Source organism: Ammodytes marinus (assembly GCF_949987685.1).
Source record: "Ammodytes marinus genome assembly, chromosome: 16".
Classification (NCBI taxonomy): Eukaryota; Metazoa; Chordata; class Actinopteri; order Uranoscopiformes; family Ammodytidae; genus Ammodytes; species Ammodytes marinus.
Genome location: NC_137220.1, coordinates 2,750,169 through 2,862,070, shown reverse-complemented (window position 1 = coordinate 2,862,070; position 111,902 = coordinate 2,750,169). Strand labels below are relative to the sequence as shown.

General features: G+C 39.6%; 6 protein-coding genes across 7 annotated transcripts in view; 4 read left to right on the top strand and 2 right to left on the bottom strand.

The window, feature by feature from the left end:
• The window catches only part of srrm2 (serine/arginine repetitive matrix 2), an 18,873-nt gene extending 3,236 nt beyond the window's left edge, over positions 1-15,637 (bottom strand). Inside the window, exons 1-17 of one of the 2 annotated variants that reach the window (XM_080043553.1) lie at positions 15,438-15,637; positions 13,106-13,357; positions 12,620-12,715; positions 10,625-10,807; positions 9,526-9,609; positions 9,072-9,137; positions 8,953-8,985; positions 8,632-8,754; positions 7,677-7,809; positions 6,732-7,222; positions 6,063-6,170; positions 5,442-5,657; positions 4,803-5,055; positions 3,955-4,384; positions 3,127-3,589; positions 2,407-2,759; positions 1,144-1,474 (exon numbers count right to left, since the gene is read on the bottom strand). In XM_080043553.1, coding sequence (XP_079899679.1) covers positions 1,144-1,474; positions 2,407-2,759; positions 3,127-3,589; positions 3,955-4,384; positions 4,803-5,055; positions 5,442-5,657; positions 6,063-6,170; positions 6,732-7,222; positions 7,677-7,809; positions 8,632-8,754; positions 8,953-8,985; positions 9,072-9,137; positions 9,526-9,609; positions 10,625-10,807; positions 12,620-12,715; positions 13,106-13,353 — 3,611 coding nt within the window. In that variant the 5' untranslated portion in view covers positions 13,354-13,357; positions 15,438-15,637. The remainder of the gene's footprint in view (positions 1-1,143; positions 1,475-2,406; positions 2,760-3,126; positions 3,590-3,954; positions 4,385-4,802; positions 5,056-5,441; positions 5,658-6,062; positions 6,171-6,731; positions 7,223-7,676; positions 7,810-8,631; positions 8,755-8,952; positions 8,986-9,071; positions 9,138-9,525; positions 9,610-10,624; positions 10,808-12,619; positions 12,716-13,105; positions 13,358-15,437) is intronic. The other variant, XM_080043554.1, reaches the window with a different exon arrangement.
• Positions 15,638-17,387: 1,750 nt separating this feature from the next.
• On the top strand, positions 17,388-32,851 carry arl6ip1 (ARL6 interacting reticulophagy regulator 1). Its single transcript, XM_080043325.1, has 6 exons — positions 17,388-17,546; positions 19,119-19,252; positions 21,307-21,426; positions 26,151-26,268; positions 27,692-27,776; positions 31,783-32,851. Exons 1-6 carry the CDS (start codon positions 17,511-17,513, stop codon positions 31,899-31,901), a joined length of 612 nt encoding a protein of 203 aa, XP_079899451.1. The 5' UTR covers positions 17,388-17,510; the 3' UTR covers positions 31,902-32,851.
• Positions 32,852-41,060: 8,209 nt separating this feature from the next.
• On the top strand, positions 41,061-64,144 carry fus (FUS RNA binding protein; the record flags this gene model as incomplete). Its single annotated transcript, XM_080043990.1, has 15 exons — positions 41,061-41,073; positions 41,873-41,897; positions 42,539-42,729; positions 44,270-44,474; positions 45,035-45,261; positions 45,727-45,934; positions 49,897-49,931; positions 55,518-55,559; positions 56,611-56,720; positions 58,899-59,028; positions 59,118-59,219; positions 60,122-60,254; positions 60,660-60,757; positions 61,754-61,883; positions 63,316-64,144. The coding sequence occupies 15 exons, from the start codon at positions 41,061-41,063 to the stop codon at positions 63,353-63,355; spliced, it is 1,689 nt and encodes a 562-aa protein (XP_079900116.1). The 3' UTR covers positions 63,356-64,144.
• A 5,711-nt stretch (positions 64,145-69,855) lies between these two features.
• On the top strand, positions 69,856-80,488 carry LOC307263089 (uncharacterized protein). The gene is made up of 13 exons (XM_080044138.1): positions 69,856-69,895; positions 71,253-71,273; positions 72,505-72,670; positions 73,158-73,432; positions 73,943-74,088; positions 74,228-74,651; positions 75,205-75,381; positions 75,935-76,081; positions 77,543-77,683; positions 78,522-78,690; positions 78,909-79,162; positions 79,505-79,605; positions 79,900-80,488. Exons 1-13 carry the CDS (start codon positions 69,874-69,876, stop codon positions 80,227-80,229), a joined length of 2,373 nt encoding a protein of 790 aa, XP_079900264.1. The 5' UTR covers positions 69,856-69,873; the 3' UTR covers positions 80,230-80,488.
• A 2,135-nt stretch (positions 80,489-82,623) lies between these two features.
• On the top strand, positions 82,624-105,845 carry LOC307262968 (RNA-binding protein FUS-like; the record flags this gene model as incomplete). The annotated part of the gene is made up of 10 exons (XM_080043989.1): positions 82,624-82,660; positions 82,717-82,830; positions 98,415-98,456; positions 99,095-99,204; positions 99,527-99,656; positions 99,959-100,060; positions 100,872-101,010; positions 101,426-101,523; positions 104,150-104,279; positions 105,767-105,845. 10 exons carry the CDS (start codon positions 82,624-82,626, stop codon positions 105,843-105,845), a joined length of 981 nt encoding a protein of 326 aa, XP_079900115.1.
• LOC307263088 (uncharacterized protein) lies at positions 90,082-95,170 on the bottom strand. The gene is made up of 4 exons (XM_080044137.1): positions 95,122-95,170; positions 94,297-94,324; positions 93,697-93,915; positions 90,082-90,350 (listed from the first exon to the last, which is right to left on the bottom strand). Exons 3-4 carry the CDS (start codon positions 93,838-93,840, stop codon positions 90,087-90,089), a joined length of 408 nt encoding a protein of 135 aa, XP_079900263.1. The 5' UTR covers positions 93,841-93,915; positions 94,297-94,324; positions 95,122-95,170; the 3' UTR covers positions 90,082-90,086.
• Positions 105,846-111,902: the final 6,057 nt, after the last annotated feature.

Sequence of the window (111,902 nt, the reverse complement as noted above, 5' to 3'; positions counted from 1 at the left end):
TGATGTATTTCTTGCCCCTGTAAAGCACTTTGAATGGCCTTGTGTCTGAATTGTGCTTTAGAAATAAACTTGCCTTGCCAAACTTGCTTTACTATATGAGGCAAAAAAAAATAAAAAAAATACTCTGATGTGAGCTATAACTGTCCCAAATACGATTTTGTTTTCATGTCGGTACTCTTGTATTTCTGTGTTGTTTTGCATGTTGTTTGTGTTGGCAAACCAGTTTCCCCTTTTGGGATTAATCAAGTTAATCCTATCGAAGCTCACCTGTTCCCACCGTGCCAGGGCCAAGGCAGCGCTTAGATCACTCACACCAGTTATACAGTCTAGACTTCAGCCTTTAATCGTGCTCAGACAGAGTAGAGTATGAATGCCTAGGGTAAGTACGATTTTTTCGGTATGTAATTTCTCTATTTTTTATGTCTTCCTTACTAAATCTTTTGGTCTGAGTTGGCCGGGATTCACCCAGCTGTTGTTCCTGGGTGAGCGTACCCATGACAAAGGCATTAAGAAAAACTATATAAAAATATAATTCTTTGCACTGATGGTCTCGTTTAATGCTACATGTAACTTATGATCATCAGAGGAAAAATGAGACTGTTTCATGAACATTCCAACTATCCATATAGGAGGGTTTAAGTTAGAAAAACAAAAGTATATTAAAAAATATATATAATATAAAACTACTAAATTATCTAGTCTGGCACTATGACCCCGTTTATAAATTCCAAGTTGAGATTTTAAATCTAAAATTGGATTTGTGTTCTCAGTCTTCGAAAGGGGGGAGCCAGTGTTCTAGCTCAACCCTTCTGCAAACTGAGGTCAATCTGGCACTGGAATGAGACTGGAAGACCATGGCAGAGGAGGGCCAGTCACTTGGCAGTGCACAAGGAATTGTATGATTGAAAAAGATACATTTTTACATTTTTCATTTGTCTCTGACTTTTATTATTATCGTTGTAGGAGGTTTTAAGTTAGAAAACAAAAGTATGGGCCTTTGTTTGTGTTCACTTTTTCAATTGTGTTGTAGTGTTCTTAAAAAAAAGTATATAAAAAAAAAAAATAAATAAAATAAATGCTATAAACAAAATGTTCTGCAAGCCTGTATTTCCAGTATAAAATAAGTCTTTGTGTCCTTCTCACCCTTTGTCTGTCTCGGCCTCGGAGTCTGAACTGTCTGAGGACGAAGATGAAGAAGATGATGAAGATGAGGACGAGGAGGAAGAGGAGCTGGAGCTGCTTCGGTTTGACTTCCTGGTAGCGTTAGCAACATTAGCTTCCTTCCCGTTCACAGCGCCATCACTCCTCACTGCTGCTGCTGCTGCTGCTGCTGCTGCTGGTTGCTCATTGGTTGCCCCCGGTATCGCTGACGACGGTCTGGATTGTGATTGGCTGCTGCCAGCCGGAGACTTCCTGGTTGTTGTGACATCAGAGGAACGCCTGGAGTCTGAATGGGAGCCGCTTCTACCTGAAGCTGGAACATGAAGAAACGGTGAATACAGGTTTTTAAAATTAACATTTTATTTATTTTTTACTATATTGTTATTAACTTTTAAGACACTTTTTAAGCAGTTTTGAAAATAAAAGTATTTTTTTTTAATTCATCTTATTTTTTTAAGATTATTTTTTGTCATTTTCAAGCTTTATTAGACAGTACAGAGTCGAAATGGGGAGACAGAGAGAGAGACAGAGAGAGAGCGAGAGAGAGAGAGAGGGGGGGGGGATGACCTGCAGTAAAGGTCCACGGCTCGGATTTGAACACGCGACCACTGCAACGAAGGCCTGAGCCAATATGGTACACGCTCTATCCACTACGCTTTAATTTCATAACTCTGGGATTCATAAACAGGGCCATAGTGCCAGCTTTACTAGTAAAAGGTATGGCTCGTTTTAGTAAGAAGAAAAGTGTTCTCAGTCTTCGAAAGGGGGGAGCCAGTGTTCTAGCTCAACCCTTCTGCAAACTGAGGTCAATCTGGCACTGGAATGAGACTGGAAGACCATGGCAGAGGAGGGCCAGTCACTTGGCAGTGCACAAGGAATTGTATGATTGAAAACACATGTTTAGATTTAAGGCCTTTGGCACACGTCACCAATATACGGCACGAAAATGCAAATCATTTTTTAAACGCAAATTTTGACGTGTCTAATTATCGGAAGCGAAATATTAGATCACAAAATCACGATAATTCATTGTATCTCTTTGTTTTGGTAGGAACAGCGCACACACACACACACACACACACACACACACACACACACACACACACACACACACACACACACACACACACACACACACACACACACACACACACACACACACACACACACACACACACACACACACACACACACACACACACACACACACACACACACACACGGATTTTCCAACTGTGTACTAACCTTGATGAGCAGAAGAATCTCTTGAAGGAGCCTTTTCAGAGGCCGGTCGACTCTTGTCCGCCTCTCTCTCCGTTTTTGTTTCTTTTCTTTCTCTCTGCGGTGACGGAGAGGGGGATGAGGAGGAGGAAGAGGAGCCAGAGGAAGATGAAGAGGAAGAAGAAGATCTGCGTGGAATAACAGCAGCGGGTTCTTTGGGAGGTTCCTTATCCCTCTGACGGTCCGTCTGTCCCAAGTCCTTGTCCCTGGTTCTGTCTTGTTCTACGTCTCTCTGTCTGACTCGTTCTCTGGCTCGTTCTCTGGACACAGAGCGGCTGCTTCTCCTGCGACGCTGAGGGGACGGGGACCTGCGAGACCTGGGAGAGGGAAAAAAATATAAGGACGGTAAATATGATGTTAAGAAAGTTTAGTAAACATTCAAACCCCTAAAAAGTATGTCAGCATTTTGTGTAAGGTATATTCAATCCGTCCTCCCGGTAAAGGGTTTTTACTGGGAGTTTTTTCTCAGCCGAGCTAAGGGTGTAAGGGCAGGGTGTCATATTGTATCATATATCATATTGTATGAAATGTAAAGCCCACTGAGACAAATGTGTTTGTGATTTTGGGCTATACAAATAAAACTGATTTGATTTGATTTGATTTTGAGTCCTGTTTGATAAAATAAAATAAAAAACAGATGTAAAAAATTAAAAGAAAAGAAAGTGAATCAGGCTCTGGTCTTACCTGATGGGTGGGCTTCTCCTCCTCAGACTCCTGGATCGGCTGCGTCTTCTTGGGCTTCTGTTCCGTGATGAGCTCCTCCTCACAACTCTCTCTCTTTCTCTCTCGTTCCCTCCTCGCCCCCTTTCCCTCTCTCTCTCCCTCAGTCTATCCCTCTCTCTATCTCTATCCCTATCTCCACCTCTCTCTCCCCCCCTCTCCCTCTCTCTGTCCCTGTCAGAGTAGCCTGTGTGTGGGGGTGAAGCTCTCCTTGATCGGGCTGGTGGAGGTTCCTGGTATTGCCTTGGTGGCGTGCGGCGTGGTGGGCGTGGCGAGGTGGTTTTCTGGGGGTGGGGGGGTGGAGGTGGAGAGCGTGACCTCATAGCTGGGGGGGTCGTTGCTCTAGCGACTGGTCTCCTGGTAACCTCTCTCTCGGGAGGCGGGGGGCTGGGGCTGTCCATCTGTGTGGGACTGTATCGTTCCTCACCTGAAGACGAGAGAAGAATGTTCAATTATTGTCATTGTATTCAAAATAGCAGAGCTTTTTTTCAAACTTTTTTTTCATCACAAGTAAAAATCAATTAAGTCGGTTACATTCAAGTTGACACAAAGTCGATTAAGCCTATATCGGCTTCACAAAACTCTCTCTGTATTTCTCAGTATGGCAGGGTTTACAAACTGGTGTCGCCGACCCCCCCCCTCCCTGACACTGGTGCAGGAGCTCAGAAAAAAGTTTAAGTTGTTGATTGCTCAGAATTCCTCATGGGGTCGACAAAAGTTACACACTATAGCTTTAACACATACACATCACCAATCATAAAACCAAGGGGGCATGGTTACACTACACTGTACCTTTCTTCCTGGATGGGTAACTCTCTCTTGAAGACCTTTCTTTGTCCCGTTTGTCTCCAGCTTCCTTCTGAACTTTTCGCTCGCTTTCGGGACTTTCATTTCGACCGTTGGCAAAATGCCTTTGCACCGCGGCTCCTATGGCGGACGGTTGTGTTTTCGCCGGGCTGGTTTTGTCCCGTCCGGCCACGACAGACGACACAACCCTCTTGGCCTTAGAACCATCGTCAGAGGAGGAGGAAGAGGAGCTTGAGGATGATGTAGAGGAGGAAGAGCTGTCACTATCACTGTCACTGCTGGAGCCACTGCTACTGCTGCTGCTGCTCTCCCTCTCTTTGCTCTTATCAGCGTGCTGCTTCGAAGGTTTGTCCTCACGTTGTTTGTCCTTTCTCTGAGGTGGAGGGCTGATCGTTTTCTCTTGGGTCTCGTGCGCCTACAAAAACAAATACATATATAATTTTAATTCTCCAAAAAGTGGAGCGGCTAAGCGCTAAAATCTTTCAATTTGTGATGCAAGTGTGAAAATTGGCATGAGCAGCCAGTTTCCATGGGTCACATGACAAGAAAAATTGTCCGAGACAATGAAAAAATAAAATAAAATAAATTAAATGAAGAAACCCAATAGCTACATTTCTATAAGAAATTTTCAAATTCACAATTTCAAATGTCTCGGACAATTTTCTAATTTTCACGCTTGTATTATTTTATAATTTTCAATACATTTCCTTAAAAATAAAAATAAAGGGGCGCTCCGGTGGCTTAGTGGATATACCTCTTTCTCCCAATTTCAACTCTGTAATAAAGCTTGAAAAATGCCAAAAAATTATATTTAAAAAATAAACCATAAAAACCTTTTTGTCTTTCTCTGCAGATCTTGCTCCAGCATCTCGTCTGGCGGCTTCGTCTCTAGTTCTGCCGACGTCTTGACCGACGCGATCTCTGCCGTCTCTTTCCACACGTCTCTCCCTCTCTCTCTCCTTCACACTCTCTCCATCTCTCTCTCTCCTCCTCTCACTGTCATCCCTCTCTCGCTGCCGCCCGTTTGTGACTGGCGATCTCGGGGACTCTGCCCTTCTCCGGTCGTTTCTATCATTCCTCTGGTTGCTAGGAGAAGGCAAGGCAAGTTTATTTCTATAGCACAATTCAGACACAAGGCCACTCAAAGTGCTTTACAGGGTCATGAAATACATCAAGAGAAGACATTAGAAGATAGATAGATAGATAGATAGATAGATAGATAGATAGATAGATAGATAGATAGATAGATAGATAGATAGATAGATAGATAGATAGATAGATAGATAGATAGATAGATAGATAGATAGATAGATAGATAAGATGGACGGACAGACAGACAGACAGACAGACAGACAGACAGACAGACAGACAGACAGACAGACAGATAGATAGATAGATAGATAGATAGATAGATAGATGAATAGAAATAAAACATTAAAAAAAGCCAATGTCAAATATGATAAAACATTTACAGGTTGTTTGGAGAAGGCTGTCGTTTGCCGCTGTCTCTCCGGTTGTCCCTTTCGTTGTGTGTTTCTCTTTCTCTCTCTCTCTCCGCCCGGCGATCTGTCTCTAAACTTCTGTCTTTACGAGGAGGGGGAGGTGATGGAGAGGGTGAGGAGTGGTGCCTGGTTGGTTTTGTGTCACGTTTATTAGTCCGGTCTTTTTCCCGATCCATATCTCTGCTCCTTTAAAAGATAGATAGATAGATAGATAGATAGATAGATAGATAGATAGATAGATAGATAGATAGATAGATAGATAGATAGATAGATAGATAGATGTTATTGTTATTACATATCAAACACACAATACAATTTTGTTTTCAGCACAACTCCAACTAGCAGCATTTAAAGATGGAGTCAAAATACCTTTTTTGCCTAAATCAGTAAATATATCTCCTCACGATCCACTACCTGTCTGTACTGTGCGTGTGCTTATTTGACAAAAAGTGATTCGGCAACAAGCGATCTCCTGAATTCTCGACTTCACATTTAAAAAGGGCATAACTAGGTAATATAAAACAAATCATAGAAATCATAACAGTAACAACAGTTTAATTAAAAAACATATTTAAAACTTATATAAAGTACCGAGTGTCCTGTTTAGGAGGCGGAGAAGGTGAAGATGAAGAGTCGCGTCTGGTCGTCTTTGTGTCCCGTTTATTCTTGTTTTCTTTTTCCCGATCGACATCTCTGCTCCTTAGAGGGAGAGAAATAGATCGTTTTAATGTCCTTACATATAAAACAACAACATTTAGTTTGTATTATCACTCCAATTATTAGCATTTAATAAGGCATAAATAGGAAATAATAATTAAGTGATCGTAGAAAGTCAATCATTAAAACAGTTAAAGATATAGTGCGTAACTTTTTCATATGAATGAATGACGGTTACATTCAAGCCATCGTCAAATGAGTTGACACTAAATTTGATTAAGCCTATCCGCTCCACAAAACTCTCTCTGTATTTCTCAGTATGGCAGCGTTTACAAACTGGTGTCACTACCCCCCCCTACCCCCCTGACACTGGTGCAGGAGCTCAGAAAAATCCTCAAGAAGAGCCAAAGAAATGTTTCAGTTGTTGATTCTACTGCTAAGAAAAAACCTGGACATACAGCAGAAGTAAGGTATAGAATCCATGTGCCATCACCAAAGGCCTAACCTCATGTTGTTGTAATTACTCAGAATTCATAATGGGGGCAACAGAAGTTACGACACTATAGCTTTAAATAAAAAATAAAAATATTAAATTAAACATACCTGGTATCCTGTTTAGGTGGCGGTTGAGGAGAACGTGATGTTGATGATGAAGAAGAATCACGTCTTGCTGGTTTTTTGTCCCGTTTATTATTCCGATCTTTTTCCCTTTCTGCCTCCCTGCCCCCCTCCCTTCCCTCCCTGCCCCCCTCCCTCCTAGAGTCTTGTTGTTTAGGGGGCGGTTTAGGAGAGGGAGACCTGGATGAACTGGAGTCATGTCTGGTTTTCTGAGCAGCGCCGGTCTTTCCTTTGTCCCTCGAACGCATCGTTTTATCGGCTTTATCTCGATCGTTTTCCCTGCTCTTTGAACGCCTCCCTCTCTCCATCTCTCTGCTTCGGGACCTGCGGCCTTTGTCCCGGGCTCTGTCCATATTTTGGGGCTTTGGAGGTGGAGGAGGAGAGGGGGAGGAAGAGTCGTGTCTCTTCTTGGACGAGGATTTCTCAGTTTCAATCACTCGATCTTTCTCTTTTTCTCTCTCCAGATTTGGCCTCTTCTAGATGAAAGAATGAGGGAAGATGTGTTAGTGTTTTTTTTATCATGAAAAAAGTCAAATAAATAAAATTAAGGTAGTAAGTGTTAGCGCATTAATGAACACAGGTGCATCTCGAACATTTAGGATATCATGGGAACGTTTTTTCCCCTCTATAATTTAATTCAAATGATTTCAAGTTTATATTTTTCGACTGGGTCTAGCTTGTGATAAAAAAAAAAGTCAAATATTTTCTTTTATTTAGTTCAAAACGGTTAGTTTGTTCGAAATAAATAGATAAATAAATAAATAACTATAATTTTAAAGATGCACCAGTAAATCAAACCCACTTTATTTCTCAGTATGTTGTGATTAATAGCAATTTACTATGGAAATTCAGGGGATAATTGCGATTTATTTTTATTTTCATTGTTTGACAGCCCTATATAAAATCCCTGATATTGAGGAGGAGTCTCACCCCTTTGTCTGCCTGGTGGTGTGGGCTGTGCTCCTCTCGTCTCCTCCTGTCCGGTGATCGTCCTTTTCTTCCTTCATCAGGTTTCCTGGATGTTTGGTCCTGTTGACGTGACTTCACCGGGGCTGGAGAATCACTGATGGAGAAAATACATATTAAAAAACCATATAATGAGACATCCCGAAAAATAAATACAGTCCTTGGGGCGCTCCGGTGGTTTAGTGGATAGAGCGCATACAATATTGGCCCCGGCCTTCGTTGCAGTGGTCGCGGGTTCGAATCTGACCCGTGGACCTTTACTGCAGGTCATCCCCCCTCCCCCTCTCTCTCCCCATTTCAATCTAATAAAGCTTGATGAAAATGCCCAAAAATAATCTTCAAAAAGGAATGAAGGGTTCAATATGTAATTTCTAAATACCAAACCAACCCATCATTTAAAAAGGTGCAGTGTGTAATATGACATCATCAAGAAAGTTCTACAAAGTTCTAGAACGCAACACTCCCTGGGTAACCCCACCCCTTTCGAATAATAACAGAAGCTACAGTGGCCTTCAAGGACAAGAACTATTCTAAATTTTAAACAATGCACCTGATGACATTCCAACTATGACACTTCCAAAATGGCAGCGACAAGGCCTTGGTCCAAGGTATGGAGAAATATGGACATATATGAGACCCTTTCTAAGGAAAAAAATTATAATTCTAAAAAAAAAATGTCATCTATTAAGCACTAAATTAAACGTACTTATGGATATTATAATAATTTTCTACAAAATCTGCTAGGAAATAAAACCCAAAATTCGACACACTGCAGGTTTAAGTCATTTATGCCAAAAGGTTCATTTAGAAATTTTATCCCAACTATTTCTGCCTGGTTGGGGTAAGATGCTACACTTCTACTAGAGTTCTGTCAAGGCAAAATCTAACACTTCATTGATATGACATCGTTATCTCATACCTGTGTTCAGATCCGGAGGAGATGGTGACGCTCTTGATTTGCGTCGTTTTTCTTTTCGGAGGACTGGAACTTTCACTCTTCTTTTGTTTCTTCTTTGAAACCTTCTGCTTCTCATCTGAGGAACTGAGGTTTAACAAAAAGCACAAATTAACTTTTAGTCATTTGGAGCTACAGCTGTCAGACCAATGCTTTAAAAACTAAAAATAACTGTATTGATTGTTTCTCATGTACTGTTTTATTCTCTGTAATCAACAACAAGAAATAACTTGTTAACTAACAATGTTATGAATGTATGCAATACTCTAATTAAAAAACACCAACCTGTCTTCTTCATCATCCTCTTCTGACGCATCACTGAAACACAAATTTTCCAGTCAATAATCAATTTAAACATGAAATAATTACATGAAACGCGAGCTCAGAATGCAACGAGGGAGTACCGTTTCTTTTTCTTCTTTTTGGATTTCTTCTTCTCTTGTTTGGGAGACGGGGAGCGACTTTCTGAGCTGCAGAAAAAACAACAAAAAAATGGTCAGATATTTTTGTTCCTATATTAGATATAAAAGGCTCATTCTAAGGTCAAGAAAAGTTCAACAATTAAAAAACACTTATGAATATTATTTTGAGTTGAAATGGGGGGGGGGGGGAGAGAGAGAGAGAGAGAGAGAGAGAGAGAGAGGGGGGATGACCTGCAGTAAAGGTCCACGGGTCAGATTTGAACCCGCGGCCACTGCAACGAAGGCCGGAGCCAATATGGTACACGCTGTATCTACTTCGCCACTGGAGCGCACCGGATTATTTTCCATTTCTATCAAGTCTGTTCTGATAAATGCTAATAAATGCTACACACTGCGCCTTTAAAGTTTGTGCTTTTATCAAGTTCCATGTGCTCACCTGTCTCTGGCCTTGTTTTTCTTCTTCTTCTTGCGACTGCGTTTCTTCGGAGGAGAATCTGAATCGTCTGAACCTTCCAACAACCTGAGAGAGACAAGACGACAACGCTAAAGTCAGAGGCAGAAATAATAACGCCGGCCGATCGTTATAAGAGACAATACTGGTGAGGCTGTTTTAGCCCCTCGACTACAAACTGGTGAGCTGTATGAAACTTTCAAACTTTTTCAGAGAAGAAATGTGGTTATTGTGACTGACTAAAAACTTAGCTGCGCCTGCGTTCCTTTATACTCGGAAGTCGGAAATTTCCGACTTAGTAGTTCCGAGTTCCGACCCGTCTGTGTTCCAGTGCATCTGCTCGGGAAAGTATGGACCTCCTTTCTCATCCAAATAACTAAACATTGGGCTACAACAAGTAACCGATGCCAGGTACCGGTAGATCCAATAGACTTTAATTCAGCCGCGACTCAACATACGGACTTCTTTTTTTAGCCAGTTTAACGGTTCAGATTGTTGTTGTGACGTAATCTGCGTCATCTCAGTGAAGTCGGGAGAGGCAGACGTTGCCCGAGTTCCGAGATGAACAACCGTTTTATTGCACTTTTCCTTGTCGGAAGTCGGAAATTTCCGAGTTCCGAGTACAAAGGAACGCACCATTAGTCTAAGAATGAATTAAACCCCTTGATGATATGATTTTTTTAAAAGGAACATACCATGATCAAAGCTGCGTTTGAATGCAAAATACATCTTTTGAAAACATTATTTTTTTACTTGAAAGTTGGACCAGTGAATTTTACCCAATGACAGTGAAGTGAATGCAGATTTTTTTTTTAAAGGTTTCTGGCAACATGTTCATCTCTTGGTTACAGACACGTAAAAGCTCCATGTCAGTGAATATGAAACATTGAAAATCATTTTAAGCCTCAGTGTCCAGCTCTGGTACTTTGCTAGATTAAAATGGAAAAAGCTTAGACATGCACATATATATGAGAGAGAGAGAGAGAGAGAGAGAGAGAGTGAGAGAGAGAGTGAGAGAGTGAGAGAGTGAGAGAGAGAGAGAGAGAGAGAGAGAGAGAGAGAGTTTAGTGTGTTTTAGACTCACTCGTATTTCTGTTGCTGCTTCTCCCTCTCCAGCTTCTCCTGCTCTCTCTTCTCTTTCTCTCTCTCCTTTCGGTCTGCGTGGAACGAGGATCCGTCCACGTAGTCACTTGAGATCCCGAACGCGGCGCGGAGACGGTCGTTCTTCTGCTGGTTCGCTGCAGCCAGAGCGTGGGTCTCTGTCGCTCTGAGAGGATTGGAAAAAAAAAATACAGATTTTAAAACGATTATTTTTTTGGGCATTTTCAAGCTTTATTAAGACATATAAGGCTCATTCTAAGGCCAAGAAAAAAAACAAGTGCACCAATTTTAACATACTTATGAATATTATTTTCCATTTCTTTTTTGTGTGTGGCATTTTCAAGCTTTATTAGACAGTACAGAGTTGTGTTGGGGAGACAGAGAGAGAGAGAGAGAGAGAGAGGGGAGGGATGACCTGCAGTAAAGGTCCACGGGTTGGATTTGAACCCGCGACCACTGCAACGAAGGCCGGAGCCGATATGGTACGCACTCTATCCACTATGCCATAGGAGCACCCACAGATTTGAATTAGTGACACTGAGTAATAATATCAACCAATGAGATGCTCAGGGTATTTGCTGTCTTTGGAGAAGCTGAAGAACAATACATCTATAGAAATAATTTATCATGCAGTGGAAACACAAAAAGGAACTTGCTGGATTTGAGCAAACGTGGTTAAATGACTTTTTGTTGAACTTAAAGTACGGACATATATTCAGATCAGCTATAATTAAGTTACTGAATTTAATCTTGAAGGTAGAGATATTTGGTCGCTCAGTTAAATACAGGAATCCTTAAAACACAGACTGTGTTGACTTCAGCTCCTTTTTAAATCTCTTTTTTAGCTTCATAAATATTCACTAAAAAATAAACTTTCATGTGTTAAAATATTAAAAGGAACCAGATATGCTAATTTTTTCGTTGAAAGGTCACTGTAGCTGCACCGTGATGTTTTGTTTGTTGCGTTTGGTACCAAAAAATACTGCAGGATTTAAAATAACTAGTTCTTTAATTATTCAAAAGACCTCAGCATATATATCCTGCAGCATTATTATTCATTTTTTTGTTGTTGCACCAAACGTGACATACAAAGCATTATGGAGCAGCCACAGCGACCCATCACTAAACACACTAGCATATCTGTCTCTTTTAATATAAGCGAAACACACTATCGACGTAGCTTCAGTGTCAAACTAGCTTTAAGTCAAAGTCAAATTGCTTTCTATAGCACATTTAAAAACAATATCAGTTGACCAAAGTGTTCTACAAGATACAATACAAAACAATATATAAGATATATGAGGGAAAAAAAGGGAGGAGTGTCAAAGTCTCAACTTGTGTTAAAGGCCAATGCAAAAAAAAAGTGAGTCTTCAGCAACGTTTTTTAAACTGGTCAGCTTTACAGGGATCCAGGTTCCATTCATTCCCACACAGTCATTCTGTAATAATTCAATCAAATCCTTCTGTACAGACTAGCATATCTGTCTCTTTTAATATAAGTGTAACACGTTATCCACGTAGCCTCACAGTCATACAAAGCTTTCATTCAATCAAATCCTTCTGCATTTGTCTTTTGTTGCACCAAACGCAACTAATAACTGGGGTGACTATGTCTCAGTTGGTAGAGCGGGTTGGCCGATGATCAAAGGGTTGGAGGTTCGATCCCCGCCCTGCCACCTGTGTCATAGTTGTTGTGTCCTTGGGCAAGACACTTCACCCACCTTGCCTCGTGTGAATGTTGATAGTTAGCCTGCTATCGGTGTGTGAATGGTAATGTGTAAATGGGAACAGGTCTCCCTTGCAAAAGAGTCTTCGGACTCAATGGGATATACCTGTATAAATAAAGGTTAAAAAAAAAAATAAAAAAAAATAAAGCATCACGGTGCAGCCACAGTGATCTTTTATATAATCATAAACACACTGTCCACGTAGCTTCAGCCACATGAGCTTTAATTCCATCAAATCGTTGTGTCCTTACGTTGTTTTCTCGTTGGTGACGGGCGCCGGCTCCTCTTTCTCCTGAAGCATCATGCGGAAACTGTTCACCTTCTCATCGATTTCCTCCGCTGAATACCTGACCGCACAGACAGACAAAAAGAGTATTTAACACTGTATGGATTACAAGCAACAATCTATCTATTGTTCTACCCACTAAGGAAATGGCAGCTGTCTATTTTATGAGCTTGTTATACAGCAGACACATACACAGAACTCGTAATATCATTTAACCTTATTTCCTCTTGTTGAGCAGATGATTTTAATTAAATGTAATTTTCTTCTAAAGGTAAGAACAATTTTCTGACCACAATAACGCATTAAAAAAAGCCAAAAAAAAAACAATCTTTAAAAAAAGGTAACTTGGTGTGAATATTTAATTTTCCCTTTATTTATCCTCGAAAGATCAATTGAGGGGTGACCCGACTTTTTACAATGATGTTGAGTAAAATAAAGTGTTCCCTCTCACCCTTGCTCCTCCATCATATCCTGCAGCTCGGCACACTTGACCTCCAGCTGTCTCTTGCGCTGGTGTTCCAGTATGTCTGCGTTGGGCTGCCTGTTGAGCTGACTCTCCAGCCGCTCTCTGTCCTTCTCGTCCCGCTCTCCGCCACGCTCGTCCCGCGGCCGCTTGACCCGAACGCTAGACAGGTTCCTCTGCACGTAGCCATTGGTCCCGCTGCCCCGCGGAGTCGTAAGGCCGATCCCATTGTACATGGCTCTAAGAAATAAAAATAAAGTCAGCGATTGATTTGACAAAGATTAAATTGGGCACAGGATTCCCTACTTTCTACAGCTTAAGGCAAGTTAGAATTTAAGACTTTTTTTTTAATGATTTATATGGTTCCATCATGTAACTTTTATAGTTTTGTTTCATCTCCCCCAAAAATGCATTCAAGAGCTTCAGAGAAAAAAATAGATATTAAGTTAGTGGTTTATTCTGACAAGATGATAAAAGCAAAGGGTTTCTTTCTACTGCTGTGATTGGTTCAGGCCTATTCCATTGTACATGTCTCTAAAGAAGAAAAAAAATAGATATTGTGAGGTAATTTTGGGTCTTTAGTTGTAATATTAATGGGAAAGATTAATAGGCCATATATGCCTATCTTGTGTGTCTGTCTCTCAGACTCTAGGTCAGCCTTGGAGCCTGTTAGGAGACACTTAAGTCAGTTGTATAGATAAAGTCTCATCTCCTTAGACTCCAGAATGTTATGGTTCACTGTGTTCAGCTCTGAACCAAAACATTGGTACGCTTGGTGCCCGAGCCGGGGAGGTGGTAGAGATAGCGCGAGGTTAAAACACAGCTCTAAGCATGAGTTTGTCAGAATTGAAGTGCAAGTCACGAGAGTTGCAGTCCGGTTCTCCTTGGCCAAGTCTGTAATAAATATTGATTCATAATTCATCCAAGTCTCCTGAAATATTCTTCCACCTGAGTTGACCTCCAACCTTAACAGAACTTCCATCACAGATATGAAGTTAGTATTTGATTTGATAAGATGATAGCAAAGTGTTCCTACAGCTTGATGCAAGTTTGATTCACTGATTGCCATTGTGAATCTACTAACCTACTATAAATAAAAAGGTATGAATGCAGTTTAAAACCAATTTACATCAATACTGGGGGACAAAAAGGGAAGATATGAGAGAATTGCTCGCTAAGTCAATTAATTAATGTATTCCCATTCACATTAATTTATCAGGGCTGCGAAGTGAGCCAGGCCATTGCTTAAATAAGACATTGTTTCTTAGCAATGTTTGCCTGTTTAAATAAAGGTTGATGATGATGATGATGATGATGATGATGATGATGATGATGTGAGTGACTGTGATGGAGTGTGTGTGTGTGTGAGTATTCAATGGTTCCATCATGTTAGTTTTATAGTTGTTACAGGGTTAACAGTACACATTTCCCCCAAAATACATACAAAAGCGAGAAGTAAAACTGAAGTTGAAGTAACGTTGAAAATAATCGTATTTGAGAAATTTTTAGACAAGTTATTGCTTTTTATACAAGTTATATACATTATTGAATGTTATACTTTTAATTGAACTTGTTTTAAAAAGGCAGGCCTCCAAAATAAAGAAAAAAACGCCAAACCCATTATCATTTCACGTAACTTGCAATCAACCCATTTCTTTGTTTACAGCTACAAGCATACGCCTCTGCATTTATTTATCCCTTTATGCCATTTTATTTGATGCATTTTAAATCGGCGATGGACTTAGTACCCTAAAATGGCTGACATAAATAATCCAGCAGTGATTCAAGATCGTTGAACAAAGTGTATGTAAAGTCCTGAAACTCATGAAAGTGGCCGACAACTTTATAAACACTTCTGTTTCATGAAATCAGTCCAAAGATCAACTCAGACATCTATAATTCCTGCAGTATTTTGTTGACAGTTTAGTGCTAATTGTGCCCGCTATCGTCATGAAGTTACCGAATGATTTCTGTCGACTACAGTGTATCCGATTAGCTTTAAATATACTTCCTTATTCATATTTTGGGAATAAAAATTCGATAAAAATCAGTTTTAACGCTGCATTAGCACGTGCGCCAAGAAAGGCCTGTTGCTACGTCTGAATGTAAGATAGGATATTTCTGATGACAATGACTCAGATAAACGAACATATACTACACTAAGATTAACTGGATGGGTCTATAAAGGCTTAAACTCATTGCTTTGATGTTTAGTTTAATAATAAAGTAGGTTAATTTAGAGGTTTTACATTTCTAAAAGGCCCAACGACTATCGTGCGTACATAAAGCTAGCAAGCTAACGGTGCACATTAATACGTACCAGTGTTTTCCCCGGGAGTGGAGAGAAAACGACGTCGTGTAGGGGGTTTCAACGGTGAATTGTGTCCCAAAGATTCAGAATCAGTCGCTGAAACAGACCCCTTACAATAAAAAGTGTGTATTTAATAGGTGTTAATAATAAAGAAATAACGGGGCTAGTTAGCTTTCAGTTAGCTCGTCTTAGCTCCAATCGAAGGAGGAACGAACTAGATGAGAACCTGATGACGTCAGACGCACAGGACGTACGTCGGGACTGAGATGATGCGTTCAGGTGTTCAAGGGCAAGAGTACAAAACAATTATCTCAAATTAGATTAATTTAATTAATTATTTATTTATTTAAATATTTAATGTGTATACATCTATATCATTTAAGTCTCGTGGGTGCATTTTCAGTGGCGTCAATGTGTGGTAAAATGGTTGAGAGGTTTGATAAGATAAAATATATTCCACGATATAACGTTTCAGTGAAAAATAGAAAATATTGTGGTTAAATTCTTCAACTAACTAAGTAACTAACTCAACATGGGCACATAAGAGATACAGTTTGTAAAAAAATCAGTGTGCAAAAATATTATTCTGCCACACAAAATGTAATTTGGTGGAAGAATTTGGCAACAATATCCACGAAATCACATAGAAAAAAACTACAAATGATTCGAATCTATATCAGTAAGTAGAAATTAATAATTGCAAAACCCCACAGTTAACTCTGCATAAGTTTAAGTTTTGTTATCATGGACTTCAAGACTTTTTCCCAGTCGTTTCAAGTAATTTCGTTATTTTTGTAACAATCTCAAAGGGCCATTGAATAATACCAAAATATTTATGTTTCAGTCACAAAGAAATATCATTGAAAAAGCTTGAAATCTAAACTTTAGTGGAGAGTAATTAGTAGCTGCAGTTCTAGTGCGTTTCACGGTCTACCTTACGTTGATAAAGACTGCCCCTTTGTGGCTAAGGACAGAACTCAAATGTTATCTTGGGAAGAAAGGTGACATTCTCAAGGATGTTTACTGCAGCAGATCACAGGGAACAAATTGTACAAGGTGGTGTTTTTTCAGAATGGGCATGAGTTTGGAAATAGGCCAAAGTTTACAGTTGACCAAAATTACATTCAACAATTTCTGGTAAAACAGAACAGTTTAAACCTGTAGTGTGTAGAATTTTGGGTTTTTATTTCTACTTTGTAGAAAGTAATTATAATATCCATAGTACATTTAATTTAGTGCATAATAGCTGAACATTTTTTTTTTTATTATTATTTTTTCCTTAGAAAGGGTCTCATATGTCCATATTTCTCCGTATCTTGGACCAAGGCCTAGTGCCGCAATCTTGAAAGTGTCATAGTTGGAATGTCATCAGGTGCCTTGTTTAAAATGTAGAATTGTTCTTGTCCTTGAAGGCCACTGTAGCTTCTGTTATTATTCGAAAGGGTTGGGGTTACCCAGGGAGTGTTGCATTCTAGAACATTGTAGAACTTTCTTGATGATGTCATATTACACACTGCCCCTTTAAATGTAATAATGCAGAATGTTGAAAAATATTTGGCAAGGACTATTTAAACTGTCCATCTGTGTTTAGATTAATGTTGTTATTTTAATCAATAACTGCCACTGTAAATGATGTGCCTGCCCTGAACTATGTACTACCTCGTTAAAGTAATTTATGTTGCAATACATTCACAGATCCCATTTTTTTGTCATTGTATAAGGTGTTTTTAATATTGTTAACCACGGAGCCGTATAAATATGCTGCTTAGAATAATTTAAAACATTTAAAGTGATCTAAAAAGTACTGTCTTGTATTTGAAAACGATAAATTTAAACTCATATTTTGGAATAACGAACAAAAAACTCTATTTCCCAGAGTTCCACGGGGCGGAGTGTGACGTAGATTTTCATATAAAGAGCGTGCTGTCAAAATCCGACGGTTAGTGACGCTGAAGTCAGTAGAAAAAAGGAAGGCGCGCGTGTTGCTGCTGCTGCTCTGTGGGTCGTTTCCCCAACATTAAATAACACAAAGAAATCCACAATATATAAAACCGTTTGGACGCTGTTTTTCTAGTAGTAACGATGGCTGAAGGAGACAACAAAAGCGCGAATATCCTCGTGAGTATTAATCCGACCCATACGTCAAATTGGTTGTGACGGAGACTGCAGCTAACGTTAGCTAGTTAGCCTTTGCTAGCTTCAGTACTGACGTTTCCCTTTGTAACATTTAACGACTGTTTTAAGCTATTTTAATCACAGTTTAACATCAGGAGATCAAGTTAAGACATTTTTACTCGACGTGGCCTTGTGAAATGTGTGGTTAGCGCTCGTAATTTCCAGTTTTTTTCTTGAATGTTGGCAGATACTGCACTGTCATATCAGCACTGGAAGTTACCGTTATCGCTGCCTGGCACACACCCTCAAACCCCACACACCTATGTTTTAAAATGTCTTTAATTTGAATTCAGATAACATTGCGTTGGTATAAATATAACGAGCTATTAACCACAGATGGCTTTAAATAAATATCGAAGAAAAAACTGTTGTCAGGTTTGAGAATTTCAAATTATTGAGACGATAACGTGTAAAGTATGGATGGTCCTTTCCGCTAGTAAAACTAAAATAGGATGAGAACTTTTACCTTGATATTAAAAATGTCCACAATGTTAATCGTAATCTCGACTTTTCATATCATAATTATGATGTTTTATCTCATAATTTCCACTTTTTAACTCTTAATTACGACTAATCATACGAATTTACCATTGGTTTACCTTAACATTTCAGTGGAAAACGCCTGGCAAGGTGTGTGTGTTAACTACCAGTATCTTAATTTGTCCTAGTCTTACCTTTTTTAATGATGATTTTGACTGTAGTAGAATTGACAAACTGGTAACAAACTATACTGTTAAAGCAACGGTTTTAAATAACGGATCTGCTTCTGCATTAAAGGGAAACGGATATTGCATTCAATTCATTTTCTGACTGGGTGAAAGGTTACTGCATGTGGGGAATAGATGGCTACTTTATTGATTCCCCCAAGGCAATTCTGTTAGCCAGAAGCAGCATAAATGCATATTTGCAAAATGAGAATACAAAACTCACACTATAACTCATACTATAAATACTAAAACTTGAAATTAAACCTTGCTACCCCTAACCCTTGCATACAAAGTAATTGAGACCTATACAAATACTTTATCACTTCTTGCAAAGGAGAACAGTTTTCGACACAATACTGCAGTGCCTGATTTGTAGACTGCATATTCAGACAGATTAAGGAGTAATTAAAATCACGCCTCAGTCTGTGTTTGACCATCAATCTAATGTTTGTTGCTAGTTAGGTTTTAATAATACATCGGATGTATATAGCGCTTTGTGAAAAAGGTGTATTTTGAAAGATGGGGGCGGATGCATGTGTATTTAATAAGTAACAGATTTAGAACCAATTAAAATCAGGCCTCTGTCAGTTTGACCATCAATCTAATGTGTTTGTTGCTATTGTAGTTTTTATTTGTGCAGATAACAAAAGATTAAAATGGCAAAATGATGCACAGACATACATAAAGGAACGGGTGGGACAAAAGAAACCCCAAAGGTTTTATAAAGGCTGGCCACCTTACATTAAAATACAATAGGGTAAAGTAAAGAAATTGCTAGTTTGGTTGTAATGATTATTGTTGCCTCCAGGCTCAGGAGACGGCCCAGCTTGAAGAGCAGCTGCAGGGCTGGGGCGAGGTGATTCTCATCGGGGATCGCGTCGTTCGTTGGGAGAAACCATGGTTCCCCGGAGCACTGATGGGAGCCACCACATTAATCTTCATGTGAGACACTTTCTATTATTTTATTTTTTTAAAGGTATTTTTATGCTTTATTGATAGTGTAGAGACAGAGTTGAAATGGGGCAGAGAGGGGAGTGACATGCAGAGAACGACCGCGGGCTGGAATCGAACCCGGGTCCGCTGCTGGCCAAGGCCCATGGGGGCGACGCCCTACCAACTGAGCTAAGGGCGCCCCCTCACTTTCTATTTTTATTAAAAAATGTTTTTTATTAATACAGCAAGAGATACACTTGACATATGCAACCCTTTGATAACGTGACAAAAATATTATTATTATTATTTATTGCAATAATTTTCTCCAAAAGATATTTGCATCGCAGTTCATTTAAATTCAAATTAGTTTTCGCTTGAGCTTGAATATAATTATTTTCCATAGCACCTTTTTTCTTGTGTGCTGCGTCAGACTTACACACACAGCTGGGCACATATTTCACATTGCGCACATGTCCTGCCTCTCAGGAATGAGACAAAACCTACCATTATCTGCATTCTGACCTGCCCCAGGTGCTACGTACGTCTTACAGTATTAGTTCAAAAGCAAGTTCACAGTTGAGTGAAAGTTGCAGTAGTCAAAGGAACTTGGCATTTTTCAGAAAATAAAATAAAAATTGTATTAGTGTTTTTTTAATAAGGGTTTAATCACTTGACAATGACAGTAGCCAGCTAGCCGCCATGTTGCTCTGCCATGTGAAGGGTAGAACAGACTAACTTAACGGCCTTTAATGTTTTTATATATAGTGGGCGTCCTGGGGAAATGCACCTGTTGGAAGACCAAGAAGAAGAAGTACTATAGAATAAATAACTAAATACATCTTCACCTCATCACTTGATATTGTGGAAAGACTTGAAGCAGTGGTGGATGATGCCATTTTTAAGCAAGGAAGCGTTGCAATCTAGAATCTCACCGCTAGATAATGCCAACATTCTCCAATATTACACACTGTACCTTTTTTTTTTTTTTTTAAAGCTCTATTATGAAGGTCATGTTAAGCCATTCCACAGTTTAACCACACCTGAAGCCTGAAGAAGGAAACAATGTAGATTAAACCAGATTACTTGCTTTTATTATATTAGTTTGTTACTTTCTGTTTTTTTTTTTTTTACTTTTTAGATGAATAATTCACTTCAGACTAGAATACCAACAGCATAACTTGTTTCCTTATGTAAACATTTATCCATTTTGAACATAGTGGTATATTGTAACTTTTTTTTATTTGTCTAAATCATCTTTCTTAGGTGTTTCATTCAGTTTTTAGGAACGTAATGTTGAGCCACATCCACCAAGACGATTTACTGTCATCACAGACAATAAAGTTTCTGACTGTTAAGTGTACACACCCTACTTCTTAATCTCTGGTTCAGTCAGTCAGTCTAGTTCCCGGAGCTTTTGTATTCGTTTTATTTTGAAATCCACTATAACTGAAAAATGAACAACAGGTTTTTCTTGACTCATGCATGAAATGTTTGCTCAGTCCCTCCGTTACAAATCACATACTCTTTCTTTTTACTACACTACATACTAAAGAAAAGAGTTTTAGGGCCACAGGATAGAGAAAGAAAATCAGATGAGGAAGTATTTTTTTTCTTTTATGTCGAAAAATGTCAAGAATAAAGACGAATACTCCAAAATGCTATTGGAGTTAGTGGGGCATTTATGTATTTTCAGCATACTACAATTGACCTGCATGTATTGGGACATCCTAAATCTTTTTCTGGCCTACTAAATAGTAGGGAAGTATGGGTATTGGAACGCAGGGTTTATCTCCAACACAAGCATAGAAAAACACAAAATGTTTTGACATTTGTGTGGATGCAGAAACTGTCTCTTAATCCTGACGTCCTGTTTCTCTCTCTCTCTCCGTCTGTCTGTCTCTCTCTCTCTCTCTCTGTCTCTGTCTCTGTCTCTGTCTCTGTCTCTCTCTCTCTCTCTCTGTGTGTCTCTCTCTCTCTCTCTCTCTCTCTCTCTCTCTCTCTCTCTCTCTCTCTCTCTCTCTCTCTCTCTCTCTCTCTCTCTCTGTGTCTCTCTCTCTCTGTAGGATGGTTTACTATCTGGACCCGTCTGTGCTGACTGGACTCTCCTGTTCCGTCATGCTGCTGTGTCTGGCTGACTATCTGGTCCCCACTCTCGCTCCCAGAGTCTTTGGCTCCAATAAGTGGTGAGACACTGAGGATACAAAACAGATTAAATGGCTTTTCTATAATGGGGGCGAAAACATGTTGGGGCGGCAGTGGCGAAGTGGGTAAGGAGGTCGCCTCTGGAGTGCAGGGTCGGAGGTTCGATCCCCCGTCTACCCGCCACATGTCGAAGTGTCCCTGGGCAAGACATTGAACCCCAAATTGCTCCCGATAGTTAGCTTGCACCCTGCGTGGTAGCTGCTGCTGCTATCGGTGTATGAATGTGTGTGTGATTGGGTGAATGTGTACGAAACAATGTAAAGCGCTTTGAGTCTGTGAAAAACCAGGGAAAAGAGCTTTATAAGTGGAGTCCATTTATGTTTATTTACTACTACGAATAATTGAAAGTATTTATATTATAAAGTGCTTTTTTGGAGGTCACTCAAAGACATTATCCTACCTAATGATATAAACAACATAACAGTTTTTTCAAGGTAACTCTGCTTATGTTAAGTCATGGTGTTTGAAAGGTGGTGTGTGTGTGTGTGTGTGTGTGTGTGTTGCGATACCTACAGCTAGCTATAGGCCATAAAATCTTGCTAATCTAAATCTTGCGCGACATCATCTACATAACTCAACTTTAGTATTCTAGCAGTTGCCTCAAGCCTTTACCTTATGAATAATTGAACTTAAAAAAAAAAATCAATATTTATTTCGGAGACAACATATTTTTTCTACATGACTTTTTACTGTATTTTAATATGGCAGTATAACCGCATCATATAGCTTTGACAAATCTAGCTTGTGCGACAGATAAGTCAAGTAAATAACTCAAATTTTAGTATTCTAGCAACTGCCTAAAGCCTCTACCCTTTGAATAATTGAGCGAGCCAAACACATTTATCAGTACTTCTTATGGGGATAAGCGATTTCCTACATGACGTCTTACTGTGTCTTAACATGGCAGTTTTAACGATGTCCTACCCCCATCATGTAGCTTTGACATTAGCCAGCTGTAGCCTCTTAGCGAGCGGCTACGTGTCTCAGCCGTGTGTCTGATGGTCAGAACAGAACCAGACACCGAGGACAGGATAGAGTAACAGCCTCAGTTTGGCACGACGTCTGTTCTCTCAGCTAGACGCTTCATCTAGACATATAATCCTCCATCAGCAGAGCATGACCTGGCGCTTTCTGCAACACCGCACATTCCACTGACAAGGGCATTAAAATGTGCTGTCTGTAAGGGTTTATATGGTACTTTAATTTATTTTTTTTACATGCAACAGATTGCATTCATTAGTGTGAGTTAGGGTTGTCAAAAAAGTCGATATTTAGAGACTAATCCATACTGTCTTCAAATCGTTATATTTCCCTTAAAGTCCCAGATTAAATCTGAGAAAAGTGGCCCTGCAACTATACAAACTGTAGCAGCCTGAGACTACAACTCTATTTGATTTAACAACGAAAATAAACATGGCTGTTGCTAAATACACAGGCTTGTGTTTGTAGAAACAACTTGCAAAGATAATTTCAGGGCAGTGAGGTCAACTAACGGTCATGCACCTTTGTGAACGGGTGTAGCTACATTTGCATTATGTTCTGATGACTTACAAATAGTTCGTATTGTATATAGTTTATTTGTATTACTCTAACCTATATTTAAAAGAGAAAGAAGCCTTCATTTTGGGTAATTTTCCCCCCTTTGCAGAATTGAAATTTGGTATAGAGTTTGTAAGTCTAGTATAGTGACTTCACTAGTGTGAGTAGGTTTCATGCACCAGCTGTTTGTAAGGGTTTAGTTATGGAGGAAGTGTGTTAGCTCACGCGCCTGGGTTTAAAAGGCAGCTTTGTGTTTTATAAAATGTAGGGCAAGAAAGTGAAGCTATTGATCTGAGGAGTGTGATCAAGATTCTTTGAGATTATGCTGAGTAGCTCAGACCTACTGACTGCAGATACAGCCAAAAAGGGTGTGTGTGTGTGTGTGTGTGTGTCTTAAATGGCTCTATCCTAGTCTGGTCCTCGTCCCCGCTTGGCCCCTGTACAACAAGAGACAGAAATAGTGAACGATGGCTAAGCAGAAAATAAAGGCCACTGCCCCACAGTCAGTCAAGGATCCTCTCTCATCGCTGTCAGGGTAGTTTCCCCAATGCCCCATAGTCTTAACTGCTTTTATATCATGTCCTTTTCATACCTTTTACAGGAGGTTCTAAGGATATAACAAATGGCCACTGATCATTCAATTCAACACATTAATTTGGCATATCCACAACAGTTACAGCAGGGGTGGGGGTGTGTGTGTGTGTGTGTGTGTGTGGGGCAGTCATTGGCAATACAATTGTCAAGTTCCCCTCAACGATGCAATATATAGAAGAAAAAAAACAGGTGAAGAGAGCAACAGCTGAGACACACTGACTGAAGTAAAGCTAGGTTGCCTTGGAAACGATTAGAACTCACAGTACCTAACCAAGATAGTTACCATAGTTACCCCTGATAAGAACGAAGTGTGTGTGTGTCCGGCTGTGTAAGAGTGTATGCAGTGAAGGCAAATGTAAGTTGCTACACTTCGATTTCACACGTAAATTAAAAATAACACGTGGATCGTTATATTCATCCAAAAAAATAATAAAAAGCTCTGTCAGACAGTGTGTAGAGGCCAAACAGACTTCCTGAAAAACAAATTCACACCAGCTCTTAAAGCTGCAGTGTGTAGAATTTTGGGTTTTATTTCCTAGCAGATTTTGTAGAAGGTAATTATAATATCCATAACTACATTTAATTTTGTGCATAATAGCTGAGAATTTTTTTTTTAATTATTATTTTTTCCCTTAGAAAGGGTCTCATATACGTCCATATTTCTGCATATTTTGGACCAAGGCCTAGTGCCGCCATCTTGAAAGTGTCATAGTTGGAATGTCATCAGGTGCATTGTTTAAAATTTAGAATTGTTCTTGTCCTTGAAGGCCACTGTAGCTTCTGTTATTATTCAAAAGGGTTGGGGTTACCCAGGGAGCGTTGCATTCTAGAACTTTGTAGAACTTTCTTGATGATGTCATATTACACACTGCACCTTTAATCATAAGTTCAGTGAGATTTTGAAACTTTGTACCATCCCCACTTGTTTGCAAAAAAGGAAAAAGAAGCTTGACTCATAAGAGAAATACTTGCAACAGCTTTGACTTCCCTCTTTCATGATGACTGAAGAGTCTGTAGTGTTGATGCAGTTAACTCTAATTCTTCTGATTGTTCAGTGTGTGTGTTATGTCCCTTAGATCTAAAATGATCAGTCAATTAATCACTTAGTTACTTGAAAGGAAATTTAAATCTGCAACTATTTTGATAATCTCTCAAAATTGTATTATTTTAATGACAAGCACTAGTTTTTAGTGATCAAATCTGAATACATCTTGGTTTTCTTCAGCCTTGTGTTACAGTGAACTATCTACTGAGCTCCAGCCTCACTCAAGACAGCCAGTGTTTTGCTTTGATCATGTTTTATTGTAATTCCCACCGACTGAAAACAAAACGCTCACGGCTCGACTTGAATCTTAAGTCGGCTGCGGGGCTTTAAGATTGATGATTCCATTCAAGGACTTTCAGTGGGCAGCACTAGTTTTGTTGCGTACTTTTATTTTAGGCTTTTTTTACAATAAAACAAGGACGCATACACACTATAAGCAACAACAAAGGACAACACATAGCTTGAATATGGATTGCCTAAAATTCAGTCAGTATGAAGGATAAAACGGTAGCCTGGAAATCCTGACCCTGATATCTTGAACGATAGAGGGTCTGGCGACGATCAATAGTAATTTCCAACTCTAGGGGCGGCTCCTACTCGTGCATTTCAAATGCCACTGCACGCAGTTGGATAGCACTACAACCAATCAGAGCGATGCACAAGTGACGTAAGCCCCGTTCGTTTAGCGAACAGCTGTTAAACTGTTCAATTAAACGTTTGCCGTTGTCGGTCGGCAAAACAGAACATTCCACTTACTTGCTAGTGAAAGCTATGAGTCCCGTCTTCCAATTCGTTAAGGGTCGAGGCCAAAGCAGTCTCAAACTCACACAACATATCCGCAGCCATCTTTGATGTTTACTATCACAGCTTCGACGTCGCATGCACGTCACTGTCGTCATCCGGTTACGTCCTCCCCAGAGCACCATATAAAGGGCTCTGGCGCGCCCATATTAGATAGAACCAATTGAAACGTTATACCAGATTTCTGGTAGTCTTGATAAGCTTCAACGGAGCGTCTCCAGACCAACACGCGCAGCAAATTTAATTTGCCAGCGCCTAGTGGCAGGTCTGGGAATGCCAGGCTAATAAAACGGTCTATATGGAGTAAAATCAAATAAAAATACTAACAGCTGAAAATGAGCACTTTTAAATATTTTTTTTTAGGTATTTAACCTTTTATTTGACAGTCAAGTAGTAATAGATAGAGTAGAAATGGGGAGAGACCACTGATAACATACAGTAAATGGCTGCAGGTCGGATTCGAACTCGGGTCCGCTGCGAAAAAAAAATTGAGCCTATGTGGTACACGGCACGCTCTACCCACTACGCCACAAACGCCCCCTAGAACTATTATTATTATTTCTTTATTTTTTGACTTGTTTATTTTGGGTTTCTCATTTTAAAGAGCACAAGCGCACAACTGAAAAACAAACACACAAACAAAAGACAATTAAACAAAATGAACAACTGACATGACTAGTTTTGTTTCTAACCCAACCTTCTCTCCCCCCCGCTCTCTGTTCCCAGGACCACGGAGCAGCAGCAACGTTTCCATGAGATCTGTGGAAACCTGGTGAAGACGCAGCGCCGCATCGTCGGCTGGTGGAAGCGTCTCTGCGCCCTCAAGGAGGAGAAACCCAAAATGGTACATCAGAAAATATAAAGCTCTTTTACATAAATAATACAGTTTAGATTTTCAATATTTACATGTGCAGCTCCATCCCGGGATATTCCTGTGTTGTGCCTGTTTCCAAATGGTTACCGAAGTCAAATCCCTTTGTTTTGTTTTTTTACACAAACATGGCCAATAAAGCTGATTCCGATTCACACATGTCTTGTCAATGCCCGTAATAGGTGGTGCTAGATGAAGGGGAATTAACACACCTAGTAGCGCCTACACACCTTCACTGCCAAGGTCATCACTATGAAGAATCTTGAATAAGGCAGCTGACTGTCAGTCTCGTCCTCTGCGCAGACGTATAGGAGCTCTCTTGTTCTGGTGTTTGTCTAATTTCCAGCCTTTATAAAGAACAGAGCTTAACATACTAAAGTTGTTTGTGTTCGGTGTAGTTGTAAACAAACCGCTGATTAAATACACCATCCTAGCTGTCTTTAGTCACACGGACGTAAGGACATAACTACGTTCCTGGTGATGTTTCCGCTTTCATTCACACTACAGCCTTCCCTGCATATTCCCTGTAATGTTGCTAGCCCTTGTAATGTAAATTGCATAAGAAATTTAGCTGTAAAATGGATTCTGATCTCATTCACACACAACCATGCGTGTACATGTTGTCACATTACTGTAAAAAGGCTGCATGTGTAAAAGGGGCTTATAAAACGCTAATCCTCCCCCCCACCCCCCCACAAAGGAAGTAAATCTCTGACATAAAGTTATCCATACCATAGTGTTAGGCAAGGCAAGTTTATTTCTATAGCACAATCCAGACACAAGGCCATTCAAAGAAGATTAAAATACATAATACACATTAGAAAAGCAAAACCGTAGACATAAAACATTTAAAAGCGAATGAATAGAAATGGAACATTTAAATTGAATAAAAATTCCAGGTTAAAATGGACTGCAGCGCGGCAGTAAGTGGATCCTTCCTATGTGTTTTTATTACAATGATGAGCTTTCTCTCTCTCTCTCTCTCTGTGCGGCAGATAAAAATATCCTCAGCTGATTTGGCTTTGCTGCTCCACTTAGCAAACCTCAAACTGGGTTACAGGCTCATAACCCGGTTTTTCACAGAAATCCTGTTACTATGTCAGAGCTTATGTTCAATCAAATTATTTCATTAAATGACGGTTTGGTTGGTTCGTTTAAAAAAAAAAATATATATATCAGCTAATGTTCTGCTATGGATCAAATGCATTAATTTGCAGTAATGTGAGTGAATGTTATAAATGTATAATGGTGTGTGTTTGAGTTGTGTGTGTGTGTGATGATGATGATGTGTGTCTATGTGCTGTGTTTGAGTGTGTGTGTGTGTGTGTGTGTGTGTCTAAATCGCTGTGTGTGTGTGTGTGTAAATGTAACACGATCCCTTCTGTTGTCCCCTCAGTACTTTGCTTCAGTGATCAGCAGCTTGTTGGCGGTGGCTTGGATCGGGCAGCAGGTGCACAACCTGTTCCTCACCTACTTGATCGGTAAGTATTTCACATAACAACTATTTTGTTATAAATCTAATTTTCTGAATCAGCATTTGTTCTATGAATCTTTTTTATTATTAAACCTGTTAAGACTGGATCTATGTCCTATTTTATATATTAAAATAAATTGGTACCACTGACTTTGTTAGTAAATTGATCAAGGATTTTTGGGGTGTGACTTCTAAATGGTAAAAAGAAATCACCAACTGTTTAAAAATGTATGAGGCCTTTTCTTATCACATGGTAACCGTGGTAATGTGTGCATGTCTCTGCACAAAGCCTCAGCTGTTCATCTGTTATGTGCTGCACAGTGAAAGGCAGTGAGTCTACGGCCGAACCTTGAAATGCTTCACAAAGAGCGAAAAAGGAAATGAGCTCTGTGGTCTCGCTTTGAGCATTTTACACATTTTATTTATTTATTTATCCTCGAAAAATCAATTAAGGTGTGACCCTCCATTTACAATGATGTCGAGTACACATACTAGAGTGAAAATGACAGTGAGTTTGTTTGAATCCAACAGCACTGGAACAATGAACAACCATTTCAAATAAAAACATGTGAGAGAAAGTGAAGTTGAGTGCGATTCAAACATCAACAGATTGTCCATGTGCGACGTGTTTACATATGTAGGGAAATAGCCCAGGTAGTTAGGGGGGAGGGGCAGCAGCGTGGCGGATGGGAGGTTGCAGGAGACAGGATATGGCACTAAAGGTGTGCTGTGGAAACTACAGTGTTTACAGTACAATGAGGATAACAGATGTCTCGGTAATGATGACTATCCCTGCGTTCCAATTCACATTTTCTCTTAACTACACTACATACTAAAAACCAGAAGATTTTTAGGGCCACAGGAGAGAAAAACAAATACATTTTTTTTTCATTATGTCGAGAAATGCCAAAAATAAAGATGAATACTGCAAAATGCTATTGGAGTTGGTGGGGCATTTATGTATTTTCAGCATACTACAATTGACGTGCATGTATTGGGACATATTAAATCTTTTTCTGGCCTACTAAATAGTAGGGAAGTATGGGGTATGGAACGCAGGGTATGTTTGCTTTTGATCTCGATACCTATTGTGTTTTGGCGTATCCTCAATATCGGTCTATAGCCGCCTCTGTCATTTGTAATTTTCCAAGTCAAACAAGAACATACGACTCCATTTTGGCTTTTGCTTTTTTCCTTATCTAGTTTGGTTTTTGATGTTGCCGTAGTTTAAACATTAAGCAATTTTGTCAGTTTTGCACACCAACATCAAGTGTGAGCCTCCCGTTTTAAACAAGTGCTTTTTTACACGATCCTAATGATACAAATCCAAGGCATCGCAGGGCTCCAGAGTGCGCCTAATTTGGGCGCACATGCGCCCAAAAATCTGTGGAGTGCGACCAGATATTTCCACTGGTCGCACCAGTGCACCTGAAATTGATCACGTCATATTAAATGTAATATTGGGTGTTGTGCTGCACGATTCATCTAATTGCGATGTGAGCAGCTAGTGCAATTACATAACCGCAAAATTGGCTGCTGCGATTGCGATTCAATGTAGGATAAATGTGCGCGCGTGTGTCTATACGTTCCAACTGCTGCTCTCGTCTTTTTGGTAGCGCCCCTCTGACAGTGTGTGTGTCGGTGTGTGTCGGTGTGTGTGTGTATCTGCGCGCGCACCTACACGGCGTGCAAGACGGTTGCCGAGTCGACAGCAGAGTAAACAAACAAACATGGACGCCGACGCGCAGCAGCATCCACGCTGAACTGTGACGGAAAACAAAGGCATATAAAAGAGTTGCCTACCATGAACTGTCTTTGGGTTGAAAAAAAACTCCTTCAACTCAGTGTCCGTCTACCTGTAGTCCAAAAAAAATTAAAAAAATGCGCACAGCTGCTGCTGCAGACGGGCTCGGAGAGTCGGCACCGTGCGCATCAACAGTCATTCAAAGCAGCGGTAGTTATCATACAACCGGACGGTGTAGAAAGTCCTGTCAGTTAAAAATAGTTATCCAGTTTTCAAATCCATGTTAAAATCGGCAGGATATAGCATGTGATATAGAGCTAGTTAGCTTAAAAAAAAGTTGCTAACGGTGTCAAATGTGTTGTGTTCAGGTCACCTCGGTAATATACATTTTAGGCAAAGGTAAATAAAAGGTCATCATGGTGTGTTCAAATGTAACAAAAAAAAAAGAATTTTTGGTTTTTGGAGAGAAATTTTAATAATACAGTTTTGGTGAAAAACTTGTTTTTTCAGCAATATAAAATAGATAGTAGCCTAACTATGGAATTATGACCTGTTTAACATCCTATCTTGAGCTCTGATCATCTTATGGGCAATTAAAGCAATAATACCAGTTATCTTTCAACAAAATAATAGAAAAGTATGGATAGTGGTATCGATAAAGACCTGGATCGATAAGGAGACTCGATAATGCTTATAGAGACTATTGTCTTTGGAGGAATGCATTTATTTTAATGGGGAAGTATTTATTTTTTTTATTACATTTTTTAACTATAATTTTTATTATTTTGAAAACAGTATAGGCCTAGTAGAAGCTTTATTTTTTATATTTTCACTGATTCTTAATATGTGCTTGTTTTAAATTGAGATCAGGTGTCGAAGCTGTCAATATTCTCAAATCTTCCTTGAAAACCAAGAAAGTAGAATCATAATAGCCTACCATTTATTATATTGCGTCGCAAATCGCAATATTGGCCACTATAATCGCATTTCTCCAATTCATGCAGCACTAATTTGGTGCACCCAAAATATATGCTGGTGCACCTAGATGAAAAAGTTAGGCGCACCGGTGCACCCAATGAAAAAAGTTAGTCTGGAGCCCTGCATCGACATGAGAGGAAGAAGTTTAAAAAGGAAGTTAGATCAGCCACAAGCCGGAAATGCTCTGTTAGTCTTAAACCACAGAACTGAATGTCGAGGTTTCCCCGTTTAAAGTTTAACTGCTGTGATGAACTACAAACCTTCTATAGACTCATGACATTACAGAAAACGGAAGTGATAGTTTTTGTCAACACAAATGTCAAACTTGTGTGGTTTTTCTCTGCTTGTGTTGAAGCTAAACCCTGCGTTCCAATACCCATACTTCCCTACTATTTAATATGCCAGAAAAAGATTTAGGATGTCCCCATACATGCATGTCAATTGTAGTATGCTGAACATACATAAATGCCCCACTAACTCCAATAGCATTTTGCAGTATTCGTCTTTATTCTCGACATTTCTCGACATAATGAAATGTTTTCTCTCTCCTGTGGCCCCTAAAACTCTTCTGTACTTTGTATGTAGTGTAGTAAAAAGAAAATATGTGATTTGGAACACAGGGAAAGTGTTTTAAAATGCTGTTTGATGAGGGGGCAGTGGTGTGTGTGTGTGTGTGTGTGTGTAAGGCTGCAGTGGAAATACTTGTGTAGCCGCCCTGCCCTGGAAAGTGTTTGTTTGTTTTGGCGCCCACCATTACCTCGCTTCCTGGCAGTGAGTCAGAAGTTAAGCAGCAGCAACGCAGATAAATACAAGGACTACAGAGGAAAAGGCTGTTAAATTCTTCCTAAAATGTGGATCATAACTTTCTTAATAATGTAGATCATGATTCTGGATATTTCCTTGTGATCTATGCCTACACATACACTACCTGTCCCTACTGTGTGCACTGAAAAAAAAAATCTGGTATTAATACATAGCCTAGGCTCTGTAAACTGGTATCTAATGAAGGAGGGGCCCATCCTAGCTAGCAACATGCCCCCTTTTACAGACCCTAGGCTGTGTATTAAGACTGGCTGTCTTTCTTCAGTACGGAGAGGTAGCGGCTCATGAGATATTCACTGATTTTGTGAAGTGATTTTTGACAAGCATTCTAAAAAAAAAAAAAAAAAAAAGCGCTGACATAAATAAAATCTTAACCCGTGGCTCTGCAAAGCTGTTGACACCATATTTTTTTCTTCTCTCTTCTCTGTGTCTGTCTGTCTGTCTGTCTCTCTGTCTCTCTCTCCTACAGTGAGCTTCGTTCTTCTCCTGCCCGGTCTGAACCAACACGGCATCATCACAAAGTACGCCGGCATGGCCAAGAGGGAAATCAACAAGCTGCTCCGACAGAAGGAGAAGAAGAACGAGTAGGAAAAAGAAAAGAAAGATGGAGTCTGACACAAAATGGATGACGCACGTTTGTGTTTTGAAGGAACGAAAACGGAGAGAGAAAAGTTAAAGAAGAAGAAGAAAGAGAGAAAAAGCCTTGTGCTTCGTTAAGTCTCTGCTACCGAGACGCACACTTTGTTTTTTTACACATTTGAAAATAAGTTTCATTTCGCCATCCATCACCCATATTTTTTTTTTTCATATTAAATTAATTGGCCATGCATGCAGCCACCACATTAAGGTTAAATTATATTGTCACTATTGTTCATATACAGCAACACGCGCACTGCCCCGCCCCAACCCCCCCCCCCCCAGCCATCCACTTACACACACATCCACACACACACACACACAGGTGAAATCGTCCTAATGTTTCTTAGTTAAACGTGCGCTTCATTTTTAAGATGTCATTAATGCTTTTAAGCCATTCCCTGTACTTGGACACCGTGACTACTGAGCAGTTTGTGTAGCGTTGCTGCATCATTTTTTTAACCAATCAGATTCCTCTTCAGTAATGAGTTTTTTGTTCGTCACATGACAACAACAAAAGGTCATGTATGTTTAAAACGATTTTTATTATTTTTTTTGCTTTCGTTGTATTTAAAAATAGCGCTGAGAACAGAACTGGATTTAAAGCCGAGCTCACCAGGAGTGAAACATTGTGTAGATAAACCAAGCAGACTGCTGTACCACTCGCTGCTAGCTAAATCCCTTTATTAGCGCTACTACTCTAAAACGCCCACAGTGTTACTGATGTGGGCTGTCTGTCTGTAAATAGACTTATCCCTCCTTCACTCTGTCCATGTCTTTCTGTCTGTTATTTATGTGTTCTCTTTCCTCCGCCGTCTCATCACTGTCTTTCAACTTTCAATTTCTTTATTTGTCTTATTGGAGATCTTTACGAAAAATGAATAAAGTTTGATTTAAATGAACTTTCCCCAGACTTTGCTTTTCTTGTAGGGTAATTTTACAGTTCGAATGCCAATATCTGGTTTTTGAATGTCGGCCAATACTGTCCGATATCATTATTATGAATGTTGTTGTTGGTGCTATGCTATTACAGTATGCAAGGTCATATAAAGGCTTAAGCAACACAGCAATTCTAATTTAAATGAAAAAAAAAAAAAAGTTGACAAATCTTAAGAGGATTGGAAATAAAGTGAATAAATTAGCTGAACTTTTCATTACTAAATTATTTTTAACATTAGCTTTATTAACGTAGCTATGGTCTTAACATTTTATTTTATTTCATAGTGAAAATAGTTGCATGTAACTGCAGTATGGAATTTCGGTTGGTGGTTAGTTTTCTGAATAAACGTCTTAAATAATTCCGTAGCAAGAAGAAGTTAAAATGTTAAAAAGGACTTGTTCACTACAATGTTCTTTAGCAAACCCCCACTGTGACATAGTGGAGCTACTAGATCTTACCCTTATCAGCAGTTGGAGTCAAATCGTCATATAAAAACATGGTAAATATTGATATAAATATTCATTCACCCTCTCACTCAATGAAGGATCATGTTGCTCTGGATCTGTGTAAATAGCAAACTGTCTGCAAACAAAGCAACCTGCTGTAACCGCTTCGGGCTGAAGGCCTTCAACTGAACCAAATTGAGTTACATGGCCCTTTTTTGGAGCAAAGGTCGAATTTGGGCAAACTATAAAAATGTCTAATTTTACTTCAATAAACACAGCAGAATTTTTTTTTTTTTTTTTTTTTCATTTCAAATAGCAAAAGTTTAGCCCTGGCTTGCTCAAACCATAGACCTACATACGCTTCATCTCACAGATCAACTTAAGGCACCAACCCACTTTTGTATTGAAGTGCGTTATGAAAAAAAAATCCTCTTTTTTTCCCCCTCCCTTGCCCTAACACTCTTCTGACAAAAGACTAAATGTCCAACATAAAATTTAAAAATGTAATCTTAAAAAATGAAAACTATAAAGATTTTGCAGATTCAGCAGAGTGTTTGCACTCACTGTTGCACTATAAGAATAAGTATATATTTCTTAACCAGTTTCATGTCGACAAATTCCCTGTGTTCCAATCCCCATACTTCCCTACTATTTAGTATGCCAGAAAAAGATTTAGGATGTCCCAATACATGCACGTCAATTGTAGTATGCAGAAAATACATAAATGCCCCCACTAACTCCAATAGCATTTTGGAGTATTTGTCTTTATTCTAATCTCGACATTCCTCGACATAATGAAAAAAAATCTTCCTTATCTGATTTGTTTTTCTCTCCTGTCTGTGGCCCTAAAACTCTTCTGTACTTTAGTATGTAGTGTAGTAAAAAGAAAAAGTATTTGATTTGGAACGCAGGGATTGTGTTTTTTGTGTGTGCTCAGAATGATCTCAAAGTGTCTCCTGTTCCAGCTGTGGCTTGATTTCTTATAAACTCGATGTAGTTTGGCTGCAGGGCTGTTCTCTGTTCTTACCAGGAAAGTGTGTCTGCTGACTCACACCACACTGAATATTAACTGTAATACACTGCAAAGTCTGACGCAAACCCTGCTGTTTAGATTCACTGTGAAAAATCAGGTTTTCATGGGTTTTCCTTTTAAAGAAATTACTGAGGGAAATCGCATCTTCAAATTCCTTACTAATGTCACTTTACAGCCTTATCTTCTTTGCAATGATCCTTAAATCTAGTGCCAGGTTCATATACAGTATTTAAAGTCGCTGTGTAAAGGAAATTGGCATTTTTCAGAACAGATTGGTAGAAATGGAGTATAATATTCATAAGTATGTTTTAATTTGTGTATAATCACTTGAAAATGCACCTGTTGGAAGACTAAGAAGAAGTACTATAGAATAAATAACTAAATACATCTTCACCTCATCACTTGATATTGTGGAAAGACTTGAGGCAGTGGTGGATGATGCCATCTTTAGTAACTATAGCTTCTTGTCCTTGAAGGACACCGTAGCTTCTGTAAATTCTCCCAATGGAATGGGTAAGCAAGGGAGCGTTGACATCAAGAATCTCACCACTAGATGACGCTAAAATACTCCTTTATTACACACACACACACACACACACACACACACACACACACACACACACACACACACACACACACACACACACACACACACACACAGCACCAAAGGAGCAGTGTATCAGTCAGTTCAGTGCATTATTGTATATTTGTTCTGTTGTGTGTCAGTAGAGTCGGTCCCAAAGCTGTCTGTCTCTGGATCCTCTGCTGGTCTTCACTGAAACACACGTCGGCCTCTGTTCACCTAAACACACATCACTAAAGTCATTATGGATTTAAAGACTAAAAATATGAAGGAGCAATTGCCTCCATAACAACCCGGTTTAAAAACAGTTTCATTCACACTGCTATAAACATTCTGAACTCTGACCGCTGAGTATTAATCATGGCCCTTATGTATTGTGTATAGTGTGTATGTCTGTATGTATATTGGCCTGGCTGTGTGGTGATTAAAATAATCAATCAATCAATCAATCAATCAATCAAATATCCATATGATCAATACAGATAGGTTAATAGGCCCTAAACAAGACGAACGACTACATCTACTACATGTTTGGGTGCCTTTAGCAGGATATGAGTTATTAGATGTTCACCCAAACCTTAGTTTATTTTCAAATAATGTCCAAATCAACATATGCACAGTTGTAAATCCATTAGTGCTATTCATTGGGATCTCTTCTGAGGAACTTATGGCAGCTTGTAAGGCCCAAACATATGGCTGCTGCAATATGAGCATTGCACTTCCCCATTTTGGCCACAGGAGGGCAGTGCACACCATACCATACAAGAGCATCCCAACCTTTTATATACTATCTATGATCCTAACACTTTAAAAAAAAAAAAAAAAGTGAATTTATTAATTTATTTACAAAGTAGTATCTATTGCAGGGTTTTCTGTTATTATGTATGAAACGCAAGGGTAAATATGATTTGAGACTAGTGTACATGTGAGTGAGTGAGTGAGTGAGTGAGTGAGTGAGTGAGTGAGTGAGTGAGTGAGTGAGTGAGTGAGTGAGTGAGTGAGTGAGTAAGCGAGTGAGAGAGTGAGTGAGCGGAGTGAATGCGTTTGCGTGTGTGTGTGTGTGTGTGTGTGTGAGTGAGTGAATGAGTGTGTGTATTTTTCTGCATTCTCTACCTGTGAGTATGTCATGTTGGTGCCACTGTGTAGCCATGCCTCCAGCCCTGTGCACTGGCCCGTGGGTCTGTGGCAGTGTGTGTTGGGTTGAGTATGTCGTCCCGTATTCAGACGGATTATTCGGGTTTGCGATTTCTCTGACGCACCGACCGCTGCGATACCGAGCGTAGCTTTCAGCTTTTGGGACAGTACTCTGGAGGAACAGAGAGGAACAGAGAGGTCACAGGTGTTTAGTTTCTTGAAAAAGGGGTTTTATTTATTTATTCAATTTAATTTTTTATTTTATTTATTATCATAAATTGATTGTAAAGGTCCATAGAAACACAACAACTCAATGATGTTCGACATACAGAAATAACAAGAACACCATTAAATCACCACTAAATCCCAAAGAAATTAAACGAATATAAAAAGGAAAAATAAAGGAATATCTGATCTTATCTCCTAATTTAATTTGAAAAAAAAAGCGTATTATTTTATATTATTTTGAGACTGTCTTGGCGATGATAGGCAGCGATAACAATGTCGTTCAGACAAACAACAGAAGATTGATTTATTTTGTTTATGTAATAAAATCAAAAAAAAAATTAAATAATGAACTATAAATTATCTAAAAGACTTGAGAAAGATTTAATCATATAAAAAAAAATCTAAATAGTACCATGACACAAACCTCAAAAGGGGACTGATGTGTTTGGGTCCGTACACACCTCTAATAAAAACTTTAATAAAGATTCAAAAATTGTAAAGAATCTATTTAGTTCCTTCAAACACACCCAAAAGCTTCTAAAACCATAAACAAACATTGATTGGAGCGACTGTGGCTCAGTTGGTAGAGCGGGTCGGCCGATGATCAAAGGGTTGGAGGTTCGATCCCCGCCCTGCCACCTGTGTCATAGTTGTTGTGTCCTTGGGCAAGACACTTCACCCACCTTGCCTCGTGTGAATGTCGATAGTTAGCCTGCTGCTATCGGTGTATGAATGTGTGTGTGAATGGTAACGTGGGAAAGGAAAACAGGTCTACCTTGTAAAAGAGTCTTCGGTCTCAATGGGATTTACCTGTATAAATAAAGGTTAAAAAAAATATATATATTGACAATGTGTATTCCTGACTCACGGGGCTGATGTGTTTGGGTCCGTACACCTCTCTGCTGTGGGACAGTGGAGGAGCCTGTGTGTGCTCAGAGCTGGTCCTCAGGTCCAGACAGGGCTCGTGCTGAGAGGGGAAGGACGGCTCTCTGAGGCAGAAGGTCAGGGGACGACCATCAGCCGAACGACCACTGTAACTCTGGATGGATGGATGGAGGGAGGGATGGATAGATAGATAGATAGATGGATGGATGGATAGATAGATAGATAGATAGATAGATAGATAGATAGATAGATAGATAGATAGATAGATAGATAGATAGATAGATAGATAGATGGAGGGATGGAGGGAGGGAGGGATGGATGGATAGATAGATGGATAGATAGATAGATAGATAGATAGAGGGAGGGAGGGATGGAGGGAGGGATGGAGGGAGGGAGGGATGGATAGATAGATAGATAGATAGATAGATAGATAGATAGATAGATAGATAGATGGATGGATGGATGGATGGATGGATGGATGGATGGAGGGAGGGAGGGAGGGAAGGAGGGATGGATGGAGGGAGGGAGGGATGGATATAACAATACATAAGAGATATAAGATGTAGTGTTTTTTCTATTAATAGAAATCAATCTTAATGTTTACTTATTTGTCAAATTACTTTATTTTTATTTTCATTTTTATTGTGTACTGTAAATATTTTGACAAATTGTATTTTGATGCTTTGGCAACATTGTTACTGAAACTTTCATGCCAATAAAAACATTAACCTGTCCTAAAATGTCTGACATTAATTCCAGCACGTACCTGGTTGTGTACGGTGGTGTAGCAGGGCGAAGTGTCCCCCAGGCGTATGGTGCTTTCATGCAGATGCCTCGGCCTCTGTCTCTTTGCTCTGCCTTCACAGTGACAGCCATGGTGGGCCAACCTCTGGCTCCCCGGCACCAGACTGCTCATATCCACACCGCAACACTGGACCAGAAAATATACAAAGTCTTAAAGAGGGACTTTGGTACAAACATTGTAAATATTAGATAGGCAAGGCAAGGCAAGGCAAGTTTATTTATATAGCACAATTCAGACACAAGGCCACTCAAAGTGCTTTACAGGGGCAAGATTAGAATACATAAAACACATTATAAAACATTTAAAAGCGAATAAAAGAAGCAGATAACAAAAAATGAAAACTCGATTTAAAAACATTTAAAAGCAAATAAATAGATAGATTGGCACGGTTTTACGCATTATTAAAGTCAAAGTCATAGTTAAATGAATTATAGCACATTTAAAAACAGCATCAGTTGACCAACAAGTTGTACAAGAGAAAATACAAAACAACATAAAAGATACATGAACGTGTGTCAAAGTCTCAACTTGTGTTAAAGGCCAATGCAAAAAAAAAGTGAGTCTTCAGCAACGTTTTAAAGTGGTCAACTTTACAGGGATCCAGGTTCTATTCATTCACACAGTCATACTGGTGGTGGTATACTACGATAGTAACCACAGTGTCTACACTTAAATGTGCTCCATAATCAAAGCTCTAGGCTACAGGTAGAACAGAAATAAATAGAAAATGAAATAGATAAATTGCTGCTTTCATAAAAGTCCAAATAAATCAGTTTTGAAATGTGAAACAGAGTAAAGAATGAAGTAGAAAGTTGAACCTGTATTCGCCTGTGTGTTGTACTCACCTGAGAAAAATCAAGCTGCTTCTTCCTTGGAAACTTCAACGTTATGGCAACGAGAGAACAACAAAAACTCCAAACATAAACAGTCCAAGTTTACTTTTAAATTTCTGTTAATCAGTGTGTGTGAGGAAACACAGAATCTCTAAACTCTCATAGAGGCTCAGTCCTCTTCACAGCAGACCCGGGTTAGAATCCAGCCCGGGTCGTTCTCTGCATGTCATTCCCCCCTCTCTGCCCCATTTAATCTCTGTCTCTTCACACATTAAAGCATGAAAAATGCACTTTATCCATACACCTTACATTACTCTCACCTCCATGGGGAGAACATGCCTTATGCATTAAATGTGGTCCAGAAAAAAGCTTAGCCTTTGTAGATGTTATTAATTTGTTTTTCACTACCACCCCAACTCAGAAACATTGTTTAATTCCCATATTTCAAATCACAACTCAAAACATCTGTTTAAACCGGCCTATTCCATTTGATATCAATTGCTCTGCTTCTTTCAGTTGTTTTTAATTGTTGCTTTTATTTCATACTGCTCACTGCTGCTTTTTAAACGTTTTAAATGTCTGTACGGTGGTGTCCTTGAGTGCAGAGAAAGGCACCTTTTCTTTTTTAAATATATATTTTTTTGCATTTTTATGCTTTATTGATAGTGTAGAGACAGAGTTGAAATGGGGCAGAGAGGGGAGTGACATGCAGGGAACGACCGCGGGCTGGAATCGAACCCGGGTCCGCTGCTGGCCGAGGCCCAAGGGGGGGACGCCCTACCAACTGAGCTAAGGGCGCCCCGAGAAAGGCACCTTCAAATAAAATGTATTATTATTACAATGCAATGCAGCAAAGTGCTCTTCCACTTACAGACTTGTTTGTTTGGTTCTTACTCTCTTTGAAAAGGTGCTCCGATTAACTTTTAAATATTTCCGCACTGTGCACTAACCAGATTTTCCCCACAGGGACAATACAGTGTAACCTGCCTGCCTACCTGCCTGCCTGCCAGCCAATCACAAAACAGTATTCAGACAGACAATGGTATGACTGGATATGCAATGAGATTATCTAAACATTCTTTGGTGCAGCACCTAAAGCTTCAGATAATAACATGACAGCATGACAGGGGAACATTATTATCAGTGACATACTGTATATGATGTTACATAAGGACTGTTTAAAGCTGCTGCCGCCTGGGCCTACCAGACCATCGTACGAAGTGAAATGAAAATTGAGTAGGTAGGCAGGCGGTGCACAATAGACCTCATTTGTCAACATTTCAGAAATATTCAAAAACAGCACAAAATTTGCTATAAATTAGACCATTGGTATTTATCACAGATAATATTCAATCAATGAAAGTAGCCTATTTTCACTTTTTATGTGGCCCAAAACTAAAATTATTCACATTCACGTTAACTTCATTATGGGAAAGTGTCTGAGTAGGTGTTTGAGTAGGACTAGAGTGTTTCAATATAGTATAGTGGGTTATTCAATCTAAAAAATGCCTGATGCATTTTATGTCATCCAGAAAATGTATGTAGAACTATATGTGCTATCTATCTATCTATCTATCTATCTATCTATCTATCTATCTATCTATCTATCTATCTATCTATCTATCTATCTTTCTATCTATCTATCTATCTATCTATCTATCTATCTATCTATCTATCTATCTATCTATCTATCTATCTATCTATCTATCTATCTATCTATCTATCTATCTATCTATCTATCTATCTATCTATCTATCTATCTATCTATCTATCTATCTATCTATCTATCTATCTATCTATCTATCTATCTACCTACCTACCTACCTACCTACCTACCTACCTACCTACCTACCTACCTACCTACCTACCTACCTACCTACCTACCTACCTACCTACCTATCTATCTATCTATCTATCTATCTATCTATCTATCTATCTATCTATCTATCTATCTATCTATCTATCTATCTATCTATCTATCTATCTATCTATCTATCTATCTATCTATCTATCTATCTATCTATCTATCTATCTATCTATCTATCTATCTATCTGACATACCCATGCCGTTGCCGCTCCCTTGTGGTCACTGGAGGGACTGCAGTTTAAAGGGACACCGGTGCTTGTGCCTGCATCTTCTTCATCCCTAGCCTCTTCTTCCTCGACACAACACGCTCTTTGCCCGGTTCATATCACGGTTAGAGGCTCTTTAAGCTCCTTCGAAATGGCGTCCAACGGTGAGATAAAACAACAAACGTATCCCCAGACCTTAAACCTGTTTATTAAACCAAAGTTTATCAGTGACGTTTGGTTACCATGCTAGGTGGCTAATATTATGACATAACGGTACCGGTGAGGTGAATAGCTAGCGACATACAGCCGTTAATGTCAGTTTGTGTCTGTTATTAGCTAGCTGCTACATAAGATACCTGTTTGTATTAACGTTACTGCTTACATTTTATTTTCAAATGATTTTGTTAAAGCATAGAAGAAGCTCCTAGCATCGTTCATTTATTTAATATTAATTTATTCGACAGGGACAGGTGTTAAGGCGAGTTATGCCCCCCAGCTAAAGTGGAAACAACCAAATATTAAAATGGTTTTCAAGTCAAACTGCCGTCTAAAAACGATATAACCCTCTTTGTCATGTTAGTTTTTGATGATAAAAGATATGAGGTGTGTAGGAAGTGAAGAAATGTACAATATTTCCTTAACTTAATCCCTGAATATTTATTTATATATTACGTAGGTCGTAGCTGGCTAATAACTGACATTAACCACCATTAACGGCAATTTTTCACTAGCTAGTCACATAGGATATTCACAATTTTTATTTATTTAACCTTTATTTATCCAGGAAAGTCCCATTGAGATTTAAAACCCTCTTTTTCGAGGGAGTCTGGGCCATTACCTAATGGTTTTATCAGCTTACATTTATTCAAAGGGCTTTATCAAGGGCTGCATGAACGTTTTTTTTTTTTTTTTTAATTTTTTTAATTTTGCTCTCAAATATTAACCAATTTTCTTATTCCATAGATTATTCCCAATCGTCTGCCCAGGGGTAAGTAATGTCACGATTCACTCACTCAATCATAAATCAGTTTTGCAGCCATACTTGGGTCACTGGATGGATTTGCATGTTGGGTTGTTGGCGATTTATTACACATTACTTACTTGTTAATCTTTATTTAGGTTTTAAATGTATTGTACTTTCTATGTTGCTACATCAAAAGCTCATTGGCTTTAAATATCATGTTAACACCTAGAATTAAAAGGCAAATAATTGACAATTTCACATATGAATTCTCACTAGAATGAAGTTATAGAGGTCTGTAAAAAAATAAGAGACCAGACTGGATTTTTCTTCAATTTTCATCTCTTACATAACTTATTGAAAATGCTCTTAATGACAAAAATTTTTATGGAATTTGGTAGAAATGTTGTCAGTAGTTTATATCATGAAACCAGCATGTCCATTCTACTCAAACTGATGTGTTTAAATAGTAAAACAAGAGACACTGAACATTTGGAGTGGTCTCTTAATTTTTTCCAGAGCTGTACATTTAGGTTACAGCAGAGACAATTGTGTTTAATAAGTTAAATGTGTATATTCCAGAAAAGTTTAAATAAAAACTTACTATTAATGGATTTTTTAGTAATGTGTTGATGTCTGGTGTCTGATTTTTTTCCATGTTCTTGCAGCTATGGTGGCTATGGCGGTGGTGGTGGTGGAGGAGGGGGCGGTGCAGGCGGTGCTAACCCAGGCTACGGTCAGTCTTCTGGGCAGAACTACGGCCAGCAGGGAGGCTACGGAGGCTACAACCAGGGCTCTGACAGCAGCCCAGGCTCCTACAACCAGGGAGGATATGGCAGCTATGGTCAGCCACAGTCAGGTACACGGACAATATACTGTCGACAGGTCTCCCTTTTTCTTTTTTTTATACTTTATTTCGGGATTTTTTTTATTTATTTTTTAGGGACACAAACAGACAACTGAAAAAGTGAACACACAGACATGGACAACACACTGTCAACAGGTCTTCTTCATGCCGATTTCGTTTTAGGGCGCACTCTATACTAGGCGTGTGTACCGTGCCCTATTGTGATGGATGGCTAAAGTCTAGTTTTTCTGACTCATGTACGAGCACAAGCATAGATGGCAGTGCTGATGTCAATTTATACATGACTATTCCCCTTGACGGATGTTTTAGAAAACGGGCCTTTGCAAAAAGCAATGGTGCTTAGGCCTGGATCTTTAGGAGCAGTGCGAGTGCAGACCGGGCCTGGCAGGCAGGGAAGAGGGATGGGAGACAATCACGCCTAAGCACGGATCAACAGGGCCAAATGTGAGTGCGCCCTTAGGGCGCACTCACACTAGTGCCGTTTGCCTGTTCCGTGCTCAGCACGATTCAGCACGATTCCCCCCCCCCCCACTCCCCCCGCAGGCCCGTGCTCACACTGCTCGTGGCCTGGGCACACTTGCACCTTGCCTACGTCACCGTGCGCGTTTAGGATTTGGAGCTCCAAATCCTAAACGCTATACGACTGTTTGTGAATATTTTCATCCGGCCAAATTTGCATCAAATATTCCACTTCCACATTAGAGCAACGAGAATCCTTAAGCTATTGTTTTTTTTTAAATGTAGCCTTGACGTAATAGGTCGCGGTGGACAGTCTCATATTTGTGCAGCACGCTGTTTATTATTAATATAACGGCCCGTCATCAGATCAGACCATATGTATCCGGATGGTTTTGTACACATCGATCGCTCCATCAAATCCAAGTCAGAACTTTTTGTATGGGCAGAGATCGTTTTTTTAAGTGTCTTTATAAAGTTTCTTGTTAAACCTTAGTGTAGGCTACTGTTTCCTTATCACCGGGCCGCGGTGTGTTGTTTTGGGTGCGTCTCCACCGCCATGAGTAAATGCAGTTATGACAGCTGACGGGAGGAAAAAGAAAAAAAATCATCTGACGAACGTGAGTAAACACGAAAACCTTTTTGCTGTGCTTTCTGAGCCGACCTAATTAGCTCTCTCCCTCTTTTATTAGCCCACACCTAGGCTTACACACACGTTAATTCTCACACATTATAGCTACAAGTCCCAGTGTTGGGCAATTCTGGTGCCGACTAGTAAGGCAGCGGACGTTAACGGACAATGCATCCTTAATAAATTCACGTCAGGAACGCCGCCTGTGCGCTTGCTTGTGCGCGTGTCATCTCATTAGCATCTGTACTTTGGCCACGGCACACCTCTCCCAGGTGGCCGTGGCCAAGGGGCTGTTCCGTGCTGGAATACGGTTGGCGTGGTCACACTAGGCCAAACGTTCTAGACTTTAGTATGCTAATAAGCTTTGGCACGGGGCCGCGGCCCTAGTGTGAGTGGCCCCTTAGTTAACTTTAACCCTCCTTCCTTTCTCCTGTGTTCTCCCAGGAGGTTATGGTTCTCCCTCGTCCAACCCAGGCAGCGGTGGTGGTGCCGGCGGAGGTTATAATCAGTCCGGTCAGTCCTACGGCTCTGGAGGCTACAACAACAACAACAACAACAACCCGCCCTCCAACATGAGCTACAACCAGCAGTCATCTTTCTCTGGATACGGACAGCAGCAGCAACCGCCTTCTGCTGCTTCCTCTGCCGGGTTAGACACTATCAGCTGCTATACTTTATATATTTAATGACTGAAATAAGCCTTTCTCATACTTTAGTTATCTGTTGTATAGTCCCCAACCCTTAAACCTACAACTCCGTTATAGTCCAGGAAAGCGGCCTGGGTTTTGTCCTCCAAACATTGGTTTATGGTTTCCTAAGTTGCTGGTGTAAAGACAGGCAGAGGGTGCCACAAGACTTTTGTGAGAATTTTTAAGAAATCGTCGTTATAAAACCTGTTATAAATGCACTTATGGTAACTTTTCACCGCAGCTCACTTTCCTCATAGCACCAAGACAGGTGCACGCTAGTCGGATATAGCCACTGTCTTGAGTCACTGATGGAAGGGTCTAAAGGCTTTATCTTTTAGTGAAAGAAAAGTTTGGGAGCCTCTGCTTTAGTTTTATTTTTTTACCATTTGTATACCCATAGTGCAGATGTTCTTTATTATTTATTTTCCCTCCCAAATTGTTTATTAAGTTTTACAGGGTAATTCAAAGTTTGTTCTCTACTGTAGTATTTTACAGTTTATTTTCTACCATACTTGACCAGCTATGAAGGCGGCTCTCAGGCTCCGGGCTACAACCAGCCCCTGAGCGGAGGGCAGGGTGGAGGCGGGTACGGCAGCAGTGGAGCTCAGACCGGTGGGTACGGGGGTCAGCCATCCCAACATGGAGGAGGAGGAGGAGGGGGAGGGGGCCACTACAACCAGCCCCCCAGCTACAACGCTCCCCCTCCACAGAGCTACGGCCAGCAGAGCTCCTACGGACAGGGTGGAGGTGGAGGTAAAGCCTAGTGAAAGTGAACTACTAGATTATACATATGATTTTACACTTGCTGGCAGGTTTTGGACATCCACGATCAAAGGCCCACAGCTGAGAGTAATCGGCGCGCTTCTGTGAGTTTTTACATAAATTATTTTTATTACATTTTCTTTTTTTTTATACAAAACACACAATTATTATTATTTATTCATAGAAAATATTTATTTGTAGAGCAGATAGATTTGTAATGTTTGACCCTGTGTCTCCGATCATTCATGTAGTGTGCAAACCATAGCGACACAATCCACACGTTTACAAGGCAAAAAGATGCACAGCGACCCTACCACGTTTAAAGTGGTGTAGTGCCTGCCTGGCCTAATATAAGGGGTTGCTTTAAATGTCCATGTTTTGCTTATTTCTTCCGAATGAAAGAACTCAACAAGGGACAAAGCAGGTCTGATTCCCCCGACTCTCTCTCAGGCTATGGAGACGAAAGCCCGCCGCTGAGTGCCGACGGAGGTGGAGGGTATGGTGGATCTGACGGGGGTTATGGAGCTCCAGATGCCCGCGGAGGAAGGGCCCGAGGTGGGGGATTCGGAGGTCGCAGCGGGGGCGGTGGCGGTGGAGGATTTGATCGCGGGTTTGATCGAGGAGGAAGAGGTGGACCCAGAGGAAGAGGAGGAATGGGGTAAGTGTTCAAAAACCATCCAGTGTCCCATGTTTTTTTAATATGTTAAATATCTGCATTTTAAGACATTTTATGTATTGTGAATTTCTTTAGAACTTTACTAAGATTTGAAAAACAACTTCTACCTTCGGGTTCAAATTGTGACGTAGAGTCATACTTTTAGTACGACATTTGATAGACGCAAGCCAATCAGAGGTGGGCGCTACACTTCACCCCTGTGACATCCAGTGTCCATGTTATCAGCCCTGTATTAGTACTGTAGGTCTACTGGACCTGAACACAATCTGAATCTGAGTACAGTGATGCATGTAAATGTTCCTCACTGATGGTTACAAGTGGAAAAGAGTATAGGGGAATGAAAGAGGGAAGAATGAAATAGTAATGAAAAAGTAACGAAATAGGTACCTACGTTTAGTATCTACATACTAAAGCAAGTGAGAGGTGCGTCTGGGTGTCAGTATTTCACCTCCTATTGCTTTTAAATCCCAGAGATTCTTATATCACCAGAAAGCAACTGATACGTTTCCTTTTTACAGTGACGACTACACAAATCTCGGTTTCTTTTCAGAGCCGTTACCAAATATAGTCCTTCTATTAGCTGAACACATACCTGCATATTAAAAGTGCGTCTGTATTCAGATGCAGTGTAAATCCTGTGCTGCATCTGTGGGTATGTTGCTCGTTAGGGGTGGTCAATAACATAAAAATTGTTCTGATTCATTGCAAAATAACACCAAGGAAAGAAAAACTAATATTAATCCCAAAACTCTATTATTATGATTTCAAAAAAAGCTTCATCTGTATACGTTTTTTGCAAAAACATCAGGCTTTACTGTGTTAACTATTTCATTACCTGCATGTTCAAACACAAGATAATGTTCATGATAAAATGTCAATAGTGTGAACTAATGGGATGATCGCAAGTAAAGTAATTAAATTGCTGTCCATGCAATGAACTGTGCTTGCAAAAGAAAAGTAAAACAGAAGCTTTACCACCTCATTGTGGGACATTTGAAGCACATTTTGCTGAAAATTGTTAAACAACACAGTTAAATCATATCATAATGGGGGCGCCTTTAGCTCAGTCGGTAAGGCGTCCCCCTCCCGGGCCGGGCCCAGCAGCAGACCCGGGTTTGATTCCAGCCCGCGGTCGTCCTCTGCATGTCACTCCCCTCTCTGCCCCATTTCACCTCTGTCTCTCTGCACTATCAATAAAGCATAAAAATGCCCAAAAAATATCTAAAAAAAAAAAAAAAAAAAAATCATATCATCATGATGATCCTACTGGATGCAACACGGTTAACTTAAGAAAAAGCATCCTAAAGATTTGATCTCTTGACCTGTTTGATTAGAAGGCAGGAAAAGCCCAAAGCTCACAAAGGGAGACTGTATACAGTGTGTCTGAAACATGGACTCATGTGTCAGGCACAACATAAAGGCAGTGGTTCAAATGATGAGTTGAGCTGGTAAACTGGGTAAAAGTCAGAGGTGACATCATCATAAAGGGGGTGTGAAGTGTGAAGTTGAGGTCCCTGTGGCTGAACGCTCAGGAACAACGTCTCCAAAGATCAAATCATGATCAACACGACCAAAAGCTAAAGGGCACATGCGGTGTGTTACAATGAATACACGCTGTCTTATAAAGATGGTATGAAGCGCTAAAAACAAAATGAACCGGGTTTCACTGTGTTGTGTCCAGTGGCCACCAGATACGTGTGTCATTGGAAATATTTAACGCAAAAAAAGACAACAACTAACAAACCTTTTTTTTTTATTTCCATTTTTTTAACAAGAACAATACAACAACAAAACAACAATATAAATATACAAAAAATACTGACACAAAACAAACTATTTAAACTGAAATGCAACATGTAACCGTATGATGGTGGTTTATCATGGTGGTCTCCAAGTCTGTATTATAAGACCAGATAAGTCACCATAAATCCTTGTGCACTGCAGTCTCTCTCTGTGCAGAATCTGCAGTGCAAGTGTGATGGTCCAACAAAAACAAGCCACTCTGAGCTCTTATGCTCAAACAAAAGACTTCAAACGGAATATTTCTGGCACCAAGCTTTAAATAATTGCATCATTTGAAAACCTATAGTATGATCTTACTCAACACTCAACAATGCATTATGGCCAGTTCATAAACAACAATAATACTGAAAAGTGAATACAGTTTATTTTATTATTTATATATTATTATTTTAAAATAACATCGTCGTTGAATTGGTAATGAATGAAGCAGAAGCTGGTATGGTAAGTTGACGCTTTTGTATTTCGTTATAGAGGTTGCACAGTTTGTCATTCACTTCCTTGTAACCTTATAATGTGTCACATTAGTCTGATGTTTCATTGTAAGTTTGTTTTCATCTGTCATGGACTAAAATCCCCCAAATGAGTCATCACAGCTTCCTTTTAAAGTATGACATCACCTCCTGTGTTCAACAAAAGCATTGTTAAATCACGATACATTTTTATCTTTTGCACTACCAGTCCAAAGTGTTATTCACAGCCCCATTCTTTCAGTGTTAGTGCAATTCAAGCTGTTCATGTCCAGTGAAAGAGCAAAGGTAAAAGGTCAACTTGCCAGAGGTTAAAGAAAAAGTTTAGGTAACCAAGAATATAAATGATGTAAATGTCGTCTTTGTCTATAATAATTATATTAATACAAATAATGTCTTGGTTTTATATAGCACCTTTCAAGAAAACCCAAGGACACTTTACAAAAGTACAGGGGGATGAAAAGAAGGTAATAACACAAGCAAGGACTGAAAAAATAAATAAATGAATTAATGAAATTCAAAGCTGGTCACTAAATGGAAGTTGACAAAGTCAACTGAGGCCTTTTATAAGGTCTTTTTCAGGGAACAAAGAATTCACAAATTTTAGCTTTTCTACAGCAATGGAAGTAAATGAAGCCTTGAAAGTTGATGCAAGCTATTGGTCTAGGTGTTCCAACTTAAGCTGATTACTTCCAAACCCTCTGTCTGTATAAAGTGTTGGAAGAGACTGTGGCCATGTCCACACTAGGGCTGTCACTTAAATTTTTTTTTTTCAATTATTTGGTTAAGGGTTAAACCAAAGGCAGCCACAAATGCAAAATCACAATGAAAATGAAGTTATAAAAAAAACCTGGCCAAAATGCATCTAAGTCAAAAGCCAATATTTTTTTTTTTTTTGTCTAAACCAACTAAAATGTCAAGTGAAACCATGGCCCACACACACTAATAACTAGACAATACATTCCCATCGCCTGCCTCTCTCACCTGTTACCACCACCTTCCCAACCAGCCCTCACTGTGTCATACTCTGCTTTAATCAAATCTTTGAATCTTCTCCTATAGGCTTTTACCTTCTCTCCAGGCTGGCTTTCTACTCTTAAGCCATTATACTGTATGGGGAAAGAGTCTACAAGTCAGACAGTTACCATAATAGTCGTCTTGTAGCTGTAGGAAAGAACGGTTTACAAGAAATATACTTATGATCTGGGGAAGAAATTAGAAGAAAAAAAAACTCAAATAAACACCTGTTTTTTTCCCGATTTGCTGAAATTTGTGTAAAGAGTTAGGGTTGCCTGAGACCTAAACACATCCACCCAGGGACCAAAGGTGTTAATGGTTTGGTTGGTTAATTCACACAAAACCAAGTGAAATGGAAGCATACAAGTCAATTAAAGACTTGACAGATCTTAGGGGTAAAATGGCAAGTATCAGCCACAAGGTCTTTAAAACTGGCATCTTGTTCTCCAGGGGGATTCAAGAGACTTTGAACAAGGTTACGTTACGTAGGGGTTCAAGGGTTCAAGTGCCAAATGAAGAGGGGTGGGTGTTATGGAGAGACAGAGAGAGAGAGAGAGAGCGAGAGAGAGAGAGTGAAGGTTACCCACAACCCATTGAGAGAAATCGCTGTCAGCACCAGCCTTCAATGTGTGTCGTTTCTCTCTTCCTCCTCATCAGAATGGGCGATCGTGGAGGATTCAATAAGTTTGGTGGTAAGTGACAAAAAAAAAAGGTTTTAGTTTGAAGAGTCAAAGCTCAAACAGAAATATATGGTGATGTAAGTGTGTCGTTCTGAAGTGACCAAATGAATACAGAGGAGTGTAAGCACCTGCAGAGGAAAGCATGATAATGTGCAGGGTGCGATTTGTAAAAAAATAATAAAAAATTGTCAGAAAAAAACATGACAAAACAAATTGGTGTTTGGTGTTTTGTCCTCCCAACGGAGCCTCCTAGGCAACTGCCTGGAAGGCAGCGTTGGGAGGACAACAGTTAAGGTTAGGGTTAGAGTTGGAGTTAGTGCCTTCCAGGCAGCTCCAGGCAGCTCTGCCTCCGAGGCTCCGTTGGAGGACAAAACACTATCGAGAAAACAAATTTGCCAGAAAAATAACCGTAGGGAAGTGTTTGAGGCCTGACCAGCTGGGAAGAGGCCTTGGTGAAGACCCAGGACTAGGTGGAGAGATGATATCTCCACACTGGCCTGGGAACGCCTCGGGATCCCCCAGTCAGAGCTGGTTGATGTGGGCCGAGAAAGAGAAGTTTGGGGTCCCATGCTGGAGCTGTTGAAATAACACAACATGTCGGTGTCATCTCTATAATCTCACAAACGTGACAGAGAACATTTCTATGGAGCCCGGGAGGTGACGTGGCGATTTGCCAAAGTGTATGCATGCTTTACTTCAGCACAGTTAAGTCAGGGGTGCGCACGGTTTAAAAAAAACTACTTCCATGTCACCTCCTGGGTTAGTAGATTTCTGATTCTATCGTTGTTTGACCTTTAGACTGTTCACCCGTTAAAACACTTTACTTAGATATAGATTTTGAATAGTTTAATTTTAGGTTTTTAGTCCCCACCGGCAAAAAGAAATAACATAGCAGATTGCACCCTGCAGCACAATGAGGTTTCCAACTGTTGTGTAATAAAACTTGAACATGACAAACATTTTACGATTTTTTAGTAATTCAACTCTGAAATAAGCTCCTAAACGTAGAGTGTGAGGTTTATGTTTCTCTGGCACAGGTAAGAACACCTTCACTGTGGTTAAGTGATAGTATATGTCCAGCAGAGGGAGATAAATGTCACATTATGGCTTCACATCTTTGGTGTTGGAGTTCAATAGTGTTTGAATTTGATTGATGGGTGTTCAGAACTAAAGCCTGGTCTGTAGTGTTTCATGGGGTAGCGTGTCAAAACCTCTAAAAAAAAATGAGATAAAAGTGTCAACAGGTAAGTTATGGTTGAGATGACGCAGGTTGTGTGTCAGACGGGAATGGCTGAAATAACCTTTATGTGCTTAAGGCTTTGCCTCCTAACAGAAGGGCTGTTATACTTACTGTTATACTACAAGGAAGTTTGGGTTTATTCTCAGATACGAGAAGTTGACGGGAAAAAAACTGGTTCTATTGCTGGGAACTGGGAAATGTTATCTAGTACCAGTAATGTGATACGGTGCGTTCAATGTGTACCGTAAATGTAAGGATTGTTAGTGGTTTCCCAGAACAATAACTTTCTCCATCTAGACTCCCTCTATTGTACGGCTAAACCCCGTCCAAACATTGTTAATCAAACATTTGTTTTTTTTGTTCATAGTTTTGCCACTGAAGGCTTCCTCTCAGCTCTGTAGTGGGGAAGAAGAGATACTTCACATTTACTTGACATTTTTCAGCTTGTAGCTTGTTGCTTTTATTGAGTTATGGATTTTTGTTCAAAATCATAAAAAAGTGAAAGCAGGTGCACTAGCATCTGTGACATTTACAGTAGTTATTTATATGGTGATAAAATGAAGTGTTTCACCATCAGAGGTAAAGTGTATGTTTGTTTTCCTACAATATATATGTCATTAGTACTGTTAATTAATGGAAGTTCAGGTGCAGTTATAAAACTAAATTGTTTTTTTTTAAGTTGGTAATTTGTGTAAGGTGGTACACAAGGCTGTAATGAACCATATAGCACTTCTGGAGAACAAAAAAGAACAAAAAAATATACAAAAATGCATTAAACGTGCATTGGAACTGTTTTGATAAATGAACTCAAAAGTGTCACCACGGAATTTTCAACTCCTTCATAACTCCTTTCCAAAGTAAATATTTGAATTGACATTGCAAGAGCTGCGCAGAGAAATACATATCTTCACTATAAAAAAAATATTAAATTAAATCAATTAAAAGCCACAATGGCTGCTTCTTAAATGTGACCAGGATGAATCAAGTTGTACAGTAGGTTAATGCAGAGGCAACAACTGTAGGTGGTGACAAGAGACCGGATCACACTATGGATGTATTGTATTTTGGTGGAGGAATACTTTAGCAATGTGCAAAGGATTACATTTTATTATTTGGTCGATTAATTGAACATTTTTAAACCTCTTTTGTCCATGATATTAAACCAGACCAAAATTGGCAAACTGTCCACAAACAAGAAATAACTAAACAGAAAATCCCTGGTCCAGCTAGCTTTAGATTCACAGATGCCCATGTGCTTGAAGTAGGCAGATGATGTACTGAGTTCGACATCCAAATGGTCTGAGCAAAGACGTTTTTATTTGAGTCTAAAGCCGGGAACACACCGCACTGGCCGCCTGCGGCGGTTGGCCGCGTGAACGCAGGAGGCTCGCCGCTTGGTCATATTGGGCCATGTTCACCACAGCCGCCGCGGCCAACCGCCGCCTCTTCGTAGGCGGCGGTTGGCCGCGTGACCGCAAGAGGCTCGCCGCTTGATCATATTGGGCCATATATTCCTGACGCCGACGCCGAGATCAGACCCGTCACACTTACGGTGCAACAACAACAATAACATGGTCCAGCTGTGCCAAAAAATACAGATGTAGGTTCACTGTGTAACCAGCGGCAGTCTTGTCACAAATATCATTAAAACAGCCTGAACATGCACCCCGATCGCAAATACACACACATTAACAGCAATTCAGCAACATACTAAACACATTAACAACAGCAGTGTGTGCTCAGCAGCACAAATAAAGGCAGACATCAGCCTACCTGAAAGTGAAAGTGTGCCGGCTGACGGAGGACAACACCGGTGCTTCGCTGTACTATATTGGAATTCCACACGGACACTGCCGTCAAGTTTGGGTTCATATTATCCTCAGGAACAGCACACAGCTGGGTGAGTTTCACTATGCTAACCGGCGCTATTGGCTAAAGTACAACCAACAGCTAAACAGATGCAAAATACACATATTTGCAGAATGTATTGGAAGCCCAATGTCCTCACTCCACACGCCCACCTCGTCTTGGTCTTGCAGACCACCGGGCAATCTCAACGCTGATTGGCTGTGGAGGCGCGCCGCAGAAAAAGATGAACATTTTCATCTTTTTCTGCAGCGCCGTGTTCGCCGCACAAGCCTTCGATTCACGCTCCTTCGATGACGCAATTTCTACACGCCGCAAATGGCCGCGCTCCCGATTCATGCGCCTCTCAAGAGACGCCGATTATTGGGTGGACCCGCGGCCGCGCGCTAGTACATTGACTTTGTATGTAATCTCGCCGCGCGGCCAGTGCGGTGTGTTCGCAGCTTAAATGTGTTGGTTACAGAGGCGTTTGCCTGAGTGTAGAAGATTGAATAGTCTATTGCCGGGGTGGTGAGGATTCCTCATTATCCTACTGACTATGGTTTTGCACTTTGATGGAGAATAAGTCCTGCAAAGTGGTGTCCATGCAGCCGATTGTCCACCACTGTCTGTAGGGCTGACCAGAGCAGTTCCCACATCATTTGATCTGGGCTCCTGTTAGGACAATTAACTTTAGCACCAAAAGTAAAAAGGTCTCTATTCCTACATTAAATAAAAACATTAACCTCACATCACATCACATACATTTTTATTTGTTTAAATACTGAAATAGGGGCATATAACTTGCAAATGTTTTCTTAAGGAACACCTACAGTTTTTCTAGTTGCGGTGTCATGCATTTGTTCAAATTATCACTGAAAACAAAAATACACAAATAAAATTCTTTACAATTCCTGACATTGTGAAAACCCATCCAAGTTAGAAAGACATTTCTAAGTAGTCAATCTGTTAGATACAGTTGTTCTACATATAATAATATAACCAATCACTTGGTCCTGAGTGAAGGGCAGACTTGAAACCTGAAATTGAGATGTAGGGGCTGAGTCTTACAGTTGCCACTGACAACTGTACTGTACCCATTAGTCATGGTGACAATGGCAAGGTCAAGGAAGAGTTGTGTTGCAATGTTTTCCTTTTCTTTTAATCTTCAAAAGGATCACTGTTCTGTAATGAGTCATTGAGCTGTTGCCAAGATGAGCGCTTCCTTGTCTCTTTATTCAGTGACATTCTTCAATCACCTGATAGTGATTGATAACCTGCGTGTTACTGTCGAAAAAAAGGGTTCGGCTGGTCGCAAAGTTATTTTTACCAAACGTGTTGATCAAAGGGGTTTGGCTTTCTCTGGAGACAACGCAGAGATTGTTTTGAAGGAAGGGGGCGTAATATGCAGTGGTAGGGGCTCTGGTTAAATCAAGCTGCTCTCATGATGTAGCATTCAGTCCATCAAAAAGGTGACAGGACTTAACACAGAAAAGAATTTCCAAGTATGTCGGTCTTCAACTTTCACTGTTGGGAAGTTGGTTATATGATTGGGTTAACGTGGTTGTACTTGACAAAACACTTTCGAAATCTCTCAACTTCTGAATGACAAACGTGGTGTTTTTAATCCCCAAATGTATGTTGGGACAGTTTCAAAGAATGGATTCCCTTGTGTGAAAACTAAAATAGACAAAGGAATGTTGACTGACTTTAATGACATGGATTATCATGTCAGTTGAAGGTGTTCATTCACTCATAAAAAGTACACAAAAGGAATTGTGTTGGAACTTGGTGTGAAGAGCTGGTAATGTTTGTGTGAGAGGAAATCATTCATAGTGTATCAGGAAATGCATCAACGCAAATGCATCATGAAAATCAAGATTTGGACCTGTGTGTCTCCGCGTCTGTGTCATATGAATATTTATCTCTACATTACTTATTGAAAATGCTCTAAATGACAATATTTTTATTGTGTATTTGGTAGAAATGGTGTCAGTATATATATCGTTTATATTATAAAATCAAAATGTTAATTTTACTTGAATATATGCCTCTAAAGAGTAAAACAAGAGACACTGCCGGAGCTATATATAGTTGTGTTGTTGGATCTAAAAATAGCTGAACCAATGAAAAAGATAACAGTGAGAAAGAATGGTGGTTGTTTCCAACGCACAGTATCAACTTTTGGGACAGTTTCTCAATAAGATCCGCATTCTTGTTTTGTACTTTAAGATATTATCAGTTACTTATTGTCCTCTGTCTACTAGTCATGTGAATCTCTGTGGTAAGAAAGATGTCAATAAACAATGACACAATAGTAAGACAGGCTGGTAAGGAAATAAATAAAACAATCTGTCTATCATACTTTATCTCCACATACATTGTGACTAAAAACTTAAAACTGGTCGAACGTAAAAACGATATGAATAATTGTTGGTATATATCTGAGGTGCAAATGTATCAAAAATCACTTGTTCTTTTCCACAACTAATTTCTGCTTTTTCCCTCTGAAGGACCGAGAGACCTAGGACATGGACATGGGGGACCTGGCTTCAGTAAGTTTATTTTTGTGTGTGTTGTCAGAAAAACTAAAAAACTGATTATAACTAGTAGCCTTAAATGTTGTCGTCTGTCATTTTAATGCATTTTTGGCTCCTGTCTTGAAGTCCTAATGCTTGTCCTTTCTGTGATTTTATAAATGGAGCAGCTGCGATTAAAGACCAGTTGAAGACTTTCTCTGAGAATAAAGTAATGTCATATCGTATCTTATGGTAGGGTAGCTGTTCCCACTGGCCACTTACAGTATGTCCTCTACAACTACTGGCTTTATTTTCACAGGTATTTTTGTGAACAGGCAATACCGTGAGAACACAGAATGAATGGACTTTCTGTCCACACACTCACATATTTGTAAAATCTTTCCGTTCATACAAGATGGCTAAAAAATCCAACTTAGACGCTGCCAAGAGTATTCCACACCAACAGGTGGCGCTATAACCATGTTTGCCAATCACAAGGCTGGTCACTAAGGTCAGAACCTATACTATACTATCTAACCTATACTATCTATGCTTAGAACCAGCTGGATTTTGGACATTTTGGTCTTAATGTCAATGTTGTATCTTCATGTAATTGCAGTCACCTGAGAACAATCATCTGATGTTACAAGACTAAATCTGGGCACATACCGTGATGTCACACTATTTTACAGTTACGAAATACCCATGTTCGTGTGGACACACATGGCCTTTATGTCAATCAGTTATGCTATAATAGGTCAGAAAAGGACCTACAGGGGTGCTCCGGTGGCGTAGTGGATAGAGCGCGTACCATATTTGCTCCAGCCTTCATTGCAGTGGTCGCGGGTTCAAATCCAAACCGTGGGCCTTTACTGCAGGTCATTCCCCCCTCTCTCTCTCTCTCTCTCTCTCTCTCTCTCTCTCTCTGTCTCTGTCTCCCCATTTCAACTCTGTACTGTCTAATAAAGCTTGTAAATAAATGCCAACAAAACAAATTGAAATAAAAAAGAAATGGAGCTACAGAGTGATAGGTGAACATTAGGGTTGTGTTGCTTTTGTAACATCATACTCTGTTCTCTTCCCACAGTGACAGACCAGGATAACGCTGATAACAACACCATCTTTGTCCAAGGCCTGGGAGACGAATACACTGTGGAATCAGTGGCAGACTTCTTTAAGCAGATTGGGATCATAAAGGTAGCTCTAACGTTTATTGATTAATGTACTGCTGCGTATAGGTACGGTGGCCATTCAGTTGTATTTTAATCTTTGTGTATTTCATGCCCCTGTAAAGTAGGGGAGAACGGGGTAATATGACACGGGTTGGTTGTCACAATTGTTATATCTCGGAACCAGAAGGCGCTGTCTGTGAAATTTTGGTATGTAAATATCCAGAATTGGGATCAGAGGTCACCTACATAGTCTTCCTTGGAGTTAGACTGCTGAATTTGAGGTGAGAGGACTGTTTGTGTTTTTCATGTCAAATTGAAAATATTTAGCTCCTCAGTATTTTTCTTCTACACAATGGGTTTATAACAAAACATTTGTTACCCATAACAAGTGTGAAGGGTAAACTATAGTTTAGATTGTGGTTAGCAAGCAAAGTAGTTGTCAGATGGTTGTTGGCCTTGATGCTAGCAAGAAATTCAAGTTGGGGTTGGTCGTCACATTTTTGGGGGGGTTGGTTGTCACATGTTATCCAAAGGCTACAGCCAGAAAAGGAACCCAATAGAAAAAAAACAAAATAAATTGTCAAGCTGTATCCCCACTGACACCCCAGAGAAGGAAAGAATAAATAACCCAGTGCATCCCAAACTAGACCAGTTGCCAAGGCTACAGTAAGTTATGTAGGCGTATTTGTCAACTTGACAATGCAATTACATTTTCAAATTTAGTTCTACTTTCTTTCCTTCTTTTTAAGATTATTCCCATTAAGATAACATTGTGACAAACAACCCCATAGTGAGTGACATCCAACCCCTTGATGGGGTTGGTTGTCACAATGTGTAAGGGTGTCTTTGATGATTAATTTCTTCTTTATTACAATAAGATAGAAAAAGTGAGGGGTACACATTTCAAGCCAACACCTTAACCCATTGATGACGGCTGCTGCGCGATGCCACATTGTATCTCCTGCCTGATGCTGCATGACGCAGCATTGTTACTTTATCTAATTTTCATGGCATGCGCAGCATAGAATGCACTGTCATTGGTTCAAATACACATGACGTGGGTTTTGTTGATTTTTTAAGACCACGTGACCACCCAAAAGTTGTGTGGTTTGCCGAAAATCACGTCAATCAAAAAAAAAAATAATAAAAAAAATACGCCGGCTGTGTCGGCGATAGTGTATTACAGAACAGTTTGGTGCGCAGAATCAAGGTCTACTATAGACTACTGACGAAAATCACACAACACATTGCATCTATTTATTAACAATATTTAATAATTTATGCTATATTTTGCTGCTCCAACTCAAATTCAGCCCAGCCAGGCGATGGTTAAATTTCAGTTTCGTTTTCATCTCCGTGGTATACAGCCGTTTGGACCAGCTGATCGGCTCCCGACAGCGAGAGTCATTCTGCGTTCCAGTTGTACTGGGAAGTCTGATTTATGGTGCCAATGATAACTTATCTCAATTATAAAATAAAGCTATCTCCTCCTTCCTATATCTGTCTATCTTTATCCCTCCACTGCACACTCAGTCACTACTATTCATGCTAAAATGAAGCAGGATTATAACCTCATTTAGCACATAGTTTTTAAATATTTTATATTATTTATTCTTTTTTTTTCTCCCCCATCTAATTTTGACGATTTTTAGAAAAATGTGTTGGTTTGTAAGCGCTCAGGGAGCATGTTTAAATAAAACGTGTGAACCTTAACTTTTAAATGTATTTTATTTCATGTTTCTATGTGCTACACAGGCTTAGATATTAAGGTTTTGGTAGACTTGACAATTCGTACTATTTTTTTAGAAAACCCTCAGGCATTAAGGACATGCATCCTAGATTGCCATAGTCATCAATGGGTTAAGCTTCAATTTAATGTAGGAATGACTATTGAAAGATGTTTAGGTGATGAGCAATTCTCACTAGAGTAAAAAGTGTGCCTACTTACCCCGTTCTCCCCTACTTTGAATGGCAATGTGTCTGAATTAAAATAAACTTGCCTTGCATAAAATAACAAAAAAACTTGCTGAATTAATCTTTTTGAAAGTACAAAATCTGATTTTCACAGCATGACCTCCTGACCCAAACATCTCCCCGTATTTGGACACCTTTTTGAAGCCAGTTCATTAACTTGTTTATTTTACTTTTTAGTGTCTCTAAATTACTGTCCGATCATTGTCTTGTTCCTTTACTGTCCTCTTAGATCAACAAGAAGACGGGTCTCCCCATGATCAACCTCTACACAGAGAGAGACTCAGGGAAACTGAAGGGGGAAGCCACCGTTTCCTTTGACGACCCCCCCTCTGCTAAGGCCGCCATCGACTGGTTTGATGGTGAGTTAATTAGTTTTCTTAAAGCTCATAATGTTCATGTTGCTTGTTCAGCTCCTAATGATCTGTATATTTCTATCTTTCCTCCACAGGTAAAGAATTCAATGGAAACCCCATCAAAGTGTCTTTTGCCACTCGCAGAGCCGACTTTGGAGGCCGAGGCGCCATGAGGGGCGGCAGGGTTGGACGAGGGGGTGAGGACAGTTTTTATTATGTTTCTATATATATACTGTATATCAGGGCTATTCAATTAGTTTTGAATGGGGGCCGGTTGGTAGAAATTATCCAAAATGAGGGTCCCGGAAAAAAATGCCTAAAATTGATGAGCATCACATCAATAGCTACATACTGTATACTGTAAAACACTACAACGACATAGGAGTGCATATATTGTCTTTATTTTATCAAATAGAGTTCACCAGCTTATCAAAACAAATCCCTATTTGATTAACGGCTGCCTGTTGTTTAAGTGTTTAACAATCTTATCAGTTCAGGAAAACATAATAGGTTAACTCTTCAACAGCTTATCAAAATACATAGAAATAAATGTACTCTAAGTGCAACAGCTTATCAAAATACATAGAAATAAATGTACTCTAAGTGCAACTGTCAAATTTAGCAATATAATAACAAGATAACGTAAATTCCTTTTGACGGCACAATTTTTTTGTAGAGGCTGTTTAACTCTTTGTGATTATGACCCTCTGCCCGCTCTGTAGTTATGGAAATCCGAATGTGCTGGAAACTTGTCCTCCGTGAGAAGAAAGGGAAATACTTTTTTGAATTGCAAATTCAGCTTTAACACTTAAGTTATTTGCATTTAACTGCAGGGTACATCCGGTCTTAAATAACCCTTAGCCGGCCGAACATCAGCTGATGCACACAGCCAAAGGCAGACCCATGTTATGCTTTCAGCAGATTGTATGAGCATGCAGAACCTGTGCTAAAAAAAATCTAAATCTTATTTCTATATGCAATTTAACTTTAACTTAAAGGGCACAGACACATGTTTACTGCTAGTAAAAGGCCGCCGCCTTACCAGTCACATGTGTTTGTACTAACAGAAGATGTGACGTGTTTGGTTTCCTCTCCTCAGCTCCGATGGGTCGTGGTGGATTCGGAGGGGGCGGTCGAGGAGGCGGTTTCCCAGGAGGCAACGGGGGCGGAGGAGGAGGAGGAGGAGGAGGAGGAGGAGAACAGAGAGCCGGAGACTGGAAGTGTTCAAACCCGTGAGTCAGGATTCGGTCATCACTTATGGATAGAATTAATAGAATTAATGTTCAAATATCTATTTTTAAGCCCTCGTCTTTGTCATGAAAAAAAGGTCGCTGAAGAATTTTTTTTAACATAGTTTTCATTGTCAAAATTAACACTGCCACAAGGTCTATTTTTATATATAATATTTACTTTTTTTGTCAACTTTTATTAAATGTTTACACACTCTATATAATGTTCATAATACATAATACAACTTTTTTACTTTGGTATAATGGAAAACATACATATTGATCTCAAACAAAATATATAAGTTTAGATAAAAAATAACAAATTATTATGTATAAAACTAAAATGCATTAGAGATATACAGTATTAAGGTTATTGATTATTGTCCCTTTTTTCTCATTTGTCCTCAGAGAATGTGGGAACCTGAACTTCTCGTGGCGTAACGAGTGTAACCAATGCAAAGACCCCAAACCTGACGACGCTGATGAGATGCCTCCAATGGAAAGAGGTTCGACTATACTGCACTATTTATATCATACTCCACTTGACATGTTAAAAAAAAAGTTTTTTATTTGATGTTGATATTTATAATGCAGGTAATGTGAGACACTGCAGGGGAATAGGGGAACATTTTAAAACCGAAATATATACAGACGCAAACTGACAACTGCATCATTTATATCATACTCCACTTGACATGTTAAAAAAAAAATCATTATGGAAAGTTTAGTTGATGTAAATACTATAGAAGTTGAGAGTTTTAGTTCAGAGTATTAGGAGAAATATACAGACGCAAACAGACAAGGTTTAGTCAAATAAACACCTACAGTAAATGTACATTCTGGACTTTTTTATTTATACTCCTATGAAGACAGACATGTTATGGAAGCAAAATAGACAAAAATCTCACAATTGACCAGTGCTTGAAAAAACACTTTCTACAGGGGAATTAGTTATTAAACGTTTTACTGCACTTTCTCTGATAGTAGCGATCAGATGAGTAAGCTATTAAGCTATCAATGACAAAGAGATTATTGACTAAACAGGAAAGTGTTTACTTTTCCATTGATAGTAATGACGCACCACGACTTTACGTGCAAATATTTCACTTATGTGAGTCATCCAAAAAAAATGTGTTGTTGAACAATGTGTTGTAAAATCTAACCACAGGGTCAAATATCTGAAGGTGAAGCACTCTTGTCAGCTGTTTACAAATTGTAACCAAAGTGCTTCAGACTTTGTCAAGCCCTCGGAGCCATATATGGCAATCATTTCAGATGAGGCTTTTCCTTCATTTTTCATTTTTTAATTAAATTTCTATAGGCGATATATTTTATTATGATTATTAGATAATTTTTTTTTGTAGTAGTAGTAATTATTTGATTTGTGTTTTTTTGAGACGATGTAAGTGTTTGTTGGATTGTGTGTTGTTTGGGGGAAGAAAGACAATTAACATATTGTGAAAAAAAAAAAGTGCTTATTTGTTGTTTTTTTGTGTCTACAGGAGGTTTCGGAGGGGAGCGGCGTGGGGGGTTTGATCGCGGCGGCTTCAGGGGCCGAGGGGGCGACCGAGGCGGGTTCAGAGGCAGAGGAGGAGAGAGAGGAGGATTCTGTCCTGGGAAGATGGACACAAGGTCAGACACACTCGAACACACACACCACACAGAGGCATCGGAGCTTTTCTATGGTTGAAGCTGTTCATAAGAGTTTCCACATCATACATCATACATACAGTACATAACACATGTAGATTTAAGGATAGGTTCACATTTTTTCAACACAGTATTTAAACAATGCTTTTGTAGAATCAAACCATTCTTGGTTGTTGTAATCATTCCCCCATTTTAAGAATCTGGTCTTAATATGGCTTTAATGTCAGTGATCAGGGAGGGAAAATACCAAAAAGTTCATGTGATGCTAATCTGAGGCTTCAGTAATAGCCCTAGTAATTAGTGCCCTATTTAAATCTGTGTATTAACCCGTTGGCTAATAGGACTTCCACACTTAGCCTGAGGTCAAACAAGTAATTTGAGTGGCAGAAAGTGTGACCTTTTTTTTCACCTTAATAGCACATGAGCCCCTACCTTTCTTTTTATCTAAAGTGGCCCCTCGGTGGGACACTTCCACTGTTACAATTGTAGCTCCTGTCTTTGTTTTGTGAGAATACATAGGCGTCAAAATTACGGCTCATTTAAAAAGATATTGATCACCAAGTTAAAGTTGTTCTGGTTGGTCAGGATAATCTCACCCCAGCCCCTCACTTGAAGCAGTTCTTGGTTCTACACCAGTAAAGAGTTAATGCCGCTTTCAAACCAGTTTTCCTGCTAAAAAGACATGCTGTGGAAACACAAAGAAATAGTTCACTTTTGTGCACCGGCTCCTCAAAAACTGCATCAGAAGAAAAGGGATATTTGAGGAGGTCCACTTTTCTTCATTCTTCACCCCTGCCCCATAGAGAGACAGAGCAGTCCCCTCGTGGTGAGTAAAGTCAAAGAGATTCTGCCAAATGTTTAACGTAAAGTATAAGACTTATGGATGTGACCGAGACTTAACCCAGAAGCCAAAAACGTTTCCACTGTGTTGTTTTAAAGATAATTTTTTGGCATTTTCAAGCTTTATTAGACAGTACAGAGTTGAAATGGGGAGACAGAGAGAGAGAGAGAGAGAGAGAGAGAGAGAGAGAGAGGGGGGATGACCTGCAGTAAAGGTCCATAAGTCGGATTTGAACCCGCGACCACTGTAAAGAAGCCAGAGCCAATATGGTACGCACTCTATCCACTACACCACCGGAGCGCCACGACACTGTGTTGTTTTAAATCAAACCTTCTCTCAGCACTGGGAGGAAGAAATTGGTCAACGCCTGAATGTCCCTGACAGATCCATCAACATATCATTTGTTTAAAACCTCAACTGTCCAAACACACACACACACACACACACACACACACACACACACACACACACACACACACACACACACACACACACACACTTACCTGTTTGTCCTGTAGCTGCTTCTCATAGGTCGGATGTTGATGGTGTAACCAATGTGTTGTTATTTTACAGGGGTGACCGCAGACAGGAGCGGCGAGGACGTCCCTACTGAAAGGACAAACTCTGTCCCACATCAATACAAAGACCAGTGTTCCCCCCCCCCCTCCCCTCCATCCATAAGGGGCCCGGCCGATACCTTTTATATTACTATGCTGCCCTTTCATCCTCAGTGTGTAGAAAAATGTGACTATCCCTGTGTTTTGTGTTTACGCTTGTTCTTGTCAGTCAGTCCTTTCACGTCGACCCCCACACTCCCTTACTGTTCAAGGTCCGTTTGAAGAAAAACTACATTTCTGTTAAAGTCTTGAGTTGATATAAATATCCATCCGTCCTAAAAAAATGGAATCCGTGTATCAACCATTCAATCCATATCTGTTTTGAAATTTAAAAAAACGAGTGACCTGTTTTTTTTTGATCAACTTTTCCTTTACTTTATACATTATATTTCACAAAAATCACACCTTACAACAACAACAAAAAATGTTAAACACTATTTATGACCAGGATATCAAGTATTGCATAGTGGCCTAAATGTTGTGTTTGAGAAATAAAAATGTGCAATTTAGCGTTCATGTGGTTGGGATTCTATGACCCGGAGGCTGGATTTAAGGTTTTCTGATGCTATTATTAATAGATGATTTGTACAGTTATTATCTGGATAATTCCTCTGTTACTGGTGAGGTGGATCTAGAGACCAACAGTGTTCAAAAATCTGTAAAAAACAAACATGTTTTTTCATTTTCGGTTTCTTGTTTTTTTTCAGAACATATATGGATTGAACGGATGGATTGAACGGAAGATACACACATTATTGTGACATTTTACTCCGTCACTAGATTATTGGCACCTTCCCTGGAAATCTTTCTAACTTAACAAACATACACAGCATTGGTATGTTGTGCTGGGAGAACATGTTTTTAAATCTAATTTCCACCTGATGTTGATGACATTTAAATTACAGCCGTGGGCCAAAGAATTAGGTATTTGTTTTGTTTTGATTTCATTAACATTGTGATATGGCAAATGTTTGAATAATATTATTTTATCACTGAATTGCTGCACACATCTGGCACTTGTTCAATGTAACTATTATTTATTTGTGTATCTTGTTGAATATCCATGTGCAAATAAACATAAAAAAAATGTATTGAAAAGAGTTTGGAAGATTCTGTATCCTTTGGCAAAGTCATTGCATATCTCAAATCTCAAAGTCTGCCTGCCTGCTACTATGTAGATATCAAAGGCTCATTCTAAGGTTATAAAAAAAAAATATATATATATATTTTCAAGAAAGAATACACAAATTTATTTGAATTTTATTTACGTTGTACAAAAAAAATGAAAAAGGCACTCTTAACACACTGTACCTTTAAAACTATAGCTAAAAGGGGCGACCAGGGGCCCAAAACAACTGCTTTTATCGCTTAACTGGTATGTCTAAACTATTTTCACCCATCTAAGCAAATTAAAGCTAGCTTGACTTTCAGCATTTGCTTCACATGTTTAAAACTGTTGACATTGTTGAAACCGCAGCAGCTGCATAGAACGTCATATTAAAAAAATTCCCTCAGAATCAATTTGCACATTGCTCCAAGAATGCACGTCTGTCAACAAGCATCACACATGAATCTAGGTCAAACTGAGCATTCACCACACTATTAAACTCCACAGTCACTACCGAGAAAAGCCAATTATAAGGCCGACGGTTACTGGTTGAATCAGCACCTCGGGCAGTTTGTCTTCTGAAACATGGATGACTCATTTGAATTAATACCACAAAAATCTTTCATTGTTTAGTGAATCGTCCTGTTGTGCCATATCCGCACGTCGCACACACTCTCAACTGTTAGGAAACTTAGGTGGCTTACAGCTAGGAATGTGTGCTGAAAGTTCCCCAGCTCAGGATTTTAAGCCATGAATTGATGAACTTGCATCTAATAAAAGCTGTCCGTTTTCTGAGGGCTGTAAATAGGCCAATCTATGTGACTAAATAGCATGCTAATATTGATGATTGATTGTGTCAATTGTCTAAGGATGAATGCTAACATTATCTGGTTTCTATATTTTACCTTAAGTTACAATATAGTCTGACTTGACTTGTTTCGCCAGCGTCTATCAGCGCGTACGTCGGCTACCAACGAAACTCCCCCTCTTCCTGTTGCTGGCTTTCCCATATTGAGCTCCCCCTCAAACTTGGAAACAATTCGCTCACAGCCAACCTGTGTGCGTCTGACTGTCAGGGCAGCGCCGCTCTCCCACACACACACACACACACACACACACACACACACACACACACACACACACACACACGCATAAAAACAGGCCAGCCCAGTTTCCCCCCGTAAAGACGGCTCTAAATAGAGTGGATACAGACCATACTACTTGCTAGCTGTAGTTTGGTCTGGCTTAGTTTTAAACTTTAACAGACAGACCCGCTTCCAAGTGAGTGAACGTTTGTCAATAGAGCAGTTCCAGACCTTCTGTACAAATTAAAGGAAGTACGATGGTCTGGTAGGACCAGGCTAGGTTAGGTACACATTAGGAGCCCAACATGAACACATTTTATCCAGTAGAAACAGACACGTACAACTTGATATGTTTTTGTTATTAGGATTAAAGTGTCAAGCTGAGATAATGGAACAAGATATGAAAAGGATCATCAAAGCCCAAACGTGAACCTGCTAGTTGTTGACCTAGTAAAACGAGCAGGATTTCGAAGTCAGAAGGTTTCTACAGAAGGGTATAAGGGTGAAAGATGAGAAAAAAATTAGGAGGAAGTAGTTTTTTTCCATTATGCATTTCAAGAATAAAGACGAAATGTCCAGAAAAAATATTAAATACTGTGTAGAGATTAAACTTGACAGTTCCAGACTGCAGTAAAGCTGGAAAGATATTGACAGATTTGAACTTCCAGGATCAATATCTCATATAATTTTGATTTATATTGGCAGTACAAATGGTAAATGGACTCCACTTCTATAGTGTTTTTCACTGGTTTTTCACAAACCCAAAGCACTTTATATTGTTTTGTACACATTCACCCAATCACACAACCATTCATACACCGATAGCAGCAGCTACCGCACAGGGTGCGAGCTAACCATCGGGTTACAAAGTTTCTGTGCTATAATGAATGTCCTGATTTAAAAAACCTGCACACAAAAATGAAATTATTGCATAAAAACTTTGTGGGAAAATGTGTCTTTTTAAAAACATATTTCAACAGGACATTTAAAAAAAAGTCTGCGAACAAAATGTGTCATTGTGGCAAAAGACTTTCACTTAAGTCCAGTGAGTCAACTATTTGGAAAACTTAATGGACTAATGTCTTTAAGCTATTGAGAAAAATGTAATCAATTAAAAAAAAATATATCTTTATGTCAAAGAATCCTTTAAGCCAGGGGTGTCAAACTCATTTTCACAAAGGGCCACTCTAGGACTTGATGATCGCACTGAGGGCCAGAATGTCGTTTACTGACATGCCTTCTTTTTAATCGAAAAATAAAAACAACATATCTAGGTATATAACCTGCGTACATACAGGGGCAAGGCTAGGTTTCGTTTCAACCTTTTGGGGGACAAATTATAGGTGGGGGGTATGGGGGTGCTCCCCGAGAAATGTTTGAATGTCAAACACTTAATTTTCTGCATTCTGCTGGATTGTTATCCGCCAATCTATGCCTTTTCTGCATCAATTTATGGTGGAAATGTCTTAATTTCTGTAAAGGAAAAGTATACATTCAAGTACCTGTTGAAACAATTATAAAGAAATATAATATAATGTAGTAGGGCTCTCATAGCCTGGCATAGCCCGCCTACCTACTACCACTCAATTTTCATTTCCCTTCAGTAGTCAGTCTGGGTCTGTGGTATATTCTTTGGTTTTCTCCGGACAGATTTTTGGTGGTCAATCAGCGAAAAGAGGGTGTAGCTCAGAAGTGGCACATGACTTATGTCACGACCAAACGTTATGAGTCCATTTATCATTTGTACTGCCAATATAAATCAAAATTATATGAGAAATTGATCCTGGAACTTCAAATCTGTCAATATCTTTCCAGCTTTACTGGAGTCTGGAACTGTCAAGTTTAATCTCTACACAGTATTTATTATTTTTTCTGGACATTTCGTCTTTATTCTTGAAATGCATAATGGAAAAAAACTACTTCCTCCTCATTTTTTTCTCATCTTTCACCCTTATACCCTTCTGTAGAAACCTTCTGACTTCGAAATCCTGCTCGTTTTACTAGGTCAACAACTAGCAGGTTCACGTTTGGGCTTTGATGATCCTTTTCTTATCTTGTTCCATTATCTCAGCTTGACACTTTAATCCTAATAACAAAAACATATCAAGTTGTACGTGTCTGTTTCTACTGGATAAAATGTGTTCATGTTGGGCTCCTAATGTGTACCTAACCTAGCCTGGTCCTACCAGACCATCGTACTTCATTTCATTTGTACAGAAGGTCTGGAACTGCTCTATTGACAAACGTTCACTCACTTGGAGGCGGGTCTGTCTGTTAAAGTTTAAAACTATTGGATCTGCCCAGTACCACTCTGGTATGCCAACCAATCGCATAACGTCGGGTCGTGACGTATGTCATGTGCCGGCTTCTGACTTCAACTGAAACTGGCGCGCGACTTCGACGTCATCGTTCTCAGCCACTCGCTCTATTCGCTGATTGGACCGCAAGAAATCTGTTCGAGCTGGAATCCATGAATACACCGCAGCCCCAGACTGACTACTGAAGTGAAATGAAAATTGAGCGAAGTAGATAGGTGGCGGTGCCAGGCTATACCTAACCCACTGAGGAATGCTCTTTTGTTCTCGTTTGGATTTATCTTTAATAATCTAATCTGGTTTATCAGGGTTTTTATTATTTTTTTCCTTTGTCTTGACGTTATTTTAGTGTTGTTTTTGGCGGCCTGTTTTAATTTGAGTTTTAGTCTAGTCTTTGTGTCGAACTGTCATTTTAGTTTGTATTAGTCTTAGTCACGTTTAAACTCTTTTTAGTCTAGTCAAGTTTCAGTTGACTAAAAGTCTGAGCATTTTAGTCAGAATTATCTGTGACTATTTTCGTCTAGTCTTATTCTACAAAAACTGATGACATTTAAGTCTAGTTTTAGTCAATGACATTTGTATTTTAGTCTCTTTTTAGTAATGCAATTAAATTGAACCCAGTTAATATAGTACAAGTACCTAGTATAGTACAGACAAAATCAAAATGTTCTTTAAGTCCCCCATTTTCACAAGTCAAACAAGGTTATCTTATCTTATTATTGTTACCCTATAGACCCTATGGACGGTTATTTCCTGGTACAGTGTCTCGAGTTTTGCAAAGTGACTCTGCACTTCTTCATACCTGCTGTCATACACACAGCCCTACCTGTATCTTAAACGCTCCGTCGAAAACTTGTATGTACTTGAATACTTGAATATTTGTGGTCTCTAACTGGCAGATCCTGTTTGCCTTATAAAACATCGTATATTCCAGGACGAACTGCATCTGGAGCCAAAAGAAAAACGCCCTAAACATGACTCATAGCTGTTTCTTAAAATAAATCACAAATTCCCCGAGTGTAGATCTTTAATGGAAGAGAATTGGGTCAAAAGGTCAAAACACTTTATTCTCGACTTTTTGACTATTTTATTGAAGTGCATTAAGAAAAAGAAGAAATAAAACTCTAGGATCCTTTGGAGACTGAAGAGCTGGTCCGTTGCTCCACGGCCAGGACGGAATCCGCATTGTTCCTCTTTAATCCGAGGTTCGACTATCAGCCAAACCCTCCTTTCCAGCACCTTGGAGTAGACTTTGCCAGGGAGGCTGAGAAGTGTGATACCCCGGTAGTTGGCACACACTCTCTTGTCCCCCTTTCTGAAGAGGGGAACCACCACCCAAGTCTGCCTCTCCTTCGGCACTGTACCCGACTTCCACGCAATGTTTAAGGGACGTGTTATCCAACATAGCCCCTCCACACCCAGAGCTTTCAGCATTTCTGGACAGATCTCATCAACCCCCGGGGCTTTGCCACTGTGGAGTTGTTTAACTAACTCAGTGACTTCCACCAGGGATATTTATAATAATCCCCCATCAATGAATGAATGAATGAATGAATGAATGAATGAATCAATCAATCAATCAATCAATCAATCAATCAATCAATCAATCAATCAATCAATCAATCAATCAATCAATCAATCAATCAATCAATCAATCAATCAATCAATCAATATCCTTTATTTAACCAGGTAAAATTCATTGAGATTCAAATCATTCAATACATTCCTGCAATACTCCCAGCTTCCTTAAAGTTATAATTAGTCCAGGGGGTCCCAACATAGGGATCTGGCCACTCCTAAGGGTCATCAGATTAATCTAAGGGACCAAGACACAAACCTATTTTATCGACAATCATTCACATCTGTTAGCTGATATCAGATACCTGTTATTTGGAAATAGTTGGCAAGGTGTTGAGAGAGGGAGGGACGGCAGAATAAGGTTATTTATACCAGAGCAGAGCGGATTAAATAGTCTTACAGTCATGGCTTTCTACCAGGTGATATCGATGCTGATTCTCCTCATTCAAGGTAAGGACCTCAAGTTACTCCCTACTGCTCTGTGGGAATGTGAATTAAACATTACAAAGGTTATGAGGGCCAGAAGTTGGAAAGATTATTTAACAGAAAATGTTTAAAACAGAAACGATGCATCTTTAGAGCACATTGTCTGCTTTATGACAATCGCAAAGATAAGGTTGTGCTCATGAGTTATTGATCCCTGAAGTACAATCTGTTTATCTCTTTCCAACTTTACCGAGTTAATACTCGATATTTTAACTTTATTCATGGATTTGTATTTCAACTTCTTAACTCAACATTTGAACTTTTGTGCGCAATGGGAAAAAAACTTCCTCCACCTATTTTTTTCTCTCCTGTGGCCCTCATATTCTTCCATAAAATATAAAGTAGGGGAGAACGGGGTAATTTGTCACACGGGTTGGTTGTCACAATCGTTATATCTCGGAACCAGAAGGCGCTGTCTGTGAAATTTTGGTATGTAAATATCCAGAATTGGGATAAGAGGTCATCTACATAGTCTTCCTTGGAGTTAGACTGCTGAATTTGAGGTGAGACGACTGTTTGTGTTTTTCATGTCAAATTGAAAATATTTAGCTCCTCAGTATTTTTCTTCTAGGCTTTTACAGAATGGGTTTATAACAAAACACTTGTTACCCATAAAAAGTGTGAAGGGTAAACTATAGTTTAGATTGTGGTTAGCAAGTTAATTAGTTGTCAGATGGTTGTTGGCATTGATGCTAGCAAAAAATTCAAGTTGGGGTTGGTCGTCACATTTTTTGGGGGGTTGGTTGTCACAAGTTATCCAAAGGCTACAGCCAGAAAAGGAACCCAAAAACGAAATAAATTGTCAATCTGTATCCTCACTGACACCCCAGAGAAGGAAAGAATAGAGCAGGAAAAGGCAGCTAGCATGCAAAGGAAAAAAGGGCAAAAAAATCAAAACAACCCAGTGCATCCCAAACTAGACAAGCTGCCAAGGCTACAGTAAGTTATATAGGCCTATTTGTCACCTTGACAATGCAATTGCATTTTCAAATTTAGTTCTACTTTCTTTCCTTCTTTTCAAGATTATTCCCATTAAGATAACATTGTGACAAACAACCCCATAGTGTATGACAACCGACCCCTTGATGGGGTTGATTGTCACAATGTGTTAGGGTGTCTTTCATGATTAATTTCTTCTTTATTACAATAAGATAGAAAAAGTGAGGGGTACACATTTCAAGCCAACACTTTAAGCTTCAATGTAATGTAGGAATGACTATCGAAAGATGTTTAGGTGATGAGCAATTCTCAGTAGAGTAAAAAGTGTGCCTACTTACCCCGTTCTCCCCTATAAATATATTTTTTCTTTTTTGTCTTTCAGAGTCCCAATCACAGCTAGATGGTAAGTCAAAGTGTCTGTAAAAATTAAAAAGTTAGGAAAGCTCAAAATTTCAAAGCAACTGTCTTCAACAGATTGTTGAGATGACTTATCATTCATACAGTATGCCAGTGGTTCTCAATTATTTTCTGTCATGCCCCCCTTAGGGGACCGACATTTTTTCGCGCCCCCCCCCCAAATTGAAATACTATTGAGAACCTGCTAATATTTATTTATTTGTACAAAACTACTGTATGAGTTTCTGGCACGAGCATTCTGCATACAATCACCTTATTATCAAATTAGATAACAAAAAAATTCAAAGTTCAGATTATTAGCTCAATTTGTAACATTTAAACAAGACTGCTCAGTCTGTGTGAATCTCAGGACAGAGAAACAAGAGCAAATGATTCACTGAGGTTTGCATTTCATTCAAAAATGTTTTTAACTGTAAACATTATTATTAGTCTACTTGCTTGATTTCTTTTTAAATAGCCTACTGAGACACTTGGAGACACATGTGGACATTTATTTACTGCAAATCGCTGCCTTTCGCGCGGATATGACCATACACAAGCACACATCATGCTTGCTAGCACTAAAAAAAAAAAAAAAAAAAGTCAGTGGAAATCAAGGCAGCCCGCGCCCCCCCCCCCCCCCCCCCCCTGACAACTCACGGCGCCCCCCACCATTTGAGAAGCACTGCAGTATGCAATGTAACTTAAATTTCATAAAGTTCTGCCAATTTATTATTTTTTGTTCAAATGCTGGCAGTTTTCCTTAAAACTTAAGAACATTTTCCTAACTTTTTCATTTTAACAGTGTTGGTATTTGATGGTAAACCATGAATCCCAGATCTAAAGGTAAAGTCAGTGATTCTGGAGAACGCTTGTTGTCAAAATCCGGGAATATCTCCTCATGATCCGCTACCTGTCTATACTGTTTATGCATTCAAAGTTTGCACAGTTTACAGAGCCTAGGCTGTGTACACTAGATTTTTTTTCAGTGCACACACAGTACGGACAGGTAGCGGATCGTAAGGAGATATACCAGGGGGCGTAGTGGTTAGAGCCCCATGAAGCTCGGTCCTCTTCACAGCAATGAAACATCTCTAGACTAATTATGAAATGAACACGCTCTCCTGATCATAATCCTCATCAAACTGTTTAATATTATAATCCTATAGGTATAGTCTATATTTGTATCCTATACATCCCAAGTTCACAGTACAAACAGAAACTCTGTCTCTCTCCAGTGTGTGGTCGGGCTGTACGAAACACCAGGATAGTTGGAGGAGCAGTGGCCCCTGAAGGAGCCTGGCCGTGGCAGGTCAGTCTGCACCGCCCGGGCAGGACTCAGTCCTGTGGAGGATCCCTCATCAACAGGGAATGGGTGTTGAGTGCTGCTCACTGCTTCCCAAGGTGAGGAAAACAACATGCCATGCACCTGGGGTCACCAGACAAAAACATTGGGAAATACTGCTCCTAAGTGTCAGGAGTGAAAACTAAAAAAATTGTCTAGACGACATCTATCAAGCTCCAAACAAACCAATCTAGAAATGGTCTTATGGGGCGGCAGTGGCGAAGTGGGTAGGGGGGTCGTCCTCTGGAGTGCAGGGTCGGAGGTTCGATCCCCCGCCTACCCGCCACATGTCAAAGTGTCCCTGGGAAAGACACTGAACCCCAAATTGCTCCTGATGGTTCAGAGAGCGCCTTGCATGGCAGCTACTGCCTTTGGTGTATGAGTGTGTGTATGAATGGGTGAATGTGGTGAGAAGCGCTTTGGGGCTGAGAAAATCAGCTAAAAAGCGCTATATAAGTCAAGTCCATTTACCATTTAAAATAAACTCTAGACTCTGACTGCAGCTCATGTCTAAGGACTGCTTTGTTTCTCTTCTGATCTCGTCAGCAATGACACAGGTGGTCGGACACGGACAGTGTATCTGGGTCGTCAGAGTCAACAGGGTTCAAATCCCAATGAGGTTTCTCGGACAGCAACAAAAGTCATCACACATCCAGACTACGACAACTTTACTTCTGATAACGACATTGCCCTGCTGAAGCTCTCCTCTCCTGTGAACTTCACTGACTTCATCCTGCCCGTCTGCCTGGCGGCCTCCGGCAGCACCTTCCACAGCGGGGTGGACTCCTGGGTCACAGGCTGGGGGAACATTGGATTTGAAGGTTAGTTACAAAACAACTGGATAACACCTCTATATCAAATCTTTAAATGCAACCTTTAGATGTAATTTTTATTTTTATTTAGATTTAATGTTTTGAAAACAGGGTATTTTTTCTGTGTATGAATGAATTCACGATAAAACTTAATGTGATCATTTAATTAAATAATAGTAATAGTAACACGTAATATTATACTATTTGTCCTCTACATTTCACGTTCTGACAAAGCTGTCTTGAAAGTGTCTGAAAAACTTTCTGAAAAAAATAAATAAGTTAGTACAACTTTTACTTTATGACTTGTTTAGGACTTGAAACTCAAAAAGTTTAGGATTTGAGACTTGACATCTGACTTGATTTGGGACTTGTTTGTCTTGGTCTAAAACTATGAAGGATAAAAATGACAAAATTTGACTGTTTGACTGAAATTTGTTTAAAGTTGAGAGCTAAATCTAAAAATGCTGCCAAAGTTAACTCTGATGGGACGTTTAATAACCTGAATGTGTGTCTCTTCAGAGCCCCTTCCTGCCCCAGGAAACCTGATGGAGGTTAAGGTGCCAGTCGTGGGGAACAGACAGTGTCAATGTGACAATTCTGGGTTTACGATCACAGAAAACATGATCTGTGCCGGCCTACGTGCAGGAGGAAAAGACTCTTGTCAGGTGAACATTTTGACTTGATAGATATCATCATAAAAACATTGCCAGATGATTACTTACATTAAAAAAAATTATCTTATGTTTTACAATTTTCTTGATTCAAATGTTTGATTAAATATATGAAGTGGTTCTCTCCTTAAAGGGGGATTCAGGTGGTCCGATGGTGAGCAAACAGGGCGATCGCTGGATCCAGGAGGGCATAGTGAGTTTTGGAGAACGTTGTGCCCTGCCCAAAAGCCCAGGAGTCTACGCCCGAGTGTCCAGATATGAAACCTGGATCAACAGCCAGATCAGCAGCGACCAGCCAGGCTTTGTGACCTTCACTTCTACTGGGACTGACAGTGATCTCAGTGTGACGTGTGCCGGCGTAGGTCCAGCAGTTATTAACCCTCCAACAAACATTTCTTCAACAACCATTCCTACAACAACCATTCCTACAACTACCATTCCTTCAACAACCATTCCTACAACCGGCGTACTTACAACAACAACAATGACACCTCCACCGTCCCTCTCTACTGAAACCACTCCACCAACTACCCACCAGACTACAACCACACAACCACGTGAGTCCCTGTCACTACAAGACTATCTCTGCCTTCCAATCCCCATAAGTACCTGCTTTTTACTACGCTAGAAAAAGATTTAGGGTGTCATTTTAGGATGATCAGTTTTTGTTCAGAAAGTTTTTCAGAGTTTAAACACTGTTTAATGTTTGAATCAACATTGTGACCGACTATCTGTTTGACAGATAATTAGTTGGCATAACTGTTATTGTTTAAAATTCTTATTTGTATTGTTATACATATGAAAGAAACATTTTTATTACATAATGCATCATAAGTGTATTAACACTAGACTTTCAGCGCACACACAGTACAGACAGTAAGCGGATCGTTAGAAGATATAATTGTTTTTAACAAAAAGTGATTTTGACAACAAGCTTTCTCTAGAAGCACTGACCCCACCTTTAAGACAAGTAGACTAATTATGAAATGAACACTCCTGATCATAACCCTCATCCAACTGTTAAAGATTATAATCCTGAACAAGTTCACAGTGTAAACAGAAACCTCTGTGTCTCTCCTGTGTGTGTGGCATGTGCCGGCGTCGAACCAGCAACAACAAAATTACCTACAACAACCATTCCACCAACAACCATTCCTTCAACAACTATTCCACCACAAACCATTCCTACAACAACCATTTCACCAACAACAACAATGACACCTCCAATATCTCTCCCTTCTAAAACCACTCCACCAACTACCCACCGGACTACAACCACACAACCACGTGAGTCCCTGTCACTACAAGACTATCGCTGCCTTCCAATCCCCTTAAGTACCTGCTTTTTACTACGCTAGAAAAAGATTTAGGGTGTCATCTTAGGATGATCAGTTTTTGTTCAGAAAGTTTTTCAGAGTTTAAACACTGTTTAATGTTTGAATCAACATTGTGACCGACTATCTGTTTGACAGATAATTAGTTGGCACAACTGTTATTGTTTAAAATTCTTATTTGTATTGTTATACATATGAAAGAAACATTTTCATTACATAATGCATCATAAGTGTATTAACACTAGACTTTCAGCGCACACACAGTACAGACAGTAAGCGGATCGTTAGAAGATATAATTGTTTTTAACAAAAAGTGATTTTGACAACAAGCTTTCTCTAGAAGCACTGACCCCACCTTTAAGACAAGTAGACTAATTATGAAATGAACACTCCTGATCATAACCCTCATCCAACTGTTAAAGATTATAATCCTGAACAAGTTCATAGTGTAAACAGAAACCTCTGTGTCTCTCCTGTGTGTGTGGCATGTGCCGGCGTCGAACCAGCAACAACAAAATTCCCTACAACAACCATTCCACCAACAACCATTCCTTCAACAACTATTCCACCAACAACAACAATGACACCTCCAATATCTCTCCCTTCTAAAACCACTCCACCAACTACCCACCGGACTACAACGACACAACCACGTGAGTCCCAGTCACTAAAAAACTATCTCTGCCTTCCAATCCCCATAAGTACCTGCTTTTTACTATGCTAGAAAAAGATTTAGGATGTCTTTAATCTTAGGATGATCAGTTTTTGTTCAGAAAGTTTTTCAGAGTTTAAACACTGTTTAATATTTGAATCAACATTTTGACCGACTATCTGTTTGACAGATAATTAGTTGGCATAACTGTTATTGTTTAAAATTCTTGTTATGTAGGAATTGTTGAGAGTGGCCTGAGTTGTGCCAGTGGGGAAGTTGTGCCACCCCTTGTTTATAGAAAACCGTGGAAGAAATTGAAAATGTGACCATATATTTAAGAAGAGCCATCCATTTGACTCATCCTGTAAAGAAGGGAGACACAAGGAATAAGATATAAGCACATTTAAGTTAAAGAAACTGTGTTTTGCCTTTCAAAGTAAAATTTCCATGATCAAGGTGGTTTGATTATTGTGTCTGAACAATTATAGACACGTTTGAAAACTTCACACTTCTTTAGTGCTTTAGTATGCTACACTTTGAGTCTATACAGTTAGCACGATGTCAGCCCTAAACTGCTGCATCATGCTAATTATCCAAAATTCTGGGGTTGGGGTGATGTGTGCCAAAGGGCCTAGGTGATGATGGTGACTTTGTCATTGTGAGCTTTGCAGGTAAAACCACCTAGATTTGCTAGGCCTTGTTTAAGAAAATTGACCTTCAGTCTTTGTCAAATATTTACTTTAAATAAACCTTAAATAAGTAATTTTCTTATGGATTTGTCTTGCATTACAGTTCATGAGATGTATATCAATGGAACACTTTACCCCATGGTATTCTCTCTTGTGGCACAACTTACACCACACCGGGGGCAAGTTGTGCCACAAGACAACTTTCTTTCCGAAAGCTATATTTCTTAAACAGTTTATTCCAGATCCAAAGTTTTTATTGCCAGGGATACACAAAATCCTGAAATATACATATTTGAGTTGGAGACATAACTGTCAAGGCCTCACTTTAAAATCACTTTGAGTAAAAATTGGCACATCTCACCCCACTCTCCCCTATATATGAAAGAAACATTTTCAATACATAATTTCACATCACAAGTGTATTTAGACTATACTTTCAGCACACACACACACACACACACACACACACACACACACACACACACACACACACACACACACACACACACACACACACACACACACACACACACACACACACACAGTACAGACAGTTAGAGGATCCTTAGAAGATATAATTGATTTTGACAAAAAGGGTTCTCAAGAAGCGCTGACTGCACCTTTAAGTCAAGTAGACTAATTATGAAATGAACACTCCTGATCATAACCCTCATCAAACTGTTAAAGATTATAATCCTGAACAAGTTCACAGTGTAAACAGAAACCTCTGTGTCTCTCCTGTGTGTGTGTGGCTTGTGCCGGCATCGAACCAGCAACAACAAAATTCCCTACAACAACCATTCCACCAACAAGTGTCCCTATGACAACCACAACAATGACACCTCCACCTTCCCTCTCTACTGAAAACACAACAGCAACTACCAACCAGACTACAACCACACCAACACCAACAGGTGAGTCCCTGTCACTACAAGACTATCTCTGCCTTCCAATCCCCATAGGTACCTGCTTTTTACTAAGCTAGAAAAAGATTTAGGATGTCCTAAATCTTAGGATGATCACTTTTTGTTCAGAAAGTTTTTCAGAGAGTGTAAACACTGTTTAATGTTTGAATCAACATTTTGACCGACTCCAACCACCATCCCCACAACAACTGTACCACCATGTCAGTCCCTGCCATTATGATACAATTATTTTTATTTTAGTAGCTAATGCATTACCTACTACAAGGTTTTTTTTTTTTTTTTAGTAACTACTACATATTTTTTGTAGTAACTACTACATATTTATTTTTTATTTTCTTAAGTATTTTTTTAGTAACTGATACATAGTTATGCATTACTTACTACATGGGTTAACATTTTTTTTTAGGAACTACCAAAACTGAATCAACTATACCACCACGTGACTCCTTGCTATTATAAGACATTTTTTTTTTTTGGTAACTAACTGCTATATAATTATTCAGTAACTACAACTTAGTTATTGAAAAGTTATTTCACTGGGATTCAATCACTATTGATAAATTACTGACACACAGACTGGGAGTTACTGCTTTAGTGAAATATTAGGTAATGGTAGTTACTAAAAAAACAAACATTTGTAGTAGGGGAGAACGGGGTAATGCATAGCTATGTAGTAGTTACTAAAAAGAAATTAAATAAACCTATAGTAGTTACAAAAAAAATTATGTGTAATTTATTCTTAATTGTTACAAATACAAGTTGCATTGATGTATGTATATAGCATCTAAACCTTTTCATTAACACTGGTTTTGCCTTTTCTCTCCAGCGGTGGTGTGTGGCAGAGCCCCGATGAACTCCCGTATCTCTGGGGGAGCGTCGGCCGCGGCTGGCCTCTGGCCCTGGATGGCCAGTCTACAGAAGAATGGAAGTCATGTGTGCAGTGGAACGCTGGTGGCTGTAGACGCTGTGCTGACCAACGCAAACTGCTTCTCAAGGTAACAAACATGGACTTTGTTTTCCTTTTAAAGTAGATACGAGGAACTGTTGTGCCCAGTGGGGCAAGACACTTCACCCCCGTGTGAATGTGTATGACTGCTGTATGTTTGTGGTGGTCTGAGGGGCCGTAGGCGCTGAATGGCAGCGATACTAACTTTCAAACCAATACTTGTTCTACTCACTCCAAACTAACCCAGCTCATTGTATCCCTCCACAGCTCCCCAGTAGCGTCTGACTGGACTGTGATTCTGGGCCGTGTGAATCTGAACGAACCAAGTCCGTTTGAGGAGACTGTGTCTGTGTCAAACATCACTGTGAGCTCTCTGCCTGGGTCTAACGTGGCTGTGCTTCACCTGGCCCCTGAGCCCGTTCTGTCCGACTACATCCAGCCCATCTGTCTGGACAATGGGCGGACCTTCAGCGTGGGGGCCACGTGCTGGGCAGCTGGATGGAGCACTGGGAGAGGAGGGGGTGAGTCCACAAGAAACATTGATGCTATAACTCTTGTTGGGATGCAAGATTAGGTGTATATAAATAAAAATATTTATTCATAGATCATCTATGCAATCTCATGGTAGGGGTGTCACAATTTGATTTGACTTGATTTGACGGACGGCATTAGTTTTTTTCTTCGAGATAATGGTTGTTAGGGATGGTTGTATAGGAGAAATATACAGACTACATTTAGTCAAATAAAGACTTGCCCTCAGGGACTTGAGAACAATGACTTGGTCCCACCTTTGGCAATTAGTCCAGTTTACTTCTGTCTTGTTTTTCTTGAGATTTTTCATAATTTCAAAAAAAATTTTTTAGATGTTCAAGCTCTGCAGGAGTTCCAGACGTCGGTGGTGGACTGTGGCAACGCGTCAACCAGTGACAGCAGCATCTGTACTGGAGCTATAACACTGGAGCAGGTGAATACTATGAGAGACTGTTTGTCATGGTCTGTCTGTTCCTTGTCTTGTTTTGGTGTGTTTCCTGTTTTATTTTGGTATCTCTGTCTTGTTTCTCCCCATGTCCTGTCAAGTTTCCCTCCTGTGTGGTTGCTGCTCCCTCCCTAATGTGTTCCACCTGTTCCTCGTAGTAAGCAAAAGTATATATGCAACGCGGTCCCCAGCAGGGCTTGGGAACCTCGTTGCTCTGCATACAGCGGTCCCAGCTCCTGCTCGGGCTTGGCCCCCTAATAATAATCTTTCCTATTTCTACAGGGAGATTCTGGCAGCCCGTTGATGTGTAAACTGGACGACTCCTGGTTCGAAGCGGCCGTGTTATCGTTTGAAAACAATTCAACCAGTCGAAAGCGTCGCGAGGCAGTGATGGTCCTAGAAAAACTTAGTCGCTTCCAGTCTTTCCTGACTTCCACAGTGGGACCGTTCTTATCTCCAGCCTCCATCAACACTAACACTGATAATAGCACTAATGCTAATGCTACGACCGCTACTATTACAACCGGCAACGGAAGCCCTGCCACTCACTCACCATGCTTCCTCCTCTTCCATCTCCTAGTCTGCTCCCTGTGTCTCCTTCTCTTCTCATAGGAAAAACAAACATCAAACTCTACCTGTAAATAGTGACTTTACATGATGTGAAAAGCACAGATGAATATAAACAAACCGTGAAATGGAGAGACAATGTGCACTAGCTAATTCATGACTTGATTTTTTGACTTGACCACTACGAATGGAGCAGTGAAGTTGGCGGGTTAGATCAGGAATTCAGGGTTTGTTTTCTCCTGCAGATGATGTTGAAGTTACAGAAAATTGTTTTATTGTGTTATTAAACTGAACTGACATTTGGCCCCCGGGGAGAAAACCTTATTTGATGTTTTGAAAATGGTTAATGGCTCGCATATTCTTACAAAAACGTTATAGTTAGATCCTAACGTTATGGAATACACATGCACTGAAATAACGACTAATTAGACCTTTATTAAATCTTATAGTGACTATTTATCTGTACGTCCACTCAAACGGTTTAATAAGTGTACTTTTATGGAATCTTATAACAGGAGATTAATTGTTAGACACAACCCACTAAACTCAGTTTGTGTTACAAATCTGTTAATTATAAACCAATATACAAAGTCAGCCGGGGTTCCGTCACATTATATGACGTTAAAGAATTACTTCACCGGTGGAAACATGAAGGTTATATGAAGTATATAATTCTATGTAGTATAAATGTGCAAACATTTTAGAAATCGGTTCATCCTAGCCTGAGAAAAGGTAGAAAAGGTGTTTTTTAATGGTCTCTCTGGCTGTCTCTAGCTCTAAAATAAGAAATCCTCATGCTACCACAATGCACTGCGCTCGCTGATAGCTTGTTACCCTCCAAGGCCCCACCCACCTTTTCCAGTCTGACCTATGACTCCGATACGAGCTGTGTAAACAAACCTCAAACTTTATATGTCCATGAAACAAACTACTTTGGTGATAACTAGACAAATACAGACACTTTGTAGACTCAACAATGTGTTATTTTTTCAAAAATATCAATATATTGTTTCCAGTTTCACTGTAAAACGGAGGGAAGGAAACGCGCTGTAGTGAGCTTTGCCAACAATGCCTGAGCGGGGTGAAATTGGTTTTATATTCGACATTTGTCTACTTTCCGGGGTTGTAGCTGTGATAGCGTCACGAAAACCGCACCAATTTCCTCCAGGATGGTATTATTTTGTACAGAAAACTAAGACTGACATTTCACAGGCTTGATCAACTCACCAAAATCAGCGAGTCTGGCGAAAGATAAAAGAAACCGCGCCGAATATACTTCCAACTGCCATACGGGCACACCATACGGGCCATTACTGCACGGGCACACCGGGCACAGGCCCAGGGGCCCAAGGGCTCAGGGGGGCCCTAAGCCAGAGATACTGATAGTAACTTTTCATGTTGCATGGTCAAAGAGCTCAGTCACTAACAGGGTCCAAAAAGAATAGCCTAAATATAAGGATACTCATTAAAATGTAACAAGATAGAAATCATCATGGACCCCTCAACTAGTAGGGGAGAAATACAAAAGCAAGTTAAAAACAAGGGGCTTCATGAATCATGAGGGGCCTTGAGGCCCCTTCACACATACAGAAATAAGCTTTCTATGTGTAAATGATATACTGTTCATATAAAGTAGCTTTATTTAACCCTTTATCTGTTGAAATGGGCCCCTCCATCATAGAACATGGGTCTGCAGACCAATCTACTGTACTGTTTTTACAGTTGCAGAGTAAAGAGTGCTGCCTGTTTAAGAAAAATCTGAAAAATAATGTTCCTTCTGCATCTCAGGATTTGATATAGCCTCTAAAATGTCCTCTCAAAGTGCACCAGATTGATGCATTTTACTTTAAAAAGTTTTTAAAAAAATCCAGGGGGGCATGCCCCCGGACCCCCCAACAAGGACCAGGGTCCCTCCAACAGTATCCCAAAATCCTGTGGGAAACACTGACTTCCTTAATATGTTTTTGCCATTAATTGTATGTATCTGTGTGGAAAAGTCAGTGTACATGACTGGATAGGGAGGAGTGAGGGGCCCTTTAAGAGTTTGTGCCCAGGGGCCCATTATCTCATAATCCGTCTATGCATACGGCAGCGGAGTGCTTAGGGACCGTCGCAAAAGCTCAACGTTTTTTAAAAAAATTCTTAATAACTCACTGGAAATTCATCCTATCAACACCAAACCACTTCTGATGTGTTTATAAACTAATTTTTGTAGTTCCCACAACCCTTTGTTTTACAGGAAAACATTTCAATTGTTTTAAAAAAAAAAGCCAAAAGTAGTCATTGCATATATTGCATTCATATTTAAGGCTTTTTTTTTAAATAACTCACTGGTTTTTATAGTTATCAACACCAAACCAACTCTGATGTGTTCATTAACTCACTGTGGAGTTCCCACAACCCTCTGCAGGTCTGATTCCCCCGACTCTCTCTCAGGCTATGGAGATGAAAAGCCCCCCGCTGAGTGCAGACGGAGGTGGAGGGTATGGTGGATCTGATGGGGGGTATGGAGCTCCAGATGCCGGCCTGCAGAGGAAGGGCCCGAGGTGGGGCATTCGGTGGTCGCGGCGGGGGCGGTGGTGGAGGATTTGATCGCGGGTTTGATCGAGGAGGAAGAGGTGGACCCAGAGGAAGAGGAGGAATGGGGTAAGTGTTCAAAAACCATCCAGTGTCCCATGTTTTTTTTAATATGTTAAATATCGGCATTTCAAGAAGTTTTATGTATTGTAAAATACTTTAGAGTTTTACTAAGATTTGAAAAAAGACAACTTTTACTTTCGGGTTCGAATCGCGACGTAGAGTCATACTTTTAGTACGACTCTACATCATAACATCTGAAAGACGCAAGCCAATCAGAAATGGGCGTTACACTTCAGCCCTGAGACATTCAGTGTCCGTGTTATCAGCCCTGTATTAGTATTGTAGGTCTACTGGACCTGAACACAATCTGAATCTGAGTACAGTGATGCATGTAAATGTTCCTCAACGTTGGTTACAAGTGGAACAGAGTAGAGGGTAATGAAATAGGAAGAATGAAAAAGTAATGAAATAGGACTGTGGAGTTCCACATATGTATCTACATACTAAAGCAAGTGAGAGGTGTGTTTTGATGTGTCAACATTTCACGTCCTACCTGCTTTTAAATCCCAGAGATTCTGATATCACCAGAAAGCAACTGATACGTTGTCCTTCTACAGTGACGACTACACAAATCTCGTTTTCTTTTCAGAGCCGTTACCAAATATACACCTTCTAGTAGGTGAACGCAAACATGCATATTAAAAGTGTGTCTGTATTCATATGCAGTGTAAATCCTGTGCTGCATCTGTTGGTATGTTGCTGATTAGTGGTGGTAATTAACATAAAAATTTTGTTTGTTGTAATGTTGTAAAAATGGTTCTGATTTGTTGCAAAATATCCCAAAACTCTATTATTATGATTTCAAACAGCTTCATCTCTATAAGTTTTTTGCCAAACATCAGGCTTTACTGTGTTAACTTATTTCATTACCTGCATGTTCAAACACAAGATAATGTTCATGATAAAATGTTAATAGTGTGAACTAATGGGATGATCGCAAGTAAAGTAAATTAAATTGATGTCCATGCAATGAACTGTTCTTGCAAAAGAAAAGTCAAACAGAAGCTTTACCACCTCATTGTGGGACATTTGAAACACAGTTTCCTGAAAATTGTTAAAGAACACAGTTAAATCAAATCATCATGATGATCCTACTGGCTGCAACACGGAAAACTTCAGAAAAAGCATCCTGAAGATTTGACCTCCTGACCTGTTTGATCAGACGGCATGAAAAGCCCAAAGCTCACAAAGGCAGACTGTATACAGTGTGTCTGAAACATGGTCTCATGTGTCAGGCTCCACATAAAGATAGTGGTTCAATTGAAGGGGTGAGATGGTAAACTGGGTAAAAGAGGTGACATCATCATAAAGGGGGTTTGGAGTGTGAAGTTGAGGTCCTTGTGGCTGAACGCTAAAGAACCACGTCACCAAAGTTCAAATCATGATCAACACCACAAGCTAAAGGGCACATGTCTGGTGTTACAAACAAACAGGCTGTCCTATAAAGATGGTATGAAGCGCTAAAAACAAAATGAACCGGGTTTCACTGTGTTGTGTCCAGTGGCCACCAGATACTTGTGTCATTGGAAATATTTAACACAAAAAAAAGACAACAACTAACAAACTATTTAAACTGAAATGCAACATGTAAAAATATGATGGTGGTTTGATATGGTGGTATTACCTCCACAGCAAGTCTGTATCATAAGACCAGCAGTAAGCTCAGATAGACAGTGAAGCTTTGGTGTCAACACAATGTATACTCATTACAAACCTTTTCAAATTAAACAGGGGTCTTACTCACATTTTTAACAAGATAACCATTGACGTTTAGCCAGAGGACATTTAGTTAAAACCACTTTATTTTACCACTATCGTTATTACAGCTGTTGTGTTACGAGCGCCATCCTGTGGTGTTGAGAGGCTATTGCACGGCAGGATATTTTAGGCTTTATAAATCCCTCATTAAAGTGGACAGAATGTAAACAGTTCCATCTAGGTGTCCATACATCAGGGGTTAATCCACACCTATGGAATGTTCTACAGCCAATCAGAATAGAGTATTCACACAGACTATGGAGTAATTCACTATAGAGTAAGTCACTGCACTGCAGTCTCTAATAATAATAATAATAATAATTGATAGGTTTTATATAGCGCTTTATTGCCTAGGCACTCAAAGACGCTTTACATTTCCTGGTTCAATTCGTTCACACTCAGTCATACCGGTGGTGGTAAACTACGAGAGTAGCCACAGCTGCCCTGGTGCAAGTGTGATGGTCCAACAAAAACAAGCCCAGTGAGCTCTTATGCTCAAACAAAGACTTCAAACGCAATATTCTTTGGCACCAAGCTTTGAATAATTGCATTATTTGAAAACCTATTGTATGATCTTACTCAACACTCAACAATGCATTACGTACAGTTTTTAAAACAACAATAATACTGACAACATTTTTCCAAAATAACATCATCATTAAATTGGTAAAGTGATGAAGCAGAAACTGGTATGGTAAGTTGACACATTTGTTTTTTGGTTATAGAGGTTGCACAGTTTGTCATTCACTTCCTTGTAACCGTATAATGTGTCACATTTCACTGTAAGTTTGTCTTCATCTGTCATGGACTAAATCCCCAAATGAGTCATCACAGCTTCCTTTTTAAAGTAGGAAAAAAATGACATCAGTCGATCGACTACTGAGTTGTTCAACAAAATAATCGTTAAATCATTTTATCTTTAACACTACCAGTCCAAAGTGAGTAAACTGAGGCCATGTATGGCCTTTTTCAAGGAAAAAATTAATGTGTTCTCTACTATTTTCTGCAGCAATGGAAGTAAATGAAGCGTTGAAAGTTGAAAACAATTGGTCCAGGTGTCCTAACTTTAGATGATGACTTCAGCTGCCTGGAAGGCAGCGTTGGGAGTACACCAGTTAAGGTTATGGTTAGGGCCTTCCAGGCAGCGCTGCCTCCAAGGCTCCGTTGGGAGGACAAAACACCAAATAAATTTGCCAGAAAAATAACCGTAAGGAAGTGTTTGAGGCCTGACCAGCTGGGAGGAGGCCTTGGTGAGGACCCAGGACTAGGTGGAGAGATGATATCTCCACACTGGCCTGGGAACGCCTCGGGATCCCCCAGTCAGAGCTGGTTAATGGGGCCCGAGAAAGGGAAGTTTGGGGTCCCATGCTGGAGCTGTTGCCCCTGTGACCTGAATTCAGAAAAATCGGATAAAGATGAGATGACAAAGTGCCACATTTATAAAGTTCAATATTTAATAGAACATTTTCTCAAAATGAAATAACACAACATGTCGGTGTCATCTCTATTATCTCACAAACGTGACAGAGAACATTTCTATGGAGCCCGGGAGGTGACGTGGCGATTTGCCAAAGTGTATGCATGCTTTACTTCAGCACAGTTAAGTCAGGGGTGCGTGCGGTTAAAAAAAAACTACTTCCATGTCACCTCCTGGGTTAGTAGATTTCTGATTCTATCGTTGTTTGACCTTTAGACTGTTCACCCGTTAAAACACTTTACTTAGATATAGATTTTGAATAGTTTAATTTTAGGTTTTTAGTCCCCACCGGCAAAAAGAAATAACATAGCAGATTGCACCCTGCAGCACAATGAGGTTTCCAACTGTTGTGTAAAAAAACTTGAACATGACAAACATTTTACGATTTTTTAGTAATTCAACTCTAGAAATTAGCCCCTAAACGTAGAGTGTGAGGTTTATGTTTCTCTGGCACAGGTAAGAACACCTTCACTGTGGTTAAAGGCCTACTTCACCGGTTTGAATATGAAGGTGTATTGAATTCTGAGATCCTATGTAGTATAAATGTGCAAAAAAAAAAAAAATCGGTTCATCCTAGCCTGAGAAAAGGCAGAAAGAGTGTTTTTTTAACCCTATATTTCTCCTTCTTGTGACATCACAGAAAGAGAAATATTGGGTTAAAAAAAACGTACTTTGTAAATATTACTGTGGTGTCACAGTAAAAGACATCACAGTAATATTTACAAAGTACGTTTTTTTTAACCCTATATTTCTCTTTCTGTGATGTCACGAGAAAGAGAAATATAGGGTTAAAAAAACACTCTTTCTGCCTTTTCTCAGGCTAGGATGAACCAATTTCAATTTTTTTCGCACATTTATACTACATAGGATCTCAGAATTCAATACACCTTCATATTCAAACCGGTGAAGTAGGCCTTTAAGTGATAGTATATGTCCAGCAGAGGGAGATAAATGTCACATTATGGCTTCGCATCTTTGGTGTTGGAGTTCAATAGTGTTTGAATTTGATTGATGGGTGTTCAGAACTAAAGCCTGGTCTGTAGTGTTTCATGGGGTAGCGTGTCAAAATCTCTAAAAAAAAATTAGATAAAAGTGTCAACAGGTAAGTTATGGTTGAGATGACGCAGGGTGTGTGTCAGACGGGAATGTCTGAAATAACCTTTATGTGCTTAAGGCTTTGCCTCCTAACAGAAGGGCTGTTATACTTCTACAAGGAAGTTTGGGTTTATTCTCAGATACGAGAAGTTGACGGGAAAAAAACTGGTTCTATTGCTGGGAACTGGGAAATGTTATCTAGTACCAGTAATGTGATACGGTGCGTTCAATGTGTACCGTAAATGTAAGGATTGTTAGTGGTTTCCCAGAACAATAACTTTCTCCATCTAGACTCCCTCTATTGTACGGCTAAACCCCGTCCAAACATTGTTAATCAAACATTTGGTTTGTTTGTTCATAGGTTTTCTGTTTGAAAGTTTTGCCACTGAAGGCTTCCTCTCAGCTCTGTAGTGGGGAAGAAGAGATACTTCACATTTACTTGACATTTTTCAGCTTGTAGCTTGTTGCTTTTATTGAGTTATGGATTTTTGTTCAAAATCATAAAAAAGTGAAAGCAGGTGCACTAGCATCTGTGACATTTACAGTAGTTATTTATATGGTGATAAAATGAAGTGTTTCACCATCAGAGGTAAAGTGTATGTTTGTTTTCCTACAATATCTATGTCATTAGGGCCCGTGTCCACCTAACGCCTTTTTCCCACCGCAAGCGCCTTTTATCAATTGATTCCCAATGAGAAGCGGTCGCCTTTTCCCGAGGCGGCCGCTCTGAGAAAAGGCGCAGCGCACAGCGTTTTTTTTCCGAGTGTTTTTGCCTTTTTGTGCGGCCGCTTCGAGCTTTTCAAGTTGAAAAAAGTTTAACTTTTCAGAAAGGCGGCGGGGACGTCACCGCCGCTTTTTTCAAAGGGCCAATCAAATAGAAGATCGCCGGGACTCGTCGCCGGAAGACGGAAGAGAAACTGCTATTTCCGTCTCTGTTTACCCGAAACTGTACGAAAATAGTGACTTAAAATGACCAGAACAGAGGGAGGAGAGCCCGTTTGTGATTCGCTGTATTTTTTATCTCCTACGGATCGTTTCATGCGCACACGTCAGCCTACAACTTGCTCCGTGTGTGTTTGCAGGAGCCGCGATAACTCCTCATCCAAAGAGAGGATGGTGGAAAGTATTCTCTGTTTCATAAGACTACTCATATTAAAATGTAACGATTTAAATAGAAAACAGCAAGCCTAAAGAGTTAAACCAGTGTTGATAGGTCTGACTGACAGGTGACGATCAGCATTTTCTCTCCCCCGATCACAGCACTCTCACTCCCAGCTCATAAAACGCTTGAAAAAAGCAGTCGAAAAAAACGCTCAGTAGACACACTCCCGAGCGCACAGCCAGCGTTTAACGCTGGAAAAAGGCGTTAGGTGGACACGGGCCCTTAGTAATGTTAATTAATGGAAGTTCAGGTGCAGTTATAAAACTAAATAGTTTTTTTTTAAGTTGGTAATTTGTGTAAGATGGTACACAAGGCTGTAATGAACCATATATCACTTCTGAAGAACAAAAAAGAACAAAAAAATATACAAAAATGCATTAAATGTGTGGTGAGAAAAGTCAAGCAAACGGTGATATAGTGTATAGCATCAGGTTTATTTTCAATCAAGAATAGCAAGAATTCTCCGCGGAGAGGTCACTAGTTCCAACACATGTAACGTGCAGCAAAGAGTGACAAAGTTCACTCAAAATCATGGACTATTTAAGGACAGGTAATCAAGAGACAGACAGGTAGGCTGGGTGAGGGGAAGGAGGGGAAGACAGGTTTGGGAGACAGACAGGGCTTGAGATATACATTCATATTATAATCGTGGGTGGGGCAGGCTGTCCCAGAACAGCAGGAGGCTGTCTGCAGGATCATTGTCACCTTTCAAATGTATAGTCAGGCTGGCTCCACTCGGGAGATTGAGGGGGATGGTTGAAACTACATTTCAGTTAGTCAGTTTACACTAAAACAGTCAATGTATGTTTTATACAGGCCTGTAGCAAATGTTTCCTATTTCATTAATAAGCATTCTAACATTTGAGTCCAGACATACATCATATGCAAAATCCGCCACCACACTTCTCTCTTTTTATCATATTATGATAACATAAAAGATAGCAAACCACAGTAAGGCAAAATATACACTAGGGGAGAAAAAAATAAACCCCAAAACAGTCAAAAGGTAAGGCAAAAGGAATAACAGGGAATAATAAAAACCTCGTAAGGAAAAAATATAAACCCAGGACAGGCCAAAAATCAAAGGAGAAGGCCAAAATATCAAGAAGCGAGTTTAATGTGAAAAAAAAACCTCAAATCGAATTCCAAAGAGGAAAAACATTAAACCAAAGAAACAAAAAAAACAAAACAAAAGTTTAAGGCCAAAGAAACAATGAAAAGCTGAAACCAAAAACGATAAGGCAAAATAGTCCTAGAATGCCTGTAAAGTTCAAAGAGCCCCAAGGGTAGCAGAAAGGCAGACATTTTCCATCAGGTCTGAAAGCATGGAGGGCGCACACTGTGCACCCTCGACGGCGATGAGGGTCCTGTAGACAGACAATAGGAAAGCGGTGTTTCACATCTGGGGGGGGGGGGGGGGGGACGCAGGCCAGACACATCAAGACTAAAGCCCAAAGCGCGGTAGGGCGTCGTCTGGCTCTCCATGGAGCGAGGTGGTTTGGCCGTCCTCTTCTTCGTCGTGGCTGGTGCTGGTCCAGCTGATGTCATCTGGTCCATGCTGGTGGGCTGTAGTCCTGTAGGTGCCTCTCGATCCGTTCGCTGTGACTGGCATGGATCCAGGTGGTCCGTTCTGCAACCTTCACGGCCGTCATGGAGGAGAGGAGGAGTTGAAAGGGTCCCGTCCATCGCTTGCCTAGTCAGAACCTTCGTCTGGGAGCCTAGACCACAAAACCGATCCTCGGGTGGTGGCTGGTCGTGATAGTGCATCTTTCACCAGTCTGTGGAGAGCAGAAAGAGAGGACAGGGGAGTGACCGTGACAGTGACAGTTGACAGCAGGAAATAGCATCAAAAGGGTTGTCACTAATGTGTGTGTTGGATGCAGAAATCACCGTGTAGCCAACTTGGCCTTGCTCTGAGGCCGGGTGCCGTGAAGCAGAGTCAACCACCAAAGCTCCAGGTCTGGATGGGACAGTGGAGGCTTTTCCAGACAGGACAGGACAGGGGGAAACACTGCTGCTTTCACTGTGACGCATCTTGCAGAGGAGAGAAGGATATTGTTCAAATATAATCAAAGAGACAGCGACATGAGGTATCAACATTGCAAATTGAGAATTAAAAAGGCCCACTAAATTAGTTTAAAAAGGAAAGAAGATAACACTTATAGCAGAAAGTCAAAACCATAAAGAACAACCATGTTGACTTGTCAAATAAACAAAGTGATCTTACCTTTTGGATGCAGTCATCAAGCAAAACGTAACCATAATAAACTTACCGATCGGACCTGCAAGGCCAACAATGTAAACTGTGGTGAAACATCAACAAGTTTGCAGCAACATGTTGATAATGTGCAGCAAATAAAACAAAACAAATTACAAAGTTAGTTGTGTTAAAATGAGTTGTGTTAGGATTTAGGAAAACCACAGAATGTGAGAAACAGTAAAAAGAAACATGAAAGAAAACAGGTATAGCAATAGAATGAGATAAGCATATTTCCAGGGAAATAATCAGCACCTACAAGAGTCGGGAAGCAAAGATGAAGTTAGTAGCAAAACAAGAAACAAGTTTAAGCAAAGCTTAAACGATCGCTGCGCGCAACAGGAAAACTGAAATACACACCCAAGTGTACAGAGTTAATCCAAACAACAACAAAAACACAAACATACAAAAATCAAGCATTCAAAAATGCCGGCAGCAAGGTGACCAATTTGTCTAATGGTCAGGCAGACGCCAGAGTTGTCACACACAACACCGAGAGAGAAAAGGAAAGAAAAACAAGCCAACCGACTGATTTTTGGCAAAACCAGAGATCAGAACTCTGCAGTTCTGAACAACCAATATTAACAACCACAACAACAGGAAACACTAAATCCCTCTTTCTCTCTCCCCCTCTCTGGGACAGACCATAGAGAACTATACAAAACATTTCTTGCTCGGTGCAAAACACCAAACATCCCACTGTCAACAAAACAACCAAACAAGAGGGCCAACCCTGCCCAAATGCAATTTCCACAAGAAAGGGAAAGTTTCAAAGGAGTTAAAACCTGCTGGAGAAAAAGGACATTAGTATCATATAAAAAAACAGATTTCCTTGAACGGGGCAAGGCAGCAATGCAAATGAAAGCGTTGTAGTAAAAGGCATAGAGGGTGTCTATACCGTAAGGGCAATCAGTGGCAAGGGCAGCTAATTGTGTGGTGTGCAAAAGGTGTCGATGCATCTGTGTTACAAAGCTAAAGAGATGCTAAAGCTAAAGAGACGCATGGGGGGGCATTAACATTCGACTGTGGCTGAAATGGTCAGTAGGCTAAGCAATCAAGTAGACTAATCAGCTACTCTAAAGGTGGCTGCGCATTTTTATCTGTGGTTTAAAGAGATGTAATTGAGGGAGTTTAGCTTGAACCAGGAAAAGTAGTTTTTAAAGCAGAAGAACTAGTCCCCTTTCTAAAAGGAGGCTAGATGTAACCAAAATTAATGCTAGAAACGTGGCAAAAGTGACACATGCATGTATACAGGCTAGGCCAGCTAAGACAGCAAAAATGTGAGTAGCCTTCTTGCTACAGAGGATCCATGTATACACAGGAGGTGTAATCAAGGCATTTGTTAACAGAGTCATCTTAGGTGGCAGTATCCCTGTCTTGTTGAAGGGAGACAACTGGAAAAGTGTTTGACGCTGCTCCTCTGCTGGAGAGAGCAGCGGAAATGAACATGACGCCATATGAGCCCACAGTAAAATCATCTGAAAGAAAAACACAAAACTAGCAAAAACAAGTGAAAACACGTCAACCAGCCTCGAAGGCCGGCTCCGTTTGCGTGTGGCTAGTCCAGCCACAGAAAAAGACTTGTGTTTCCAACAACAGGACAATTCCAAACTCAAAAGGAATTAAAAGACAGATAGGCTGCTAGCTTTAGACAAAGAAATGGCAAGGCCATCTGAACTGGGAACAAGTGAAAGCATGTTTAACCAGCGTGTGGCTGCATAACCTTAATTAACAAAACAAAGGTGGCCTTTACTCTTTTTAAGATGTAAAATGGCAAGGCACTCTGGTCCTAGAAGATGTGAAGCTAAAAGCAAAGGAGCAAACAAAGATAACTAATCAGCCTCTCTAAGGGTGACTGCGCATGTTAATCTGTGGTAACAAGAGCAGCAAATGAGTGAGTCCGACTTGAACCAGGAGATGTAGTGGTCTAAAACAAATTAATGAGTCCCTTTATCCAAAAAGGTGGCTGTTGAAAATAAGATTTATGTTAGAGTCAAGGCATAAAAAGATGTACCCATTCTAAAAGGACAACTCTGGAATATGGGTCAAAGCAGGTTCACAGGCTAGTCCCTCTAAGACTGCAAAAGTTTGAGTAGCCATTTGCAATTGAGGTTCCTTGTTTGCACAGGAAGTGTGATCAAAGGAATTGGTTACCAGAGTCAGCTTAGGCAGAAGGAAGACTGAAAAACAAGTAAAAACAAAATTATTTAAGATTTGGACAAAACAAAAGCATTAAATCAGGCAAGTTCAGCAAACGTTTCACAAATTCCCAAGTTGTCCTCTGCAGGACAACTCCAAACTTAAAAAGGAGAGGTTAAAAAAAAAGGAGAATGGAAAAGAGCAAAGCAAAGCTGGCACAGAAAATAGGTAAAGGAGGAAACATGAAATCCTACATTTCTCAAATGTGTAAACAAAAACATTACTAAGATGGGCAGTTGTTGCAGAAAGGCATATCCATGAGCTAGTCTATTTAAGACCAAAAAGGTGATCAGGCCTTTTGCCTTGTAAATCTGGTTGACTTGTAGCCTATAGTAAATGAGGCATAGCAAATAGCAATAATGGGTGTGTGCCGTGACCAACCAATATGCAAGTGGGCACGACTACTCCAAACTCAAAAGGAATTAAAAGACAGATAGGCTGCTGAATCTAGACAAGGGGATAGCAAAGCCATCTGAACTGGGAATTAAATGGTAGCTAAAAGACAGACGAGGCCTTAACCTCCAAGGTTGAAGCCAGCATGCAAAAGCAAACGTGTAATGGCTGCAGAATGCGATGAGTTTAGAGCACTGAAAAACAGAAATGCTCTGGGGTGACAGGAACCGTTTGGCACTGGAGCTCTGGAGGGAAAGTAGCTGAAACACTAGCCCAGTCATTACCCAATATAGCGAACAAAATGAGTCGTAACTCAGCGGTAGTTGGTCTGAACTTGGCACAGAAAACCAGTAACGCTTCCAAAAAACGTGTCTCTCCAACATCTTTAAGTGCTGGGAGATAACACATGGCGGCTAAAAGCACATAAGTATCCCAAGGCCGCTGAACAAAAGCGGGTTCGGCCGGCCTGGCCACTTCCATCAAGGGAAGTGCGTCCTCAGACATTCTGTGAAGTAATGGTGCAATACTCACCGGGTCCAGTAGCTTGGAGGGCAGAACTGGAACGGGAACAGAGGTAGACGCCACCTTGTTTAACGCAACCACACTGAGGTGTCTCAGGTCTGGGTATAATGGGACGTAGGGCGGAGGCCCGCATGTGGTTTGTGCCGTGGGCATGCCGGCTGCGGCAGCGTGTGTTGTCTCCGGAGCACGTTGTTGTCTGGGGCTCCGGGCGACCTGTAAGCATAAGCCCTGAGACACAAATGGAGTTACTTTGTCCCCCGCTGGCTGGCACCAATTGCTCCGTCTTGTCGCTTCGTCAAACCATTGGTAAAATGCCCGCCAGTCGGCGCTAAAACAATTTTTACTTTTCATGTGCGCCGTACGGGTTTCCTCTGCCTGCAATTGTGTTCTAAGGTTGATTAGCTGAGTGACGCTGAAGCTACCGCCGACAGGGAAACCGAAACGAACCCATACATGTATTTGAGTCACAGCTGAAAGCCCATAGTGTGCTTTCATATGCAAAATAATTGGCGTATCTGGGATGGGAATATTCTCCCTCGCTTTTTTGCTAGAAGCCTTTCCCATGTTAAAGAAAACCAAAGAAAAGCACACACAAAACTACCAACTTACCTTTCCACCCGGGTCGGCACGTTTTTGTCTAGTTAACACAAAGCACAACAGAATGGAAGGGAAAAAAAAACAGTTGCAACCAAACAATACAATAAAACAAAGACAAACAATAAAACACTTATGAAATTTCAAAATTCTTGCTATTTGATCGAAAACAAGCCCCACCAACACAAATATCTTGGTCTGTAAAAGGGTTAACAATTCTAGTTTAATCTCCCAGAAGGACCTGTTTAATAATTCAGGCTTTCCAAGAAAACTAAAATCTCTCTCTCTCTCTCTTTTTTTTTTTTTTTTTTTTGTAAAACACAGAACTCTCCACTGTCAACAAAACAACCAAAATAGAGGGCCAACTCTGCCCTTATGCTATGTTCACAAGAAGGGAAAAGTTTTAAAGGAGTTAAAACCTGCTGGAGAAAAGAAAATTAGTACAAATGAAAGCACTGTCCAGCTGCTTGTCCCGGTCCGTCAACCGAACAAGTAACATTACCAATTACTAAACTACCTAAAACCTTCCTCTCAACCTGCTCAGTTCAACTTGAACAAATAAGACTAATTCGTCAATTCCAGTCCGGTGCTTGGCGGAAGGCCATTCAGATGCATTAACAGTCACACAGCACCCGGGCCGAAGCTAACTCGTGGCTGTTCACTTTGGCGTTCTAGCTTTATTACATTAATGGTTAATTAAAGTTCATGCTCACTTCCAAGTAAATTTAAACGGGAGAGTTTCGCTCCGACTGTAGTGTAAAAATTCCTACAGAGATGTCCTTAGAAGTAATCCTTTAACCCAATTGTTGTTGCTTTAAAACAAAACATATTCTCACATACCGATTCGGAGGAGATGACAGAGTTTCCCCACGGGACGGCCAACAGAGGTCCTCTCTGTCCCGAAATGGAAGGGCTTGCTGTTGTCCGGTCCCGTGGACCCTCTGCCGGTGTTCTCCCTCCTGGAATTAACTCGCCAATTACTGTGGTGAGAAAAGTCAAGCAAACGGTGATATAGTGTATAGCATCAGGTTTATTTTCAATCAAGAATAGCAAGAATTCTCCGCGGAGAGGTCACTAGTTCCAACACATGTAACGTGCAGCAAAGAGTGACAAAGTTCACTCAAAATCATGGACTATTTAAGGACAGGTAATCAAGAGACAGACAGGTAGGCTGGGTGAGGGGAAGGAGGGGAAGACAGGTTTGGGAGACAGACAGGGCTTGAGATATACATTCATATTATAATCGTGGGTGGGGCAGGCTGTCCCAGAACAGCAGGAGGCTGTCTGCAGGATCATTGTCACCTTTCAAATGTATAGTCAGGCTGGCTCCACTCGGGAGATTGAGGGGGATGGTTGAAACTACATTTCAGTTAGTCAGTTTACACTAAAACAGTCAATGTATGTTTTATACAGGCCTGTAGCAAATGTTTCCTATTTCATTAATAAGCATTCTAACATTTGAGTCCAGACATACATCATATGCAAAATCCGCCACCACAAATGTAAATGTTTTACAAAACCATTTATTGGAACTGTTTTGATTAATGAACTCAAAAGTGTCACCACGGAATTTTCAACTCCTTCATAACTCCTTTCCAAAGTAAATATTTGAATTGACATTGCAAGAGCTGCGCAGAGAAATACATATCTTCACTATAAAAAATGTATTAAATTAAATCAATTAAAAGCCACAATGGCTGCTTCTTAAATGTGACCAGGATTAATCAAGTTGTACAGTAGGTTAATGCAGAGGCAACAACTGTAGGTGGTGACTAGAGACCGGATCACACTATGGATGTATAGTATTTTGGTGGAGGAATACTTTAGCAATGTGCAAAGGATTACATTTTATTATTTGGTCGATTAGTTGAACATTTTTAAACCTCTTTTGTCCATGATATTAAACCAGACCAAAATGGTCAAACTGTCCACAAACAAGAAATAACTAAACAGAAAATCCCTGGTCCAGCTAGCTTTAGATTCACAGATGCCCATGTGCTTGAAGTAGGCAGATGATGTACTGAGTTCGACATCCAAATGGTCTGAGCAAAGACGTTTTTATTTGAGTCTAAATGTGTTGGTTACAGAGGCGTTTGCCTGAGTGTAGAAGATTGAATAGTCTATTGCCGGGGTGGTGAGGATTCCTCATTATCCTACTGACTATGGTTCTGCATTTTGATGGAGAATAAGTCCTGCAAAGTGGTGTCCATGCAGCCGATTGTCCACCACTGTCTGTAGGGCTGACCAGAGCAGTTCCCACATCATTTGATCTGGGCTCCTGTTAGGACAATTAACTTTAGCACCAAAGTAAAAAGGTCTCTATTCCTACATTAAATAAAAACATTAACCTCACATCACATCACATACATTTTTATTTGTTTAAATACTGAAATAGGGGCATATAACTTGCAAATGTTTTCTTAAGGAACACCTACAGTTTTTCTAGTTGCGGTGTCATGCATTTGTTCAAATTATCACTGAAAACAAAAATACACAAATAAAATTCTTTACAATTCCTGACATTGTGAAAACCCATCCAAGTTAGAAACACATTTCTAAGTAGTCAATCTGTTAGATACAGTTGTTCTACATATAATAATATAACCAATCACAGTCTTACAGTTGCCACTGACAACTGTACTGTACCCATTAGTCATGGTGACAATGGCAAGGTCAAGGAAGAGTTGTGTTGCAATGTTTTCCTTTTCTTTTAATCTTCAAAAGGATCACTGTTCTGTAATGAGTCATTGAGCTGTTGCCAAGATGAGCGCTTCCTTGTCTCTTTATTCAGTGACATTCTTCAATCACCTGATAGTGATTGATAACCTGCGTGTTACTGTCGAAAAAAAGGGTTCGGCTGATCGCAAAGTTATTTTTACCAAACGTGTTGATCAAAGGGGTTTGGCTTTCTCTGGAGACAACGCAGAGATTGTTTTGAAGGAAGGGGGCGTAATATGCAGTGGTAGGGGCTCTGGTTAAATCAAGCTGCTCTCATGATGTAGCATTCAGTCCATCAAAAAGGTGACAGGACTTAACACAGAAAAGAATTTCCAAGTATGTCGGTCTTCAACTTTCACTGTTGGGAAGTTGGTTATATGATTGGGTTAACGTGGTTGTACTTGACAAAACACTTTCGAAATCTCTCAACTTCTGAATGACAAACGTGGTGTTTTTAATCCCCAAATGTATGTTGGGACAGTTTCAAAGAATGGATTCCCTTGTGTGAAAACTAAAATAGACAAAGGAATGTTGACTGACTTTAATGACATCATGATTATCATGTCAGTTGAAGGTATTCACTCACTCATAAAAAGTACACAAAAGGAATTGTGTTGGAACTTGGGTGTGAAGAGCTGGTAATGTTTGTGTGAGAGGAAATCATTCATAGTGTATCAGGAAATGCATCAACGCAAATGCATCATGAAAATCAAGATTTGGACCTGTGTGTCTCCGCGTCTGTGTCATATGATTATACAGCCCCGGAAAAAATTAAGAGACCCTCAGAGTCTGAATTTCTCTTAAATATTTATCTCTACATTACTCATTGAAAATGCTCTAAATGACAATATTTTTATTGTGTATTTGGTAGAAATGGTGTCAGTAGTTTATATTATAAAATCAAAATGTTCATTTTACTCGAATATATGCCTCTAAAGAGTAAAACAAGAGACACTGAACATTTGGAGTGGTGTTAATTTTTTCCGGAGCTATATATAGTTGTGTTGTTGGATCTAAAAATAGCTGAACCAATGAAAAAGGTAACAGTGAGAAAGAATGGTGGTTGTTTCCAACGCACAGTATCAACTTTGGGACAGTTTCTCAATAAGATCCGCATTCTTGTTTTGTACTTTAAGATATTATCAGTTACTTATTGTCCTCTGTCTACTAGTCATGTGAATCTCTGTGGTAAGAAAGATGTCAATAAACAATGACACAATAGTAAGACAGGCTGGTAAGGAAATAAGTAAAACAATCTGTCTATCATACTTTATCTCCACATACAGAGTGACTAAAAACTTAAAACTGGTCGAACGTAAAAACGATATGAATAATTGTTGGTATATCTGAGGTGCAAATGTATCAAAAATCACTTGTTCTTTTCCACAACTAATTTCTGCTTTTTCCCTCTGAAGGACCGAGAGACCTAGGACATGGACATGGGGGACCTGGCTTCAGTAAGTTTATTTTTGTGTGTGTTGTCAGAAGAACTAATATAACCGATTGTAACTAGTGGCCTTAGATGTTGCCGTTGTATGCACTTCATTAAGCGAAGATTTGGAAAATCTTTCTGTTCACACAAGAAGGCAAAAGAAAAAAACTTAAACGCTGCCAAGAGCATGCCACACAAACAGGTGGCGCTGTAGTCCAGACACTAAAGCCATGTTTGCTAATCACAAGTCTAGTCAGTAAGGTTAGAACCAGCAGGATTTTGGACATGTCTGACATTTTTGTAGCTCCTTGTTATCACAGAAACCTGTAAACAATTTTCTGATGTTACAAGATTAAATCTGGGCGCATACGGTGATGTCACACTCCAAAAAATCATTTTTTTCCTGTCCTGTTCCGCCAATATAGATACAGTATACTGAGTTTTCCAAAATCTCCTGTTTGGGCGGAGTTTTCAAAACGCTCCAGTTATTTTGTCCGGTTGTGATGTTTGCATGTGGACAATGGTAACAAAATACCCATATACATGTTGTCATAGCCTTAGTGTCAATCAGTTATTGTAGGTCAGAAATGGAGCTACAGAGTGATAGGTGAACATTAGGGTTGTGTTGCTTTTGTAACATCATACTCTGTTCTCTTCCCACAGTGACAGACCAGGATAACGCTGATAACAACACCATCTTTGTCCAAGGCCTGGGAGACGAATACACTGTGGAATCAGTGGCAGACTTCTTTAAGCAGATTGGGATCATAAAGGTAGCTTTTCTGTTTATTGATTAATGTACTGCTGCTTATAGGTATGGTGGCCATTCAGTTGTAATTTAATCTTGATGTATTTCATGCCCCTGTAAAGCACTTTGAATGGCTGTGTGTCTGAATTGTGCTATAGAAATAAACTTGCCTTACATAGAATAACAAAAAAACTTGCTGAATTAATCTTTTTGAAAGTACAAAATCAGATTTTCACCGCATGACCTCCTGACCCAAACATCTCCCCACATTTAGACACCTTTTTGAAGCCAGTTCATTAACTTTAGTGTCTCTAAATCATTGTCTTGTTCCTTTACTGTCCTCTTAGATCAACAAGAAGACGGGTCTCCCCATGATCAACCTCTACACAGAGAGAGACTCAGGGAAACTGAAGGGGGAGGCCACCGTTTCCTTTGACGACCCCCCCTCTGCTAAGGCCGCCATCGACTGGTTTGATGGTGAGTTAATTACTTTTCTTAAAGTTCATGATTTTCAGGTGCTCCAGTGGCGTAGTGGATAGAGCGCGTACCATATTGGCTCCGGTCTTCGTTGCAGTGGTCACGGGTTCGAGTCCGACCTGACGACCTTTACAGCAGGTCATCCCCCTCTCTCTCTCTCTCTCTCTCTCTCTCTCTCTCTCTCTCTCTCTCTCTCTCTCTCTGTCCCCATTTCAACTCTGTACTATCAAATAAAGCTTGAAAATGTTCATGTTGCTTGTTAAGCTCCTAATGATCTGTATATTTCTATCTTTCCTCCACAGGTAAAGAATTCAATGGAAACCCCATCAAAGTGTCGTTTGCCACTCGCAGAGCCGACTTTGGAGGCCGAGGCGCCATGAGGGGCGGAAGAGTTGGACGAGGGGGTGAGAGCAGTTTTGATGTTAATATTTTAATTTCCTTTATTTTTCCTCGAAAGATCAATTGAGGGGTGTGACCCTCATTTATCATCAATGATGTCAAGTAAACGTGTCTGAGTAAATGTCTGAGTAAATGAGTAAATATGTTTATATATACTGTATCAAAACTGTCAAATTTAGCAAGATTATAACAAAATAATGTCAATTCCTTTTAACCACACTAATGTCTACACTCATTTTCAAAGGCTTATTAATGCATGCACTCCCTTTGATTATGACCCTCTGCCCGCTCTGTAGTTTGGGAAATTTGAAAGTGCTGGAAACTTGTCCTCCGTGAGAAGGAAGGCAAATCCTTTTTTGATTTGCAAATTCAGCTTTAGAGCCCTGTGAGATGGTTCTCTCCACAACACTTAAGTTATTTGCATTTAACTGCAGGGTACATCCGGTCTTAAATAACCCTTAGCCGGCCGAACATCAGCTGATGCACACAGCCAAAGGCAGACCCATGTTATGCTTTCAGCAGATTGTTTGAGCATGCAGTAACTTTGAGGTTGACATGTTTGGGCGACTACCTCAGTGGGTAGGGATGGTCGACCCTCAACTACAGGGTCGGTGGTTCGATCCACCATCTCCCCGCCACATGTCCAAGTGTCCCTGGGCAAAGAGACACTGAACCCTAAATTGCTCCCGATAGTTCTCTTGCACCCTGTGTGGTAGCTGCTGCTATCGGTGTATGAATGTGTGTTCCAGTTGTGAGTCGCTTTGGATAAAAGCGTCTGCTAAATGTGATGTATTGTTTGGTTTTCTCTCTCCTCAGCTCCAATGGGTCGTGGTGGATTCGGAGGGGTCGGTCGAGGTGGCGGTTTCCCAGGAGGCAACGGGGGCGGAGGAGGAGGAGGAGGAGGAGGAGGGGGAGGAGGAGAACAGAGAGCCGGAGACTGGAAGTGTTCAAACCCGTGAGTCAGGATTCGGTCATCACTTATGGATAGAATTAATGTTCAAATATCTATTTTTAAGCCCTCGTCTTTTTCATGAAAAAAGGTTAGTTAAAAGGATAGTTTTCAATGTCAAAATTAACACTGCCACGAGGTCTATTTTTATTTAAATTAATTTTGAATTAATTTGTACAACACTTGTTGCTGCACAAATAATATTGACTTTTTTTTGTCACTTTTTCTTATATTTTTTTTCACACTCTATATAGTGTTCATAATACAAAATACAACTTTTTTACTTTGGTATAATGGAAAACATACATATTGATCTCAAACAAATAAGAAAATAACTTATTATGTATAAAACTAAAATGCATTAGAGATATACAGTATTAAGGTTATTGATTATTGTCCCTTTTTTCTCATTTGTCTACAGAGAATGTGGGAACCTGAACTTCTCGTGGCGTAACGAGTGTAACCAATGCAAAGACCCCAAACCTGACGACGCTGATGAGATGCCTCCAATGGAAAGAGGTTCGACTACTCACTCATTTATATCATACTCCACTTGACATGTTAAAAAAAAAATCATTACATTACATTACATTACATGTCATTTTAGCAGACGCTTTTATCCAAAGCGACTTACAACTGGAGCACACATTCATACATTGATAACAGCAGCTACCACACAGGGTGCAAGCTAACTATCAGGAGACATTTAGGGTTCAGTGTCTCTTTGCCCAGGGACACTTGGACATGTGGCGGGGAGACGGGGGATCGAACCACCGACCCTGTAGTTGTGGGTCGACCACCCTAACCACATTATGGAAAGTTTATTTGATGTAAATACTATAGAAGTTGAGAGCTTTAGTTCAGAGTATAGGAGAAATTTTATGGGGGCGGGACCTGATAAGCCTTTGGCTTCTTCCGTCACCCTTCGGACAACACAAAGTATGATGTATGATGTGAAAGAGATAATTGTGTATTGTGTGGAATTGTCCGAAAGAATAATAATTAAAAAAAAAAAAAAAAGAAAAAAAAATATACAGACGCAAACGGACAAAGTTTAGTCAAATAAACACCTAAATGTACATTTTGGACTTTTCTATTTAAACTCGTATGAAAGAAGACATGTTATGGAAGCAAAATAGACAAAAAAATCTCACAATTGAACAGTACTTGGAAGAACAACTTCTACAGGGGAATTAGTTACTAAACGTTTTACTGCACTTTCTCTGATAGTAGCGATCGGATGACAAAGGGACTATTGACTAGACAGGAAAGTGTTTACTTTTCCATTGATAGCAATGAGACACCACGACTTAACGTGGAAATATTTCACTAATGTGAGTCATCCAAGAAAATGTGTTGTTGTACAATGTGTTGTGAAATCTAACCACAGGGTCAAACGTCTGTGGGTTCATTTGAATCTTATTAAAACCTTTTGAATTATAATATGTTGTATTTGATTTTGTATTTTGTTCAGAGTTACTTTTAAGTGTTTAGAAAATTTGCTTTGCTTAACCCATTGATGACGGCTGCTGCGCGATGCCACATTGGCTCTCCTGCCTGATGCTGCGTCGCGCAGCATTATTACTTTATCTAATTTTCATGGCATTCCCAGCATAGAATGCACTGTCATTGGTTCAAATACACATGAGGTGGGTTTTGCTGATTTTTTTAAGACCATGTGACCACCCAAAAGTTGTGTGGTTTGCCGAAAATCATGTCAATCAAAAAAATAAAAAATAAAAAATAAAACAAAATAATAAAAAAAATACGCCAGCTATGTCGGCGACAGAACAGTTAGTGGCGTTTGGTGCGCAGAATCAAGGTCTACTATAGACTACTGACGAAAATCACACAACACATTGCATCTATTTATTAACAATATTTAATAATTTTCTAATTCATCTAATTTTGACGATTTTTTGAAATATTTGTTGGTTTGTAAGCGCTAAGGGAGCATGTTTAAATAAAACCTGTGAACCGTAACTTTTAAATGTATTTTATTTCATGTTTCTATGTGCTACACAGGCTTAGATATTAAGGTTTTGGTAGACTTGACAATTCGTACTATTTTTTCAGAAAACCCTCAGGCATTAAGGACATGCATCCTAGATTGCCATAGTCATCAATGGGTTAAAGGTCACATATTATGCTAAATGCACTTTTTAAATGTGTTCTAACATATCCATGGGTCCACGGTGTGGCTAGAGACTGCCAAAATATTTTTAAAAATAACAATCTCTCCTGTTCTCACTCTCCCCCTTTCTGAAACCCCCACCCCTCCCCCCCAATATACTCCAGTCAGAATTTTCCCCTTTTCTGACCTCACAAACTGGAAAGCCAGAAGCTTCCACTGTGCAGCCCACACCCCCTATTTCTTATTGGTCCACGGCCCTGACAGACAGAGGGCGAGGCGTATCTGGCTTCGCTTCCGGACAGGGGGCGGGGGCAGCTCAAAGATTGTATATTTACGAGGGGAGCTGCAGCTCTTTTTTAAAAAAATAGGCCATTGTGAGATTAGCTGAACATCAGCATAGTACAATAAATTATCTGAAAGTTTTTTTCAGCAAACAATTAAAGAAAAACATATTAGTGACCACTAAGACCATATAATATGGTGTATAATAGTACCGAAAAGTGTATAATATGGGAGCTTTAATTGACCAAACCCCATCATTCTTTTACTAGTCCGACATTAGTTCTGGAATGTGTGGCTAGCTTTCAGGATTCTTACTGTTACAATATGTGTTGTTATGGTAGTTTCAGAGTGGAAACAATAAGTGGATCAGTTTACCCCACAGCTGGGGTAAAGTGAGCCACATGACAACTTTTTTTAAAACAATCATATTTTCACTGCCCTTTGTCTTGAAAAAAATCTGCTAATGCCCATTTCTAGGAATTCATCCTGAATTAATGGGAAATGTGTACATTTGAGTGATAAATCTAAATTTTAGCTCGCTTAGAGGGGAGCAAACGTAAAAAGTGGCTCAGATTACCCCGTTCTCCCCTATATTTAATTATAATTATAATTATTATTATTTTATTTTATTTTAGTAATTATTTTATTTGTGTTTGTTTGTGTGTGTGTTTTTTTTTACATAAACATTGTGAAAAAAAAGTTATTTTTTGTTGCTTTCTGTGTCTACAGGAGGTTTCGGAGGGGAGCGGCGTGGGGGGTTTGATCGCGGCGGCTTCAGGGGCCGAGGGGGCGACCGAGGCGGGTTCAGAGGCAGAGGAGGAGAGAGGGGAGGATTCGGTCTTGGGAAGATGGACACAAGGTCAGACACACTCAAACACACACCACACAGAGGCATCTAAGCTTTCTATGGTTGAAGCTCAGTTCATTTGGATCACAAGAGTTTCCACATCATACATACATACACTACAGACAGGACATAACACATGTAGATTTAAGGATAGGTTCACATTTTTTCAACACAGTGTTTAAACAATACTTTTGTGAACATTTGTAGAATCAAACCATTCTTGGTTGTTGTAATCGTTCCCCCATTTGTAGAATCGGGTCTTAATATGGCTCTTCTGTCAGTGATCAGGGAGGAAAAGGTTTTTAAAAATACCAAAACGTTCATGTGATGCTAATCTGAGGCTTCAACAGCCCTAGTAATTATGTACAATTGTAGCTCCTGGCTTTGTTTTGTGAGACTACATAGGCGTCAAAATTGGCGTTTCAATTACGGCTCATTTAAAAAGATATTGATCACCAAGTTAAAGTTGTTCTGGTTGGTCAGGATAATCTCGCCCCAGCCCCTCACTTGAAGCAGTTCTTGGTTCTACACCAGTAAAGAGTTAATGCCGCTTTCGAACCAGTTTTCCTGCAAAAACAGACATGTTGTGGAAACACAAAGAAATAGTTCACTTTTGGGCAGCGGCTCCTCAAACTGCATCAGAGGAAAAGGGATATTCGTGGAGGTCCCCTTGTTTCATTCTTCAGCCCTGCCCCATAGAGAGACAGAACAGTCCCCTCATGGTGAGTAAAGTCAAAAAGCTTCTGCCAAATGTTTAAAGTAAAGTAAAGACTTATGGATGTGACTCAGGCTTTACCCAGAAGCCATCAAACATTTCCACTGTGTTGTTAGATTATTTTTTTGGCATTTTCAAGCTTTATGAGATAGAACATAGATAGTTGAAATGGGGAGACAGAGAGAGAGGGGGGATGACCTGCAGTAAAGGTCCACGAGTCAGATTTGAACCCGCGACCACTGTAAAGAAGCCAGAGCCAATATGGTACGCACTCTATCCACTACACCACCGGAGCACCACGACACTGTGTTGTTTTAAATGAAAACTTCTCTCAGCACTGGGAGGAAGAAATTGGTCAACGCCTGAATGTCCCTGACAGATCCATCAACATATCATTTGTTTAAAACCTCAACTGTCCACACACACACACACACACACACACACACACACCACACACACCACACACCACACAACACACACACACTCACACTCACACACACCTGTTTGTCCTGTATCTGCTTCTCATTGGTCGAATGTTGATGGTGTAACCAATGTGTTGTTATTTTACAGGGGTGACCGCAGACAGGAGCGGCGAGGACGTCCCTACTGAAAGGACAAACTGTCCCACATCAATACAAAGACCAGTGTTCCCCCCCCCCCCCCTCCCCTCCATCAATACTGGGCCCGGCCGATACCTTTTATATTACTATGCTGCCCTTTCATCCTCAGTGTGTAGAAAAATGTGACTATCCCTGTGTTTTGTGTTTACTCTTGTTCTTGTCAGTCAGTCCTTTCACGTCGACCCCCACACTCCCTTACTGTTCAAGGTCCGTTTGAAGAAAAACTACATTTCTATTAACTAACCCTGCGTTCCAAATCACATACTTTTTCATTTTACTACACTACATACTAAAGTACAGAAGAGTTTTAGGGCCACAGGAGAGAAAAAAAAATCAGATGAGGATGATTTTTTTCTTATTATGTCAAGAAATGTCAAGAATAAAGACGAATACTACTTGGAGTTATTTGGGCATTTATTTATTTTTTAGCATATTACAATTGATGTGCATGTATGTGGACATCCTAAATCTTTTTCTGGCATACTAAATAGTAGGGAAGTATGGGGATTGGAACGCAGGGTAAGTCTTGAGTTGGTATAAATATCCATCTGCCCTTAAAAAATGGTGAATCCGTGTATCAACCATTCAATCCATATCTGTTTTGAAATGTAAAAAAACGAAAGTGACCTGTTTTTTTTTTAACAATCAACTTTTCATTTACTTTATACAGTATATTTCACAAAAATCACACTTTTCAAAAATAAATGTTTAACATCATTTATGACCAGGATATCAAGTCTGAAATAGTGGCCTAAATGGTTGAAATGTATGATCTCGGAGGCTGGATTTGAGGTTTTCTTTTTTTTTTTTTTTTTGTATAATTGTTTTTTTTTTCTTTTTTTTGTAACAATAAGCAAACAAACAAACAAACAACACCAAACAGTACATACAAACTAAGAAAGGAGAGAAAAAAAAGAAAGAAAATGGACAGATGTGTATGTTGTTCATTATTTGATCTTCTTGACACCCTCTGAAAACATGCAGAGAAATGCATCCTTAAAGATTTCAAACCAAGATATTAAATAAATAAAATACTTTTACATGAAGTTATTCATCGCATGATCACACACACACACACACACACACACACACACACACACACGTAACATTCAAAGACACACACAAACACAAAAAGAAAAATCCATGTCCTGTGATCTCCACCGTAGGTTTTCTGATGCTGTTATTTATAGGTGATTTGTACAGTTATTTTCTGGATCATTCCTCTGTTATTGCTGAGGTGGATCTAGAGACCAACAGTTGTCAAAAATATGAAAAAATCAAAAATGTTTTTTCATTTTTGGTTTCTTGTTTTTTTTTTCAGAACATATATGGATTGAACGGAAAATACACAGATTATTGGCACCTTCACTGGAAATCTTTCTATAACTTAACAAACCTTTCAAACAGACACAGCACTGGTATTTTGTGCAGGGAGAACATGTTTTTAAATCAAATTTCCTTCTCATGTTGATGACATTTAAATAACAGCCATGGGCCAAAGAATTAGGTTTTCCTTTTTGTTTTGATTTCATTAACATTGTGATCACTGAACTGCTGCACAAATCTGGCACTTGTTCAATGTAACTATTATTTATTTGTGTATGTTGTTGAATATCCATGTGCAAAATAATAAACATTTAAAAAATGTATTTAAAAGACTTTGGAAGATTCTGTATCCTCTGGCAAAGTCATTGAGTTTGGAAGTGAAGGTAAACAATGTTACGTGATGTTAACGTGAGAGCTACTTCACTTCTAATTTGACCTGCCAAACTTAACACGGAGAACACACGCTAATATGTTATTATAGCTGACATTTTGACAGCCTTCTTCTTTTGTTTAGACGTTGACATTTACAACCTGGGGAGTAAAGACCGGTCTGATGAGTACACTTTAGTTTGTACTACTAAGCTCTTTTTCTAAGTATGGGTCTTCCTTTGTTGTTTCATAAACAGACGTCAGCATTATATAATTTTTTTTACTTCTAAAAATAGTAATAATGGCCACAGTTTGGAAATAACACAGAGGTTATGTAAAAGCTTTGAATCTAGAAAATCAAGGAAATATTTGTAGAAAATTAATTTAGCTGTGAAAATTTTATTTATCTTCAATAAAACCGTAGAATACAATATCTGGGGCGCCCTTAGCTCAGTTGGTGGGGCGTCCCCCCCATGGGCCTCGGCCAGCAGCGGACCCGGGTTCGATTCCAGCCCGCGGTCGTTCTCTGCATGTCACTCCCCTCTCTGCCCCATTTCACCTCTGTCTCTACACTATCAATAAAGCATAAAAATGGCAAAAAATATCTTTGAGAGAATACAATATCCGCTGGTTGTGTCGGATCACTTCAGTATTGGAAAATTCAAAACACATACAAACATTATTCAAGACAATATTTTTCTCTGAGGCCCCAAAGAAATTCTCTAAATGTCCAGACCGTTCGTAAGAGTCATAAAAATATTATATAAAATAAAAATATAAATATTACAATGAAACTACAATAAATGGGGCAAATCTTGATTATTTCAATGTTGTAGTCAGTAATGTTGGAGATAATTTTAGTGACTTTATAAACTTCTGTGTAGCTGAAGTCCCTTTGTGGATCAGTAAAACATTTTATACAGTAAATCAAAGAAATACTGCTTAAAGGGTTTAAATGCATTTTCTGCAGGTTTTTATTAAGAAAATGTATCATACAACATATGAACAAATCCTTCTGTAATAACCTTCAGAATAGTGCTAAGAATGATTATGGAAAGTGTAGTTAATTTTAGTGCTTTAGAAGTTGAGATTTTTGGTTCAGAATATTGAAAACAACTAATGTTGAGATAATGGCCGTTAAAGATGGTTGTATGTGAGAAATAAACAGACACAAACAGACAAGGTTTAGTCAAATAAACACCTGAATGTAAATTTTGGACCTTTGATTTATACTAGTATGAAAGAAAACATGTTATGGAAGCAAAATAGACAAAAATCGCAAAATTGGCCAGTGCTTGAAAACACCAGTGTATTTGTTTAAGTGTAAGTAAGGCCTGGAACACTTTTATGAACCATTTATAATTTCTTCACATGAACTAGTTTGAACCAAAGCCACTCCTTCAGCTTTTGTAACAGGAAACAAAACTAAATATTTTTAGTTTTTAATATCAAAAACCTGTTGGACTCACGCCATATTCACACAAATCAAGTTGAAATGTAATTTGACACGTCGACATCACTCTCACAGGATTAAGTTAGGCCTAAGTATTTTTATGTGAAATCCACCTTTGTTAATGACGCCACAAGTCTCCAGAGGAGTTGAAACAGAACTTTTAATATTGCATGGGTTTGAGGTCTTCCAAATGAAAGTTTTGATAACTTTTTCTAGCTTCTATAGTGTGCAGCTTACAAACATTGGGTTTTGCAGAAGTTGTAGTAGCAAATAGTGTAGTAACTTGTCAATAACGTTATAAATTATAACTTTTTCCCTTCAATGTAATTATATAAGTTATTAAAATACTCAATTTAAATCCTTTAAAGATTAAATAACTGAAGCCAATAATATAATACTTTACTTATATCACTTAATTTAAATTTGATTTATTGGCAATAAAGAATCACACTCCCATGACAGTAACCCTTAATATTGCAACCGGCCAATAATGTAATAACTTATAACATTATGGGTCACTACATTATTGGCTTTTATTACATATTACAACTGAAAAAGTATTACTGTATATCCTGCTGCAGACGTATTTTACAAAGGAGACACTGCAGCTAAGAATAAGAGTTCCTCATTGTTTTGAGTGTGCGTCATCCATCAGATAAGTTTGTGTTAAGCTCACGGTAGTTTTGAGATGTTCTTTGTCCTTATGACTGGGTGATGGGTCAAGTTTAAGTCGACGTAATCCTCACAAATGTCGAATATAGTCAGAGTCTGTCATGTTATTGTCAGTGACACCTTTAAGAATGACTTCTGTTGCACTGTCAAAGGTGCTTTTCCTCAATATTTCCCCATGATGTTCCGTGGTTGAATAAAAGTAAAATAATGTCAAATATCTCAAATGATATCTCCAAAGTCTGTCTGCTTGCTACTATGTAGATATCATAGGCTCATTCTAAGGTATAAAAAATAAATAAAAAATTATGTTCAAGAAATGATACACTAATTAATTTTAATTTTATTTACTTTGTACAAAAAAAAAATTAAAAACACAAATTCCCCTTACACACTGCACCTTTAAAAGTATATCTAATAGGGGCCCCCAGCGACCAGGGGCCCAAAACAACTGCCTATATCTCATAACTGGCATGTCTAAACTATTTTCACCCATCTAATCAAATAAAAAGTGGCTTGACTGTCAGCATTTGCTTCACATGTTTTAAACTGGTGACATTGTTGAAACCGCAGCTGCTGCATAAAACGTCATATAAAAAAAAATTCCCACAGAATTTGCACGTTGCTCCAAGAATGCACATCTGTCAATGAGCATCACACATGAATCTAGGTCAAACTGAGCATTCATCACACTATTAAACATCACAGTCACTACCCAGAAAAGCCAGTTATAAGACAGACGGTTGCTGGTTGAATCAGCACCTCGGGGCATTCTGTCTTGTGTAACATAGATGACTAATTAGAATTAATACCACAATTATTGCATTGTTTTGTGGATCGTCCTGTTATAAAGGCTTAGAGGACTCATTGACCCAAAGAAAAGAATAGTTTTAATTGATTACATTGTTCTCAATAGCTTAAAGACATTAGTCCATTCAGTTTTCCAAATAGTTGACTCACTGGACTTAAGTGAAAGTCTTTTGCCACAATGACACATTTTGTTTCACAGACGTTTTTTTAAATGTCCTGTTAAAATATTATTATAATGTAATTTATTTAAATATAAATATTTTCCCACAAAGTTTTTATGCAATCATTACATTTTTGGGTGCAAGTTTTCAAATGAGGAAATTCGTCTGCTTTCAGTCAAATTGAGATTGCAGCCCATTATTACAATAGCAAAGATGCATCGTTTGGGTTTTAATTTTTTTTTTTATTAGTCTTTATTGAACATGGTTAAAAAAATAATAATACAAACATAAATAAAACAATTGAGCAATAAAAAAGGAGAATAATAAATTAAAAAAAAAAAAAATGGGATCCTAAACAACAAATACATAACTCAAATAATATAGTTCATGTTCAATAGGGATAGAAAGAAGTTAAAAAAAAAACTTTTCTGGTCCTACCCCCCCTTACTTTTTATAATTGTTTACAAAATAAATAATAATAACGTATTACTGAAGAGTTTTTGATCCTGGAAGTTCCAATCTGTTTATATTGGATGAAATGTGCTCCTGTTGGGCTTCTACTGTGTACTTACCCTACTGAGGAATGCTCTTTTGTTCTCGTTTTTACTTATCGTTGATAATCTAATCTGGTTTATCAGGGTTTGTATTCTTTTTTTCCCTTTGTCTTGACGTTATTTCCTGGTACAGTGTCTGTGACTCTGCACTTCTTCATACCTGCTGTCACACACACAGCCCTACCTGTATCTTAAAGGCTCCATTGAACACAGTGTCTTTCACGTGCTCAGCCGGTCTGAATATTTGTGGTCGCTAACTGGCAGATCCTGTTTGCCTTGTGGTAAAAACACTGTATGTTCCAGGAAGAACTTCTCCTGGGGCCAAAAGGAAAACGCCCTAAACATGACTCATAGCTGTTTCTTAAAATAAATCACAAATTAACTGAGTTTTAATCTTTAATGGAAGAGAATCAGGTCATAATGTCAAAACACTTAATTCTTGACTTTTTGACTATTTTCTTGTAGTGCATATTGAAAAAAAAAACTGAAATAAATTATTATTTTTTTTTTCTGCATTGTTCCTCTTCAATCCGAGGTTTGACTATCAGCCGAAACCCTTTCCAGCACCTTGGAGTAGACTTTACCAGGGAGGCTGAGAAGTGTGATACCCCGGTAGTTGGCACACACTCTCTGACCCCCTTTTTGGACAGGGGAACCACCACCCCGGTCTGCCACTCCTTCGGCACTGTACCCGACTTCCACGCAATGTTTAAGGGACGTGTAATCCAACACAGCCCCTCCACACCCAGAGCTTTCAGCATTTCTGGACGGATGTTATCAACCGCCCGAGGCAATATCTTTTATTTAACCAGGTAAAATTCGTAGAGATTCAAATCTCTTTTCCAAGAGTGACCTGGCCGAGAAGGTCAGCCCTCAGCCTCCAGCTCTGTCTCTAACATAGAGGGCATGTTAGCCGTTAGGCTGATTACCTCTTCAGTTGAGGTCAACAGCGTTCCAT

Coding starts and splice junctions, on each gene's coding strand:
- arl6ip1 (XM_080043325.1), top strand. CDS start 17,511: ATGGCTGAAGGAGACAACAAAAGCGCGAATATCCTC. Junction 21,427..26,150: donor GTCTTTGGCTCCAATAAGTG/GTGAGACACTGA, acceptor CTCTGTTCCCAG/GACCACGGAGCAGCAGCAAC. Junction 26,269..27,691: donor AGGAGGAGAAACCCAAAATG/GTACATCAGAAA, acceptor TTGTCCCCTCAG/TACTTTGCTTCAGTGATCAG.
- LOC307263088 (XM_080044137.1), bottom strand. CDS start 93,840: ATGCCCACGGCACAAACCACATGCGGGCCTCCGCCCTACGTCCCATTA. Junction 90,351..93,696: donor CCTCCAAGCTACTGGACCCG/GTGAGTATTGCA, acceptor CTCCTCTGCAAG/ATGCGTCACAGTGAAAGCAG.
- LOC307263089 (XM_080044138.1), top strand. CDS start 69,874: ATGCTGATTCTCCTCATTCAAG. Junction 76,082..77,542: donor GACTACAACGACACAACCAC/GTGAGTCCCAGT, acceptor GCATCGAACCAG/CAACAACAAAATTCCCTACA. Junction 78,691..78,908: donor AACGCAAACTGCTTCTCAAG/GTAACAAACATG, acceptor ATCCCTCCACAG/CTCCCCAGTAGCGTCTGACT.